This window comes from Bos indicus, chromosome X (genome assembly GCF_029378745.1).
Source record: "Bos indicus isolate NIAB-ARS_2022 breed Sahiwal x Tharparkar chromosome X, NIAB-ARS_B.indTharparkar_mat_pri_1.0, whole genome shotgun sequence".
In the NCBI taxonomy this organism is placed as follows: domain Eukaryota; kingdom Metazoa; phylum Chordata; class Mammalia; order Artiodactyla; family Bovidae; genus Bos; species Bos indicus.
This window is the reverse complement of record NC_091789.1, coordinates 66,937,691-67,081,869: the sequence shown is the minus strand read 5'-3', so window position 1 is coordinate 67,081,869 and position 144,179 is coordinate 66,937,691. Positions and strand designations below refer to the sequence as shown.

The 144,179-nt window shown below is 41.8% G+C and overlaps 1 protein-coding gene across 5 annotated transcripts; it reads left to right on the top strand.

Moving 5' to 3' along the window:
* The first annotated feature begins 51,444 nt into the window (after positions 1–51,444).
* On the top strand, positions 51,445–119,897 carry AMOT (angiomotin). Of its 5 annotated transcripts, XM_019955735.2 has the most exons (15): positions 51,446–51,878; positions 59,850–59,925; positions 60,428–60,475; positions 67,356–67,504; positions 69,126–70,059; positions 76,711–77,209; positions 82,257–82,401; positions 83,322–83,414; positions 86,062–86,207; positions 100,139–100,288; positions 101,039–101,229; positions 112,429–112,551; positions 113,460–113,692; positions 114,822–115,511; positions 116,104–119,897. In XM_019955735.2, the coding sequence occupies exons 5-15, from the start codon at positions 69,188–69,190 to the stop codon at positions 116,199–116,201; spliced, it is 3,240 nt and encodes a 1,079-aa protein (XP_019811294.1). In that variant the 5' UTR covers positions 51,446–51,878; positions 59,850–59,925; positions 60,428–60,475; positions 67,356–67,504; positions 69,126–69,187; the 3' UTR covers positions 116,202–119,897. The 5 variants fall into 5 exon arrangements, with proteins under 5 accessions (XP_070640348.1, XP_019811294.1, XP_019811293.1 ...); XM_019955734.2 differs by lacking the exon at positions 60,428–60,475; XM_070784247.1 differs by lacking the exons at positions 60,428–60,475; positions 83,322–83,414 and having other exon boundaries at positions 51,445–51,878.
* The last annotated feature ends 24,282 nt before the right edge of the window (positions 119,898–144,179 follow it).

Genomic DNA, 144,179 nt, shown 5'->3' with positions numbered 1-144,179 from the left:
ATAGCTGATGAATGAATGTTCAAAAATCAAAACATCTTGCCTTAAAAAAACAAAAAGCAAACACCTTGAAAATTTCAGCAATCAAAGTTCAGATTTTAAACCACACATTGAAGTTTTAAAGACTCCTACTGCTAACCCTGTATACAAGACAGCAAAAGAGACACTGAGGTATAGAACAGTCTTTTGGACTCTGTGGGAGAGGGAGGGGGGGATAATTTGGGAGAATGGCATTGAAACATGTAAAATATCATATATGAAATGAGTCGCCAGTCCAGGTTCAATGCATGAAACTGGATGCTTGGGGCTGGTGCCCTGGGACGACCCAGAGGGATGGTACGGGGAGGGAGGAGGGAGGAGGGTTCAGGATGGGGAACATGTGTATACCTGTGGCGGATTCATGTTGATATATGGCAAAACCAATGCAATATTGTAAAGTTAAAAAATAAAATAAAATAAAAATTGGGAAAAAAAATAAAGATTCCTACTGCTGCCAACGGAGAAGGCAATGGCACCCCACTCCAGTACTCTTGCCTGGAAAATCCCATGGATGGAGGAGCCTGGAAGGCTGCAGTCCATGGGGTCGCTGAGGGTCGGATACGACTGAGCATCTTCACTTTCACTTTTCACTTTCATGCATTGGAGAAGGAAATGGCAACCCACTCCAGTGTTCTTGCCTGGAGAATCCCAGGGACAGGAAGCCTGTTGGGCTGCCGTCTGTGGGGTCACACAGAGTCGGACACGACTGAAGCGACTTAGCAGTAGCACTGCTGCCAAATAACTGAATGTTAGGGGGAAATCATAAGGAACTGCATGAAAAATAATTAGCTTTTGTTATAAACCGACCAATACAAAAGCTACACGCTAACCCAGAATGGAAAGAGGAACCAACTATTAAATTTGATCCAGACCTAAATGGCAGAACTGACAAAAATCTCTCCAAAGGAAAGAGAAGCAAAAGGAAAGAGATCCTAAGGATGAAATCTAAATGTTAAAAGCCACTGACCTCTCTAGAACACTTCCTGAAAATCCGCTGGAGTCAAAAAGAAAACAAAGTCATATTTCTCATATCACTATACAGTTGCAGAAGTAAAAACACATAGAGATTCTAAGCAACCTCTGGTGACAAACATCTCCATCCATCCTTAGACTCCTCCTCACCCTGCCCACACACACTCTTGCTGCTTATAATAGTGTTGTTGGGGTGGATTGAGTGTTGGATATTTTAGAAGCCTAAGTATAATTTCTTTGTGTGCTAGAGGAGATGGGGACTAGGTGATTGAAAGGTCCTTATCTGTAGTAGAGTTCAATTACTGAAATCAGCTCACCTTCCTCCTATTATGAAAATCCCAAAACTCTAAGGAAAATGGACCAAATCAAGTTGAAATTTTTGGCTCAGATTCAGTCCTGTTGTTCCCATGCAGACATATAGTAAATCATTCTCTTCTGAAAAACAAATGATGGGACAAAAAAGTGAAAGCACAGAAACAAAACAAAAACTTACCAAAAAAACTCTTTAACAAAGGCTGATTACGTTTATCTCTGGACTACAGATGTGATAGTGACATTTGCAAGGTGTGTGACTGTAAAACAGTAATTTACATATTTGAATTACCGTCATGAAAACACTAAACTATCTTTTTGCTAGATTTAAAATTGTCTTATTGTCTTAGCATTGAAAGAGTACATAAAATAAAATTAATTACCCTCTGCCAAGTGGCTATTGATAATAATGGAATTTTTAGAACCTGACATGATGGTATACCATTTTTTTTAAAAAGTGCTACTTGGTTCTTAAAATACTTATCTATACTTCCTCCAGCTTTAGCATTAGTGACAAACTAAATTCTTAGAAGTATACAAAATTTCTTAGGAAATAATGTTGAAACCCAAGGAATACATGAGACCAAAGGCTAAGTCAAATGGCCTATTCCTCCACCCCATAGATGAATGATGAAATGTTCTGTGCTGTTCTCAGTCTTTCCTGTTCAAATCCCTAGCCCCACCCATCTTCTGGCACCAAGGATACTTAAACCACCTAAAGTGATCTCTCTCATGTCCTCTCTTTTCTGTTTCTAAACTTCATCTTTGCCACACTTTCCTTTCCTAAATAACAATATTTGTATATGGCCACTCATCCTTTCTCCCTCCCACTCAGAGGATAAGGTGTCTCACTCTTTTCTTTCATCTTATTTTTCCATCCATCTTTGTTCCATCATTCACCCCTTCTCCTCAGGCTGATTCAATCTTTTTCTCATTTCTCTGCCTGAAAACATTCCCTGTTCCCCCATCACCTCCACATTAAAAAAAAAAAAAAAAAACAAAAAAAAAAAAACCTCTTTTGTTTACCCTGTGACTTCTTTCAGTGACCATCCTAATCTCCCACCTGTGTTTTAACCATTTTCTCAATTGGCACCTCTCATTTCCTCATCATTCAATTTACTCTTTGCTGCTGCTGCTAAGTCGCTTCAGTCGTGTCCGACTCTGTGCGACCCCATAGATGGCAGCCCACCAGGCTCCCCCGTCCCTGGGATTCTCCAGGCAAGAACATTGGAGTGGGTTGCCATTTCCTTCTCCAATGCATGGAAGTGAAAAGTGAAAGCGAAGTCGCTCAGTTGTGTCCAACTCTTCGCAACCCCATGGACTGCAGCCTACCAGGCTCCTTCGCCCATGGGATTTTCCAGGCAAGAGTACTGGAGTGGGGTGCCACTGTCTTCTCCATAATTTACTCTTTACCTTTTGCAATCTGACTTCTGTCATGAAAACTCCATGGCAATTCCTCTTTTGGATGTCCTTTTCACTCACTCATTTAGCAAGTATACACTGACCACCTACCATGAGCCAGGCAGTTTGCTGCGGAAATGGATAAATATTGTCAAAATTCAATTCTTGCTATCAAAAACCAATCTAACAAAAGTGAATAGAAGTCTCAACCTAATCATCCTTGATTTCTCTGCAAAGTATTTGAAACCCTTGACTATCCCTTCTAAACGGTAACTTTTCTCTTGAGTTTTGTGGAGGTATTCTAGCTCTGTTTTTATTGGCTTTGCTGTCTCCTTCTCTGACTCCATAAATGTGAATTTTCTCCAAAGCTGAAGCCTGAGGTCCTTTTCTCTTTCTACACTTTCTCTCAAGGTATTCTTTTTCCTCTTTTAGCTTCAGTTCTTACCTCCATAAAGCTTTCTCCTTAGTCTGTTTCTCAACAATTCAATTACTAGCCTAAGACACTACTTGGAGAAGGCAATGGCACCCCACTCCAGTACTCTTGCCTGGAAAATCCCATGGATGGAGGAGCCTGGTAGGCTGTAGTCCATGGGGATCGCTAAGAGTCGGACATGACTGAGCGACTTCACTTTCACTTCTCACTTTGGAGAAGGAAATGGCAACCCACTCCAGTGTTCTTGCCTGGAGAATTCCAGGGACGGGGGAGCCTCGTGGGCTGCCGTCTATGGAGTCGCACAGAGTCAGACATGACTGAAGTGACTTTGCAGCAGCAGCAAGACACCACTGTCTGTTTAACAAATTGCTTGATGGCACTACAGAATATTTTACCAGCACATTAAATTCAATCTGCCAAAAACAGACCCACATCTTTCCTGACAAATCAGCAGCTCTTCTTTGAGACATCCATCTATCTGCTGACAAAAATCTTTAAAATAATAATAATGGAAAAACAATAACAGAAAACATGTATTGAGCATTTTCTGTGTGCCAAGAACTGTAATAAAATCTTTTTACATTTAACATCAGAATACCTCATAATAACCCTACAGAATAGATACTGTTATCATTATTTTACAGAGAGGGAAACTGAGAGATTAGAAATTAAATGACTTGCACAAAGTTAATAGAAAGTAATAGGGAGAGGCTGACTACCAGCTCAAACACAGGCTAAATGATTAAGGACCAGTAATCCAAGCAGCAGGAATTCGGACTTTTTTTTAAATTAATGCTCTGAAATAATTCATTTTTCAAACAGTCCATTTTACTGAATGCCAAGGACATCATGACCCAGCAGCTGGGGTTATAAGAAGTTGATTGGAGAAAGGAAGGTTATGATACTGTTTTCTTTCTTTAATGTGTACTAGTGAGACATTCCAGAGAAGGTGATGGCACCCCACTCCAGTACTCTTGCCTGGCAAATCCCATGGATGGAGGAGCCTGGTAGGCTGAAGTCCATGGGGTCGCTAAGAGTTGGACACGACTGAGCAACTTCCCTTTCACTTTTCACTTTCATGCACTGGAGAAGCAAATGGCAACCCACTCCAGTGTTTATGCCTGGAGAATCCCAGGGACAGGGAAGCCTGGTGGGCTGCCGTCTATGGGGCCACACAGAGTCAGACACTACTGAAGTGACTTAGCAGCAGCAGCAGCAACAGTGAGACATTCAAACATCTCCTTTATTGTACAATATAATTGCCTCTGAGTTCATTTGTTCATTCATTTATTTACTACACATTCATTAAGTAGCTCAGAGGAGCCTAAAATAAGCTAGAATTTAAAGTTAATTTGCAATTTGCTGTGAAAGCACGGAGAAACAAACAATTGAGGGGGTGGAAGACTTCTTTTATGAAGAGGGTGCTTTTGAATTTTCATGACCAATAAATACTTTGGCATGGTAACTCAGTGACTCTGCTTGTACCCTTTGATCATAAGAGCATTAAAGACTCCCTTTCTATGTCAATACAAGTAGTGACATATGAGCCTAAGAAGAAATGTCTTCATTTTAGCCCTTTTCATACAGGGAGGAGAAGAAATATGTTGAGATTTATTTATCCCACACCCATTCTGTTCTCACAAAAGCCCCAAGGGAATGGATCAGAAAAAACAAACATATCTTGACTCAACTAAGGTGCACAATGATGATAATAATTTATATTTACATTGACACTCCAAACTTCAAAGTATGCTCACAAAGGGACATCATCTTATTTTATATAAAATAAAATACAAAGGTTGCCTTCAGCAAAATAACAAGCTCTACTCAGTCTATCTTTCAGGCATCTGTCCAGGCCCCCCAAGTTACACCCTCAAACTCTACCTCCATACCCTTCTGCCATGTTCTTCACATTCTACATATACTTTGGATTTGTTTTCTGTCCCAGTGGGAATCACCCAATCCAGAAGAATAGGTTTTTAAGAGAGAATCTAGTTCAATAATTCATTCCTTCAACAAACATTTATCAAATTCCTACTTTGTGCCAGGCACTATGCTGGACATTAGAAATAAAACTGTTTGCAGAAACATACAGTGCCTTCCTTACTTGGGGCTTGCTCTGCCACCAACACAGAACACTATAAATTGGCCAGGCTCCACTTCATTGGTTCTTATCAGATTTGTCCCTTCCAACTCCGGCTCCTGTTTGCTTTTGTTCGGACTTGGAGACACAGTTTCTTGACATGGGTATCAGAGTTTGGCTCATCAATAACTCTACTTTTACACTACAGCCTGTCTTGGTATCCTGTTTATAATATTCATGGTATCTGCCAGTCTGGCTTTGCTCTTTCTACCTGGCAATAACAGTTCAACTGGTCTGCAAGTCAATTATTGAAACTAAGATACAATCCATCCCTCCTTTCTTTAAATTCCTCCTCCTTTTGTTTTATTATCCTGTCATCCATACTGGTTTTGTTTTCCCCTTCCATCTCTCTTGCCTCACCCTCTTTGTCCTTTAAAACCCTGGTAATCTTTCAAGTCACTCTATGAAAAGGCCTGGACACCCATAACACATTTCTTAATGGACTGTGTATATTTTTCAGACCTCCTGGATCCCAAGGCTAAGATAACTATGATGGACTCCAGCTTGCCCAACCAAAGACACCTCGTTTAGTAAAGTTGTCAGAATCTCTCAAAGCCAAGTGATCTTCTCTGGAATGCGGGGATCATCTTCCGTAACCAGCTTTTCTACAAACACCATCATTTGGGTCATTTGCTCTTCATGGTCACCACTATCACTGGGCAAATATCCAAGCATCCAAAATTGGTAGAAGTAAGGCTTTGGAATTTGGTCCTCTCCAAGAGGTTGTAAACAACTACCTCTCAAATTTCATGGCATTAAGAAAATGCCCTTATTGCCTCTATGAACATTTAGAGTCTCTAATACTTAAACATCCCCTGGAAACAATGTAATGTAGTGAAATGAATACAGATTGGATGGCCGGAAATCTGGGTTCTCCTCCCAGCTACACCACTGGTTTGCTTAGAGACTTTGGACAAGTCCTTCACTGCAGGCTTCTGGTAATTCACACACAGAATGTAGAGGCCATTTGAGGTCATATTATGGTTGTTTTCAAATCATCATGTCCACAAATCTATTTCTGTAGTCTCTGTAAACAATAAGAAGAATTTCTGTAGCCATTTTATTCTGTTTGAAAAGCCACATAATGATTATGGTTTCGTAGACCATTGTGACTGTGCTAGGTAGAGATACATTAAAAACAAACAAATAAATAAAAACACAGGATAAAACACGGGCTGCAGGTGCTTCTGTTTTACATTCAGACACAACTTAATTCCAGAATAGCAGAGTTCACAGTGGTCAGTGTCATGGAAACCACCATTTAGGAGTGTCAAAATAAGCACCAGTAAACTGAAAGCATCTTTGCTGGTTGATGAGCTAGAAGTGGAGAGGCCTCTGTGCAGATGACTTTCTTCTTTTAATTGACCCACTCCCACTGCAGTAGCAGGAACCAAACTGCAACTCCCTCAAACATTTAAATGACGTTCATATTTTAGCCCTTGAACATCAGCTCTGTGAATACCTAAAATGGGGCTAAATGAAAATTGGATAACCATTTGCCTGACATTGTCCTTGGCCTTTCTCTAATGTCAAAGATGGATTTGCATAATTATGCTGAAAGCTAGGAAACTGCACACAGCAGGAGGCTTCCTGGCTGGTGTTAGGTTTTAGTCATGCTCCAGCTGTGACTCTAAAGATGAAGAAAAGTCTCCTTTCAGAAATGAACAGAGCGCACACTTTCTAAGACAGTATAGTAACAGCCTAACGACAATTTAACTTGCATATTGATTTCCAAGGTATAGTTAAGATAGGCCTGATAAGCAACTGATCAACTGAAAAAAATTTCCTAATTAGCCTCCAATTAAAATAAATAATTTTTTTTAAAAAGGGCTTCAGAGAGGACAGTCCACGCAATGTTACCTCATAAACCTTGTCTTGATTGAAATTCTTTCAAGTTGGCCAGATGTCTGATAGAAGCAAACTTCTAAAGACTGTGCCATTGTAACAGGTGTGTGTAATTGCACTATCCTGTCTTTCCAAGGTCACAGCAACCATAAAAGGTCTCTTTTGAATATGTCTACAAGGGGAAAATATTGATGCTGAAATAGGTGAGGCTTCCCAAATTTCACCCCTTCCATGAGTGAAATTGCCTCAGGCTCTCTTTCCCCAAATGCTTTTTCATGATCCAACCTTGCTCTCATGAAAGGGTTTACAGACCCTTAGACTAGAGGATCATGTCTCTTCACTTAAACTGTCAGGAGATCATCTTTTTCACTTTCAGTTGTAAATATCAATTCCATTTTCTATAATCTTGAATAAGACACAAGTACTTGGAATACATTAATAAGAAAAGTTTATTGTGTGTGTGTGTACTCAGTCTCTCAGTTGTGTTCGAGTCTTTGAGAACCCCACGGACTATAGCCCACAGGTTCCTCTGTCTATGGGATTTCCCAGGCAAGAATACTGGAGTGGGTTGCCATTTCCTTCTCCAGGGGATCTTCCCGACCCAGGGATTGACGAGTATTAATAAAATTCTTAAGATCCTAGAATGAAGCTTCAACTAAAAGGGAACATCCACACTTGTGTTAACTAGGGGAGAGAAACATTTCTGAGGGCAGCAAGCTCACTTGGCAACCTGGGAAATCATAACATCTGGCTAAACAATAAGATCAGCTTTCCAAAGGAATAATTTCATGCAGACCTAACAATACGTTGCAAGTTGAGATTTCATGGGTTGCAGAGTCTTAAGTGCTTTTTGGGCTTCCTTTGTGGTTCAGCTAGTAAAGAATCCACCTGCAATGCAGGAGACCTGGGTTCGATCCCTGGGTTGGGAAGATTCCCTGGAGAAGGTTTATAACACAATCTATATTTGTCATTATCCCATTGAATAACAGGATTTCTGTGATGTGATTTTCATTATGGAATTGATAAAGATCTAGGATTATTTCATGAGGAAAAGCAAAGGTGACAAGTAACCCTTTTTCATTCACTGGAACTACTTATTAGGTTCAAAACATGATTTGCTTCTTTGGTTATTATGCTTATGTGGCACATTGAGTAGAATCTACATATGAAGTTCTGCTCTACCCACATTATCCTATCCTGTATAGAAAGAAATTTTACCAGACTTCAAATGTCACAGAGTACACCTTCCAGCTTATTTCTGGTTTGAACTGGTGGTTGCAGCTTATGCAATTTGCTAAACAGCAATTCACCTTGGAACAACCTCATAAACACAGAGTAGGCAGATGGATTGCTTCAGAATTTCTGATTTTTGAAAGGGCAAGAGGGCAAATATCTAGCTTCTCTAAGGCAAAAAGGCCACAGCAGAAACAAAAGCCACCACCATTTTTTAACAGATTATTATTATTAAAACATTGCACTTTTACAACACTGTACAATTTGCAAAGCCTTTTTATGACCATTATCTCACTTGATAGGCACACCAACCCTGTGGAACAGGTGTTCATTAATACAGGCATTTGACAGAGGAAGAAATTCAGGCACACAGAGGTTAAGTGACTTACCTAACCAAGGTTGCTCTGTGAGTTGGTATGCATAAGAATCAGTTGCCTTTTGTGCGAGGTAAATGAGGAATGGAGGTATGTGAAGAACTCATAGTTCTACTCCCTATGAGCCTTGATTGTGAAGAAAATCTTACCACAATGTGTGGCATGCTCATCTTTATTTCAACTAGGATTTTCAATATGTTAAACGCTGTGCAGAAGCAGCAGACAGGCAGGTGGCTCAGTGAAATTGGCATGATGCAGGTGTGAGAGCTAATGCTCAGTAATGAGCTGGGGCTCCACATCACGTGCCAAATAATCAATGTGCAGTGTGACCTAAACTCCACAAAATACCCTGATTAAAGTGGGACTTTGTTTGGATTTCACGATTGTTTAGTTCCTGATACTTGGTAAAGTAAAATCTACCCCTCAAGCAAGTCAGGGAGTAATTTTCTTTATGGCTTTAATTTTATTAACTATCAGCCAACCCACATAACAAATGTCAAACATTAGCCTGTTGTTGAATATTCAGTGTGAGAGACTCATGTCACAACAGAGAGAGCCTGTGAGCACTTTGGTGATTAATGTCCAGCATCTAAAATAGTCACGCTCCCCAATCTCTCCAGAGTCTCGCACCAAATGCCAATTAATGAAAATGTGAGGCGATTTCCTGCTCCTCATCCGGCTGAATTTTTTCCCAAAAAGAAAAAAAAAAAAGGAGATTCTAGCATATTCTATGAAGGCAGACTTTCGAAAATAAGAAATAGGAAGTTTGCCGTATTTGTAGCAAACCACTTTCCTTAGAGATGTTTCTAAGGTAACTTGGTATTCTGTATTTTAAAGGCTATTTCTACAGAGACAATGAGGTTTATTTACCAAATTTTAGTTTTGAAAAATAACTACTAAACCTGCCAGCTGAAATGTGTTTATGTGAAAAGCTGCGCTTGGAAGAAGGTAATTACTACTTTAATGTTTCCATTGCCACTGCTCAATTCTCATTTTCATAGATTAAAAAGAAAAACAGGTTTAAATAATGCAATGCTTATTAATGTATGAATATGGACCTAATTGTCCCCTTTTGACTCTCAGAAGTAATTGGCAATGTCTTCTATGTAAGTGGGTTAAGGAATGTGCTACATATGCAATTATAACTAAAAACTTTCATTTGGAAAATTGCAACCTTATCTTTATTGTCTTTTATTAATAGTAGCACAATAGCTGCCTGTCACTCTGCACTTTCCTTAGAAGATCTGTTATTAGAATATGTGCAGAACTGTAAAAATGAGTAGACCCAGTGTATTGAATTATAGCAGAAACAATCAGTGCCTGTGGCACGGCATAATACCTCACATACTCAGGTTGCATCAAACAAAGCCAAAAGGATAGTTGAAAAATAAAAGCAAAATGCTTATTTGGGATGAAGTAGACCCTGAGATAACCCCCAGTTTTGTTTTGTTTCATTTCTTTTGGGTTCAGTTTCCTTTTCAACTGGACATACTGATTCAGGAAGTAGCACAGCCTGAATGTTCTAGAAGATTCTCAGAAATCTTTTCAGTGACCTTTTCTAAGACTCAGCGAAAAACATTTCCGCCTAACCTTGCAAGTTTCTCTTTCCTGCCAGGTTAGAAAATGCCTGTCATATTTCAACACATGTGCTAGAGATTGAGGAAATTTCAGTTAAATTTGCTTGAGGATTATAAACACACATTTTAAAAACATTAAGCTTATTTTCTATATATGATTGCTCAACGTGTAAAAATGGGAAAGTCTCTCAACTAAATTTTTTTGGTTACATATTGCCAAATATTAGTTCAGCTAATTATGTTTGGTTGGTTGGTTGGATTTTTATCCAGAATGACTAATCACAAGTGTAATTTTATAGACCCCATATACATGAATTTCAAAGTATCTTTGCTATGCATACTTTATACTCCATGAACCACTTTTCAGTATATTTGTTTTATGTTATACTGACATCTATGGACTTCATAAAAGAAATTCAGCTTTTTAGAAAAATTCTGTTGGCTGCTTACAAGCAACTTAAAATGTGATTCAATTATGTAGAATAAGGGTCTTCACATCCACTGAGAGTAAGCCACGGGTTGATCATTGTAACTTATCATTTAGATCAAAATCATTACAAATTTCCACCCTCCTATAGTCAAAACTTAGGGAGAAGCATTGAGTATTAGTCAAGAATTAGCAACTCCTCTTTCATTAAGAGTGATTCTTATTAGTGAGACAATAAGGAGGAATGCTGTCAGTACATATACACTTGTTTATTATATTCTTATATTCTTACAATATACCCATTATTGTAATTATTAACCCTGCACTAAATACTGGGGATACAATAATGAATAAATAGACACCAGCCCTGACCTCAAGGAACTTACAGTTTTAATGGTGGAGAGAGAGAAATAAAACAGGCAATTTATAATAGTATATGATAAGTACAATGATAGGATGAATTTGTCAGGATAGGCTAAATACTGTAACAAACCTCAAGATATCGGTGGCTTAACTCAGTAAAGTTTTTTTTTTTTTTTTCATTCAAGTCAAAATCCAATGTGATCAGGAGGAAGCAGATGAGCCTCTATCCTAACCAACATTTCAGGGACCCACACTCTTTCAATCTTACACCACCAACATCTTTAACACATGGTCTGTACGATCATCATGGAGAGGAAAGAAAGAGTGTGGAGAAAACACATCCACTAGCTTTACTGACTATGCCAAAGCCTTTGACTGTGTGGATCACAATAAACTGTGGAAAATTCTGAAAGAGATGGGAATACCAGACCACCTGAACTGCCTCTTGAGAAATCTGTATGCAGGTCAGGAAGCAAGAGTTAGAATGGGATATGGAACAACAGACTGGTTCCAAATAGGAAAAGGAGTGTGTCAAGGCTGTATATTGTCACCCTGCTTATTTAACTTATATGCAGAGTACATCATGAGAAACGCTGGGCTGGAAGAAACACAAGCTGGAATCAAGATTGCCAGGAGAAATATCAATAACCTCAGATATGCAGATGACACCACCCTTATGGCAGAAAATGAAGAGGAACTAAAAAGCCTCTTGATGAAAGTGAAAGAGGAGAGTGAAAAAGTTGGCTTAAAGCTCAACATTCAGAAAACAAAGATCATAGCATCCGGTCCCACCACTTCATGGGAAATAGATGGGGAAACAGTGGAAACAGTGTCAGACTTTATTTTTTTGGGCTCCAAAATCACTGCAGATAGTGACTGCAGCCATGAAATTAAAAGACGCTTACTCCTTGGAAGGAAAGTGATGACCAACCTAGATAGCATATTCAAAAGCAGAGACGTTACTTTGCCAACAAAGGTCCGTCTAGTCAAGGCTATGGTTTTTCCTGTGGTCATGTATGGATGTGAGAGTTTGACTGTGAAGAAGGCTGAGCGCCAAAGAATTGATGCTTTTGAACTGTGGTGTTGGAGATGACTCTTGAGAGTCCCTTGGACTGCAAGGAGAGTCCCTTGGACTGCAAGGAGATCCAACCAGTCCATTCTGAAGGAGATCAGCCCTGGGATTTCTTTGGAAGGAATGATGCTAAAGCTGAAACTCCAGTACTTTGGCCACCTCATGTGAAGAGTTGACTCATTGGAAAAGACTCTGATGCTGGAAGGGATTGGGGGCAGGAGGAGAAGGGGACGACAGAGGATGAGATGGCTGGATGGCATCACTGACTCGATGGACATGAGTCTGAGTGAACTCCGGGAGTTGGTGATGGACAGGGAGGCCTGGTGTGCTGCGATTCATGGGGTCGCAAAGAGTCGGACATGACTGAGTGACTGAACTTAACTGAGCTACCTGCTTCTGCTCAGAAGAAACACATCACTTCTGCTTACATTGCCTAGGGAAGAACCAGTCAGGTGGCTCCACTTATACAAAAGAAGACTGGAAAAGATAGTTCGTGTCCTAAGAAAAGTAAACAAGCTTGGTGAACAAATATTGATAAGTAGATACAGGCAGTGGCAACTTGGTAACTTGTTAGCTAGAGGTAACTAGAGATAATTAGATGAAGCCAAGAAACTAAGGAGAAAAACCCTCTCAAATCTAATTTCTTATTTCTTGTTAGAATAAGTGAGAACTATTTAAAACTAGAAAAAAAGAGGAGAAAGTTAGCCAGTAACTAACTAACTAGGTAAGTAGAATAACTGGGAGTAATATAACAGGCTCAGAATGTTACTTTATTTTCTCAACTCTAAATTCTCATTCTTGCTGGAATAACTGTTGGTAACTAGATGTAATTAGGGTTCATTAGCAATAACTAGAGTAAACCAAGAAGCCAAAAAAACTCATTCCTCTTCATTCTTTTTGTTTATTAGAACGAGTGAAAACTTTAAAAAACTAGAGACAGAAGCATTATGTAATTAGTCAACAAGTAACAAGTTAACTAATAGCTATATACTACAGACAACTAGAACAACTAGAGTGAGCCAGAGGATCAGAAATACACATCCCACTCAATTCTAATGTCACCATTCTCATTTGAATAACTATGGGTTACTAGGTTCAACTAGAGTAAGTAGGTAAATAGTTAAAGCTGGGATAACTAGAGGACATAAAATAACCTAAAAACCGTGTTTCTCTCAACATTAACTTCTTATCTTTGTGTTTTGAGTATTGCCCATCTCTGAATTTCCTCATTATTGTAATATGTTCCCTATTAGGATGACCCATTGTTTCATCATAAACACTATTTGCTTCTACTTCACACTACCCTGATCTTAAAAAGCAATTTATTGACTAGGTGGCTACTTCCAAAATGTCTGCTCAGTTATCAGTGGAGACTAATACTGCTGGATTGGTACCCAGTGGCAGAGCCAGATACAGTCTGGCGTCCTGTTTACACAAAAGGAGAAAGACTTGCTGGAACACAGAATATATCTGAAGTGTGGAGAGAGCCAGGCAATCAGATAGACAATGGGAATTATGCAAAAGTATGTTTGCAAATGACATAACTCCAAATCAAAGTCACTTGAAGAGAAAAAGAGAATTATTGGCTCATAAAACTGGGAAATCTTAGGTAGATCTAGAATATCTGGACCATACACTCAAATGACAAATCTGGGATATCTCTATCTTTTGCTTCTCTTTATTTGTTGGCCTCATTCTCCTCTAATGAGGGAAGTTTTTAACCTCATGACAAGGATGATAATGGCTCATAGCTTCCTTCTTTCTTCTAGATTTATGACCTAAAATGCAAAACCACTTTTGTCTGGCTCAAAATTGAAAACCTCAAGGAAAGACTAAAATTGGCTAAGCTTGGTCACATGCTCAACTCAAAACAGTTGGTGTGGTGAGAGGAATGGAGCTTTGTTTGGAAGGGCCTGGATCAGAAGCCAGTGAGATAGCCTACCTAGCAACTCCCTCACAAGAAGCACATAATCACATGATTAGAGAGCAAGAGGAGCAATTTCTCAAAGGAAGTGTGAGTGCGAGATAGAAAAACCAAGATGTAACATTACTGTGTCCAGGCACTTACAATCTAATTTTCTGAGTCCAGATTCAGACCTCTATTCAGATGCTCTTCAGGAATTTGACACAAATTGAAACTGTTTATTCTAGAATGTTACTTGCTGAAGAACATTTGTGCTGTTACAATATTTGTCATGTAGTCATGTCTAAAGAAGATAGCAGTGGGCATAGTTGGAATTGAAAGATACAAAGGTGAAAACCAATCTGGTGCAGAATGGAATATTCTTGATACAGATGTAATCTGTGAAATATATATCTCATGAGAACTCCAATGAAGGTTGTAAGGAAACCTTACTACCTAGTATATTTTGCTATAACATAATTAGAAACAGAATCATTTCTCAAAGATCTGGTGATAATGAACAGAAGTGTGATGTCACGAGTAAGGTGTCAAAGATGAGCCCTCCAGATCCAGGATATGGACTTGGATTGCAACTGGAGGTTTAATAGTCAAGGAAAGATAGGGAGTAGGACATTTGCCTAAGGGTGCATATATGTGTGTATATTTTTAAGAGAATCCAGTTTCAAGACAATAAATGGCATCACAACTCCAAAGTTGTGATACATCCATGTTCACACCCAGAGTTATGAAGGATCATGAACAAAATGGTGTTAGATATATTAATTTGTATAATGAATATAAAGTACTTAGTACAATGAACCCATATTAAGTGTTCAGTTAACGGTTCTATCATTATTATTATTACTATGCACATGGTGTTATGCCAGGTGTTTTTATATACATTATGTGGCATTAACCCTATTGAGATAGGTATTGCTACTCTATCTAAAATAATTGGCTAAGATATCAGAAGCATTCATTTTCAGAGTTGGAATTTAAATCTACTTTATCCAGCTTCAAGGTTTGTGTTCTTACTATTATGCCACAGACTTCCCAAGGAATGCTGGTGATATACCATGAAACCTGAAAAGAACAGACAATTTGTGGTATATTTTTGATGCTTAGAGTATAATATAGACCTTGGTAATTAGTATCTTCATTCATTATAGGATGAGAAGCCTGATGTTAGAAGTTTGAATTGACATTTCCAGAGGTTTTTTTTTTTTTTTTTTTTTTTAAATAGAATTGATGCTGTCATTAAGTCTATCCAGAATGAGGTGTTCCAGTCACTCAAGCAAGAGCACTGGGGTACATCACATTTTTGCTAAAGTAGACTGATAATCCCATGCTACTACAGTCTCTGATTAAATTCAATGTTCACAGATCTCTGGGAGACCTCAGGGCTATTTCATGGAGAAAAGTGAAATTGTATTCCCATTGACTGTACTCAGTTGGAAAGTGGTTTTCTCCTCATCTTCCTTCAAAATTCATATCAATTTGTATGCTTTTCAGAGATCTAAGTAAGAGAAAATGTAGCCTAGAAAGCTGTGCCTTATTGAAGCTTCAGCAATAGTTATGGAACTGGAGTCAGAAGTAGGAAGTGGTAAGCTGGCACTGTGTAAGCAGTTTAAAGAACTTATGGATTTGCAATCAATGTGATACACCACATGAACAAGTTGAAAGATAAAAACCATATGATTATCTCAATACATGCAGAGAAAGCCTTTGACAAAAATTCAACATCCCTTTATGACAAAAACCCTCCAGAAAGCAGGCATAGAAGGAACATACCTCAACATAATAAAAGCCATATATGATAAACCCACAGCAAACAGTATCCTCAGTGGTGAAAAACTGAAAGCATTTCCCTAAAGTCAGGAACAAGACAAGGGTGCCCACTCTCACCACTACTATTCAACACAGTTTTGGAAGTTTTAGCCACAGCAATTAGAGAAGAAAAAGAAATAAAAGGAATACAGATTGGAAAAGAAGAAGTAAAACTCTGACTGTTTGCAGATGACATGATCCTCTACATAGAAAACCCTAAAGACTCCACCAGAAAATTACTAGAGCTAATCAATGAATATGGTAAAGTTGCAGGATATAAAATTAACACACAGAAATCCCTTGCATTCCTATACACTAATAATGAGAAAACAGAAAGAGAAATTAAGGAAACAATTCCATTCACCATTGTGACAAAAAAATAAAATACTTAGGAATAAATCTACCTAAAGAAACAAAAGAACTATATATAGAAAACTATAAAACACTGATGAAAGAAATCAAAGAGGACACAAATAGATGGAGAAATATACCATGTTCATGGATTGTAAGACTCAATATAGTGAAAATGAGCATACTACCCAAAGCAATCTATAGATTCAATGCAATCCCTATCAAGCTACCAATGGTATTTTTTCACAGAACTAGACCAAATAATTGCATAATTTGTATGGAAATACAAAAACGCTCAAATAGCCAAAGCAATTTTGAGAAAGAAGAATGGAACTGGAGGAATCAACCTGACTGACTTCAGACTATACTACAAGGCTACAGTCATCAAGACAGTATGGTACTGGCACAAAGACAGAAATATAGATCAATGGAACAAAATAGAAAGCCCAGAGACAAATCCACACACCTATGGACACCATATCTTTGACAAAGGAGGCAAGAATATACAATGGAGAAAAGACAATCTCTTTAACAAGTGGTGCTGGGAAAACTGGTCAACCACTTGTAAAAGAATGAAACTAGGACACTTTCTAACACCATACACAAAAATAAACTCAAAATGGATTAAAGATCTAAATGTAAGACCAGAAACTATAAAACTCCTAAAGGAAAACATAGGCAAAACACTCTCTGACATAAATCATAGCAGGATCCTCTATGACCCACCTCCCAGAGTAATGGAAATAAAAGCAAAAATAAACAAACGGGACCTAGTTAAACTTTAAAGCTTTTGCACAATGAAGGAAACAATAAGCAAGGTGAAAAGACAGCCTTCAGAATGGGAGAAAATAATAGCAAATGAAGCAACAGACAAAGAATTAATCTCAAAAATATACAAGCAGCTCCTGCAGCTCAATTCCAGAAAAATAAACGACCCAATCAAAAAAATGGGCCAAAGAACTAAACAGACATTTCTCCAAAGAAGACATACAGATTGCTAACAAACACAAGAAAAGATGCTCAACATCACTCATTATCAGAGAAATGCAAATCAAAACCACAATGAGGTACCATCTCACACCAGTCAGAATGGCTGTTATCAAAAAGTCTACAAGTAATAAATGCTGGAGAGGGTGTGGAGAAAAGGGAACCCTCTTATAGTGTTGGTGGGAATGCAAACTAGTACAGCCACTATGGAGAACAGTGTGGAGATTCCTTAAAAAACTGGAAATAGAACTGCCATATGACCCAGCAATCCCACTGCTGGGCATACACACTGAGGAGACTGGAATTGAAAGAGACATGTGTACCCCAATATTCATCACAGCACTGTTGACAATAGCCAGGACATGGAAGCAACCTAGATATCCACCGGCAGATGAATAGCTAAGAAACCTATGGTACATATACACAATGGAATATTACTCAGCCATTAAAAAGAATGCATTTGAGTCAGTTCTAATGAGGTGGATGAAACTGGAGCCTATTATACAGAGTGAAGTAAGTCAGAAAGAAAAAGACCAATACAGTATATTAACACACACACACACACACACACATATATATATATATATATATATATATATAATTTAGAAAGATGGTAACGATGACCCTATATGCAAGACAGCAAAAGAGATACAGATATAAAGAACAGACTTTTGGACTCTGCGGGAGAAGACGAGGGTAGGATGATTTGAGAGAATAGCATTGAAACATGTATGTTACCATATGTGAAACAGATCGCCAGTCCAAGTTTGATGCATGAAACAGGGCACTCAAAGCCGGTGCACTGGGACAACCCTGAAGGATGGCATGGGGAGGGAGGTGGGAGGAGGGTTCAGGACAGGGAGATACATGTACACCCATGGCTGATTCGTGTTAATGTATGGCAAAAACCACTACAATATTGTAATTCAGTTCAGTTCAGTTCAGTCGCTCAGTCATGTCTGACTCTTTGCAACCCCATGAATCACAGCACGCCAGGCCTCCCTGTCCATCACCAACTCCCGAAGTCACTCAAACTCACATCTATTGAATCGATGATGCCATCCAGCCATCTCATCCTCTGTCATCCCCTTCTCCTCCTGCCCCCAATCCCTCCCAGCATCAGAGTCTTTTCCAATGAGTCAACTCTTCGCATGAAGTGGCCAAAGTACTGGAGTTTCAGCTTCAGCATCAGTCCTTCCAATGAACACCCAGGACTGATCTCCTTCAGAATGGACTGGTTGGATCTCCTTGGAGTCCAAAGGACTCCCAAGAGCCCTCTCCAACACCACAGTTCAAAAGCATCAATTCTTCAGTGCTCAGTTGTCTTCACAGTCCAACTCTCACATCCATACACGACTACTGGAAAAACCATAGCCTTGACTAGACGGACCTTTGTTGGCAAAGTAATGTCTCTGCTTTTGAATACGCTATCTAGGTTGGTCATAACTTTCCTTCCAAGGAGTAAGTGTCTTTTAATTTCATGGCTGCAGTCACCATCTGCAGTGATTTTGGAGCTCAAAAAAAATAAAGTCTGACACTGTTTCCACTGTTTCCCCATCTACTTCCCATGAAGTGATGGGACCAGATGTGCTTCTACAGTGGGGGGGCTCAGCTTCCATCCCTGGAAGTTCCACAGTGCCTCACCACAGCCCAAACAAATCAAAACAAATGAAAAACCATCAACCTCACCATGGATCATGTCTGACCTGTTAAGTCTTTAAAACTCAAGAATCAGTGTGTCTGAGAAGGATCCTGTGAACTCCAGGCCCACCTGGGCAAACAATTCTTCCCCTGCCTTGCTCTGCCATATTCATTGTTGAAGGCTGGGCTTCCTTGGTTCCCACTATGTATTCCAGTGCTCTCACCAGCATAGAAGCTCTTCTCTATATGCTAGTCCATATGGCACTCACCCTGACTGCTTCCCTAGTTCTTGTCCGACCCCTCTCCCTAGGTACTGAAGATGATGAAATGATAAAGTATGACAAATAAATGAAATCACATATGTTTTACGGAGCAACTTACATTACACATGTAAAGCATTCAACACAGTGTCATATGTCATACACTTAGCAAATGTTAGTTCCCAAATGAGCATTGAAAATCTCCTTAACAAAATCTACCAGCCATTTCATCCTTTTACTTTGCATTTTTCAGATTTTGATATTATTTGGAATTTTTTAAAACCACAGACAAGCATCTCCCTTTCTTTGAAATGAAAATAACTAAATAAGCCAGTTACCAAAGGACCAATATTCTATGATTCCACTTAGGTGAGGTCCCTAGAGTAGTCAAATTCATGGACAGAAAGCAGAATCGTGATTGTCAGGGGATAGGAAAAGAAGGTGAATGAGGAGTTGTTATTTAATGGGTAAGGAGTTTCAGTTCAGGAAGACAAAAATTTCCAGAAATCACGTGGTGTTGACAGTTGCACCATCATGTAAATGTACTTAATGTCACTGAATTGTACACTTAAAAATGGTTAAGAGGGTCGATTTTGTATTATATGTATTTTACCACAGTTCAAAAAAATTTTAATTAAAATTTGAAAGATTAAAAATAAGTAAATGAGGGACTTCCCTGTTGGTCTAGTGATGAAGACTCCATGCTTCCAATACAGGGGGAGTGGGTTTGATCCCTGGTTGGGGAACTAACATCCCACAAGCCCCAACGAGCAGTCAAATATTCAAAAAATAACTAAACTAAAATGTTTCTCACCCTTCTTCTTGTCCTTCTTAAAAGGCCTCTGCCTCCCTTTGTCTCCCATGCAATCTTGTTTTTCACATTGTCATTCGAATGGTGTATCTGATCACAACACCCCCCATTAACCACTCTACGATACAATGCAGTTTTCAGCCTGACATGCAAGGCTCTTCACCTAAAGCTCTTTTCTAGTCCCATCTCCAAACACTGCCCTATGTTATATCTCTGGCCAAATCATACCAAGTTGTTCTTAGTTTTTCAAACATGGGGTATTTCATGACTTGTCTCTGCCTAAAATGCCTTCCCAGAGTCTCTTATCTCCCTGACCAACACCTCATCCTTCAAGACTAGCCTCAGTGTCTGCCCTGTGGAGTCTTCTTTGACAACCTCCCCCGCCCTCAAACCAAGCAGAACACTGCCCCTTTTGTCCCACCACTTTACCAAGTCTAGCCCACGATCGTTGCAGGTAGCATGCTGCATGGCAATAGTTTGTGTCTCTGTATTCCTCGTTAGAATAGGGTAGGGGATCAAGGGCTCATTCATGTTTGTATCCTCAGGGTTTAGACTGAACTGGAATACTACTTAGGAACTGATTAATGCATTGTTGAGTGAGTGAATGAATGTAGAGAAAGAGAAGCACAGATTTGTTCATTTGTATCCCTGTTGCCACCACTAAGTTCCAGAAAAACATCTATTTCTGCTTTATTGACTATGCCAAGGCCTTTGACTGTGTGGATCACAATCAACTGGAAAATTCTGAAAGAGATGGGACTACCAGACCACCTGAACTGCCTCTTGAGAAACCTATATGCAGGTCAGGAAGCAACAGTTAGAACTGGACATGGAACAACAGACTGGTTCTAAATAGGAAAAGAAGTACGTCAAGGCTGTATATTGTCACCCTGCTTATTTAACTTATATGCAGAGTACATCATGAGAAATGCTGGGCTGGAAGAAGCACAAGCTGGAATCAAGATTGCCGGGAGAAATATCAATAACCTCAGATATGCAGATGACACCACCCTTATGGCAGAAAGTGAAGAGGAACTAACTCTTGATGAAAGTGAAAGTGGAGAATGAAAAGGTTGGCTTAAAGCTCAACATTCAGAAAACGAAGATCATGGCATCTGGTCCCATCACTTCATGGGAAATAGATGGGGAAACAGTGGAAACAGTGTCAGACTTTACTTTTCTGGGCTCCAAAATCACTGCTGCAGATGGTGACTGCAGCCATGAAATTAAAAGACGCTTACTCCTTGGAAGAAAAGTTATGACCAACCTAGATAGCATATTCAAAAGCAGAGATATTACTTTGCCAACAAAGGTCTGTCTAGTCAAGGCTATGGTTTTTCCAGTGGTCATGTATAGATGTGAAAGTTGGACTGTGGAAAAAGCTGAGCATTGAAGAATTGATGCTTTTGAATTGTGGTGTTGGAGAAGACTCTTGAGAGTCCCTTGGACTGCAAGGAGATCCAACCAGTCCATCCTAAAGGAGATCAGTCCTGGGTGTTCATTGGAAGGACTGATGCTGAAGCTGAAACTCCAATACTCTGGCCACGTCACATGAAGAGTTGATTCATTGGAAAAGACCCTGATGCTGGGAGGGACTGGGGGCAGGAGGAGAAGGGGACGACAGAGGATGAGATGGCTGGATGGCATCACCGACTCGATGCACATGAGTTTGAGTGAACTCCGGGAGTTGGTGATGGACAGGGAGGCCTGGCGTGCTGTGATTCATGGGGTCACAAGGAGTCGGACACGACTGAGCAACGGAACTGAACTGCCACTACTACTATCAGTAAAAGTCCTAAAAGAAAAAATTCTTATAGAGACTGTTGTCAGGGCAGTAGGCAATCCAATACCTGATGATAGAGAAGAAAAGGGGTAGCAAACCTCCATTGCCTCCTCATACCTTCTTTTCTGCCCCTAAGGAAATCATATCAATCTTGGAGCCAACTGCCCTGACTGATAAGGGATTCAGAATTGGGATGGGGCAGCACTAGAGGGAGGGTCACTGAAGAAATGGGAAATATGTTCTGGTCTTCTCATGTTGGAACTGGACTTTTTTTTCATTGACATGTGATACACACACTACTTTACTGCAAGCACATTATGGGTTAAATAGCCTTGGGTAAACTAGTTTGGGAATATGCCCATAATTTATAACATTGTTTATAAGGGTAAATTGTTTCTGAGTTTAAAAAAACAAACTTTTGGAACTTAACTTGGGGACTTCCTGAATTCTTTTTGGAAGTACAGTGAGTGTATCAATGGAAATCTAGACATGTATGAAAATGAAGAGTTTTAATCAGGGAGAGGGGAGTGATCATGGCTATACTTAACTGTAACATTATAGGTATTATATTATACCAATCCTGTTCTGTAGTTCTCAAATGACCCATTACTGCAACTAGTATTATATTCTATAACAAAGTAATTGAAATAAAGTTGAAAAATGCAAGTTTCCATTTTAATCTGGTCTCATAAAGTTCCTCCATCCTATAGAACCTATGTGTGTCATACACAATGCCTGAAATTTTGCTTCAGGACACAAGCAAGCCCGTAAAAGCAACGTACCCTCTCTCAAGCATTTTTACAGCAAAATGTCAGACCATGAAAATGACTCACTGACTTACAGTTTGTCATCCGGGTAAAATATCCCCTGAAATAAAACAGTCTTCTGTAGGGACACTCTGTGCATAAAAAGATGCATTTGAAAGCCAATATGACCTAAATGGTTATTTCTGTCCATTCCCCTGCCCACATCCAAATGTTTGTGATATATTACCAAGCAGTTGAAGGTTGCAAGGCAATATGCATGATTTGAGAGGAAACAGTTCATTTACTGACACTACACAGAAAAGCTGAAGAAAGAGGCTTTCTTCTTATTTAAAAAAAAAAAAAAAAAAAAAAGAAGCAGGAATCTAAAACTGCTTTTAAAAATCACCATTTTCCTGTTAGAAAAAACAATCATGGATATCTGTCAAATATTAATGACAGTCTGTCAATCACACCCCAAGACCGCCCCTCCCTGTTTTCAAGAACTTGTCTTCTTATTGTAAAACTAGCTTTTAACTCTTTCCAAAGCAATAGAATTATATTGCTGTTATGTGTGACTGAAATGTGTGACAGGTTGTTTGGATTGCAATTCCAAGGCCCCAGTTATGACCCTACCAGTGAACACACTTTCCTCATTCAATAGAGCCTTGTGTCTACATAATGTCAAACAAATGGTAGGGCACTAAACAAATAATGAGCTGATTCAGTAACCTGGGGAGCGTCTCAGGTCGTGCCTACACTGTAGGCAACTTGAAATTATTCTGAGAGGCACAGTCAAGCCTGCCCCAAGGCAACCCTGTGAAGTGGAGGAATTGTCTGGGCCACCCTCCCACATCTTGTCTTGATACACCATCCTGAACACGTAGAACACATTCATGCACTAAATACTTAACGAATGAACCTTAAGGAAAAATTCAGGTCGTTCTGAAATGGACTAAAGTTGCCCATGCAGTATTTTAAGTATTTCCCGGAGGGACATCTTAAGCTAAGGCAAATTAAGCAGACTGCTCTGGTTGTCTACTGACTCAGGACACAGTGGGATTGAGAGGAAGTGATATATTAAGGGTGGGGCCTATGGAGGATAGAAGATGTAGGCAATGGGCTGAAGTGTTCAGGTAAGGTGACAGAGAAGATATTGGGTCTTGGATCCTGCTTTTTAAGAGGTAAACTTCTCCTGTCTACCTTTACTTTTATGAATTCACCTTTTCATCCTTCCTGCCAATCTCATAAATCCCACTACTGGGCATATACCCCGAGAAAACCATAATTCAAAAAGACATACGCACCCCAGTGTACACTGTGGCACTATTTACAATAGCCACCACATGGAAGCAACCTGCCGAAATGTCCATCGTCAGATGAATGGATAAAGAAGATGTGAGATATATATATATATATATATATATATACACATATACATATGCATATATACATATATACACATATACACACACACACACAATGGAATATTAGCCATAAAAGGAACAAAATTGGGTCATTTATGGAAATGTGGGTGGACCTAGAGTCTGTCACACAGAGTGAAGTAAGTCGAAAGAGAAAAACACATCTTGTACATTAATGTATATATGTGGAATCTAGAAAAATGGTATAGATGATCTTATTTGTTGGGCAGGAACACAGATGCAGATGGAGAGAAAGGATGTGTGGACATGAGGAGGGAAAGGGAGGGTGGGATGAATTGGGAGACTGGGATTGACATATACATACTACATTTGTAAAATAGGTAGCTAGTGGGAATTCTGTATAGCACAGGGAGCTCAGCTCGGTGCTCTGTGATGAGTTAGATGGGTGGAATGAGGGGTAGGGTGGGAGGAAGGTCCAAGAGGGAGGGCATATATGTATACAAAAAGCTGATTCACTTCGTTGTACAACAGAAACAAGCACATCATTGTAAAGCAAATATACCTCTCCCCCCAGAAAAAGATGTGCACCCAATCATTGTTCAAGCTCCATCTTCCTGCCTTTCCTGTGATCATTTCAATCACATTTGGTAAAGGCAGCTCTACTGACTATACAACCAGCACTATGGCTTGTCTGTACAACTAGATTATAATCTACCTGAAGACAGGGACCTTGACTTCTACTTCTCAGGATAGCTATAGAAAGCTGGGCATCTCTTCTCTCCCTACTCTAGTTAGATGTTTTAACTTGCTCTTCTCCACTTACTTACATGCATAGGACCTTCTAACTGGTAAAAGCAATAATAAAAACTTGATTCTGCCTTCCTTAAGCTTTTATAACCAAATTGTTTCTCTTCTTACTCGATTCTTTTCCCTAGGTGATATCATCTCTCAGGATTTCAACTATCACTTATGATGCTGGCTTCTAAGTGGTAGTATCCAGCTCTGATTTTGCCTCAGAATCCTAGGCCAACCTCTCAAAAGTGACTGATAACTCACTGCCATCTCATACTTGGCTAAGGAACAAAATCCCCTCCATCCTCCAAAACTGACTTTTTCCTCCCTGATTTTTGATAAGGGAGCACAACTCTCCAAATTCTTCTATTAAGTTCAGTTTATTTCAACAAAATAGTAATGGGATGGTTACCAGGAAGAAGACATTGAGCCCAGAAATCATGCTGGCATTTTTAAATCTTCTCTCTTATTCTGTCTTCAGTCTATCCCAAAGCTCATTAAGTTCTTCCTTTGAAATGTCAGCCATATCCAAACCTCCCTATCTAGTCTCTTTTTCAAGGATTCCAGCAGTCCCAGAACTCATGGTCTTAAGCTTGCATTTTGGGCTTCTCTGGTGGCTCAGCTGGTAAAGAATCCATCTGCAATGTGAGAGACCTGGGTTTGATCCCTGGGTTGGGAAGATCCCCTGGAGAGGGGAACAGATACCCACTCCAGTATTCTGGCCTGGAGAATTCCATGGACTGTATAGTCCATGGGGTCATGAAGAGTAGGACACAACTGAGCTACTTTCACATAATAGCCTTCTAACTGATGTCCATGCCCCTATCTCTCCTTCCTCCATTACTGTGCTCTCAAACTCTGTTGCCTATTAGGAATACCTGGCGATCTTTTTAAAATCCTAAGGCCCAGGCTACATCCCACACCATTAAATCAGAATCTTGGGGTTAGCAACAAGGACATACTATATAGGACATGGAACTCTGCTCAATGTTATGTGGCAGCCTGGATGGGAGGGGGGTTTGGGGGAGAATGGATACATGTATATGTATGGCTGAGTCCATTCGCTGTTCACCCGAAACTATCACAACATTGTTTGTTAACTGGCTATACCCCTATACAAAATAGAAAGTTTTTTAAAAAAGGTGTTAGTTAAAAAAAACACACACACACAAAATCTTGGGGTTAGGATGGAGGCATCCAACACTGTGAACCAATGCTTATTCTATTCTACTCACTACTGCCAGGACTTCTACAAGCACTGCTCTCATTATGTAACTTTCTGGTTCAAAACCTTTAATAAGCCTCCATTGAGCAACTTTAAGGCTCCTTAAAATCTGATCAATTCTATCTCATGAAACCTAGGCCCTCTCAACCTCATGACTATATGCTGGAATGTGTTTCTTCTGTCTATCCAAATCTTTCTCATTCTTCAAAGTCCAGTTCATCTAAGAAGCATCCCCCTAAGGAATTCAGACCATAGTGATTATTTACCTTTGGGGCACCTGTAGAACTTTTGGCCTATGTAGTCATAACCCAAGCATTGGCTTGTAGTAATATTTTCTGTTTCCATGTCTCATTTTCCTACTTAGTTTAAGCCCTGGGGACCTAGTCTATGTCTACCATATATCCCCACTGTACTGAGTTCAGTGCTATAAATATCGAAGGCATTCAATAAATATGTTGATTGGTTTATGTCCCTCCCATCATCAAGTATCCTTGCCTGGAAAATCTCATGGACAGAGGAGCCTGGTGGGCTGCAGTCCATAGGGTCACAGAGAGTCGGGCATGACTGAGTGACTAACACTTACTTACTTACTTACTTACTTACTTACATCATCAAGCATGTTTCAATCAACCTGTAACTAACTATGTATGTTTGTGCTGTGTGTAATATTGAAAATTAAGCAGTGTGTTTAATCTCTACTCTTGTCAGTACACAGACTGACAGAAAACAGGACAGCATTACTTTCAGGTGGGAGTACTTGTCTTGAATACCTCCTGGGTATAGTTAAGGCATGTAGATATTATATGTGTGTGTGTGTGTGTGTGTGTGTGTGTGTGTGTGTGTGTAATAAACCCAAGGGAGGCTATTAACAATTCAACATTTCCTGTTCGTGTGGGAATGCTAATTCCATTTATCAAACCAGGACAGAAACATTGTTCCTTTAGACTGATCCTCCCTTTTTGGCTCCTGGGGCTCAAGGCTATAATCACTAGCAGCCAGAGAAGGGAGAAAACCCTCCCACTGACCTTCTGACCACTGGATCTGAAAGTCAGGCTGATAACAGTTAAAGATGTCTATGTTCAAAAAAGTTGAAATGGGCCATATGTAATTGGAGGTAGCTGTAGCATAGTGTAAAAAGACTTAGTTCTGGGGTCAAAGAAGCCGAATTCCCATCCCAGCTCTGTCACACAATTGTCCTGAACTTTAAGCAAATCACCAGACCTCTATTGATATTGAGAAATATTGATATTCTTCATCAGTAAAATAGGATTAGAAATAAATAGCATAGTGTTTGGGGGAAACATTAAATAATTTTTGTAACTCTTTGTAGTACGTAGTAGGCACTCAATAAATATTAGCATCTTTGAATAATGTTAGTCCATCAGTCATGTCTGACTATTTGCGACTCCATGGACTGTAGCCTGCCAGGCTCCTTTGTCCATGGGATTCTCCAGGCAAGAATACTGTAGTGAGTACCATTCCCTTCTCCAGGAGATCTTCCTGACCAAGGGATTGAACCTGTGTCTCCTGCATTGCAGGCAGATTCTGTACTATTTGAGCCACCAGGGAATATGTTACTTGCTTATTTAGCATAAAATGCAAATATTTTAACAAAGGGGAGCCATCCAGTTCCCCTGTAAATGTTCTATAAATTTTAAAAATGTATTTGGAGATAATTTCAAACTTAGAAAAGTTGGCAGAATAAAATGGCACAGAGAATTCCCTGGCGGTCCAGTGGTTAGGACTCAGCACTTTCCCTGCCATGACCAAGGTCTGATCCTTGGCTAGGAAGCTAAGATCCAACAAACTGTGCAGCACAGCCGTGCAGCACAGCCAAAAAAAAAAAAAAAAAGAGAGAGAGAGAGAGAGAGATAAGGCACAAAGAATACCCACATACCCTTTATCCAGATGCACTTTTTGTTTGCATTTTACCCCATCTACTTATCTCTTTAACCTAAGGACATTCCTGAATCGTGTGAGAGTAAGTTGCATGCATCATGACCCTCTGCTCCCAAATGCTTTGGTGTATGTTTCTTACGTACAAGAATATTCTCTTATGCACCACAGTACAGGTAACAACTTCAGTGATATTAACATTGATACAACGTTTTATCCAATCTACCATCTGTTTTCTAGTTTTGTCAAGTGGCCCAATAATGTCGTCTCTAGCATACTGTCTCAATCCCAAATACAGGACCTAGTCTAAGATGGGATATTTAAACTAGAAGTAATGTTTTTTTAGCCTCATTTAACCTGGAATATTTTCACTGCTGTTCTTTATTTTTTATGATGTTGGATGCTCCACTTAGAATAGCACTGAGTACATGGTAAGTGCTCAATAATGTCAGATATATCAGTATTTCTAAAATTCCAATGTCAAATCAAATGTACAAAATTTTACCGAATACTTCTTACAAGCAAGGTATTTTACTAAGGCCAAGTAACATTTACTTCACCAGTTATAGAACCACAGAATGCTGGGCTTCAAAAAGCTTTAAGCATCATTGGTTCTTAAGCTTACTCTATATCACAGATACTTGAGAATCTGGTAAGCTAAAAAAAAGGGAGAGAGGAAGAATCTGGTAAATTCTTTGGAACTGTCCCAAGAAACAACAACAACACTTCAGTGGGTTGATGGTGGCTCCCTAAAAGATATGTTCATGTTCTAATCTCTAGAACCTGTGAATGTGACCTTATTTTGAAAAAGTGTCTTTGTAGATACAATTAAGGATTTTGAGATGAAGAAATTGTCCTGGATTAAAGAGGTGAGCCCTAAACCCAACGACAAGTGTTCTTATAAGACAGGCACAGAGGGGACTGCCCTGGTGATCCAGTGGTTAAGAATCTGCCTGTCAACGAAGGGGACACGGGTTTGATATCTGGTCCGGGAAGATCCTATATATCACAGAGCAACTAAGACCATGAGCTACAACTACCCAAGCCCATGCACTCAAGAGCCTGAGATCCTCAACAAGAGAAGCCACAGCAATGAGAAGTCGAAACTAGAGAAACTAGAGGAAAGCCCTCATGCAGCAGTAAAGACCCAGAACAGACAAAAATGAATAAATAATTTTTAAAAAACAGAAACCTACACAAGAGACAGAAGATGGGAAGTGATGTGAAGATGGAGGCAGAAATGTGGCCAAAAGTCAGAGAATACTGGAAATCAGCAGAAACTGAAAGAGGCAAGTCACGGAATCTTACCCAGAAACTCTGCAGGAAGCAATGCAAGAGCATAAGAGATGCTGGTTCAATACCTGGGTGGGGAAGATCCCCTGGTGGAGGGCATGGCAACTCACTCCAGTGTTCTCACCTGGAAAATCCCATGGACAGAGAAGCCTGGAGGGCTACAGTCTCTAGGGTTGCAAACAGTCAGACACAACTGAGCATGCACCCGCACACACACGCATGCACACACGTGTGGCTTTCCAGACACAGTTATTTTGGATTTCTGACCTTCAGAATTGAGAGAGAATAAACTTCTGTTGTTTTTAAGTCACCAAGTTTGCGGAAATTTGTTACATTAGCCATAGGAAACTAATAGAAACATACATCTTCACATGTTGTAGATTTCAGTTAGTCTATGAACCTTGAATTGAGAAACCCTGTTCTTATCCTATTTTCTCATTTACTGATCAGGAACCAGGGACTCAGGCAGGCCCCAAAGCTAAATATTCAAGTAGGAGGAGGGACGGCTGATTACAGAAACCCAAAGGTCACGATATGGGATACAGAATATGGGCTTCCCTGGTGGCTCAGTGGTAAAGAATCCACCTGCTAATGCAGGAGATGCGGGTTCCATCCCTGCATCTGGGCGATCCCCTGGAGGAGGGCATGGCAACCCCTTCCAGTATTCTTGCCTGGAGAATTCCATGAAGAGAGGAGCCTGGCGGGCTACAGTCCATGAGGTCACAAAAGAGTCTGACACGACTTAGTGACTAAACAACATTCTTGCTTTAAGGCAAACTTGTTTTCTGTGATGGATTAGGAAATTTCCAGGGCCCCACAGATGCCTTTCCCTACCCTGTGACCTGGCAAACATTTTTGGTCTTATTTGCTCATATACAGAGAGTATGTAGGTACTCTAAAGATTAGATTTCTCCTGGCATTTCTGACATTTCCATTTATCCAATGACACATGCACATAGCTCTCTGTCCCTCTGAGGTGGCCATGGAAGGAGAGTGGGGAAGGGTAAAAGGGAAGGTTCCAGGACAGCTTTACATTTGGTTTTCTGCCCATATCTTTCCCAATGAATCCATATTCCCAATGATACATCTCCTACTCGAAAATGATGAGTTCCTCACACATTTTATGAAACACTATGCAAGGACCACACTGTGGCACTGTTTCATTCCCCAAATTTAATAAAATATACAGTTCAGTTCATTTCATGTAATACTATAAACCTTCACCCCAATGGTTTATGGTGTGGCGGAGAGAAGGGTGCAAATCTAAGGCCAATTAGATGTCACCCTCAGTAACAGAGCCCAGGCCAGACCCTGCTGCCACTATGGCAAGGCTTTGTCAAATTCAAGTCGGCAGTGTTTGTGTTTATTTCAGTCCCATATTCAAAGACCCTCATTAAAAAAATATTGATTGATTTATTCTTCATTGCTGTGCAGGCTTTTCTTTAGTTGTGATGAGCAGGGGCTAATCCTTAGTTGTGGTGCATGGGCTTCTCACTGTGGTGGCTTCTCTTGTTGTGGAGCACGGCCTCTAGAATGTTCAGACTTCACTAGTTGTGGCATGCAGGTTCAGTAGTCTCAGCTTGAAGGCACTGGAGTGGAGGCTCAGTAGCTGAGGCTCACAGGCTTGGTTGCCCCATGGCACGTGGAATTTTTCCAAACCAGGGATCAAATCCGTGTCTACTGCATTGGCAGGTGTATTCTGTACCACTAAGCTACCAGGGAAGCCCCCCTATTTTTGTCGTGTTCCACCCTCTCCCTTCTGCCCACCCCCAGGAAGGTGCCCTTACTTGTGTCCTTATCACAGTTCATGCTTTGTCTGGCTGTGGTAATTTTGCCCATGAAGGTACTAACTGATAACAAGGTATAAGGTTGAAGTATGACCCCTTCAGAGAAATATTTTGTGTTTAACCAGGTCTGTCTTGGAAATCAAAGAGCACTCAGAACCAAAAAGAATATAGCTCTAATAATGGACTGACATGTGGTGGATGAATCCTTTGGGGTAGGTCTGTAACGTCTCATATTCATGTATTCAGTTCCGGCTGACATGTATCAAACACGTGTTCTTTCCCTGATCAGACCAGGCATTTTCTTTCACTCAGCTCATTGTCTTCTTAACAACCACCTTATGAAGTAGATATTTTGTAGTTGTTGTTTAGTCACAAAGTCATGTCCAACTCTTTTGTGACCCCATGGACTGTAGCCCACCAGGCTCCTCTATCCATGGGATTTCCCAGGCAAGAATACTGGAGTGAGTTGTCAGTAGATAACAACATCTCAATTTTAAAGAAAAAGAAACTGAGGGACAGAGGATTGAAGTGACTTTCATGGTCAGATAGCAAGAATGTGTAAAAGTTAATACTTCCCAATGTCTGTCTGACTCCCAGTCCAATGCTCTTTCTGCTATACCCCACTGCCTCATTAAACATAATTTGAAAGAATACCTCCTTAGGTTCAAGGCTCTGTCTTGGGCCTTATGGGATGACACAGAAATGAGCATGCCCATGCCCTCTAAGAACTTAAAATCTATTTCCTTCAAAGCATATTATGATGGACTTCTGCATTGGCAGGTGTCATCCCTTGAATATCTTTCCTGGATTGTCTTACACAGGTCTAAGGAACTCTCATTTCAGAGAGTCACTCAGGGGTTGGGGGAAAGGAGGAGGTAGTTGCTGATGCATTCATTCAGATGCTTTCTTGTAACTAAAAATCTGAAAGTCTTCTTCCTTCTATAAGCACTATTTCTGCCTCCGTCAGTAGTAGTCTCCTGTTTACCTCCAGCATCCTGGTGACTGCCTACCTCCCAGGAAGTCAGCTGGCTCTGCTAACTAGGCTGCACTCTTTCTCTGTTGTCACATAAATTCCTAGATTGCCAAGGCTTGTCCTCTCCAATGATGGGCAGTTTCTATGGAACATTCAGTATGATTTTTTTCCTCTGCTCATAGCATCCCCTAATACTCCATATATCAACATTCCTCTTATATTTTCAATCATCATGATTTCCCTGCTCTGTACCTCTCAAACCTGTTCTCCAGAGGGATCAGGTGTTGAACCTTTACATAGCACCATGAATACATTCAAATTCATTTGTTCATCCATTCCAGTAACAAATACTTTGAAGGGTGTACTATTCAAAGACATTACTGATAGGAAAAAAAAAAAAATTCATGGACATTTTCCAAGAAACTCAGTTTCTGGTGGCAAAGACAGACTACTACAATAGTCAAATGTCATTATTTTATATTCAAAGTAAAACCATAGTACTGCAGAGGCTGCACAGGAACATCTAACCTACACTAAGAATTGAGGGAGGGCTTCTCAAGGAGGTAAGAATTTCTGGAGAGAGAGAGATTTTTGAGGTCTTTGGTGATTCTGGCTTGGGTAATTAGACAATAAGGTAGAGGGTGGTGTATTCGTAGAGATGGTAATAAATAAAAATAAGTCACTTCAGTCGTGTCCAACTCTGTGCGATCCTATAGACGGCAGCCCACCAGGCTCCCCCGTCCCTGGGATTCTCCAGGCAAGAATAATGGAGTGGGTTGCCATTTCCTTCTCCAGTGCAGGAAAGTGAAAAGTGAAAGTGAAGTCGCTCAGTTGTGTCCAACTCTTAGCGACCCCATGGACTACAGCCTACCAGGCTCCTCCGTCCATGGGATTTTCCAGGCAAGAGTACTGGAGTGGGGTGCCATTGCCTTCGAGGCAAATGAGAATTATGGGTTAGGATGGAGGCAGATGATACATTTGGCTTTACACATGTTAACTTTGAGATGCCTATGAAATATTTGGGGGATTCCAGCATGCAGTTTGATACCTGGATCTTATAAGAAATATGACAAGTGTATTGATTTTGGAATCACTCAACATGTCCCCTTGCTGTTTTGTGAGATCATGAAGCTTTGGCTTCTGACTCGTGAATAGCAGGTGGAAGAGACATTGTTAAGGTGGGAGAAACTTCCAGGTATCTTTGAAATATCTTGGCCACTGGTCGGCCTTGTGTACCCCCCAGCCCCCAACTCAGTCCAGCTGCTCTTGACCCAGGATAGAAGGACAGGTTTGTGGACTTTAGCTGTGAAATGTGATTAGCACAGTAGTTAATGTATTCTGCAAGGGGTGCAAAATGACCCAAGAAAATAAAACGTGGTATCTGTTGGTCTTGGTCCTTCACTAAATAGCATTTATGCATCAAAGAGAATTGGACAGAATAAACAAGAGGTTGTATGCTCCTGATTTGGGGCTTTTTTGTTCTTAAGGCTTTGTAAAGTCTTCCTTACCCCTGCTTATAGACCTTCTAAACCATTCTGTACCACCACCAAATTACTCTTCATAAAACACCACTTGCATCGGTCTCCCAAACCTCCAAAAGAGCAAGGCCCAGTTGTCATTCAAGTTCCTGAAAAATCTAGTCCCATCTTACATATCTGAAGTTTTCTTAGCCTCTACCAAACTATCACTCACATGTACTGAAAACAAACCAGAGTTTTTCAGATTGTTAACTCTTGCTAATGCAAGAGTTGAAGAGTTGTTCCATGAGCTTGAAATGCCAGGTACTAACGTCTTTACCTACAGTCATTCAAGGAATCTTTATTGAACAGATACCTGAGCATTCACACACATTCAAGGAATCTTTATTGAACACATACTACGTACTTTCTTTGTCAAAGTTCGTACAGCTCTCACCCTTATCTTCCATATTATATTGCAATCATGGTTACAGTAACCATATATTCAGGATAAAATGAGAATTTGATAAATATATATGTGTTATGGGACAATCAGGAGAGACTATTTTAAATTGAGGCTATTCATACTCATCTGGATTATATCAGAGAACTCCGTATAGACTTATTTAGCATTTTGTTTTTATAGCTACACTGGAGATTTTGGAGGCTCAGTCCAAGTTTAGACTTCTTTGTACCCCACATGGCACCAACTACATGCTAGGTATCTAGTAGTTATTCAGTAAGAATTTGTGTTTTGACTAACTACTAATGTTCTTTGTTTGAGTCTAGCAACATTCTTTAGGTGTGACGCACCCTCAATTACTAGGAAGGTAGTGCACAAGGAAGATCAATGAGAGGAAGATTAAATTTGGCAGAAAATACAGTTTAACAGAGATTAGCCCTTCTGCTGAGTAAGCTGAGCCTTGGTAAACTGAGCCTGTCTTCTTCCTAAGAGCAATGGAAATAAATCACCTTGTGGGTGAAACAGAGTTAGTCTCCATTTGCAGGGGGATTTTAAGTGTCTCCATGGTTTAGTCCGCTCAGAAATCTCCCCATATTTAACATCTGCTCTGTCTTCAAATTACCTTGGACATTTTTCTGAGACCCTGTGAAAATGAGCAAGGAGCTCTCACTTTCCAAAATGTCCACCAAAGCCAAAGGAATATTAATTAGAGGTAGGAGGGGAGGGTCCCATCACTTGATGGGAAATAGATGGGGAAACAGTGGAAACAGTGTCAGACTTTATTTTTGGGGGCTCCAAAATCACTGCAGATGGGGATTGCAGCCATGAAATTAAAAGACACATACTCCTTGGAAGGAAAGTTATGACCAACCTAGATAGCATTATTCAAAAGCAGAGACATTATGTTGCCAACAAAGGTCTGTCTAGTCAAGGCTATGGTTTTTCCTGTGGTCATGTATGGATGTGAGAGTTGGACTGTGAAGAAAGCTGAGGGCTGAAGAATTGATGCTTTTGAACTGTGGTGTTGGAGAAGACTCTTGAAAGTCCCTTGGACTACAAGGAGATCCAACCAGTCCATCCTAAAGGAGATCAGTCCTGGGTGTTCTTTGGAAGGAATGATGCTAAAGCTGAAACTCCAGTACTTTGGCCACCTCATGTGAAGAGTTGACTCATTGGAGAAGACTCTGATGCTGGGAGGGATTGGGGGCAGGAGGAGAAGGGGACGACAGAGGATGAGGTGGCTGGATGGCATCACTGACTCGATGGACGTGAGTTTGACTGAACTCCGGGAGTTGGTGATGGACAGGGAGGCCTCAGTTCAGTTCAGTCGCTCAGTCGTGTCCAACTCTTTGCGACCCTATGAATTGCAGCACGCCAGGCCTCCCTGTCCATCACCAACTCCCGGAGTTCACTCAGACCCACAGCCATCTGGCGTGCTGCAATTTATGGGGTCGCAAGGAGTCAGACATGACTGAGCGACTGAACTGAACTGAACTGAGGAGGGGAGGGAAGAGGGAGCTAGTCTCACCAAAGGAAGTTCATTTATTCCCTGGGAAAAAAATGAAATGTGAGTTCAGGAGATAGAGGAGAAACCCTTTAAACTTTGCAGGACCAGAGTAGAAGTTGAATGACAGAGAGAGATGAGATGGTAAAATGTGGCAAAAAATTAGTCAGAAATTTCCTGTAGCCTTGGAAGACAAGGTGATGGGGTCAAAACTGCTTCAAACTCTGTTTTTGGATATTGAGGAAAACTCTACCAGTCAGCAAGCCTTTTTTTAAAGAGTCAGCTAGTAAATACATTTTAGGCTCTGCAATTGTACATTCTTCTTTGTTTCTTTTAACAACTCTGTAAAGACTTTTTAAAAGAATTGTTAGTAGCAGTTTGTCTGCCCTTGCTCTGGAAGGTGGTGTGTATGTGTAAATTTCAAGTCCATTTCAACTTGAGAAACACTTAATGATGAAGAGGATTCTCAAGGAGGAAAAGACTAAACTCCAAGCTAAATAACCAGTGATTCTCAGCCTGAAAACAGGACAACACTCCCAGCACCAAGAATTAGCTGGAGGAGAGAGCCAGATTTCAGTGTCTAACAGTCTGTGCAAAAGCTACTCAAAGTGGAAAAAATTTGTGAGTATGATTTGAGCAGGACACTGAGCATCTGGCCAAATTAAAGCTGGGGAACTCTCCCAGAAGCTTTCAGAGCAGACCCAAACACAGTCTGGAAGCTGAGGTCAAGGAGAGGCAAATGCTCAGGGTGTTTTTTTGACCACAAAGGCAGGGGAAGTCCTGGGCTTTGTAATTACCAAGCAGCTGGGACTGCACTTTGGGAATAAGTAAAATCTCTGCATCTGGTCCCATCACTTCAAGGAAATAGATGGGGAAATAGTGGAAACAGTGTCAGACTTTATTTTGGGGGGCTCCAAAATCACTGCAGATGGGGATTGCAGCCATGAAATTAAAAGACACATACTCCTTGGAAGGAAAGTTATGACCAACCTAGATAGCATATTCAAAAGCAGAAACATTACTTTGCCAACAAAGGTTCGTCTAGTCAAGGCTATGGTTTTTCCAGTGGTCATGTATGGATGTGAGAGTTGGACTGTGAAGAAGGCTGAGGGCCGAAGAATTGATGCTTTTGAACTGTGGTGTTGGAGAAGACTCTTGAGAGTCCCTTGGACTGCAAGGAGATCCAACCAGTCCATTCTGAAGGAGATCAGCCCTGGGTGTTCTTTGGAAGGAATGATGCTAAAGCTGAAACTCCAGTACTTTGGCCACCTCATGTGAAGAGTTGACTCATTGGAAAAGACTCTGATGCTGGGAGGGATTGGGGGCAGGAGGAGAAGGGGACGACAGAGGATGAGGTGGCTGGATGGCATCACTGACTCGATGGACGTGAGTTTGACTGAACTCTGGGAGTTGGTGATGGACAGGAAGGCCTGGCATGCTGCAATTCATGGGGTCACAAAGAGTCAGACACTATTGAGTGACTGAACTGAACTGAAAATCTCTGCAAAATGTAACTTACCTGCCTGGGATCAGTCTAAAATACCTTATAGGGTAGACCGTGATGAATGTAAAGAAATTAGGCCTGAAAAATTGCAGTCTGGGGACCCTGGGAGTTCAGGTGCAGGAGAGGGGGAGGTTAGAAATATTCCCTCCCCCTTCCCCTACTGGAACCACTTTTCACTAGGGAGGACAAAGGGGGCCTAAAGGTAGAAAGTACTTAGTCTCTAAAGAACACCTGACAAACAGCTTTTGAGAAACCAAGGGAGGGGCTCCCCCCCAGATGTTGACTGAAAAGACCTGAGGGCAACAAGTCTTAAGCTGAGATCAACTTGTCAAGAAGATAGGAAGAACAATGCTTCCCCCACCCAAATGTAGCCTGGGGCCGGAGCATTTAAGACTAAATAAATGCTTGGTGCCTAATTGGGAGGAGGAAGGGTTAGTGTGGATTGGTGTGGGTTAGTGTGGGTGGTAACCACACTAACCACAGATGTCCTGAAAATAACCATATATTTCAGCCTCCAAGGTGTTTTCACCACCCTTGTTTGATCTGAAGCTCACAACAAGCCAGTGTGGTCCTAAAACATGACAGAGATTATTCTCCCAATTTTTATAGATGAGGAAATTGAAGCTCAAAAGGGTTGAGCTACTTGCCCAAGTTCTCACAGCTTGTAAATAGCAGTTACACACTCAAATCTCTCAAGAGTTCATACCTAAAGCTACTTTTACACTACTGCTGGTGTTCTTAGTGACAAAACACCAAGGTGGGAAATGGTTGGCAAAGAAGTACATCCATGGGGAGAGGTGACCCACTGGGGAGCTGGACAGGTGAAAACAGAAATGAAAAATGAGAAATGAGGATGGTAAAGCTGTGGGAAAAAGTTCAGGCTAGGAATCGAAAAAAACTTTTACATTAAAATAGTTGGGAATCCAGAGTCTTTGTTCCAAGGAAATGGGGAGGTGAGTTTTGAAAGTATTGAGAGCATCCCGGGAAAGCCACCAAGATGGGGTTGGAATGGCTTCAGGGGGGTTTTACCGAGGGCAGAGGGGTACACTGGAGAAATGACTTTGCCTGCTCAGTTGTCACAGGTGCTGAGAAAAATAGTTTTGATTTTGGTTTTAAACACAAAGTAAGATGGGGAATTGTTATGAAATATGTTTCCTTCACCCAACAAGTATTTCATAGGTACCCACTATGGGCCAGATACAGCATGTGCTAGGTTTTGGGGATATAGCACTGAATAAGAGATTGTCCGTCACCACGGGTGAACCTAAAGTCTAGCTGGGCATCCAGAATATAAATAGCTACATGACAATGTGAAAAGTAATCTACTAAAGAGAGGAACTAGGAAAAGACCCGGAGCCTAGAGAAAGAGGGAGGGATCTAGGGCGGAGGTGTTGCTCACCCACAGCATACCCTGACTGGATGCCTGCCCCACTCCCAAGGAGAGTGTTATTGAAATGCTGGAAATGGGATAGTACATGAAACATGACACCATGTGAAATGAACTACATATATTGTAAACATAAGTTGCAGTTCTGTTGTTCTGTAATGAGGCAAAAAATGCAATTTCTTCTTTTCAAGCTAGAAACCATGAACCATGAAAAACTATGAACAGCCTTCCCTTCTTTCCCACTCTGACACTATGCTTCTAGAAAGGAGACTATGGGATGAGAGGGATGAGACATCGGATCTCTGTTAAAAAGTTCAGTTGGTTCATGTCACCTGAGGAGGAGCATGACCAGAGTGGTTGGAGGGGAATGTTATCATCCCAGATTTATGCTCTTTGATCTCCTGGAGATAATGAAAGTTTATCCAAATGGAGGTTAAACCTATGGCTTCGGGACACCCTGGGTGAAAATTTGCCACAGAGGGAACTGCTACTGAATAGTTCAGTCGCTAAGTCGTGTCTGACTCTTTGCAACCCCATGGACTGCAGCATGCCAGGCTTCCCTGTCCTTCATCATCTCCCAGAGTTTGCTCAAACTCATGTAGGAAACTCAAATAGGAAGAAAATATTGCCACTTAGCATAAACTCATACAAGTCTCCTTTTACTACAAATTGCATGGATCTTAAGTACTTTGTTCAAGCCATCTATAATCTCTTATGTAGAAATTACCTGACTTCACTTGAGTTTTCTTCTTTCTTTTTAACAACGCTTTGTACAGACATTTGAATTTGTATAGAAACTACCTGCCTTCACAGGTGTTGATTGCTTTGCTAAAAATATAATAATAACAATAATATAATAACTACTACTTACTATTATTATTTACTGATACTATCATGTTTCAGGACTATGCAGACAACATCATGAATTTTCACAGATCTTTAAATATCTACTTACCATTCCCACATCCCTCCAAAATGTAAGCTCCGTAAGGGCAAGGATGTTGCCTGTTTTTTTCACCAAATCATCCCAAGTGGTTAGAACAGTGCTGAACACATAGTCGATACTCAATACATATCTGTCCAACCAACAAGTTATAATTCAGACTTGTGAGGTTAAGTGATTTTTCCAAGGTCACATAACTACTTGAATGTAGAAATCTTAACCTAGTTGGGACTGAATGAAAAACTGCTTTGTTTCCTGCACTATACTAGGCTGCCTTTGGGTGAAACTCTTCCTGGTTTATAGTTCTCATGGGAATACAGGAAGCAACACCATTCATAAGCCCATCAGGAACCATCTTCTTGCCATCAAAAGCCTTCAGCCAGTCAGTCACACTCTAATGAATTGACTTCCTATCTCTCATACCTATACTGTCTTCCCTCTGATCTCATAGCACTTATTTACTAGCCACCAAATAAATAAACCACCTTGTGCTTAAACAGTTCACACCCACATTTCCTTGCCATACTTCAGAACTCCCCGTTATACACCAAGATCAAGAAACTGGGAGGCAGGAGGATATGGATGACACTTCTGACATAGCTTCCCATGCCAGCATTAGGCAAACTTGCCAGCATCTGACAACCATCAGCAGTCAAGAGTTGCAAGGAACCCTAAAGATCATCTAGTTCAATGCATCTGCCTAGCACAGGAAGCATTCTAAAACAATGACTAACTCAGGTCAGTCCATGGGTATTCCTAAGGAAGTAAGCAAAAGGGTTCCAGGCCATACACAAAGCTATCTGATAAGCTTGAAGCTTCTTCCTGAATCAATGATTTTCTAGATTGGAAGACAAAATTAAATAATTTACCTATGAAGTAATTTAAATATTATTTGTATACTAAAACCACTCGTGATATAGTTTATCACATAGAATATGCAATTCTCATGAATGTTTAAAGAAAAACAGGAGACTAGGGTAGAGGTTACTACTGTTTAGGGAATTTTTCCATGAAGAAGTGACATTTAAGTTGAGGCCTGAGAAATAAGACTGAGTCCACAAGGTGAAGACTGGAGCGAAGGGAGGTGTGTGTTTGTGTTCTTGGCAGAAAGAGTAGTATGGGCAAGAAATCTAAGGCAGGGACATGTGGGATTCAAAGAGCTGGGGGCCTTAGTGTTCTCAGCTCACACTCCACAACGAGAATATTCTATTATCTCAGGATCTCCTGAAATACCTCCTAGGAATTCTTCCTCTTTTGCTCATATCCTGTGAAAACACTGTGAAAATCTTTGTGGGGGTGCAGGGGTGGGGAGAAGTTCCAATTGCCTTGAACTGAGATATTTGCAGCTACTCCAAAAGCACCCAAATTCCTTAGCCAAAACCCAGAAGCCAGAACACATCACTGTCATTGCTTAAGGATTTTCAACACTCTTGCTAAAACTAGTTAGGAAATGCTGGGTATAAAAGTAAACTCTAATCAGCCCATGGCATAGAATATTGCAAATAACCATCTCAGCTGTTGTAATATCTGCATATGGCTGACATTTCATCCTCATCATCCTCCCCCTCTCCCAATGAAATAGGTGTTATTATTATTATTAGTTATTTATTAGTGAAGGACAGGGAAGCCTGGCGTGCTGCAGTTAATGAGGTCGCAAGGAGTCGGACATGACTTAACAACTGAACAACAATTGCTCTTTCTAAAAATGAGGAAGATCAGATCACATCAGTCACTCAGTCGTGTCGGACTCGTTGCAACCCCATGAATCCCAGCACGCCAGGCCTCCCTGTCCATCACCAACTCCCGGAGTTCACTCAGACTCATGTCCATCGAGTTGGTGATCCCATCCAGCCATCTCATCCTCTGTCGTCCCCTTCTACTCCTGCCCCCAGTCCCTTCCAGCATCAGAGTCTTTTCCAATGAGTCAACTCTTCGCATGAGGTGGCCAAAGTACTGGAGTTTCAGCTTTAGCATCATTCCTTCCAAAGAAATCCCAGGGCTGATCTACTTCAGAATGGACTGGTTGCATCTCCTTGCAGTCCAAGGGACTGTCAAGAGTCTTCACCAGCACCACAGTTCAAAAGCATCAATTCTTGGGTGCTCAGCCTTCTTCACAGTCAAACTCTCACATCCATACATGACCACAGGAAAAACCATAGCCTTGACTAGACGAACCTTTGTTGGCAAAGTAATGTCTCTGCTTTTGAATATGCTATCTAGGTTGGTCATAACTTTCCTTCCAAGGAGTAAGCGTTTTTTTAATTTCATGGCTGCAATCACCATCTGTAGTGATTTTGGAGCCCAGAAAAAAAAAAAGTCTGACACTGTTTCCACTGTTTCCCCATCAATTTCCCATGAAGTGGTGGGACCAGATGCCATGATCTTCGTTTTCTGAATGTTGAGCTTTAAGCCAACTTTTTCACTCTCCACTTTCACTTTCATCAAGAGGCTTTTTAGTTCCTCTTCACTTTCTGCCATAAGGGTGGTGTCATCTGCATATCTGAGGTTATTGATATTTCTCCCAGCAATCTTGATTCCAGCTTGTGCTTCTTCCAGCCCAGCTTTTCTCATGATGTACTCTGCATATAAGTTAAATAGACAGGGTGGCAATATACAGCCTTGATGAACTCCTTTTCCTCTTTGGAACCAGTCTGTTGTTCCATGTCCAGTTCTAACTGTTGCTTCCTGACCTGCATACAAATTTCTCAAGAGGCAGATCAGGTGGTCTGGTATTCCCATCTCTTTCAGAATTTTCCACAGTTTATTGTGATCCACACAGTCAAAGGTTTTGGCATAGTCAATAAAGCAGAAATAGATGTTTTTCTGGAACTCTCTTGCTTTTTCTATGATCCAGCGGATGTTGGCAATTTGATCTCTGGTTCCTCTGCCTTTTCTAAAACTAGATTGAACATCAGGAAGTTCACGGTTCACATATTGCTGAAGCCTGGCTTGGAGAATTTTGAGCATTACTTTACTAGCATTTGAGATGAGTGCAATTGTACGGTAGTTTGAGCATTCTTTGGCATTGCCTTTCTTTGGGATTGGAATGAAAACTGACCTTTTCCAGTCCTGTGGCCACTGCTGAGTTTTCCAAATGTGCTGGCATATTGAGTGCAACACTTTCACAGCATCATCTTTCAGGATTTGAAATAGCTCAACTGGAATTCCATCACCTCCCCTAGCTTTGTTTGTAGTGATGCTTTCTAAGGCCCACTTGACTTCACATTCCAGGATGTCTGGCTCTAGGTCAGTGATCACACCATCGTGATTATCTGGGTCGTGAAGATCTTTTTTGTCTAGTTCTTCTGTGTATTCTTGCCACCTCTTCTTAATATCTTCTGCTTCTGTTAGGTCCATACCATTTCTGTCCTTTATCGAGCCCATCTTTGCATGAAATGTTCCTTTGGTATCTCTGATTTTCTTGAAGAGATCCCTAGTGTTTCCCATTCTGTTGTTTTCCTCTATTTCTTTGCATTGATCGCTGAAGAAGGCTTTCTTATCTCTTCTTGCTATTCTTTGGAACTCTGCATTCAGATGCTTATATCTTTCCTTTTCTCCTTTGCTTTTCGCTTCTCTTCTTTTCACAGCTATTTGTAAGGCCTTCCCAGACAGCCATTTTGCTTTTTTGCATTTCTTTTCCATGGGGATGATCTTGATCCCTGTCTCCTGTACAATGTCACGAACCTCATTCCATAGTTCATCAGGCACTCTATCTATCAGATCTAGGCCCTTAAATCTATTTCTCATTTCCACTGTATAATCATAAGGGATTTGATTTAGGTCATACCTGAACGGTCTAGTGGTTTTCCCTACTTTCTTCAATTTAAGTCTGAATTTGGCAATAAGGAGTTCATGGTCTGAGCCACAGTCAGCTCCTGGTCTTGTTTTTGCTGACTGTATAGAGCTTCTCCATCTTTGGCTGCAAAGAATATAATCAATCTGATTTCGGTGTTGACCATCTGGTGATGTCCATGTATAGAGTCTTCTCTTGTGTTGTTGAAAGAGGGTATTTGTTATGACCTGTGCATTTTCTTGGCAAAACTCTATTAGTCTTTGCCCTGCTTCATTCCGTATTCCAAGGCCAAATTTGCCTGTTACTCCAGGTGTTTCTTGACTTCCTACTTTTGCATTCCAGTGCCCTATAATGAAAAGGACATCTTTTTTGGGTGTTAGTTCTAAAAGGCCTTGTAGGTCTTCATAGAACCATTCAACTTCAGCTTCTTCAGCGTTACTGGTTGGGACATAGACTTGGATTACTGTGATATTGAAGGGTTTGCCTTGGAAACGAACAGAGATCATTCTGTCATTTTTGAGATTGCATCCAAGTACTGCATTTTGGACTCTTTTGTTGACCATGATGGCCACTCCATTTCTTCTGAGGCATTCCTGCCTGCAGTAGATATCATGGTCATCTGAGTTAAATTCACGCATTCCAGTCCATTTTAGTTTGTTGATTCCTAGAATGTCGACATTCACTCTTGCCATCTCTTGTTTGACCACTTCCAATTTGCCTTGATTCATGGACCTGACATTCCAGGTTCCTATGCAATATTGCTCTTTACAGCATCAGACCTTGCTTCTATCACCAGTCACATCCACAGCTGGGTATTGTTTTTGCTTTGGCTCCATCACTTCATTCTTTCTGGAGTTATTTCTCCACTGATCTCCAGTAGCATATTGGGCACCTACTGACCTGGGGAGTTTCTCTTTCAGTATCCTATCATTTTGCCTTTTCATACTGTTCATGGGGTTCTCAAGGCAAGAATACTGAAGTGGTTTGCCATTCCCTTCTCCAGTGGACCACATTCTGTCAAATCTCTCCACCATGACCCGCCTGTCTTGGGTTGCCCCAAGGGCATGGCTTAGTTTCATTGAGTTACACAAGGCTGTGGTCCTAGTGTGATTAGATTGACTAGTTTTCTGTGAGTATGGTTTCAGTGTGTTTGCCGTCTGATGCCCTCTTGCAACACCTACCATCTTACTTGGGTTTCTCTTACCTTGGGCGTGGGGTATCTCTTCACGGCTGCTCCAGCAAACTGCAGCCATTGCTCCTTACCTTGGACGAGGGGTATCTCCTCACTGCCACCCTTCCTGACCTTCAATGAGGGAAAAATGAGGAAAACAGGCTCCAAATGGGCCCAAAGTCACATAGCTAGTGAGTGACAGAACAAAGACTCTGATACTTGGTCCTTGGTGCTGAAGCCCATATGCTTAGTACCACACTGCCTGGCTGAGCAGGGTTAGGACGAAAGAGTGATAACTAGAGTCTTAATCCTAGCAGGCCCCTAAGCAAACCCATTGTGCTAACCCCTGGAATTCCCTAAGAACATTGAACAGAGAGGCATAAAGAAAGAAACAGTGTTAAGTGACTACTAAAAGCCAGGCATGGTGACAAGCCCTCTTAATGAGTTATTTCATGGAATACTAACAGTAACCCCCTCATGGTGGAGAAATTATTACCATCCCCCTGCCTTTACAGATGAGGGAGCTGTGGCCCAGCATTGTTAAATAATTACCTCATTGGTAAGTATTTGAGCTGGGACCGAAATCTGGGCTTGAGTGACTCCAAAAGTCTACACCCTTTCCATCACAGTACACCAAAAATGGCTTAATGTTTAACCCTTCACAGGTTACATATTTGCACTTTAACAAGGGTCTTTCTTGTGTGAATCTCACAGGACCATGGCGAACGTGAAGAGAAGGCTAATTGGGGGCTGCAAGGTGAGCGTGCCTTAAATCACACTGGAATGGCATTGACCTGCCCTCTCCCTGTAGTTCCTGAGGTGGGGCAGCATGCCAACAAAGATAAATCTCTATTCCAGTCACAGCCTTCTTCTCCAACTGGGATAACAACTCTAAGAAACTCTAGCAACTACAGAAACAGAGAAAGCTCTGAATCAATCAAGAGTTTATTTGTAAAGTGTAATGTCAGAGGATGAACTTCCTTTAAATCCTGCTAACTTCATACAGTTCAACAGCTCACTGGCTCAGGAATGTTATTTCTCTCTGACTTGCTTTCAGCGATTTGTTCTTTATCATTGACTAAATCGTCTTCTTCCTCTCATCCCACCACCTTTCAGAAGTGCAGACTTTGATGTGTGCCTCTTGGTCTCCCTACCTCCCTCTTGCACCATCTAACACAGGACTTTGCAAACAAACCCTACTGAGAAGTATGGACAGTCTGGGCCTTTCCAGAAACTCAAGCTGCTGAGGGAGATATGATATTTAGTTAAGCTGAAGTGAAGCCCTGCATAAATCATAAAGAGGTGAACCCAGGTTACTCAAACAGGACCCTAGGAGGTACTTGGGGAATAGACTTGCAGTCAGCTTTATTTTTCTACAGTCGTTTGACTTCCAAAATGCTGGGGCCCACAAGTACCCCAGGAGTAACTTGGCTCCCAAATGCTAGAGCAGGTCTTGGCCTTGGAGCACAGTTCTTGTGTTGTTTCCTGAATTCCCACATAGCTGTTTTCCACGCATAGATCAGGCTTCAAACTTCCTGTGTCTGGACCGTGTGTGTGTGGTGTGTGTGTGCACGCATGCACGCTCATGTGTTTGTGTGTGTGTGTGTGTTTATATGCTTGGGAAGGGTGGATAGGGAGAAAGAGGGGAACCTAAAAGGAAGAGAATTTAGCTCAATGCTTGTATGGCATATATATTCCTTTGATCCTTTCCTGTTCAGATAAAGCAGCTATTATCTATTCAGCTGGCTTCTGTATATGCAAGGGATAGTATCCTTGGGAATAAATGAGAGACTGACTTTAAGAGGTGTCCTGGGGAAGGCTGCTTCTCAGTGTTTGTCAAATATATCTGAAGAGTGTGTGTGTGTGTGTGTGTGTGTGTGTGTGTTTTCCTGGAGTTGGGGCAGGAGCGAGAGTCATGTGGAGCCATAAATCCTTAGGATTTATTTTCCCTGGTGTATGTGCTTGCCTCTACTTTTGTTTCTAAATACCTTTAAATGATTGAGTTGTTCACCAGGCAATTAGAGGAAGATGTGCTCATTTCACACTCCCAGTTGACTTGATGGGTGGGGAGAATGTCATTTAATACAAGACACTATGGTTTTGTGGTCTTTCCTTCTGGAAGAAGCTAGCAAGGGATTGAGGAATACACTATAAACCACTATAAACCATATTCTCCTTCCTACTTTTCCCATACATTGGGGAAAATATTGTGTGCAAAGGGCAGATTTTTTTTTATTAAAATATTTGGTAGTTGCCAAAATTAAAAACCAGGAGGCTTTACACTTAAACCTTTGACTTCTACTTTCTCTTGAAAAATCAGAAGTCCTGGCCAAATTGGGCCTGCTTTTCCCCTGGTGATGACCTAGCTGCCCCCTTTAGAGGTGTCCTGCCTTCTTCTTGCAGAGAAGGCAATGGCACCCCACTCCAGTACTCTTGCCTGGAAAATCCCATGGGTGGAGGAGCCTGGTAGGCTGCAGTCCATGGGGTCGCACAGAGTCAGACACGACTGAAGCAACTTAGCAGCAGGCAGCCTCCATCATTGGCTTTGTCTCCTGACACTGAGCCTGAGGGTTGGTATCTTAATTGTTTTTATCTTGGTAAAATATATACAACATAAAATTTACCATGTTAACTATTTTTTAAGTAAGTAACGGGAAAAGGCAATGGCATCCCACTCCAGTACTGTTGCCAGGAAAATCCCATGGATGGAGGAGCCTGGTAGGCTGCAGTCCATGGGGTCGCTAAGAGTCAGACACGACTGAGCAACTTCACTTTCATTTTCCACTTTCATGCATTGGAGAAGGAAATGGCAACCCACTCCAGTGTTCTTGCCTGGAGAATCCCATGGATGGCGAATCCTGGTAGGCTGCAGTCCATGGGGTCGCACAGAGTCGGACACCACTGAAGCAACTTAGCAGCAGCAGCAGCAAGTAAGTAGCATTAAATACATGCACAATGTTGTACAACCATCACCACTATCTTGTTCCAGAATTTTTTTTATCAGTCCAAAGATAAACTGTGCTCATTAAGCCATAACTCTCCATTTCTTCCTCCCCTCAGTCCCTGATAGCCACTCTGCTATTTTCTGTGTCTGTGAACAGTGCCTATCCTAGGTACCTCAGAAGAGCAGAATCACACAATATTTGTCCTTTTGTATCTGGCTTCTTTGGCTTAGCGTAATATTTTAAAGGGAGACCTTGATTTTTTAATTGCTTTTTTCTTGCACATGTGGCTGTTGCTCAGTTGCCAAGTCATGTCTCGCTCTTTGCAACCCCATGGACTGCAGCATGCCAGGCTTCCCTGTCCTTCACTATCTCCTGGAGTTTGCTCAAAACTCATGTCCATTGAGTCAGTGATGCTATCTAACCATCTCATCCTCTGCTGCCCTCTTCTCCTTTTGCCTTCAATCTTTCCCAGGATCAGGGTCTTTTCTAATGAGTTGTCTCTTCACATCAGGTGGCCAAAGTAGCACGTTGACATTGATTTTTACTGTGTTTGGAGGGGGCACTGCACCCCATGTCTTCCAGGATCTTAGTTCCATGACCAGGGATTGAACCCAGGCCACGGTGAGTCATAATCACTAGACCACCAGGAAACTCCTGATTTTTATTGCATTTTAAAGGAAGATTTGCATTTTATTGAAAAAAAAAGTGTCAAATAGGACAGGTAGTTTGGGATGGAGATTCTTGACTTCTAAGCTTCAAATGTTCGTTACATCTATTATCAATATGTGGAGATTGTTCATGTACTCAGGCAAGCCCGTGTCTTTACACAGGTGTTCTACAGTTAGTGGTTAATTCTTGTGGTATCCCCCAGAGGCTTCTCTATATAGTCAGGATATGAAGACACAGGGATGCTCCAGGGATTAGTTAAACGTGTGTGGCAAACTTGGCTGTATAAACTCGCTCTCTGGAACTAGTATTCACTCCCTGCTCTCAACTTCTACAGTTTTTACTGTCAATCCCACTCATTTAGCACTTATCATATGCTTGTTAGTTGTCTTTTTCTGTATATACCCTTGAAGGCAGGAGCCAATTCTTATCCCTCTTTGTTTTTTCAGTCTTGTCCATAATAGCGGCTCCATCAATGTTTGTTGATGTTTGCCCCCCTCCCCCCTTCCTTTTAAGTAGAGCAGGCAAAGCATAGCTTTACACTGAAACTCAGTTTAAACAAACTGAAGGGTTTTCAGGGTAAAAACAGAAGGAAGTCTTGCATGGCAGGACAGAAGAACACCTAAGATACTTAGAAGACTTGGGCGAAGAGGAGGTAGTAAAAAACCTGTTATTAGCCACAGGCTAAGAAAGTGACTCACACAGGGCCTGATCCACCACGAGATTCAGAGCTGTGCTCTGTTTTACCACATCAAAATTCAAAATCAGAGGAGATCAGTAATGCCCAAGGTAGGATTTGAGATGGGGAGTGTTAAAGGAAATAAGTGTTTGAGGAGTTTCCACTGTATGAAGGCCCCAGTAGCTGTGAGGAAGGCAGGTTTGAAAAAATCTTTGAAGGACAACTTCAAGCCTGGGGTCAGGCATTCTGCAAACAGTCACCAGGCCTTTGCTACCAGGGTTTGTTTTCCAGTATTTTCCATAACGGCCTAAACCACCTCTCAAGAGAGGCATGAGTAAAAGAATTTTGGCACATCTATGCAATGGAACACTGAACAGTCATTAAAAAGAATGAGGTAAAGGAAGTTACCTTGATATGGAAGGATATTTAAGAGACATTACTGAGTAAAGAAATGTAAAATGTGTGTGTGTGCAAATAATATATTTTGAAGATTATACCTAGGTATGGAGAGAAAGAGACTAATGAGAACAGAGCTAGAGAGGAACCCTTTATGGTCCTGCTTTCAGCACTGTTTTCATTTTACCATGTGCATATTTTACTTTTCCCACTTTAACAGCATTGTTAATTTTAGCAAGTATCCCATTACCATTATGATCAGCAGTCATCTGCAGCATATACCCACCCTATCCAGCTCTGTTGTCCACCCCTCCAAGCAAGGCTGGAATAATCTTCCTTTGCTTCACAAACTAGGTGTCTCCACGTCTTGAACACTCAAAATCTCACCTTTCCCAGAAAAAAAATCACCTAAATAACTTCACCACACACATAAACTGAATCACACCAAGAAACAATTGTTGCCCCTGGCTTGCTTCTGAATCTTTCAGCAGCTCTAGCAGAACTCTCTGCACATTGAGGGTACCTCCCTACTTTTTCTGCAGCTGGTTACAGCCTGGGACCCTGTTCATGGTGAGATGGTATTTCCTTGGAGCACACTTTCTCTTGTATGTTGGTCCATGGCACCTCAGAAGGTTCCCATTAGGCAGGCTTGCATTGGGTGTCATTTTCTCATTGGCATGAGTTCTTTGTAATAGCTCTGCATTGTCAAGGCCTTACATTTAGACCAACTCCCTCCTTGTAGTATTTTCTAGGAAATATGGATCTGTAGAGAATGGTGGTTTCCATGGTAAATGTTCCCCCACATTTGTTTTCTTAAGTGCTCTTCAGAGATACACAGTATGATTTCCTCTTTTAGTACCAGCACCACAATAGACTTTAGGTCGTGGCGCCACTGCAGAACTGTTTAAAAAAGAAATCTCACCTACCCTGGTTAGATTAAGTAGTAGTTTGTTATGCTAACTGCAGGGAGTCACTTTAATATCCACCCTGAAAACTGTAGGAAAAGAGCTGACTTTCAAAAAAAATAAAGCCACAGGGAGGTGATATATGTATACTTATGGCTGATCTGCATTGTTGTATGGCAGAAACCAACAAAACATTGTAAAGCAATTTTACCATTAAAAATAAATTTAAAGGAAGAAAAAGAAAAAAAAATAAAGCCACAAAACCTAAAAACCTTGGCTATAAATGCTTAAAGCATTATGAGCTGAATATTTGATTCCCAAACACATGTGGAGAATCTCCACGTGTGACAGAAACAAGTAGGAACATATACACGTGTGGAGTGCCTTGTGATTTACAGTTTTCACACACAATTCGTTTTATATTTCATATACCAGTGCCATTAGGTTAACAGGACATGTCTCATAGCCTTTATTTACAGATAGGAAAATAAAGGCTCAGAGAAATTAAGGAATTTAACCGAAGTCGTCGCACAACTAGCTAATGAGTGCTTGAGTCTGAAGGAGTTCTTCCTTTAGTTCCGAATTCCATCTTTCCTGCTATTTCTTTGTGCTTTCGTTTCCCGGCTTAAAATGGTTGATTTTCAGTGTCCCAGGAAGCTGTTCTCAACCAGGCTGTGTTTTTCAAGCAATACCAATTTTTTCGCAGCCGGGAAATGTGACCACCACATTGACACTTCTCATACTTTTTTTCCCCCCTTGGGCCTAATGAATTAAGGGGGAAGAAAAGTTACCTATTCCCGGAGGGCCGGGAAGGTGTACCGGATCCAGCCGACACCCTGTCGTACTCTCTTAGGAGACGGAAAAACCAAGCGTCTCATCTTTCTTTTCTCGGCAGTAGCTGTGAGAGAACCGAGAGCAGGACAATAGCCTCTTGTTTAGTTTTATTAATTTTGAGGGCGGGTGGGACCAAAGAATCCGAGCGACGACGCACGTGACCAATCATAAGAGAACCTTGGGCCAGGATTCGCCAACCGGTAGCCGTCAAAGACTCGTGGGCGGAATTTACTCCTCTAGGCCGGCCCCGCCCAGACCCGCCCTCTCAGCCCGCCCAAGAGGCGGAGACTCGGAAGAGCCCCGCCCACGGCACCCCTGTTGCCAGCGCGGCCTGCCGCCGGGAGAGGGGCGGGAACGCAGGGTGGCGCGGGGGAGGAAAGGGGTGGCTAGGGGGAGTGGAGGAAGAAAGGAGGGTGTCTCGCGGAGCTGTGACCTGGGTGGGGGCCTCCTGGTCATAGGAAGCAAGAGGGGAAGGAAAACTAAGGATCGCTGCTCCTTCCTGAATTATTTTAAGCAAGCTTCTCGAGAAGCTGCTTTTCAGCATTTCTGTTATTTGTTTTTCTTCCCCCCGCTATGGGGCGGGGAGTGGCACTAGCTCTCCCACGCGACTCCGCTCCGCTGTTGCCGCACACTATTTTTGGAGTCTTTGCACAAGTCTTTCCTTCCTCCCAGCCCGTCCTTGCGTAGACTCGGGGCTACTATAACCGAACCGTGCCACGTTCGTGGGCTTCCAGAGTGAGCGTCCCCGCTTTCGTCGGAGCTATCGGACCCGGGCGTTCAATTGTTTGAACTTCCCCGCCCCTAGCCCCGCCCCTCTTCCGCCCCCCCCGCCCCTCTTCCGCCCCCCCCCCCCCCGCCCGGGGTCCTGGCCGACTCCCCCACTTCTTTCCCCGCCCTCTTCTCCGCCCCACTGCCTAGTCCACCCCGCTCCCCGCCCCACCCCCCGGCTCCTGGGCGGTCCTAGCCGCTCACCGCAAGAAGAAAAGCCACCCGTTCGTCCCCCTCCCCTAGCTCCCAGCTCCTTTGCCTAGGAGCTGCCTTCATCGCAGTCACGCCCCTTCCTTCCGAGGAGCTTTCTAGCTGCCTAAGCTGGTAGACCCCCTGATTTATTCCTCCATCTCCGCTCCCTTTCGCCTCATCTTCTCTTAGTTTTCAGCGCCCCCTCCACCCCCACCTCCAGTCTGTCTCGCCTCCGACCATCCGCTGCTCCACCCTCCGGCCCGGTATCCTGCCTGTCCACTGCCACCAAGGAGAGACCGGACGGAGCGGTGAGGAGGGGAGCAGCCGGGAGCTGGGGCTTCCCTCCTGCCTACCCCTGGCCTCTGGCCCGGGACCGAAGCCACTTGCGCCAGCAGAGTCGTCACCTTGTCTTCGTTTCCTTCAGGGGTAGGAGACGCGTGGTTACTTTTCGCGGGGAATTGGGGCAGGAATCCATGGTGGCATGAACTTGATCATAACCTCAGCGTGAGTGAGTCGATCTAGATTTGCGTGGGGATGCCTGTGTTCTACTTTCTTTGCAGCTGGCCACAAGTTTTCCGGGATGTGCAGTAAGTTAAATAGGTTAAAGAGTGTGCGCTCTTTTCCCCGTCCTACGGAGATGCGAATGGGTACCACTATTTGATGGCACTTTTACTTTCTTGCCTCCTGGGGTCCTTGTAGGTCTCTAGGTAATTAAGCACAAAAGGAACTAAAGAGCAGAGGGAACTTGAAGTCTACGTTTAGATCATCTGGAATGTCTGGGTTTATCTCAGATTGCTAGATACATTTTTCCTAAATGCTTGGGGTTGAGGTGGGAGCTCACACTCCTCTTCCCCGGGGCTGTAAATTCTTGAAATCTTAGCCTGGAGGAGTAATCTACAGTGCTATACTCTTTTAGGTATAGGTTCTTTTAGGTATAGGTGTGTGTGTGGTCATGAAGAAAGGGTTGCTCCTTATTTGCGTTATGGATGTTAGTAATTAGTTTTGCCTGATCATGCAGGTGTCTTGAGGGTCCCAAGGCTGGGTCGCTGTACACAGATGCTTCAGCAGCAGAATGGCTTTATCAGGGTAAGCCAATGAAGAGAAGAAAATTGAGAGACAAAGTGACAGTGTTTGTAGACTGAGCAATCCCTGGTTAATTGCTGCTAGTAATAATATAATAGTAATTTGCAGCAAAGGACTAAATACGATTAAATGAGAGAGGAAAGGACAGTTTGTGAGAAATGGCATTTCCAATCTCTGACATGTATTTTAGAAGGGATTTTCTGACACCTTGGAGTATCTGATTTAGTTTTACTTCCTCTTCCTTGTCCTCCCCCACCCCCATGAAGAGTGGAAGTTGGGAGGCAGATTAAAGCTTTAAAAAATATAACCCTCTTCTCCCATTCAGAGAGGAAGATAATTAGTCACCATAATCTTCCATAATGTGGGGCTAAGGGTATTTAAGTCTCCTTGAACTAAGCTTTGTGAAAAGTCCTTTCTCAGAACAGCCTTTGTGAAGCTTTCTGAGTTAGACCTTTCAGCACCCTCATTTAGTAGCTAAGAATAGTTTGAAATACCATTTTGGATGCTAGATAAATCTTCACCCATCTCCCACCTAACCTCCAATCTAGCAAGCATGGCAAACTTATAAGAATGGTGGTGTTCAAAGACCAATTACCAAGATGTCTGCAACATATTGCTTATTGGGGAACAAATTATTTTCTTATATTTTTACCTGATTTCATTAGTTGATTTCAGTGGGGGAAAAGAAAGCAGGAAGGAGAGAAGGAATGCTACAGGGTGACAATTTTAAAGGCTATCATATTTCAGATCAACTGAGAAGGAAAAGTTGGCCTGACGAAACTACATTTTATAACTGGCCTGGGACATTTTAATAGCCAGGTGGTTGTAGAGTAGTTGCATCTATTTACAGATGATAACTCAGGTTCCAGCTATTCTGTATGGGTTTATCCAGTGTCATTTACAGACACTTTCTGGCACTACATCATACTTCATTTTAAGATACTTCTTTCTTTGGAAAAGTCTGTGGCTCTGTAAAATTGAAAGCACTTTTTCTTACTTCATAGTCTAGATATGAAGTAAATCTCTAACCATGCTTATATGTAAAGTAACTTTTGCTTGAAAGTTGCGGATCTGTTTACCTATGTAAAAGATTTTAGGGAATTTAAAAATTCACATTCAATACTGTTTTGGATTTGGAAATTGAAATCTCATTTCTGGTTTATGAAGTAGGATTTATTAGACTAATGTATTACCAAGGCGTTTTGTGGAGTTGCTTTTTATGAAGTTTTGTAAAGACCGAATCAGTCTCTTTCTAGAATGCCTTAGGAACAGTCTATTCAGAAAGCAGAGGGATGGATGCTATGACCTTGAGGTTCCATTGAGTGCCAGCATTCTAAGTGGGTACATCTGCTTCTGTGCCTCTCCTAAGAGCCCTCTCCCAGGGCCTGTGCCTTCTTTAAAAGGGTGTCTTTGTAATTAAGCAGCCCTTCTCCCCCATCCCCCTTTTCTTCCTTTGATCAGCTTTTTTAAGGCCTTTTTTCCATTTTGGAGACAAGAGTTGTTTCTCACACTCTCCTACTCCCTTCTTAAGGTTTCTTTTCCTTTCTCCCCACCAAAGTGCCCCAAAGTTCTCAGGATGGCTAGAAATTGTTTTGTTTTGTTGGGCTGGGGGTGTTACCAATGAGGAGGTATTGACGATATAGTCCCTCTTGAGAAATGTTTGTGACCAGGTAGCCTCTTCCATGGAGACTGAGCATTTGGAATGCATGAGAACAGTTTATTCTTAGGGGCTGTCTGGAAGAAATTGTCCTTTGCACCCATTAAGCCCAGCTTAAACCCACTGAAAGGAGTGGAGAGAGGTGTGTGTGGTCGTAGCTGAGCCTTTTAGGATGGTAAATGGGTAAATGTTCCCAAATCTCCTATTACATCACCTCTTTCCCCCATGGATTCAGGGGGTTTGGAGATCTGCTTGACAAGTTAATTAGCTTGGGACTAAACCAATTTGTTTAGAATTGTGCTCTATTGATTTCCTGTCCCCAGGAATTTTTGTTGCTGGTTTGCTATGACGTGTTGTCTTTAGTCTTGCTTACTTCTTCGTTCTTTGCTTCCTTTTGTGGACTTTGGTCCAAAATCTAGGGTCCCACCCCTAAGTCAAAGGTTAGAATTTGGTCCCAGGAACTAAGGGGGGCATTAAACAAGCTGCCCATATGGCATTACTCTTCTCCATGGTGGGTTTCTGACCCCTTTTAAAACAGAGAAAGGAGTGCTGTCTTCCCTTCCATACACGAAATCTGAACTAGGAAAGAAAAAAGGATAAAGAAGGAAAATAGGAGGTCATTTGTTTTGTAAAAGAATCCACTACAGTTTTCTTTGAAAGAACTAGCTTTCCTAGTTAGTGCCTTTGAACTATGACTTGATATGTAAAAATTCACTCTAACTGAGACTGCTCAAAAACACATTTATTGCATAAAGGTTTTAGAATTTTGTTGTAATGATTATTGCTTGAATAAGTGAGGCCATTATTTGGTCTTGGAAATCTTTTTGTTACATGGGATGGAGTTAATTGTCTAAATCATCCTGGCTTGTAATAATGCTGGCCACGTTTAGCCTCACCGTACATCCACTCATAGAAGAAAGCTAGTATGACTTTCTGAAACAATATCAGATTTCATGGATTTTGAGAAGTCTAAATGGGCCTCTATTCCATATAGGTAGAAGATTTAAATTCCAGTTGTTGTATTTGAATAACCCAAGGATTCGGAAATTTTTTTTCTGGTAGTCTGTTCATGTATCTAGTAAGGCTGACAAAAATAATAGCAACTGATGCCATCTTAAATAAAAAAATGCACAATAAGTTTTCCTTGTGAGCCTGTTGGTGAGTGGGGCTTGGTTCCGAGCCCAACTCTTAAGTTTGCCACCCTTAGCAAGTTTCCTTCTCTGTAAATTGTGGGGGATCAGACAGGATGATTTTGAGAACCAGTTATCAAAAGTTTAGGGTTCTCTACTTAGGCCTCGATTTCTGATGTGAATGTGAATGATTCCTACTAAATGAGGTGCAGCAGTTGTTAGAAATACAATCATATAGTCACATGGATATATTAAGAAAAACACTCTAAGGATATATCAATAATCAATATATTGATATAAATGCATTGTATTTTGTATTTTAGCAACATATCAAATTAAAAAGCTAAGACCCTACCCAAAACTTCATCAAGAATCCCATCATTCTAACAGATCACCTGCTTTAATTTTTTGTAGTTTCTTTCAAGTCCTTGTTTCTGTACTAATCGAGTTTTACAGAATGAGAGTCCTAGAAATGTACACTGTTGCTTTTAAATTTTGAAAAAGAGCCCACCTAAGACTTAGCTTCAGAGAAGGTGATGGCACCCCACTCCAGTACTCTTGCCTGGAAAATCCCATGGATGGAGGAGCCTAGTAGGCTGAAGTCCATGGGGTCGCTCAGAGTCAGACAGGACTGAGCGACTTCACTTTCACTTTTCACCTTCATGCATTGGAGAAGGAAATGGCAACCCACTCCAGTATTCTTGCCTGGAGAATCCCAGGGACAGGGGAGCCTGGTGGGCTGCTGCCTATGGGGTCGCACAGAGTCGGACACGACTGAAGTGACTTAGCAGCAGCAGCAGCAGCAGCAAGACTTAGCTTTGTAAACCCATGTGGAGGAATGAAGTCAGAATCTGAGTATATGTGAGGAATCAAATGCCAGGAGAAACTAACAGATTTAATAAGTAATCCCTAATCCATTTCTGTAATTTAGGGTGTTCTTGTATCTAGTAAGGCTTTTAAGTGTACTCCCTTGACCTCCTAGTACCCTTCTCCCATTCTTTTTAAGCAAAAGGAAAACTAGAATTCACTGTTTACTTTGTCTAAATCATTAGCAATGATTCTTAAATCACTGTATCATGATATACCTTCAGGAGAGTACAAATATGGGTATACTATGAAATCTCCCAAACAAGAAAGAAAAAGCAAGAGAACACAAATTTTTTAATAGTTTTGAAAACAATATTAAACTAGAATAAATAATAGTAAGGAAACTAAGGGCTTTAGATAATTAAATAAAAGACATAGGTAGTAAGCAGAATGACCCACACATAAGAGGTTCTTCGTTTGAGGCTTTACTATACAGTGACAGTTCAGTTACATGGTCCTTCAATTTTCCTTTGATAGGCTCTTCATAAATTAGATTAAATTTCATTTAACCAGAATAGGAAAGTGAAGTATGGGGTTTTAGTACTCAGAAAGTACCAAGTCAAATATAGGAACTTTTTTAATGATATGTGTTCATGGGGAAAATGCAGATGGATATATCTGCTAACATCTCCTAAGGTGATTTTTGAAGATCTGCTTAAAAAAACAACTCTGTAGGCTGCCCTTGACATTTGTTAATTCACTTTCACTATTGCCCCAACTCATGAAATATCATTAGACTGCATGACTTGAAGCCAGGCTCTGGGTTTCTCTGCCCAACCCTTTGACTTGCCATGTGACCAAGGGTAAATGAATTAGCTGGTCTGAGCTTCAGTTACCCTTCTGGGAAGCAAGGATATTAATATTTCACAGAGGTGTTTAGGCATGCTTCATATTGGGCACATGCTTTGAGGTCATTGGATGAAAGGTGTCTGCATGATGGCCGAGCAGGCTTATTATAGGGTCCTGAGCAGGTGTTCACTTTTAATGAGCTTTTTCTCTTTCATAACATCCAGAGCCCTTTGGTGCCTCAATTGCCATACTGACTATAATTGATTGTCCCAACATTTGTATTATTGGTCCTCTTTTATAAAAAAAAATTACAACACTGTCATTTATATGATAAGCTGATGTTCTAATCAGAGGACTCCAGCATCCGCCGGGGTGGTGAAAAATAGCTTCAAAAAGAGACATTAGTTGGAATGTGCCATGGAGATCATTGAGTTCTTCAAAGTTCTTACAAAAAATTAAAAAGAGTAAAGAAAATTTCTGCATGTATCTCTGTGTGTGGATGTGTGTGTGTGTGTTTTAAGGGAGAAAGTTTTGAGTAATATTTGCTTGTGACACATACTGATGATAGCCAGTAACTGAAACCCAGCCATTGTAGTGTTTTATACACAGCTGGTTTTTATTAATGATGGAATATTTATGCTTGCTGCACAATTCGTGGCTCATTTCCATGTGTATGTCAGAACTTAAATACCCCCCAAAGCAACATTAAGATAACATTAAATATAAATGTGGCCAAGTTAGAAAGGGTGGATTGGGGGAGTCCTCTTTATCCTTATTGATGTTGCTTCAGATCACAATAACTGCCTCCCAACCTTAGGCATTGATGCTGATCTTTATTTTTTCCCTTTATATATCCTGTAGCATGCTTCAAATTTTGATCCTTTTGATATGGACAAATGACTGCTCCCCCCCATAATGCAGATGAAACTGATGTATGTGTTTTTTAAGAGCATATTTTCCCTGCACATGCTTCTCATTATCCGAGAGGCCTGGACTCAATCAGTAAAGGAGCAGAGAAACCACATAATTGAAAGGAGAATGACGGTGGTGCATACTTGGAATATTTGTGGGAAGGAGATTGCTGACATCAGAAAATGTAGTGGCCTGAGTGTTAACAGCATTGAAGAGAAATAAGCTTTCTGTGTTTCTGTGCACTGAGAATTATTTTTAAGGGGATAAAAATATGGGCCAGGTTTGACATCCTTTTATGAAGTTGCCCTGGAAACTTTGATGAAGGTTGTTATAGAATGGTTCAATTAAAACCTTCCCCATTAGGAAGCTAATTAGTACATCACTTACTCATTTCGGTTGTTTTCAAGGGGCATGGATTTGCATTGAATTAATGACATTCTTTTCCATGTGATAGCAAAGTAAGATAAAAATCACAGATGGGGAAAATTATTTAGATTGCCTATTTTGAAGAAATCGAATTTCCTCTTTATTACATTTAGGTTTTCAGTTCAGATTTTTCTTTCACTCTGTTTATATACAGTGATCACATTTTAGTTTAGTAGCCAGTTTTACTTTGTGGATCATGGGCTGTAAACCAAAGCTTATTAGTTTGAGTTTCCCATATGAATTGGAGAAATACGACAAATGACAATAAACCATTTTATTAAGGTAACATTTGTGTTCTTTTCTCCTACAATTAGTTTCTCTTTGCCGTGTGTGTGTGTGTGTGTGTGTGTGTGTGTGTGTGTGTGTGTTTGGTGGAGGCAAACTGCTTTCTTAGGAAAAAAAAATGTTGGAGCTAAGAAAATTTGATGACCGCCCCCCTTACTCCCTAGAACATTTTGTCTGCCTCAGGCTCTCAGCTTGGCTTCCATTAGGACACTGTGATGATTTTTCCGACCTAGTACTTTTTGTGAGTATGCTAACTGGTTCTCCCATGGCAGCCTGAAGTAGAGCGGTTATGATGGGAATTGGAGCGCAGAATTTCTAGTATGTTCTTTCTACTGTACTCCATCTTATTTAGGGAAATGAATCCTTGCTTCTGAGGGTTGAAGGCCATTTGCAATAGAATAAGTGTCCTGTAGTTAAATAAATATGTAATATGGATCTGCTGTGGTCCTCCTTTCCTTCGTAACTAGTAGGGGACAGTCATTCTGTACATATATTCCCTGATGCTGTATGCCTGTGACCTGTGCCTGCACCAGTTTCGGAGAGTAAGTGGGGACATTGGCTGGGTTATCTGATTTGTAGTTTAATTGATTCCACCTTAGCCCTTCCTGAGAAATCAGGGTCTAGATTTTGTTTTTCAGTAGCAACTCGGTGAAGACAGGTTCCTGGGGCTTGTAAATCAGAGGGAGAAGCGGCTGCCTTTGGGGAGTTACTCAGGCCCTTTGGTATGAAGATACGAAATGCTGGCTTCTGTCCATGCACCTGCTGGATGCCACACGTGTAGTCAGCACCTGAGCCCCACTCAGAAAAAACAGACTGAAGGCAAATGGAGCTCCCTTCAAAAGAGGTTCAACAGAACGGAGAGCTCCTGATTATGTTAGCAGAGCACCACTGTGAATGATTGCATTGAGCCATTGCAGTGTTGGTATGGGGAAACGTCTTAGATATTTTCTTATAGGTGCAGTGCACTGGCTTGCTCAAGAGACTGTTGAAGTCCCAGAGGAATTTGCTTTCCTGATGAATTTTTCCTGGGAACTGTTGTCTTAATCAGAGAGTCAGTTCTGTAGAAGTTTGTGTCTAGTCACACAGCACGGGGCAGGAAGTCACAAGACCTGGGTTCTGATCCTGGCCCCACGAGTAAGTCAGAGTGGAACCTTGGTCAAATTAATTATCAAAAATTATCTGTCCTGGACTTAAGCTTCTCCTGTTAATAAAATGGAATTAATTACATCAGGCTTTATTTCCTCACAGAGCTGCGGAGAAGGACGAATAAGATAACAGAAGTGAAAGCTTCTGTCTCCTTAGAAGAAAGGCTGAGAAACTTAAGGTAAGAGTATTATTGTTATTGCTATTCTGTGTCTTTCATTCATTTTCTTCTCTTTCTGTTGCCTCTAGCAGAGTGTTTGGAAAGTTATTTACTCAATAGGCAGTTATTAAGCACCTAATGTTTTAGGTGTTGGGATGGGAAGTATACAGAGGAAATCATGCACTCAGCCCATGCCCTCTAAGATCACAATTTCCATTTCTGGCTTAGCCTATCATAATGATTTCTATTGGGGCTTCCCTGATGGCTCAGGTGATAAAGAATCTGCAGTGCAGGTGACCCGGGTTCCATCTCTGGGTTGGGAAGATCCGTGGAGTAGGGAATGGCTACCCACTCTAGTATTCTTGGCTGGAGAATTCCATGGACAGAGGAGCCTGGTGGGATACAGTCCATGGGGTCGCAAAGAGTCAGACATGACTGAGGGTAACATTTTCACTTCACTTCAACCTGGATACTTAGAAACATAAAAGAATAAAAATGAACTTTCTTCTCTCTGCATTGCAAGTGGGGACTTCTGACCCTGGAGCAGTGTACTACAAGGTCTCGATTAAAGGTATGTGGGGGAAAAGCCATTCAGTACATAAGGGAATTTCTCTCTCACTCCCACATTTGCAAAGCACCTGACTCTTTAATGATCACTTTTTTGAGGAGTCTATCGTTAGCTTCATCCTTGTTCTGTTCTGCTTCTATTCTGTATGATCCAGCCCACTCTTTGACCTTAGATTTTACCATATGCTAATGACTCTGAAAGATATATCTCAACCTATCTTTGACTCCTCCCTTTTCAACTTCCCCAACATTGGTTATCAGATTCCACCTCTCCTACTCAGCTCATGGGATTTTTCCCTGTAGGAAGTTTTGCTCAGGTGGCCCAGAGTTTTTATTTTTGCAGCATCCTCTGCATTGCCTGAGCTATTTGCTCATATCTCTGGTTTCCCGTTGAATTGTGCCCCCTCTGCTTGTCTGGGAACTCCTTGAGGACTAGACTCTGTATTACTTTCTTTTTTTTTTTTTTTTAATCCATTCTAGGGCCTGTTCTGGAGAAGGCAATGGCAACTCACTCCAGTACTCTTGCCTGGGAAATCCCATGGACGGAGGAGCCTTGTAGGCTGCAGTCCGTGGAGTCACAAAGAGTCGGACACAACTGAGCAACTTCACTTACACTTTTCACTTTCATGTACTGGAGAAGGAAATGGCAACCCACTCCATTATTCTTGCCTGGAGAATCCCAGGGACGGGAGCCTGGTGGGCTGCCTTCTATGGGGTTGCACAGAGTCGGAAACGACTGACGTGACTTAGCAGCAGCAGGGCCTATTCAGTGCCTGGCTATAGTAAAGTGAAAGAAAGTGAAGTTGCTCAGTCGTGTCCCACTCTTTGCGACTCCATGGACTATACAGTCCATGGAATTCCCCAGGCCGTAATACTGGAGTGGGTAACTCTTCCCTTCTCCAAGGGATCTTCCCAACCCAGGGCTCAAACCCAGGTCTCCCGCATTGCAGGTAGATTCTTTACCAGCTGAGCCAGGAGGGAAACTGGCTATAGTAAGTGCTTAATAAATGTTTGTGGAAAATATGGTGCGATAAGTATTGTAATAGAGATGTGTCCAAAGTCCAGTGGGGAGACTGAGAAGAGAGAATTAATTTTCCACATTTAGCAGAATTGGGGGGCAAGGGGAAGATGGAGATGGATTGGGAAAATTCTTCAAGGAGAAGATGGAAAGAGCAACTGCCATCTTCTGAAAGCTCTGACTGAGCAGCCCAGAAAGAAATGCTTGTTGTGTCTGCTTTTGCTAAGCCAGGGGCATCTCTGCCCTGCTGCCTCCTCTGTCTTAAGACTGGATGACTTTTATGGTTGAATCTGCAAATAAACCTCTGTCTATAACACATTGACCATGTAAGACAGGTGCCACTTAGTCATATAATATTAAACAAGACTGACCTTAAATGCGCCTCTTTAACTGTGGTTGAAAATAGAGGTACACACAGGCTCATTGGTCATGTGCACTTATTTCTATATAGAAAAATAGCCTTTAAAATATATTGAAGATTGGTTCTGAAAATTACCAGATTTATTTCTCAGAATGTACCATGTTGGGTCACTGGAACTGAATGTTTTTGAGCTGTCAGATCTTTCCAAGGGCAAAAATGAAACATGATATAAGCCATTACAGGCCATGAACCTGTTCTCACCCACCTGATGCTTTTACTAATTAGCTTCTTGGCTGAGTGGCAATTTGGGGCAAGTGCGTACAAGCTGGATTCACAGGGGAACCTACATTCCACTCTGCCATTTCACAAGCCACTAGGATACTACACTGGCTTCTTTCCCTCCCAGGAGTCCTGCTCTGCCCTGGTGGAAAAATGGGAGCAGAAGAACTTTTCATTAAATAAAGGAGAGATTTCATGGGGCTTTGGTGTTTTGTTAGTTTTATTTATTTTTTTTAGTGAGTTGTCTGAAAACATTCATGTTCCTTGACCCATTAATTTTACTTCTGGGACTCTATTATTAGGGAACAATCCAAAATATTGAAAAAAGGCTAAATCAGAAAGATGATCTTGTCACATTATTTAGATTAGCAGAAAGTGAAAAAGCAATTTAAATCTTTTAATAATTGGAGAATAGATTAGGGAATCTTGATGCATTCATTTAATGGACATTGAATTGTTTGTTAAGAAGTCTACGTCACAACATAGAAAAAGTGCTTATGATTAAGTGAAATGGAGGAGCCAAAATGATATGTATGTTAATATTTCATTGCTTTGTGAAAAATACAAAACCACATAGAAATAAACTACAGATAATATTTTATAATGCTAACAATGCTTGGGCTGAGGTGTTGGGATTATGAGTGGTTTTTTTTTTCTCTTTGTTATCAGTATTTGCATATTGTACTTATATTATTATACTTGTAAAATAAAAATGGGTAGTATGCCACTGAAAACAGAAGATTGGTAAAGCTGGCAAGTTTCAGGTATATTCTTAACCTTTTCTCAGTTTATGCTCAATCTGATTCCATGGACTGCTTATACTTTTTCTGAGGCAAGAAGAAATGGGATGTGATGGTGTGATCTATTCCTCCCTTGGAATGAGTGTTTGTGGAGGGGAGTGGAGGATGGTAGCATCAGGATTCTCCTTGTTAGTGTTTCACTGCTCATGTACTCTTTAGGGTTAATCACCTTTGTTGACTATTACCTTATTCAAGTTGATTGTTTTAGAATCCAGAAGAGTAAAACTGCTACCAAATTGACCATGCCTTGAGTTACCATTTGAGAAACAGATAACTGACACTGATCCTAAGATTTGGAAATGCCAAGGACCTGCTGTGATTCTTAAAATAATTTTCCAACCTAATCTAGATAGAAGTAGAGATAGGAGCAAAGAGGTGGGACCAACTCATAACCTGTTCTTAAACTAGTGCTAGACTTGAACCATAGTAAGTGCCAAGTTGGTATGATGTTGACAAGATCTGGAACAGAGGCCTGGAAATATTGATCAGTGGAGGTTCCTATTACTCTCCAACCTACCTGCATATCATGGCCTAAAGAGGAGAGGTTTTGCCGGGTCCTTTTGCCATACCTCTGGCTAAACATATCCCTCTTATGTCTTTGAATTTTCCCTCCTCCCATTAACATTTTACTTCCAGGGGAATTGGAAAATTGATGGTAGCATTAAGCCAGATTTATAATCTCTTAAAATCAGAGTCAATTCAACTTAATGAATATTTATTAAGCATCTTCAATGTACAAGCTAATATACTACATAATATATTGTAGTGCGAATGTGCATGCTAAGTCGCTTCAGTCATGTCCAACTCTTTGTGACCCTATGGACTATAGCCCGCCAGGCTCCTCTGTCCAAGGGATTCTCCGGGCAAGAATCCTGGAGTGGGTTGCCATTTCCTTCTCCAGGGGATCTTCCTGACCCAGGGATCAAACCTCTCTTATGTCTCCTACATTGGCAGGCGGGTTCTTTACCACTAGTGCCACCTGGGAAGCCCATATATTGTAGTGGAAGTGCTGTTACCCTAGGAATAATAAAACCTGCATTCTGGCCCTGGCTCTGATCACTTTTAAGCTCTGACATCTTCATCTTTAGAAAGAGAGGGTTAGACTACCAGATGGTCTTCCAAGAGTCTTTCTAGTTCTGGCCTTCACTTATTTAAGGATGGGGGCATAGAAGATTTGAGTTGCAAATAAAAGGTTTAAAAAAAAAACTTTCTTCATAAAATAACTGTACTATGCTAGAAAAAGACCACTTTGAAATAGTAATAGTAATAGCTAACTTTTATTGAGCCTTTACAATGTACTGGGCTCTGAGCTTAGCACTTTACATAGACTACTTCCCTTAATCTTTATAACAACCATATGAGGTATGAACACCGTTAGCCCTATTTTGCAGATGATGAAATTGAGACTTGGGGAGACTGAGAGACATGGGTGAGGTCAGTTAGTAAACCATAGATCCAGGATTTGGATTTGGGCAGTGTGATTCTGGACCCAGGCTCGTAATCATGATATTTATACTGCCTGCCCATTACCCACTGAAAGTTTTAGGGATAACCTGCAAAGGGACCATTGTTTCTTACCTCCCAAAGGAAGCAAATTAGTAGCTTGCATTTCAAGACTCTTGGGAAAGGCGTTCTCTAGGACACTTCAGGCCACAATATGGACCAACGTGAGAGGACATGAGAGAATTCAATGGCCTGTTTGGCATCTTTATGTGGGAAGTTGTGTGTCTGTGCGTGTGTTATGCACAAATACATGCACACAGATATAGGGAAAACTTTGAACTGGCTTCCTTCCATTTAGCTGGAAGTAAAATGGTATGAAACAAGTTGACCAAGATTTAGCAGAGAAACAGGTTCCCTAGACTCAGATTCTTCATCCTGGTTGGTAGAGTGAGGGGTGAGGGCAGAATCGGAGGAGGAGGTAGAAGGGATAGAAAGAAGATCTTATAGGCAGATTTCAAAATTTACGTGAAGGGTTGGAATTTGGTGTGTCCTGGCCATGTTGATTCTCTGGGACTTAGCTTGGGAAACACCTTGGTTGTTTCATTTTGGCTCACCCTCTCAGGTACACTGGGAGTGGCCGATGACTGCAAATGCAGTGAGAACTTAGCTTGGCCTTGCTGCCCTGTTGTTGTCACAAAAGAGTTGAATATATAGATTCAAATTGCATTTTTAAAGAGAGAACCACAGAAATCCTTTCCTCCCCTATCAAATATCCTCAGGGACAGTCTGTTTGTACAGGAGAAACAGGTTATTTTATTGATTGAAGATGATGTCAGACCCCTGGAAGTGGCATGATTAAAGCTGTGGCCAGATAAAAGTTTGCAGAGTTCACACTATTTTAGTTCTTGTGCATGAGACAAGACTTGCATTTTATTTTTCTCTAATAAAAAAATGGAGTAGTGTTTTCGTTCTTATGTGACTCTGAACATGTAGATGAACGTAAGTATTGTAGGAGAAAAAAACCGGTAAACTGGAAAGGAATCAGTAAAGCTTTTTTCTTAGACTGATTTCTTTTCCTCTTTTAAACAGAAACAAAAAGGCCAGGGGGCGGTGTCCTGGGAAGGGACAGTCAGTCTGGTTGACACAAAGTGATTTGGGTTTTGAAAAGGATATGGAGGAGAGGGGACAAAATTGAAGGAAGAGAGCAAGATGTTGGATAAGTTTTCTTGGTGAGGAACTGGGTATTAGGAGCAAGCCAGTCAAAATCAGCATGAAGAATCTAAGTAGTCCTGGAAAAGAGTCATGGTGGTTTCTCACCAGGGGCTCAAGTTTAAAACCCTGTTTTCTGTGTGTTTCATTTAAAAAAAAAAAAACCATTTTGTTCAAAATTGGGCAATAGAAACACAGCAGTTATTTACCATAGCTCTGTTAGCAGCCCAGCTTTGATTCCAATTAGAAGTTGTTCCTCTGCTTTTGAAATTAGGGGAGACAGCCTAAAACAATTATCTTGCATACTGGAGATGATTTTGCTTTTTGATTGTCATTATATATTGGACCGAGACAAGATGGAAAGACAAATATCCGTGTTTGTTCACTCTGTATCTGTTCACTTTATTTTTGGCAACATTGCAAGGAAATAATGTTAAATTAATCACCGTGCAGTTTTGTAGATTTTTTTTCTAACTTGGATGTTTTGGACATGCTCCCAAAGCACGGGGACGCGGGTGTGCTTCCTTTGCATTGCTTTGCTCCTCAAATGGCGTCCCTGGTGCAGATTAAAGGCTTTCCTTTAAGTGATATGAGTGAGTCATGGCTAGTCCAGGGCAGAAAATAGGAATGTAGATCATGTGCCTCTCACCTCAACCCCTCAGTTTCATAACCATTTTGGTTGGAACTGCAGGGCTTTTTGCTGAGGGTCAAAGGAGTCATTCAAAGTGAGGACTATCTCAAATCCATATCTGGTGGGCATTTGCATCTAGTCTCTATAATGTGAGTCTAGTAGTTTCCTTGCGTGGAGATACTGGGGCAGTGGAAGCACTGAGAAAGCAAGTGGAGCCATCTTCTCAGAGAAGAGTTGCTGCTGTGTGGAGAAGGGCCATCACTTTTGCTACTCTAGTAAGAATGGATGGACTGTTGATCAGATTGTAAGCTCTGTGAGGGCAGGAACTATATATTGTGTGTCATTTCTATCCCTCATTGTGTCTAGCGTGAGGCTGGCAAATATCTGGAATAGCCAGGATGCAATAAATACTTAATGGCTTGGTTGACAAGAAGTTGGGATTTTCTTCTGGCCCTCTGAGGCTGTAGCCGTTAATCAGGAGCTTCACCAAGCGTTCTTTTTTTTTTACTAAAATCTACCTTCTGATGACTGCTTTCCCTTCTGGGATGTGGGCCAGTGAGCCTCACTCACTTACCCTGCTATTGATAGCAGTTTAAAGGTCGCACTCTCAAGGTGATGGTAGTTACAGCTTTTGTCATCACCTACCATTCCAACTCTGTGGTAGCTCAGCTGGTAAAGAATCTGCCTGCAATACAGGAGACCTGGGTTGGGAAGATCCCCTGGAGAAGGAAATGGCAACCCACTCCAGTATTCTTGCCTGGAAAATCTTATGGATAGAGAAGCCTGATGGGCTACAGTCCATGGTGTCGCAAGAGTCAGACATGACTTAGTGATTAAACTACCATTCCAACTCAGAATGGGAGCAACAGCTCCTGAGGGCTGTGAGGCTATGACAGAGCCATCTTGCACATTTCTATCTCCACGAGACTGGCTGGCCTCCTGAATACAGCCACCAGAGTGAGATTGCCTTTTGTCCTTGTGGAAACGGACTCTGCCATTCACATAAAAGGCAAAAAAAAAAAAAAAAAAAACGGGAGGAGAAGTCATCCCCTTGGAAGAACTGGTTTGGTTAACTGTTGGCCATTGGTGGCAAAATAGAAACGACATTTTTGTTTCTCCCCCTCCCCCTCCTGACCATTTCAGAGTGACCAGTGGTTGGACTCTTGGCGACGATTACCCTGAACCTGAGTGTTAGGGCAGAGGGAATCTACTGTTGCGGTTTCTGGAGCTGCTCATAAGCAAGAATTCCCTATCCTGAGCAAGGCTTTAAGCCTAAAAGAAAGCAGAAATAGGTATGGACCATCACTGTGCATGGGTGCCGGTGTGTGTGTGTGAACCTGTGTGTGTCCGGGGTCGGGTGGCTGTGGGGTGGGAGAGGGTGGTGTGCTCTTTAGAGTCTGGGGCAGCTCACTGTCTGGATCTCCCTGCCTTGCAGGAGGGGTTTCTGAGTGGTGGTGTTTTAACCATACACACTCCCATTTCTATTTTTCTTTTGACAGAGGAGAAGTAATTTGGTAATCATCTTTCCAGTTTAAGGCACCAAGAGAGATTTGTTATACTTGTCAGCCTAATAGAAAATCTCAGTCTGACAGTTGAAATACAGGAATCCCTGAGGGTCATTGGCAGGGAGGGAAAGGGGACTTAAGGGCAGGTTTCTCAGCCCCTTGGTATATGCTTCCCCAAGAATCTGATGAATGGGATTTAAAGGGGGCCTCTGGAAGGTTAACTGTGGAGTCAAACTGCTCAATAGAACAATTAGAAACCAGGTAGCAGTAATCAGAAAAGTAGAAAAGGAAGGGTGACGACCTTTCTCCAGCTACCACACACATCTTCTGGGACAGTCCCTGTAAGACTGAAGGCAAAGGGGATCATGTTTCCAGAGACACTGGAAACTATTTCATATCATAGAAATCAGGACCTGGAAGCCAGGAGTCCAAAGTTCTCCTCTAGGAATCTGAGGCTGATTAGGTTGACCTAACTGTGACTTGGTGTGACATCATGTCCATTCTCCAACACTACTTAAGATCCTTGAGGTGAAAATTTTCACTACTGAAGCTTAGTATCAAATTGCAGGACTTAACATGACAGACAGATTCTGTCCAAAGATTTAATGAGTTTCTAATGAATTTGTGGATACTATACTACTATCAGAGGCACACTTCAAATGAAAGAGGGCTTCCCCTTTAAACTCCTCGTACCCAACAACAACAACAAATGCTCAATGACTATTCCTGGATGGCTGAAAGAGAAACTTTGTCAATAACAGTTATCCCAAGCTCTTCTCTTATTAAGCCAAGGAGCATCCAAAATGGACAATACAAAAAGGATTAAAAAAAAAAAAAAGATATGTTTCAGAGTTTTATGAGGTCAGAGAAAAAGATTTGCATCAAGCAGAGATCATTTCTATCTGGTACAACCAAGCTCTCTCATCACTTTTTATTTATCTTAGTTATCATTTGACATTTTGTAGCTCCCCCCACATGCTGAACTGTTTTACAGATCCTGCCTATGGGGTAATTTCCTGCCCCCACTGCCACAACCTTAAGAGTTGAATTTTTCATTTTGATAGAATACAGAGAGATGAACTTGATAAGTGCCTAGGAAAATTGCACTCTCTGACAACCTCACTTGACTGCTTCAGGTTTCCCCAGTCCTTTTAGGAGTTAAGAGTGAATACTTAACCCAGGCTAAAAGTAAAAGAGAAAACGGAGGGCTAGTATGCCTCCAAGTTCCTCCTCATGTCAATGCTAGAGCCAGAAGTGGTCAACAATTAACTGATTAAGTCTAGATTCAGTTCTCTACTTGATCTCTGCAGAGAAATCCTCACCCCGCCCCCAATACTCATTTTCTCCCCCTTTAGAGGACTGATTTATCCATCAACTGGGTGTTAAGCTTCCTGTTTCCCCTTCCCAGGTCAAGGGCAGCCCAGGTGCCCAATTTCTCTCTCTCTTCACAAGGCACCACCAGCAATAGAGATGAGAAATTCTGATGAACAGCCAAGTGGAGGAACCACGGTGTTGCAGCGTCTGCTACAAGAGCAGCTTCGCTATGGCAATCCCAATGAGAATCGCAACCTGCTTGCCATACACCAGCAAGCCACAGGGAACGGCCCTCCTTTCCCCAGTGGCAGTGGGAACCCAGGCCCTCAGAATGATGTGTTGAGTCCTCAAGACCACCACCAACAGCTTGTGGCTCATGCTGCCCGACAGGAACCTCAGGGGCAGGAAATCCAGTCAGAAAACATCATCATGGAGAAACAGCTGTCTCCTCGGATGCAGAATAATGAAGAACTCCCGACCTATGAGGAAGCCAAGGTCCAGTCCCAGTATTTTCGGGGCCAACAGCATGCCAGTGTCGGAGCTGCCTTCTATGTCACTGGCGTGACCAACCAGAAGATGAGGACTGAGGGACGCCCATCAGTTCAGCGGCTCAATCCTGGAAAGATGCACCAGGATGAAGGACTCAGAGATCTTAAGCAAGGACATGTTCGCTCCCTGAGTGAACGACTCATGCAGATGTCACTGGCTACCAGCGGAGTTAAGGCCCATCCACCTGTTACCAGCGCTCCTCTCTCCCCACCACAACCCAATGACCTGTACAAGAATCCCACAAGTTCCAGTGATTTCTACAAGGCCCAAGGGCCACCTCCCAGCCAGCATAGCCTGAAGGGCATGGAACATCGAGGCCCCCCACCAGAGTATCCCTTCAAGGGCATGCCACCCCAATCCATAGTGTGCAAGCCCCAAGAGCCAGGGCACTACTATAGTGAGCATCGTCTGAACCAGCCAGGGAGAACAGAGGGGCAACTGATGAGGTATCAGCATCCCCCTGAGTATGGAGCAGCCAGGTAAGACAGTTCCCTTTCTGTCATTCCCTGACCTCATCCCCAACCAGCTTCTGCTGTGTGTCGGGAACCTTAAGGGAAGTAATGGGCAGGCATTTGGTGTAACAAACTCTGCAATGCATGGCTGGCCCTCGGCTTAGTAAATGTCCTGCCAACCTGAACTTGTACCCTTCTTCAGACATCATTAGTCCTGTAATTAACATATCCTTGACTTTATAGGTTGAGCATGGCCTCAACTGCCTAGTGGCTGAACGGGAGCACAAGTCTTGATTTCAGTAGCATTTCACTGTCCAGTCTCCTGGGAGATTGAAGGAAGAGTCAGTGTTCCTTTTCTTGTGTGTTATTAAGCCTTCCTTTGAGGGCAAGTAAATTATCTTGCACTTGAGTCTGGAATATCCTATCACTTTCATTTATTCTCTTCCAAAAAATTCTTTTCACTAATTTCTGCAAACAAATCTTTCTGCAGAATTACCATGATTCGCTCAGACACTAAACAAACATCTGGATATTATTGTTGGGAGAACTCTATATGTACAGGTTCAGCATGTGACTAGCCTTGTACTTGCTTGCAGTTCACGAAGTCTGGGCTGCTTAATCTTTCTTATGTAGTGAGTTTAGTAGTTGCCCGTGATGTTTTTAAACATCTAAGTTAAATTCACCTCATATTGTATAGAAGTTTTGGTCAAATGCTAAAATGCAGAAGAAAAAAATATTCCCATGGCTTCTGTACAACTTGCCATTAGTTTAGGAGGACTGTTTTGAATATTCATTAATCCCTAAATATAGTTCTGAATTATTCAGAGGCCTGTTGACTTATTGCTGTATCAACTAGACCTTATGATTCCTTGATTCTGTTCATTGTTCCTATTGGGGCCATGTCTCCAGTCAGGAGTATTTCAGCGTATGGGACAGAGGGAAGGTTTCAGGGTTGGACAAAAACGATGAAAGTTATATGTGGTATTCCTGCCTGATTACCATGGGTAATTATGGGTGGCTTTTTTCCATAGGCAGCCCCCAGACCAGGCCTATGATCTCTTTGATGTCTAACTTTTTGTCTCCTGTCCCCTCTTACTCATTTGGGAAAGAGTCTCTTGGCTTGAAGTATAGTGGGTGACTCAGGAGAGAAAGAAGGCAGTCAAGGGGTGGAGTAGGGTGAAGGTAGGAGAATGCACCTGGCATTTCCTGGTATTTTACTTTTTTCACCTTCAGGTCCTGTTTTTTAGCCAGAGGCAATTCACTTTGGGCTCCACTCCTAACTTTGCTAGTTTAGGATTTTTTTTTTTCCTTAACTCAGGTTGATTTCCTAACCCTTTTCAACCTCTGCTGTGCAGCTTTCAAAGGGCAGGAGCCTAACTTCTGATAAGTGGCTTGGAACAGGAAATGGGGTAAGGGACAGGGCCCTTCCGGTTTAAATGAGCAAGAATCCGATTCCCATCTGCCCAGTAAAAGACCCGGGGAGGGGTTGGTCCATTGGACTGCTTAGCTTAGTGCAGACCCATGCAAGCCAGCAACATGTCAGTGAAGCTGGGGGGGTTTGTTTTTCTCTTCTCATCAGCATGGAAGAGTCTGGGGGGACTCCCTCCTGTATGTGGATGGGATGTGTGTGTATTGCCTTGTGGGAGGGGAATGTGTTGGCTGGGGTGTGGAGCAGAATCCAAGCCCCGCTTAGCACATGGCCCGCCTTCCCAGGAAAGCTATTTTCAGAACTCATTCAGGAGTATTGTTTGCGATCTGAAATGACTCCCACAGTGTTTGAAGCTAGATGGAAAAGCCCTTTGATCTGCCTAAATAAATACTAAGGAGCCCAAAGAGGTTTTTTGTTTTGTTTTGTTTTTTTTTTTCTTTCCATACTGATTAAACCACCAGAGAAACTTAGTTGCATATATTTAACCATAAGAGATTTGAATTTTCTCCTCCCTCCTATGTTATCTATGGGTCTCTTGCTCTGCTTCCCAAAGCAGTAGAGCCCACACTGATTATCGTCTCTTGAGCAGTATTTTAACACACAGGTTTGTGGAAATAGCTTTGTTTTTTTTCTCTATGGGAGAGAAATGATGTTTTTTTTTCCCCCCTCTATGGGAGAGAAATAGGGTGCTTGATATGCTCAATGAATGTGCCTGCATGCTCAGTTGTGTCGAGCTCTTTGCAGTCCCATGGACTGTAGCCCTCCAGGCTCCTCTGTCCATGGAATTCTCCAGCCAAGAATACTGGGGGGTTGTCATTTCCTTCTCCAGAGGATCTCCCTTACCCAGGAATCGAACCTGTACCTCCTGCATTGCAGGCAGATTCCTTACCACTGAGCTACCTGGAAAGCCCATGCTCAATGAAAAGTCAAGCCTAAAACAATCCTAATCAGAAGATGCTCTTTGTGAGTTTTGGGTCTGCAGCAGACAAACTGGCAATAAAATTTTTGCAGAGCCTGGGGTGAGGGTGTGGCACATGTTGATGAATGCCTGCCAAAGGGAGGACCTTGAATGGCTTTCCATAAGTGTACCATTTTAGGTGGAGGCACGTTTTTCCTCCTTTATTTCTTTTAAACCAACTAGCTAGACAGTTTTTGAGTACCTTTCCAAGTAACTGCTGCTAGTACCAAACAATTAGAAGACAAAATACTTAGTTCTTAATCCACAAATTACAGATCAAGATGCAGAGCAAGCTCTTTGAGCAAATTGTTGTCCAAAAAAACCTTTGTTGACCTTCAGAAGTGAAGTGAAGACGTTCAGTTGTGTCCGACTCTTTGTGACCCCATGGACTGTAGCCCACCAGGCTCCTCCATCCATGGGATTTTTCCAGGCAAGAGTACTGGAGTGGGGTGCCATTTTCTTCTTCAGAGGTGCTGTGAAATGCTAGAGATTTGCTGTTAAGATGAACACAGTGTTATAAACAGTCTTTTTTATTACTTTATTTTCCCTATCCCCTCCTCCCCACTTAAAAAATAAATATCCTGAATGCCCTGAACTCCAGATGGGAGACAAGGCCAAGCCATCTGAAGAATTAAAAGTTTGTTGAATCTTTGTCTAAGTGCTGAGCCTTTTCTGCAGCCGGGGTTTATGCATTTATCAACTGCTTTTAAAAATCAAATCCTTTCTGTTTGTAAAGCAGCCACCTCCTTTCAGTTGTTGATATCGTGCCCAGATCTGAGGTTTCTTGAAATCCTTGTTTAGTGGAATCTAAGGGTGACCTAACTCTGTAGCTCAGAGCAGAGTTGGTTGTGCAAGAGAAACAATCAGGAATTTGCAGCCCTCTCCAGACTTCAGAGAGTGACCATCACAGAGCCTGAGAAAGGCAGTTTCTGTGGGGAGAATAAATTGGGTTCCAGGCTGTTGGCACCTGATCTGGTGAGAGGGTGTATGGGGGAGCTTGCGTACGTGTAGGCTAGGACTATCTTGCGTGCATTGGGGGGCTGGGATGGGGGGTTGGGGTGACATGTGTCTGGGAAGAGTGGGGGTTCTGGTCAGCGAGGGGGCAGGGTATAAGTTGCAGTGTCAGCTTGATTGCTTTCCATTTGTGTCCTCACAAGCTGTCTCTGGGTGGGGATCTTCCCTGGCTTCAGGGAGATGCTGATTTTGGTCCCTGGCCTCTGTCCCATGTGTCTGTCAGGTCTCCTTTTCCAAGAGAACCGGAGGCCCAGGTTGTCTTAGGAAGGAGAAGGACAAAGGGAGGGAAGGGGCAGGGAGGCAGGTCGGGGCTTCCATGGGATCATGTGATTCTGTTGTTTGCATGCGCCTTGTTGTTCTGGTTAATATGTCAGTGGAAGGAGCTGGGGAGAGTGCCGCTCATCCAGCTGACACCCTTATTACCATTATTACAGTTACTCTATCTTGAGTGTAGGTTTGCTTCCTCTGACATTCCCCCAGCTCTCTCCCACACCCGTCGTTCCTCAGTCCCCTTCTCTCAGGGGGAAATTCACACAAGCATTAGTACTGTCCTGCTTTTTCATGGTGGGCGGATGCTGAGATCCAGATGGAGTTCGTTGGCTGGAGGGCTTTCTCTTCTTTTACAACTGCCCAAACCTTGCTTCGTGTTTGCAAACCTGCCAGGGTCGGACTGCCTCAGTTTTCCCAACAGCACGGTGCATAGAAATCTGCTTCCTTTTCCAGTCTGGGAAATGTGAAAGGCAGCTGCCTCTTCTCCATTTATCTCTGACAGAGCCCACAGTCGTGGCCATGGTCACTGCCATCCTGGGCTTATCCAACTCTGGAGCCTCCTTCCAGGCACCTTGTGGTCACCCCTTCCATGAGGCCCCTGGGAGGCCATGTTCTGTCCAGGGCATGGGGAGGCCTTTTGGTCTACAGGTGGGAGAGAGGTCAGTGGCTATTCTGTTTGAGAGAGAGGTCTAGGTTGCTGGTAGGACCCAGGGAGCTGAGGGGAGGAAGCCCACTTCACAGCTGGGCGTTCAGTCTTTAAAAGAGAACACCTACCAGGCCTTGGGTTTACACATCCTGGCAATGAGGATGAACGTTAGTATGGTCATTTTCTCCTTAAAATTTGAGGACTGGATTAGAGAACATGAAATTTCAACCCCTCTTTTCTGCCTGAGACATAAGCCCTAACAGACCCCAGGCTGCCATATTTTAACTCGGGTTGGCCAAAAAGTTCATTCAGGCTTTTCTGTAAGATGTTTTTAAAAACTCAAATGAACTTTTTGGTCAACCCAATTTATAATAGCTCTTACTCAAAGTGGAAGGAGAGTACATAGACCATTTAACCTTTGAGGAAACTAAAGATCCACAGTAGGAAAAATGGAGACAGACTCCCCCCACGTAAGTTTATAAACAGCTCCCATGCGTCTGATTGCATGAGTGCTTTGAACTCTCAGACGTAAGGGTTATGTAGGGTAGCAACTTTCCAGTTGTCATCATGAAAACCATGTGAATTATTCTGTCCACAAGTAGTAGTTTGCCCACTTTAGTATTCAGTAATTATTTATACTGACAGATATGTGAAATTGGAAGAATGTGGGTATACCAGAGGCACTGATGGGGCTGAGCAACAACCTTCAACTTGAATAGGTTTGAGGGCTCTGGTGAACATCTGGGTTATTGGGTATGTGTGAGCAAGTGTTTGGAATGGTTTTGTAGCGGTAAAAATCCGTCATAGTAAGGATCTCTTATAGCGACAGATAAATGAACAGTAATGATAATTGGAGTATGTGTGGGAGGGAATGTGCTTTAGCATCAGGAATGCCAGTTAAAAGTTAATTGCTCCTGGTGATTTGTCCCAGTTTCACCACAAATTTTATGCAATTTAGTGCAAAGATTAAGTGGATATCCCATAAGTAAAATCACTAACAGGGTCAACCATTCTCATTGGGAGGTAGATATGAGACTGTTTGTAATTCAACACTGAGAAGAGCCCAGTATTTTAGTAATTCATTTGTGACCTCGGAAACAAAATAGGCTTATGCAGATGAAGTAACTTGAGCAAGGTTACACAGCTAGTAAGCAGTAGGAAAGGTCTCCAAACTCTGTTGGGATCCAAATCCTGTGCTCTTAGCCATCTGTCTTCCCTGGATTGAGAAATACCAACTGTAGGACAGGCATCCAGTGGATGTGGGAGTATATTAGGTTAACTGGGTAGGGGCAGGGAGGTGAACATTATTTGTGTGTGTTTGGTGTATACTGACAGATATTCTTCCTGGTTGTGGCAATGGTGGAAATGATCCATTTGCATACACTGTTTCCATTAATGGCTCATAGTCCAGTATTAGGTACCAAAATGGAAAAGTCACATTAAACCATGTGCCAAAGTTCTCTATCTGGAACTTTCTGTAAGTAATAGGTTGGGAATCTGAACATCACTACAAATCAGTGCATTTTATTTAATAGTAGTAGAAAGAACCTGAAAATGGCTCTTAGGTTCTACCCTGGCACTGCTTCTAACTCACTCTGTAATATTTGGCAGAATACTTCCCCTCTCTGGACCTCAGTTTCCCCCTCTGTCCACTGAAAGAGTTGGACTAAATGATTTATTTAAGGCCTTTCCAGTCCTTACATTTTGTGATTCAGTACATCACAAATTGTATGATAGTGTTACTTGTAATCCCTTCCAACTCTTGGAATTATTGCTGCTAAAAAGCATCATTCAGTTATTAACAACTGTCATCAACAATAATTATTTGGTGTCTCTAATGTAGTAAGTACCTGTATATCCTCAGGTAGTTTTTTCTGACTATATGAATTATCCAAGAGAGTTGCAGATAACAAGATGAGGGGCAGATTTGATGATGGTTTGCTCTTTCCTTCTGGGCAAGTGGAACAAACTTTCTGTGACCCTTTCTGTGTGCAGGGCCACATACAGTATGCCAGAAAAAGCTTAGTTTAAAATCATGAGGTGACAATTACGTTGTCAAAGACGCATTTGAAATGCTTAGACTTGAGAAACAAGTGTATAAGGATGCATTACTTTTATTTTCACAAAGCAACCTTTGAGATCATCTGATCTGTCCTCCATAGGATCACACCTCTGTGGGTCAGGTATTGAGAGGAGGCCAGGCGTGGAAGGGACTGGAGAGGTCTCGGTAGAGACCTTGTAGTCCAACCCTGCCTGCTTCTCATTTTGCACCTGTGTGGGGGAGCCTGGGAGACTCCACATCTCCCTTTTTTGTGCCTTCAAGTGGGAGCTTAACCTGAGTACACCCTCCATGTTTTCCAGGCCAACACAGGACATCTCATTGCCTTTGTCAGCCCGGAACTCTCAGCCTCACAGCCCTACTTCTTCCCTCACATCTGGGGGTTCCTTGCCCTTGCTGCAGTCTCCACCATCTACTAGATTGTCTCCTGCCCAACACCCCTTGGTCCCCAACCAAGGAGACCACTCGGCTCACCTGCCTAGGCCACAGCAGCATTTCCTTCCTAACCAGGCTCACCAGGGGGATCATTACCGTCTCCCCCAGCCTGGCCTGAGTCAACAGCAGCCACAGCAGCCACAGCCACACCATCACCACCATCACCAGCAGCAGCAGCAGCCAGGAGAAGGCTATTCCGCTATGCCACGAGCTCAGCAGTCGTCTGCTTCATATCAGCCAATGCCAGCCGACCCTTTTGCCATTGTTTCCAGAGCCCAGCAGATGGTTGAGATTCTCTCAGATGAGAACCGGAACTTGCGGCAGGAGTTGGAAGGATGCTATGAGAAGGTGGCGAGACTGCAGAAGGTGAGATCTCCGTATGGGGCTATTTGAGTCTTTTTGAAATCTTATTTGTTTAATATTGATATAAAAGTGTCCACTTGTGCGTCCCTGTATGACTTATGGGCGAGTCTTCAGGATTCTTATATCTGAAGGTTAGATGGAGCAAACTTTAAAAAAACCTTCTGCCTCTCTATCTAGAAGTAACATTTCACAGAAACTGTAGCCCCCAAGAAAGCTTAACTGAGTGTTTGAGAATTACGAAAGGCAGGGAAACTGCTTCAGAAGGTCAAGAACACTGGAGAGGGCTGTGTAGGAGAAGTACCTGCCAGCATAAAGACTTTTCCTTTTGATTATATTTTACCAAATACAAAATACTGAATTTGAATCTTAACTATAAATCCATAGTTCCCAGAAAAATCTCATCATTGAAGTTAGATCCTGACCTGCCTTGTTCTGGAAAGGGCCTAGAGTTTTCCAAGTGGTAGTTTTCATTGTAACTCTTTTTCAATCCCCTTTCCTTTCCCCCCTTCTTGCGTTGGTCCTTCCTTGCAGCTCAAATGAAACATCTGCTCTCCTCTGGTGTGTGTGGGGGGCAGGAGGGCTTTAGCACACCACAGATGGGTGACAGGTGACAGCCCGAGGCTAAGGAAGTAGCAAAAGGAGTGTATGTCCCAAGTTCACATTCTTCCCTGGGCCCCTCCTGAGTCTTTTGCAGCTGGGACTTTAGGTCTTGAATGCCCTAAGCTAGGAACCTTAGCTCTTGGCTTCCTGTGGCTGGTGGTGAATAGGGTTCTGCCTTTGACAGCCTCTTTGCAACTTCTGTCATTGTGGAGCTCCTTTGGTTTGATCTCCCAGACAATGCAGACTGCTCAGGGATGTGAGGATGAAGGTGGAGGAGGGAAGGGAGGTTGCCTGATATTGTTCAGTAACTCTATCCTCAGGAGACACCCAACAGTGGAAATTTCAGGGGCCTGAATTAAGCTGCTGCTGCTGCTAAGTCGCTTCAGTCGTGTCCGACTCTGTGCGACCCCATAGACGGCAGCCCACCAGGCTCTCCCATCTGGGATTCTCCAGGCAAGAACATTGGAGTGGGTTGCCATTTCCTTCTCCAGTGCATGAAAGTGAAAAGTGAAAGTGAAGTCGCTCAGTCATGTCCGACTCTTAGCGACACCGTGGACTGCAACCTAACAGGCTCCTCCGTCCATGGGATTTTCCAGGCAAGAGGACTGGAGGGGTGCCATTGCCTATGTAAACACCAGATCTGAGTCCTAAAGGAGAGGAGGGCTTATTATCAGCTAAGTATTTTTACGGAACAAAAAAATGCCTTTACTGCACCTAATGTTCCCAAGTCTGGATGGATGGGGGTTGTTGAGTGAGAAATGTTTCTTCCTGGCTTTGCCCCCAATTTAAAATTTTCCCTCTTCTCTCATACCTGCCCCTGTTCCATCCCATTGGTACTCACACACTATAAGCAGACGGGTCCAGTTTGGCTGATTAGGTTTAACGGTTGATACTGCTCCCTAAACTCTTATTTGTGGTGGCCCTGGCCCCATCTTTGATGTAGTAAATGAAGGGTGAACCCAGATCTTCTACAGACTCTCTTTTCTAGAGGATAGTGAATTTTTTTTTTTTTTTGAGGGGGAAGATGGGTGGCAGGGAAGTGCAGCAGAACAGAGTCTGGGTTGTTGTTTTGTTCTCCATTATGGGGAAAGATGCCTCAACCAAGTGCAATTGGGACAGCTTGAGTGCTGGGAGAAGTGAAACCTGACCCGATGCTGCAGTGGGTTAGAGGCACAGGTGGGTTAGAAGAGGACAAATGAGGGGAATAAGGTAGATGTCAGCTTGTGCTGGAAAAAATAAGAAGGCCTGAGGCTCATGAGGGGAATAAGTAGATAGAATCAACCTGGAAACCCACTACCATCCTCTCTCTCCCCTCACCTCCCACCACAGACCAAACGGATGGATATGCCCTTCTGACTCCTTTTCCTGTTGACAGATGTACAACTTGCCCTTTTAGTGGGGGCAGTATCTACAAACGGTATAGGGAAAGGATTGGTACAATGTCTTGAAATAGTACTCTGAACAACTTGAGTAAAGGGACTGCCTTCCATGAGGATGCGGAATAAAAGGAACCCTTATACACTGCCAGTAGGAAGGTAAATTGATGTAGCCACTATGGAAAAGAGTATGGAGGTTTCCCAAAAAACTAAAAATAGAACTATCATATGACTCAGCAGTTCCACTGCTGGATGTACATCTGAAAAAAAAAAAAATAATTCAAGAAGATGCATGCACCCCAGTGTTCATAGGAGCATTGTGTAGGATAGCCAAGATATGGAAGCAACCTAAGTGTCCATCAACAGATGAATGAATAAAGAAGATGTGGTGTGTGTGTATATATACATACACACACACACACACACAATGGAATACTGCTCAGGCATAAAGAGAATGAAATTCTGCCATTTGCAACAACATGGATGGACCTGGAGGGTATTATGATAAGTGAAATAAGTCAGAAAAAAAAATACTGTATGATATCACTTATATGAAGAGTCTAAAAAATACATCAAACTAGTGAATATAACAAAAGAGAAGCAGACTCAGAGATACAGAGAACAAACTAGTGATACCCAGTGGGGAGAGGGAAGGAGGGAGGAGCAACATAAGGGGAGGGAAATAAGAGGCACAAACTATTAGGTATAAAATAGGCTACAAGAATATATTACACAACGCCAGCTTCCCTGGTAGCTCACCTGGTAAATAATCCACCTGCAATGCAGGAGACCCTTGGGTTCAATTCCTGGGTTGGGAAGATCCACTGGAGAAGGGTTAGGCTACCCACTCTAGTATTCTTGGGCTTCCCTGATGGCTCAGATGGTTAATAATCCACCTTCAATGTGGGAGATCTGGGTTCGATCCCTGGGTTGGGAAGATTCCCTGGAGGAGGGAATGTCTACCCACTCCGGTATTCTGGCCTGGAGAATTCCATGGACTGTATAGTCCAGGGGGTCGCAAAGAATCAGACACGACTGAGCAACTTTCACTGCATGAGTAATATAGCCCAAATTTTATATAACTATAAATAGAGTACAACCTTTAAAAATAGGGACTCACTATATTGTACACCTATAACTTCTACAATATTGTACATCAAATATACTTCCATAAAAACATAAACAAAGGGGACTGCCTTCCAGGTGTGGCATTCTATGGGGCACTAGAAAACCTTGTACTCTGAAGACAGCCCAGAACAGACCAGCACCAAGCCTGCTCTTTCAAATAGAAATGTTTATTTTCTCTACCAAGCACTTGAATTTCATGCAAAAGCTTTATTGGGCTCAGGCCTTGCAGATCTTGTCTCTAAATGCCATTCACCAGTTTTCACCTTCTGTGCTGCTATCTTGGTACCATCTGCAAGGAAAAAAACACTCTCAAGTCTGCTCTTTTCTGTGGTGTAAGCTTCATTTGTTTGCAGGCAGTCCCGCCTCAGGCATCATGCTGGAGCTGGGGCAGGTGCAGTCAGAGTTGTTTGGTAACCCCACCTTTCCCTGAGTCTCCCATGGGGTGGGGGTGGTGCTAATATTTCTCCCCCTAAAGTAGCCTGAGCTTTGTTAAGGAGGATAGTGAAAAGCTGAGAAGGAATGCAGAATGGTTGCAGGAGTCAGATTTAACTTGAAAATTACTTAATAGGCAATGGGGTTTACTTGTCTTATACAAATCATATGCAAATATCTCTGTGGTTGTGATATGTACAGTGAAGCTCTACTGGTTCCAGAGAGACTCTGGAGTCAGATTTCTTATTTTCTTCCCAATTCGGGCTGATTCAGGGCGGGATCCTTTCTCTTTGAGGTTGTGTGTGTGTTTACCTTTTACAAGATTTGCTGGAGTGTCATAAAACACAACTCTAATCATGAATTTCTGTTAAAAAATCTGTTACGGTGTCCCACTAACTATGGGATAAAGTCCAAATGCCTGGCATTAAAGCCCTTTTATGATCTGACTCCAATCTATCTTTGCAGCCAGATCTTACCAGCTTCTCCCTGTGTACCCCACAGTGTCCAGCCAAATGAGACTACTGGTCATTCTGGGAATGCATTCGCTCACTTAGAATAGAATACCCTTCCCCTCACCTCTGATCGTTGAAATTTAACCCAGCTTTCAGGATCTGACTGTAAATGCCACCTCCTCCCTGAAATTCTCCTCTCCCTTCACCCCCAAACAGGAACAACCTCTTTCTCCCCTACAATTTATAACACTACTCCAGCTTTTCTTAATAACATATCTTTCCCGGTATTCTTTTACTTGATTAGATTGAAAGCTTCTTGAGGGCAGTTGTAATGTCCTTATTCATATTTACACACCCCACAGTGCTTTAAAGAGTTCCTCTAATATTTGGCCCCTGGTAAATGTTTGTTAAATTGAACTGAACTAACTAATGAGGCTGAGTCTTAGGGTTTTTAGTTTTGATCTCTGCCTCTGCCTTCTAGTAAAAGGCCATCTCAGTCTTCTCTTTCCTAAAATGGGGGAGAGGTACTCTTGTGTAGGCCAATATCAGCCCAGATCAAAATGAACATATAAAAACCCTTTAAATGCTTTGCAGTAACTATATACATTATTATTATTTTCTAAATTAAGAAAGGAAAGGAAAATCATTTGTAACTATACTTATGAAATTTATCCTCTCCTACAACCTTCTCTGAAGACAGATAAACATATTTGTTTTTAACCTAAGGAAATCTTGGGGACTGGTAAGTTAATTACTGAGCTTGAGGTTGAACTTAGAAATTTATCCTGAAAACTTTTCTTTTTTTTTTTTTATTTTATTTTTAAACTTTACAATATTTTATTAGTTTTGCCAAATATTGAAATGAATCTGCTACAGGTATACCTGTGTTCCCCATCCTGAACCCTCCTCCCTCCTCCCTCTGACTGTGTTATGATTGCCTCCTGGCTATCCATGAATCCCTGGGAGAAGTTATCATTAAGGATTTGCATATATGTTTTCAGATCTTCTTCCCCCATCCACTTCCTACCATCATCACTGTCTTTCATTTTTGTTGTTGTTCAGGTGGAGACAGAAATCCAGCGAGTCTCAGAGGCATATGAGAACCTTGTCAAGTCATCCTCCAAAAGAGAGGCCCTGGAGAAAGCAATGAGAAACAAGCTTGAGGGCGAGATTCGGAGAATGCATGACTTCAACAGGGATCTGAGAGGTGAGAGAATCACTGAAAGGCATCAGTCAAGACATTAAAGGGAACGAGGTCCTACTATAAACAACAAGGTCCTACTGTAAACAACAAGGTCCTACTGTATAGCACAGAGAACTATATTCAATATTCTATGATAGAAAGGGAGGTCAGAGCCTACCAGTACCTCTAGCAGTCAATTAAAAAAAAAATCCCTTTGATAAACTTCAGTGAAAAGAATATAAAAAAGAATGTGTATATAGATATATCTCAGAATCACTTTGCTGTATAGCAGAAATTAACACAATTAAATCAACTATACTTCAATTTTAAAAAAGTGTGGTAAAGGGAAGGGCTAAGCTAAGGAACACATGGTAAGGCTTCTAGGTCTTGTCCAGCGCACTGGGATAGTCAGCAAATTGCAGAGCATAGACGGGCTAGGTTTTTGTGACTATAGTCATGTCTATTCCTAAGCTTTCTTAATCAAAGGGGGATGAACTGATGTGTAAATCAGACGGTATTCCTCTCAGGTCTCTTGGACTCAGTTGGCCTGCCCCCATAGTCTATGCTACTTGTCTTCCTTTCCAGCTTTAAAGATTTTATAAACATTTAAATTTAAACATTTTATAATAACTCTGGTGCTCTTTTTTCCCAGTGAATGAAAAATATCATATATTCAGGGACAGATTTCTTGGATGGAATCTAGGAATTTGGACTTAGGTTTTGTCAGTGAGAAGTGAAAGTGTTAAAGTACTTGCCTCCTACTTTCCCTTCATGGTCTAGTGTTGTTTTGGGATCCACGTTTGCAAACCTTTGTCTGTGTCACCCCTTCTTGTGTAATAAGAAGAGACAGGCTTGTTTTGCTCAAGATCAGAATTTAGAGGGCAAATAGCTTGTGCTTGGAAGTTTGTCCTCAGGGCCCTGTTGATTGTCTCCAAATTCCACAGAGCGTCTGGAGACGGCCAACAAGCAGCTTGCAGAGAAGGAATATGAGGGGTCAGAAGATACCAGAAAAACCATCTCTCAGCTCTTTGCAAAAAGTAAGTCTGAAAGCTTCAGCAGCAGGTATTCATGTACGAGTGGGAGTGAGGTGTATGAAAAGGTTATGCAGTTCTATATAGCCCCCTAAAACAGCCAGGGAAGAGTGAATGTCATCTAAGGATTCTTTTTCCTGTTCAAGCATCAAGTTGGGAGATTGTGTTTTTTTCCTTCTGGCCACGAAGGCTGCTTGCCACAACATCAAGTCACATCAACATAACTCCTTCTGTATTAAAACAGAGAAGCCCCTTGGAATTCTGGCTTTTTGTCATAGCTAGCTGAAAAGGACCTCGGTAAACTTGGGATCCCTTCATATTGAAGGTACTTATCATTGAAGGCTGCATCTGCTGGTTCTGGAAGACATGAGATTACCACGTAGGACCGCTTAGAATACCTAACCTGTACCTGGGGCTCCAGTCAACACCCTTTTTATATCATATGATTCCATATTGGAGGATTGCAAGGGGAACTAGAGGGGAACCACGGCTAAGGCCTCAACTAGTGACTCTAGTGTGGAGTTGGAGGTTGTGCGGGAGGGCAGAGCTATGTCTTCCTCCTAATATTGTTTCCTTTGTCTGGAAATACTCCTAGGACCAGGACAATGAATTAATCTTTTTCTTTATCGGGTCCCTAATGGACTCCACCCAGCTAGACAATGCTTCATTCTTTCCAACTGCCACAGTAAAAGCAGCAGTAAAAAACTACACAGTGGATTGAGTCCATAGGGAGAGACAAGTCCGGAGGAAATAGATTATCTCCTCTGACTTCTGCAGATGCCCAAGGCCTGGTGGCTGCTACCCTCGGCCTCCACCAGTGTGGTTCTCAGCTGGAGAAGTACTTCGTGGGGATCCATCAGGCCGCATCTTTGTTGGGCCTCCACGTGACCCTTTCAGGTCATTCCATGCAGCTTCCAGTCAGCTTTTACAAGTTTGTTTGATCTTCACTTACAATATCCCCCTCCCTTCCTGGGTTGCTCTCTTGTGCTTTGGCTTCAGAGCTGGGGCTTTTTTTTTTTCCTTCCTCATTTCCCTGAGCTTCCTGTTCTTTTGTCAGTTTGCCTTAGAGGAAGGAATGTTGCTTTTCTGGTGTCATCAGTGCTTAGTGTAAGTTGTTGTGAAGTTGCTTTTGTGGTGTCCTTTGGAAGCTACTTTGCTGCTGGAGATGGTGGTGGCTTCCCAGTTTAAAACACAGAGAATGTATGGGTTCTTGGCCCTGGATCTCTGACTTCACACTTCTCCCTGTGTGGAGATGGTATTTCAGGTGTCCTGAGAGTTCTGCTGCTGGTTTCTCATGTGGTCATTTAGTAGATCAAACTGTATTAGCAGCAGGGTCCAAGACTGTCAAATGGTCCTGGAAGGAGCCTAGTAGGTAGGGAAGAGGGCATGACTTGTGTGCCTCTGTCATTTCTTTTGCCTTTGGGCATCCGCAGGGTGCTACATGGTTGAAAGTGTGGCAGGAGCCAAGAAAACACTCTTGAAAAGCCCCCCCTAGACAGGCCAGACCAACCTAATCCTAGGAGAAGGCAGTCTGGTACAGTACAAAGAGCTCAGAACAACTTGGCCTTAAGGGTGTGGGACATGGTACAAATTACTCAAGCTCTCAGAGATTCTGTTTTCTCATATGCACAATGGAGAAGAGAATAATACAACACCTGCTGTGTATGGTTGTTCTGAGGATTAAGTTAGTACAATACTTGGTATGCAATAAGTATTCAACAAATATTTATTTCTTCCCAAGGTACATCTGAATAGGTATGTAAAGTCATGATGGGAAGGAAGGTAGGTTGCCCAGTTAAAGTCTCTCCTACAGGGACTTTCCTGGCAGTCCAGGGGTTAAGACTCTGAGCTTCCAAGGCAGGGGACGCAGGTTTGATCCCTGGTCAGGGAACTAAGAGCCCACATGCCATGCCTGTGGTGTAGCCAAATAAAGTCTCTCCTAAAGACTTAAGTATCCATGTCTTGAGAGGAAGGGCACTCTTCCTGCCACTGAGAATCAAAACTGCTCATTTGAGTTTTTGTGTGAGGTCTGTCAGAGTTAAAAGCGGAGGGACCTAGAAAGGCATGGGACATAACTCCGTGTGTCATGGTCATGTGTACCTACAGTGTGATCTCAGATTGACCTCAGTTTGAAAATTATGTTAGTGAATAAAGGGTGAAATTGCCAGTTTTATGCATTTTTATGAAATACCATTTTTTTCTGATCGATTTAATATCGATTTTTTAATTGATTTAATAGACTGTCTATTGAGGAAATGATGGGGAAAATTTGTGGAGGCTCAATGGCTCATTGGCCAATACAAGACTGTTTGAAAAAATAAAATGGAGGAGACAAGCCTACCTGTTCTTCTGATATATGTGTGTCTGTATGTGTTTTTGTGTTCACCTTTGTATAATATTTTTCACAATACTTTTGACATCTGTTTCCTCATTGCTTCTGCACAAACCACCACCATTGTTAAGTGACTTCTAAATTGACACAGCAATTTAGTGGTAGAACCAGTGGTAAGAGTCCAGATCTCCGTGTCCTGCTTCTTGTCGCTGGGTGTTAGAACACTAAAATGTCCAGGAATGGGTGTGACTATCAGTTTTGCTCAGGTAAGGTTTTGAGCCAGCTCTGGAATGGCAGTATTAATATTTCATGTCCTGATAGATAAGGAGAGCCAGCGTGAGAAGGAGAAACTGGAAGCGGAGCTGGCCACTGCCCGTTCTACCAATGAGGACCAAAGGCGACACATCGAAATCCGAGACCAGGCCCTGAGCAATGCCCAAGCCAAGGTGGTAAAGCTGGAAGAAGAGGTATGTGTAGTTTCCTCAGGTGGCATGTGAGCCTGAGGGTAGAAGAGCTAGAAACTGATGGCACTGGGTTGGGGGGGTCTTCCATTTTGGCAAACTGGCAGCTGCATCATCCCCTGACAGGAAGGTGCTGTCTGCTACTTCTAGTTATAACTGATGTGACTGGACTTGGAGTTTTTGTCTCTTCTCTTCAAGTTCCTTCCTTTTGCTTCAGAATTGAAAGTTACCAAGGTCAAGGAGTGATTTTCATTTGCTCATTTATATAATAAGCTAACTACCCTCCCTCTCCAAATTCCATGTATTGATAGCTAATCTTGCCTTAAATTAAGCTAATGACAGATTTTGTGTATATATTTGTATCTATAGATATAGATAGATATACATATATATCTATATGTGTGTGTATATGTTTACATATTTGTATTTTGTGTATATATACATACACATATATGTGTATGTATATATACACAAAATACATACACAAGTATATGTATGTATATATATATATCTCACTGATTGTCTATTCTGAAATTGGAATTAGTAGGAAAAAAATAGCCTCCGTTATAAGAAGTTGGGATCTTTACAAACTTGAGATTAAAAAAGAAAGTGTTCAGTTACAAAGCCTTACCCATTCTGGCTATTATAGGTGAGATGCCTCTCCTACTTTCATTCATTGACTGCTTCCTCTCCCTCAGTAAGAATGTTCTAGTTCTTAAAGATCTTCTGACTTATAAATACCCTTTGAATTCTTTTATGGGTATTAACATGCTTGTTCGAGCTGCATTGTGGGCTCGTAACTTTTCTAATAGATGGTGCCATCTAACCTATGATGTCCTTTAACCTGAATTGTTTAATCGTTAAACTTCAAGTTGCATCAAGTCAGGCTAATATTCTGCTTCATCAGTTCTCTAGATCAGAAATACTGCCAAGTTTCTTTATTGAAAATGAAGGATACTTGTACGTGCCTGGTGTCCAGGTCTTAGGAGCTTAGCACTCCCTCTAGCTAGCCCTTCACCACACTCATATATTCCCTTCCATTCCCTTTTTGCAAGGAGATCACAGAGTAAATTACAGGACAGGGTTAAGACTGTGTTCTTTTAGAGAAGGGAAAACTGAGAGACCCGCTGAGAAGTAGCTTGCTGGTAGTCACATGGCAACTCTTAACAGAGCCAGGAATAAAACTGGAATCTCATGACTCTTCATTCCCTAGACCCTGCTGCCTGTCTCCCCATCTGAATCATCCCTTGGTTCCACTCCCAAAAAGAAAATGTGGGCGCTTGTTCAGATTTAGTAAACCTCTGCATCTTTTAATTAAAAAAAAATAATTGCTTTACTCATTGGGCCACTCTTTTTCAACAGACTATGGGAAGCTTGTCCAGACTGCTTTGAGATTAGGGTATATATACAGCCCACTGCCTCTCTAGGAAGGATGCCCATCTAGTTGGAGATAAACTGGTGATAAAGACTCTGCAGCCATCTTGGTTTTCAGTGTCTGAGGGCTCAGTGGTAACTGGCTTTTAATCATGGAAATAACATACATGTATGGAGACGATGTTAATCTGTAGTTCCCACTGGGAAGCCCTCACTGAAACAGTTGCCTGAAATATATTTCTGGCTTCAGACTTCTGAGGCTTTTCTGGGCATTTGTTCCAGAGATTTTTTGTCATTTTCCAGGGCCCCACTCCAAAATATGTGGATTTACAATTTAAAGAAGAAGCTCTGAATATTGGGCTAGAATTGAATGATGGCATCTAGTAGTCAGAGATATCTCACATAAGCTCATCAACTATAGTTAATTTTTTAGTCTTCATCCAACTGGTTGTCTCACACACAGTCTAGTTATTGGGAAATTCTGAGTTGCTGTGGCTAAAGGAGGCAGGACGTGTGACAGCAAGCATAACCTGGGAGCCTTGTACCTGGCAGAATTGCAGAGGTAGAGGCCATGTAATGTCTTCCAGAATCTCAGGCTAGATCACCTCTAGCACATGTCAGGGCTTAAAACCACATCTCAGGGAAAAAAATCCATGGATTCCTGTTTACCTTTTCATTTAAGTGCCCCATAAGGGCTAAGTTTGCTCCTGGGTGATGTTTGACGTATCTCCTCCACTGTATTCAAAGGAAAACATTCCTTTTCCTTATCTTCAAAGACAGGAATTGATAACTGAAGTTTTGCTTGTTTTTGCTGTGACTCAGCCCCCACGAGGTCTCATTTTTCCTGGGGTAAAAATTTTAAGTAGAACATTAGGGAGGTATTTAAGATGTAAGTAGCCTTGGAACTAATCTAGTAAGGGTTCTTGATTGTGATTTCTTCACAAAAATAGTGGACATTTCTAAATGAAGACGAGTATTCCCAAACAGAAAATATATATCTATCTGTTGGAGGTGGCTGAAGTCAGGTCATGTTGTAAGGCAGAGGGATATGGCAGATGCCTGTCTATGGCTCATAGAAACAGATAATTTAGTCATGGCTTAAAAATGGCACCATGAATTTTCCTTAGAAGTTCTTTCAGAGAAAACCTCTCTAGTCTACTTTGTAAATGAGAATTAGGGAAATTTTCCCAAATTAAGCTTTTTTTTTTTTTTTTTTTTCCCTAGGGAATATTTTCTTAGCCTACTAAGTGCAAGTTCACTCAAGTTTACCTATTCAGCATTGCATCAAGATGGTCAGGTTGACACACATTATATATTGAATCATAATGTTGTACACCTGAAATGCATGTAATGTTACAAATCAATTATATCTCAATGATATCACCTGCTTTACAGATGTGAAAATAGAAGTGTAGATAAGTGAAGTAACAGGAAGCCCTGTGAGCCCACTGACAGATGGCTCAGTGGTAAAGAACCCGCCTGCCAGTACAGGAGACATGGGTTTGATCCATGTTCCAGGAAGACCCCGTGGAGAAGGAAATGGCAACCCACTCCAGTATTCTTGCCTGGAGAACCCCAAGGCGAGAGGAGCCTGGCAGGGTCGCAAAGAATCGGACATGACTTATCACCTCAACAACAACAAATAAAAATAAAGATGGTTAGGGAACAATGATGACTACTTTGATGGTCTGAAGACCCTTGCATCTATTTATGTCTTTCTCTTTTACAACATCCTCATTTAGGTATTTTCCCTGAAATCCTTTCCATCTTTCTAATCCTATTAAGTCTCTTGCCCATGACACTCAGCATTCACTGTGCTCTAAGCTCTATACAGAAAGGGTGCCTTGGCCTTACAGGGAACTTTCTTGTGCAATCACAGTCTCCTTCCTCTTCCAAGTTCAGCACAGATTTTCTCACGAACCCTGCTCTGCTGACATCGAGGGATATGGTATCTTGCTAGGAAGGGGATATCATTCTAAAGAGCAGACCTGTTTTTTGGTGATTGACTATAATCCTGCTTGCTTACGCAGCATGCAGCTGGCTGAGGTAAATGGGGTCTTTCCATCCCTGCCCTTATCTTTCAGGACACATAGGTCCTATTGAAGTGGAGTCTTATTAAGCTCCAAGTCAAAAGAACTCTGTGTCCTACAGCAACCATGGTATTCTCACATTCAAAGAGACTTCCCTCTGCCCACCACTAATTTGACCTCACTGGAGAGTCGACAGATGCTTGGCATATCCACTCACAAGGCTCAAGGCAGCCCAGGCTTCTGGCTGGCTACTGTCTTATGATGATCCACAGCGGAGCTACTGCTTGGGTAATTGTTTCAGGGATGGTGGGGAAAAGGCCCTGGCAAGATCAAAGAGGGAAGATGCTGCGGGTGGGCTGCTTACTGAGCAGAATGCACAGGAAGGGATAGAGTAGAATGTGGGAGGGCTGGCAGAAAGAGCCAGTGAGCCTTGTTCTTTGGCTTTAGGCTAGATTGACAGCCACAGAGATTCAGGGGCAAAAAGGGCCCAAGTGTTAACCTTTTCTCAGCTGCAATGTCTGGTACAGATATTTAGACACTGCAGTGAAAACCCTTAGCGGTGGTGTATTTTCCAGAGTCCTTGTGCCACTCCTCTCAGTTCTCCAACACTAAATCCATATTGTTTCATTTCATTTCCACCACCATTCTTCGTGGCTCATATTTTCTCATTTCTCGATCCCCTGCCACTTATTTGACTTGTCTTTGACTTTAGAGAGACATAATTTTCGCTATCACGCATATCCACAGGGCATCTTAATTGTCTCCTTCTTGCCCAATATTAGAGGAAGATGTCCTAGGGATAGACATTTATATGTCTCATCCAAAATAATCCTCAAACAATAGGGTTTTGCTGTGATAGGTAAAATTCATACAGTGGTTATAATGGATTATAAATCTGAGGTGTGCATTGAGAGTATAGATAGGAATTCAGATAAAATATGTATATAGCAAGAAATCTTCTTGAGTGCTCTGCTGATGAATTGTTGACTCATTTGAAGGGTGTTTCATTTAAAGAGGACTTTTTTCCATATTTATGGGCAGCATGTTTTCTTTAAAGTGCTGCACTCAATATGAGAAATTATGTCCCTGCTCCCAACATAGGTAAAGTTACTTCTCAGAGTTTGATATTCTGTTTTTCTCCTGATTTTGGCATTTGAAATTCCCAAACTAATAGCCTTGTGTATTTTTCTTTAGTCTCCTTAACAGAATGAACTCCATTCCCTTGGTAGCAAGTTTCTAGACGTGGTTTTATTTTTTACTCCGCAGTTCTTTTAATATCTACCAGTGGACCACAGCTTCTTGGCAATGGACACAGGCAACTTGCTAATACCAGGGTAATGTTACCAAATTGCTTCAGAGGGAACTCTTACTTGGAGCCATGTGCTCCTGTGTAAGACTAAATCAGATCAAATCACTGGAGGCTCATGGAGCAACATGCAACATATAACTTAGTTGTATGAAGGAGAGGAACAAAGAAAGTACATTTCAGTTGTGATATTTGTGGTACTGTGAGTGTTCGGAGTTCTGGGAGGTAGAAGGGAAGATGAAAATCAAGACATAACAAAGGATGACCTCTGTGACACTGGACTTAGTGCTGTATTATTATGTCTGAATGTTCTTTAGTCATTGGGTGTGTGTATATGTTGGTGTTCATCTAGCTCATAATAGTCTACCCCCTCTACTTATCCATATTATATATTTTTTATTATTTATTAAGACTTTACTTTTTTTAGGGCAGTTTTATGTTCACAGAAAAATAGAAGGACAGGTACAGAGATTTCATCATATACTCACTGGTTACACACATGCACAGCCCGCGCCTCCCCCGCCCCATTATCAACGTTCCCCACCAGAGTGGTACATTTGTCACAACTCATGAACCTACATTGACACATCATAATCACCCGAAGTACATAGTTTACATTAGGGTTCACTCTTGGTAGTATATATTCTGTGGGTTTGGTAAACATATGTAATTACACATATCCATCATTATGGTATCATATAGAATATTTTCACTGCCCTAAAAATCCTGTGTTCTGCCTGTTCACCCCTACCCCCATGTATTTTTTTAACCTTTTTTAAGTATTTCCAAATACTTAGTATATCCCCACTGTGAACCTTGAAAGTTTCAATAGATTAGGAAATTAAAGTGCAGACAGATTATATAGTTGGTAATACATCTAGAAGAAAACTCAGATCTCTTAACTCCAAAATATCCCATATTATGCCTTGTCTACCAGTGAATAAATGGAGAAGGTTGATGATGAAATCAGTTTCTTACAAATGACTGAGACAAATGGGTAGCTTTTGGGGCCCTAGATGTAATTTTGTAAAATTAGCCATCCTTGAAAAAATAAATTTGAAAGACATCTGCAGTTGTTGGAAGGAGGGAATAGATGCCATCACGTGGTATTCATTTGCAGGGATCAGATTTTCCTGAGTCAGAAGGGGGTTAAGAGATCTGCCAAATGCTTGGGAATGGGTTCAAATTATTGTAGAAGTGCGATGAAAAAACATGATTGATTGAGCTCAAGAGTATTTGCCCTATTCTTCAGTAGGTTGCCTTCCTGCAATTCTTCCCCCCAGTTTTATGATTCCCCTCTAAAAACTTAACTCTTAATGGAAATGATTTGAAGCCCTTATCTTGACTTTCCAAGCAAAGTAAATACATCTATGAATGTGTTTATTGTTTTTATATCTCAGCATTATAGCTAAGCTATGCTATGTTCGTTTTTGTTCCTGTATTTGACAGTTATTTAATATTAACTGGTCACCAACAGTATAGTAAAAAATGAACTATAATTAGAACCTAAGAGAGATATGAAGGAAATCTCCAGTAGTGCTGAAGTGGAGAGCAAGGTTTCTCAACTTCAGCATTATTGACATTTGGGGCCAGATCATTCTTTGGTGATTGTGATGGGGGAGGCTGTCCTGTGCACTGTGAGGTGTTGAGCAGTATCCCTGGATTCCACTAACAAGTTGCCAATAGCAACCTACCTCCAGATCTAACAATCAAAAATGTCTCCACACTTAATGTTCCCTGGGGACAAAATCACCCCCAGTTAAGAATCATTAGTATAGAGGTAAAAGAGTAAACTACCATAGATTGGACCTTTGAGGTACAGCAGGAAGTAACAAATTGGAAGAGAAGGTGGGTCTAAAAGATCAAGGCAGAAAGTAAGAATGATTTAAGGAACCCCATGAGGAGATCATAGGATTAGGGAAAGAAAGGGAAGACCCAGCACAGCCAAAAATAAATAAAAGACGAGCCACTTGCTACAACTCACCAATTGCAGGTGGCTTCTGAAGCACTCCTTAGAATGCTAGGACTCTGGAACAGTTTGAAAATCACTCTGGGGGTAGGCACCTTATCTGTAAAGGGCCAGAGAGTACATATTTTCAGTTTTGTGAACCATATAGTTTCTTTTGCAACTGCAGCTGCTCAACTGTGCCATTACAGCAGGAAGACGGCCCTAGCCAATATGTAAATGAGTGAGCATGGCTGAATTTGGCCCACTGCTGACCATTTTGGTTTGCTGGCTCCCAAAACTTCTGGAGAAATATCAGTAACCTCAGATATGCAGATGACACCACCCTTATGGCAGAAAGTGAAGAAGAACTAAAGAGCCTGTTGATGAAAGTGAAAGAAGAGAGTGAAAAAGTTGGCTTAAAGCTCAACATTCAGAAAACTAAGATCATGGCATCAGGTCTCATCACTTCATGGCAAATAGATGGGAAAACAGTGGAAACAGTGGCTGACTTTATTTTGGGGGGCTTCAGAATCACTGCAGATGGTGATTGCAGCCATGAAATTAAAAGACAATTACTCCTTGGAAGGAAAGTTATGACCAAGCTAGTCAGCATATTAAAAAGCAGAGACATTACTTTGCCAACAAAGGTCCATCTAGTCAAGGCTATGGTTTTTCCAGTGGTCATGTATGGATGTGAGAGTTAGACTATAAAGAAAGCTGAGCACCAAAGAATTGATGCTTTTGAACTGTGGTGTTGGAGAAGACTCTTGAGAGTCCCTTGGACTGCAAGGAGATCCAACCAGTCCATCCTAAAGGAGACCAATCCTGGGTGTTCACTGGAAGGACTGATGTTGAAGCTGAAACTCCAATACTTTGGCCACCTGATGCGAAGAGCTGACTCATTGGAAAAGACCCTGATGCTGGGAAAGATTGAAGGTGGGAGGAGAAGGGGACAACAGAGGATGAGATGGTTGGATGGCAACACTGACTCAATGGACATGGGTTTGGGTAGACTCCGGGAGTTGGTGATGGACAGGGAGGCCTGGCGTGCTGTGGTTCATGGGGTCGCAAAGAGTCAGACACGACTGAGCAATTGAACTGAACTGAACTGAAAACCTCTTTCATTTTTTACAAATGGGAGAACAGGGAAGGAAATTACCATTAAGAGTGGAGGTGGGACTAGAACCCAAGTCTCCTGATTGCCACCTTTACCTTTCAATTTACTGTCAAATGGAAATTTCTGATGTGTGTGTACAAATGTGTGTGGTGGGGCAGGGAATGATGTCTGCCTAAGTGTCTTTATTTAAACAGTACCTTTGACTATAGGTAAAGTATTTCTCAGACTTTCCTGGTGACACAGTGGTAAAGAATCTGCCTGCCAATGCAGGAAACTCAGGTTCAATCCCTGGATTGGGAAGATCCCCTGGAGAAGGAAATGGCAACCCACTCCAGTATTCTTGTCTGGAAAATCCCATGGACAGAGGAGCCTGGTGGGCTATAGTCCATAGGGTCACAAAGAGTCAGACACGATTTAGTGACTAAGCAACAACAAAAATATTTCTCATAAAGCAGAAGTGCCCTCCAAATTGTATCATTTTGAGAGAATACAGCTTCTAATTGTATCTCCAATGAAAGGCCTTGCCCTCTAAAGATACGTGAAGCTCTGTTGCACAAGGGGTTTGAGGCCTCCTTGTTATATGCCTTCCTGGGGCAAAATGGCTATGTTTTTAATGCCTTAATTGATGTGATAATTAGACTTATTGAGATAATGAGAACCATGTCAAGGCTATCTGGAGTGAATGTTCCAAGTTGAGAGGACTAGAGGATGTGCGATTTGGCATTAACTTTTTCTTTAAAACAGAAAAACAACTCTGAGTACTTTTTGTACCAGACACTCTACTAAGCACTTCATTTTTATCTCATTTGTTCCTTCTAGAGGTATATCAAATTATCATCATCTCTATGCTACTGATGAATGAGTAAATGAAGTTTAGGGACATTAAGTAGCTTTCTTCAGATTTCATACAATTAGTAAGCGGAAGAGCCAAGATTTGGACTTGGGTAGCCTGAGGCCAGAGCCCATGACCTTAACCACTTTCCTCTATGGGCTCTTTCTTTACCTGGAAGGAACCACTGACATTTCTCATGGCATTGAAACGTGAAGTTGAGGACTCAGGATGTCCTAATTACCAAGCTAACATTTGAGGAGCTTAGCATATGAGATAGTTTTACAGAAGAGAGGCAGAAAATAAAAGGGGGTTTACCATGATGAAGGTAAAAATGAAGCATATAAAGTCTAGGATAATAGAGGAGTTAATAAGCCTAATAGACCTGTGGTATTTTCTGTGTATAGATGAGACCTAGAAAACATAGAATATATAACCTTGAAGATTGCTGACTTCATTGAGTGCATCTTTATAGGGTCTTACACTGGTAGTATCCACTGGTAGTATGTAACAGTTGTCCTTTTGTATCCTAAATTATCTAGGGGTTAAGCATTTACTAGGTGATCTTGGTATTTATAGGGCTTCCCTGATGGCTCAGATGGTAAAGAATCTGCCCGAAATGCAGGAGACATGGGTTCAATCCCCCGGTCAGGAAGATCCTCTGGAGAAGGGAATGGCAACCCACTCCAGTATTCTTGCCTGGAGAATTCCATGGATAGAGGAGCCTGATGGGCTACAGTCCATAGGGTTACAAAGAGTTGGACACGACTGAGCAACTAACACTTTCACTTTCTTGGTGTTTATGTTTGAGCTGCACTGTTTCTTCTTTAAAGAAAGTAGAAGAGTTATGCCAACCACAGAGGTCCTGGTACCTTGTGGAAAACCATCCCAGTGGCAAAGCATAATGGGATTTTTCTTAGCCTGCTTGTGGAAGTTGTCTGACTTGTGTAACTGTCTTCAGCCAACTCAGAAAACTCTAGGCCTTTATTGCTTTTCCCTTCCAGATGGTTAGCTCAGTGACTTCTACTGCTGGGGATTCCTTAGCTAAGACATTGAGGGTACCTTTCTGAAGAAAGACAGGGCATGGAGAAAGACACCTAGCCCTGGACTGATTATTTTTCAGTTCTCTGACCTTACATTGCAGTACTTTACCATCACGGCAAGAACTGCATGCTATCTAACTTTAATTGCCTTTAAGTATAACTGCTGTAAGCCTCAGTAATTATAGTTGACATTCTCTGCATTAACATTGCATGGCTCCCCTAGGGTTTTCAGAGTGATTCACAAATAAATGCATTCAGCTTTAAATAGCTCATCAGGACTATGGAACCCAAAAGGTGAAGGATAGAGGATATTTTCTGCTCTCCAATTATTCAAAGCTTAGCAAATAAGAAGGCAGGGGTGTCCATGGCTTAAAGGTCTCGATTGCCCTAGTCCATGTTATTACAAATAGTCACATATCCCAGGAAAGAAAGGTTTAAGCTTATTAAGAGAAAGAGAATGGCAATTTTTGTTTCTTTTATTTCCTAGGTGAAGGTCTAATGGATAAAAGCATTTAGACTTATAACTTGCCTCAGCTGGTTTACAAGGCTAGATTGAACTAGGCCTTGGAATGAAAGGAAATGTCAAGACATGTAGTGCAAATTTTTTAGGTTTTCCCAGTCACCTAGGCAAAGCATAACACAAGTCTGGTAGGAAAATAGAAGTTTTCTTCTACCTAGAGAAAGTTCAGCGACTCTAATTTGGAGAGAGAGCAGGTAAAAGACAAGGAGAGGTTCCCAGTTGGCATGTACCATCGTTGTCTAACTGGACATTCTAGAGAGCAGTTGATTTGGACACATTTCCTTGAATCTGTTTCCTGGTTTCTGCGATGAGGGAGTCAGGTTGGTTCTGCTGGCTTTGCTCCAGCTAAATGGATTGGGGCAACGCTGGTAAAGTGGGTAACTTCTTACATTGCAACTGTCTACCCAGGTATCTCAAGGGCTTGGGAATTTGTTGGAAAGTTAGAGTTGAGCTGAATTCTTGAATTTCCTTTGGACCATGTTATCAATAATATCTTCACATTTAAGTCTTTGCAGTGAGATTTCAGGAAAATAATAATAACAGATGTGACCAGCTGGGAAGAATTTCTGCTATAGAAAGAGTCCATGAGTTGATTTATTAGCAAGAGAGGCACTCCCACAAGCATTTTAAGTATTAAGGAGCATCATCTGCTCATTCCTAACAATTTGGGAAAGTTGTACTTTCCCCTGTCTTCTTAGATGTTGAGAGTAAATATGTTGTTGTTGTTGTTGGTAGTGTGGTCACTAATTTGTGTCTGACTCTTCTGCAACCCCATGGACTGTAACCCACCAGGCTCCTCTGTCCATGGGATTTTCCAGGCAAGAATACTGGAGTAGGTAGCCATTCCCTTCTCCAGAGGATCTCCCTGACCCAGGGATCAAACCCGCATCTCCTGCATTGGCAGGCAGATTCTTTACCATTGAGCCCCCCAGGGTGTGTATGCCTTCTTTTAAAAGCTCTGGAATTCTCTTCATTCCTTCCTTCCAATGGAATCAGGGATTTGCCATGGTGGAATTTGCCTTGGAAGTTACAAGGGTACAAAGAACTCAAACTCTTAGTCCCAGCCTGCTTCAGCTTTTGTTTTTGGTTATGGTTCATAGACTTGCAAAGAGAAAGAATTATTGTATGTGATCTCATTTAGTCTTAGATTTGATTCATTATTTGGCATCTTTAGATACCCTAAAGGTCCCAGAGTGAAAGTTAAGAGATTACAGTCCAATGTTATCAACTCAGGCTCAAGAGTGAGGCAGAAGTCGCAAATGACCTGTGTTCTTTTAATATAGAACTGGTGGAGAAATGTCTATTTAGTTCTTTGGCCCATTTTTTGATTGGGTCATTTATTTTTCTGGAGTTGAGCTGTAGGAGTTGCTTGTATATTTTTGAGATTAGTTGTTTGTCAGTTGCTTCATTTGCTATTATTTTCTCCCATTCTGAAGGCTGTCTTTTCACCTTGCTGATAGTTTCCTTTGATGTGAAGAAGCTTTTAAGGTTAATTAGGTCCCATTTGTTTATTTTTGCTTTTATTTCCAATATTCTGGGAGGTGGGTCATAGAGGATCCTGCTGTGATGTATGTCAGAGAGTGTTTTGCCTATGTTCTCCTCTAGGAGTTTTATAGTTTCTGGTCTTACGTTTAGATCTTTAATCCATTTTGAGTTTATTTTTGTGTATGGTGTTAGAAAGTGTTCTAGTTTCATTCTTTTACAAGTGGTTGACCAGATTTCCCAGCACCACTTGTTAAAGAGATTGTCTTTAATCCATTGTATATTCTTGCCTCCTTTGTCAAAGATAAGGTGTCCATATGTGTGTGGATTTATCTCTGGGCTGTCTATTTTGTTCCATTGATCTATATTTCTGTCTTTGTGCCAGTACCATACTGTCTTGATAACTGTGGCTTTGTAGTAGAGCCTGAAGTCAGGTAGGTTGATTCCTCCAGTTCCATTCTTCTTTCTCAAGATCGCTTTGGCTATTCGAGGTTTTTTGTATTTCCATACAAATTGTGAAATTATTTGTTCTAGCTCTGTGAAGAATACTGTTGGTAGCTTGATAGGGATTGCATTGAATCTATAAATTGCTTTGGGTAGTATACTCATTTTCACTATATTGATTCTTCCAATCCATGAACGTGGTATATTTCTCCATCTATTAGTGTCCTCTTTGATTTCTTTCACCAGTGTTTTATAGTTTTCAAGAAGACATACAGATGGTTAACAAACACATGAAAAGATGCTCAACATCACTCATTATCAGAGAAATGCAAATCAAAACCACTGTGAGGTACCATTTCACACCAGTCAGAATGGCTGCGATCCAAAAGTCTACAAATAATAAATTCTGGAGAGGGTGTGGAGAAAAGGGAACCCTCTTACACTGTTGGTGGGAATGCAAACTAGTACAGCCACTATGGAGAACAGTGTGGAGATTCCTTAAAAAACTGGAAATAGAACTGCCTTATGATCCAGCAATCCCACTGCTGGGCATACACACTGAGGAAACCAGAAGGGAAAGAGACACGTGTACCCCCAATGTTCATCGCAGCACTGTTTATAATAGCCAGGACATGGAAGCAACCTAGATGCCCATCAGCAGATGAATGGATAAGAAAGCTGTGGTACATATACACAATGGAGTATTACTCAGCCATTAAAAAGAATACATTTGAATCAGTTCTAATGAGGTGGATGAAACTGGAGCCTATTATACAGAGTGAAGTAAGCCAGAAGGAAAAACACCAATACAGTATACTAATGCATATATATGGAATTTAGAAAGATGGTAACAATAACCCTGTGTACAAGACAGCAAAAGAGACAGTGATGTATAGAATGGTCTTATGGACTCTGTGGGAGAGGGAGAGGGTGGGAAGATTTAGGAGAATGGCATTGAAACATGTAAAATATCATGTATGGAATGAGATGCCAGTCCAGGTTTGATGCACGATACTGGATGCTTGGGGCTAGTGCACTGGGACGACCCAGAGAGATGGTATGGGGAGGGAGGAGGGAGGAGGGTTCAGGATGGGGAACACATATATACCTGTGGCGGATTCATTTTGATATTTGGCAAAACTAATACAATTATGTAAAGTTTACAAATAAAATTAAAAAAAAAAAAAAAGAACTGGTGGGACAGTGCTGGTCAATGAAGAGACTAAAGACTTTTGAACCATTGCATGGCACCTTCACTTTTGAGGGGCAGAAATGTTCCAGGAGCACAGCAGTGATGACACTGAGTAATTACTAGGACTGTAGAGTTCAGAAAGACAATTCTGGCCTCCTTGTTGACCACCCTTTTTCTCTTACTTAAAGGGGAGACTGCTATATAAAGGGGCTTCCTTTCCATTCCAAATTAAACTCTTCTCCCTGGGTATCCCCCTTTCATTCTTTAGCATTCCCCCCAATATAAGGACCAAAATAAGATATTCCTCCCCCAGAATATTGCAGTTTAAAGAAGGGAAGAGGTGAGGACATCTATAGATGGGAATCTTAGGAGCTTGCTAGCAAAGACTCTCTTGATAGAAATAGACTTGGGGGAAAACATAGATAGAGGGAGAGATAAAAAAGGAGTTCCTAATTCCTAACTGCTGAGACATTCTATGTATGGTCAACACAAGGCAGCCTGCTACTCATGAAGGATCTTCTTGCTATTCATTCTTTCCTGAAACTGGACAGGAAGAGATGTAAACACAGGGCTGGATTTGGGGGGCTCTATATAACTGACCCTGTTGTTCTCTTTCCTTCCATCTTGCAATTCACCCAACCTGGATTTTCAGCTAAAGAAGAAGCAAGTGTATGTAGATAAGGTGGAAAAGATGCAGCAGGCTCTTGTACAGCTCCAGGCAGCATGTGAAAAGCGAGAGCAGCTGGAGCACCGTCTCCGGACACGACTGGAAAGAGAACTGGAATCCCTCCGAATCCAGCAGGTATGGACAATTTCCAGAAAGTGGGATGGCTCCTGATCGCCCATTTGTCAGATAGTGTCTGACATGAGAACGAAAAATACACTCTTGCCCTACCTGGTCTTACTCCAGAGCGGCTCCCAGTTGTAAAGACATAGTCGGCTTCCTTAGCTTCCTAGCGCAGCACAATCCTTAATGCCTTATAAGAGGTAAAAATGCTATACAAACAGACTTTGGGACATTTAAGGATTGGAAATGGTCGTAAGAGTCATTTAGCCATACATCTCACTTTTTTTTTTTTTGGCCCCATGGTTGGCATCTTAGAACTTAGTTTCCTGACCAGGGATTGAACCCATACCTCCTGTAGTGGAAAGCATGGAGTTTTAACCACTGGACTGCCAGAGAAGTGCCCCAATCTCCTCAATTTCAGATGAGAGAAAATCAAGACCCAGGAAAGGTTGCATGATTCACTTAAGATCACACAAGTTTAGAGGAAAGGTAGAGATGAAATCCCAGATTTTTAATTTCTGTTTCTATGATCCACTTTCTGAGCAGCATGACAATTTGATATGGCAGGCTCCTTTTGTGGTTCAGAGTCACATACTCAAGCCTAAGGTAGAAAGTCCTAGGAATTTCCCTAGCTTCTGAATTGGAGTCCAAACTGAAGTGGCTTGGGCAGTAATCCTGTCCAAAAATAAGGACTCTTCAAATGGGACTCGGCCCACCATGGTCCTAACTCACTAACGTCAGAGGTCTTGGCATCTCCCCCAACAGCGCCAGGGCAACTCTCAGCCCACCAACGTTTCAGAATACAATGCCGCTGCACTGATGGAAATCCTTCGTGAGAAGGAAGAAAGGATCCTGGCCCTGGAAGCTGACATGACTAAGTGGGAGCAGAAGTACTTGGAGGAGAATGTGATGAGACATTTTGCTCTGGATGCTGCGGCCACTGTAGCTGCTCAGAGGTAAGTAGTTGGCTGGTAAAATCTCGGCATGAAGGGCAGGGGTGGTGGGGAGAACAGAAAAGTGACTGAGTGATAGTTTTTCCAGTGTTTCCTCCCCCCATCATGTTGTGTTTCTTTTTTCTCGGTTTCTGCTTAAGTGTGGTTTTTAGTTTTCTTTAATCTGGTTAATGCAGAGACTGGGCCTTCCCTGGTACCTCAGCTGGTAAAGAATCTACCTACAATGCAGGATACCCTGGTTTGATTCCTGGGTTGGGAAGATCCCCTGGAGAAGGGATGGACTACCCACTCCAGTATTCTGGGGTTTCCCTGGTGGCTCAGATGGTAAAGAATCCACCTGCAATGTGGGAGATCTGGGTTCGATCCCTGGTTTGGGAAGATCCCCTGGAGGAGGGCATGGCCACTCACTCCAGTACTCTTGTCTGGAGAATCCCCATGGACAAAGGATTCTGGTGGGCTACAGTTCATGGGGTCACAAAGAGTCAGACACGACTGGGCAACTAGCACTGCACAGCACATGCAGAGACTGAATGACTGTAGGGGCTGAGGGTACGGGATTGGAAAATTCAAGTTACTGATGAACTTTCTAGACTCATAGTTCAGCTTTCCTCAGGAGCCTAAACAATTGCAGACCGGATCAAGTTGTGTACATCTCTTTCCCCAGGGCCTCAGGTTTTTTGAGCCACATGTGTAGGTTTCTTTGTTTAGCCCCAGGACTGGAATAAAAGCTTCTCCAGAGAAATGCCACTCCAAAACTAAATGTCACTCAGGAGTGGCTACTGCCATTTGATAGCTCTGGCTCCTCCAAGGTATGCCGAAGGTTGTACTGAACCCGAATCTGTCTGTGCCCTTTGAGAAGGTCTATATTTGAAGCCCGCATTCTCAGTGTCCCTGAGTTCATCACATGTAAGCAGTCACATTCCATTTGGTAAAGGAGAGAAAGTGGCAGGAGGCTTTTTCTTTTTTCTTTTTTTGCCTTTTATGTGTTTCCCCTCTTCTCGTTATAAACATTTATTATTGGTCTTTGGAGGACACTGTGCTCTTATCCAGTTTGTCTGTCTTGCTGCTGTTTGTAATCATCTATTGGGAAAGAAACAAAAACTAAATTTGAATCAGGAGATGGTGCATGTTGGAGATAGAAACAGAGCCATGGTCTGGAGTTGGGTAGCTGAGGCAGGCTATAGCATATTGCACCCAGATAGGTCTCTACACAGAAAGTTATTAAAAATCCTGGTGTTGTTTTAGCATTCTCCTAAATGTGGTAAGCCAGCAGAGTCTGGCAGTGGTTGCCAGACTTGGGCTGGAATATGTGTAGAGGGGGCGGTGGATACATTTATTTTTGAGTCCTTCTCTTGCCAAATCAGAGGGAGGTCAGTGCTTAAAAGCTGGACTGGTGGTTTGTAAATCTATTCCCAGTGCTTCAGGAAGATGGCTTACATTTCTCTAATGTGATCTGTCTGTTTTCACATACCTCCTATAAACCTTAAACAAATTGCCTGTGTCTTGATTTTGAGGTCTTCGTGGGCTTAAGCTTACCTGTCTTTTTTCTTTCTTCTTCTGAGAACAGTATGCTCAGTACCTGCCAGTGTAGTAATAGAGTGCATAGAAGCCCCAGCTATGCTGGAAGATGGTCAAGAGGTTTGTAGGCAGCTTTGAAGCAGAATGAAGTATAATTTTAGCTGCTGGTTCCCAAGCAAACACCTGTGCTCACTCTTTGTTCAGAGGTTGTTCAGGAAACCCTAACGATGAAAGGGAGATGAGGGCATTTTTGTCATCTTTGGGCAGAAACTTAGAAAGCTAGAGCTCATGAAGGTGTGCTGTGTGAGAAAATGTTGGTGCTGGGAAGTTTGCTATTGAAACTGACTTCAGAATAGACTCCAGGTCAAAATTCAGGAATGGTAGGAGGTTGTCATTTGGGGCCTTATATAAAGAAACTACCCCTTTCCTGCCTCCCTGGAAAGTTTAGAATATGGGGAGAATCCCCTTTCAGATGGATTTCTTTCCAGAGTCTGTTGGCTCCCGTAAAAGAGATTTAATTTAAATTGAATTCCTTTAAATTACCAGGTAGAAAGTTTCCATGTAATCACTATTTTCAGTAAAATGGGCATGCTTATCATTTAATGATAAAAAGCAGCCAGTTCCCACCTAGTAGGAACACTTTGTAATAGTTCCCTGGATAAACATTCCATATCTGGACTGTGTACCTTTTGCATGCCTATTAATACAACCCACATGAGAGATTGAGAGATTATATTTGAATTCCTGTAAAATGAGAGAATTGGACTAGGTGATTCCTCCAGACCCTTCTATTGCTAAGATTATACTATTTTCCAAATATTTGCATCTTATGCTCTGCCATGGAGATTGGTCTCCTTTTCCTCCTTTCTTTCTTTATGAGATTTCAGATTTGGAAACTGGCATTCAGAAAACTTTATTTCAGAACCTGTGTGCTTTTCTGCCTTCCCTTTCAACTTCTCTTGCCATTTATTTTCTCTCCAATGATTTCACTTTCCCTCCTCCCAATCCTTAATGTATTGACCAAGGTTCTGCTCTTTGCCCCTTTCTGTAGTAAAGCCTTTATATATTATTTTCTTTCAGAATAATTTTTAAGTGCCTAGGCTATTGGCTGCAGATAGAAAGTGCTCAACATACGTTTGAGTGATAAAGGAAAGAAAGAAAGGACAAAAAATGAAAGAAGGAGAAAAGAAATGAAAGAAGGACAAATTATTTATCACTACAATTTAAATCCTTAAATCTAGTGTCACATTGTAATGGCCTGCTTGGTTTCTTCTGTGTATTCTGCTAGTATCCCAAACTTAATATATTCCTAAAATAATAGCTCATAGGTAAATAACAGGTTTCATGATTAGGAAATGTTGCTTTGGTGGTGTCAATGGTAGTTGCAGAATTTTTTTCAATTGAAGTATAAGCTACCTATTTAAAAACTACTCATTTTAAGTGTCTGATTTGGTGAATGTTGGTAATAATATACAATAATGTAAGATATTATTGTATATGTATCCACTATCAAAATAGAGGACACATTCTAAAGTGTCCTTATGCCCCTTTAACTCGAACCCCTCCTCCTATGCCTGACCCCAGACAACATCTGTTCTTTGTCATTGTAAGTTTGCCTTTTCCGTTGGCAAACTTGCAACATTGCCCAACATTGGGTTGGCCAAAAAGTTTGTTTGTTTTTGCAAAAAAATCCTAAATGTCATATTTTTTAAAAGGCCATATAGTATGTACTCTTTTTTTAAATTTCTTTCACTAAGCATGATTACTCTGAGCTTCCTCTAAATTAATGTGTATATTAATAGTCTGCTCCTTTTTTATTGCTGAGTAGTGTTCCATCACATGGATGTACCACACTTTATGCATTCATTTGATTATGGATTTTGAGATTGTTTCCAGTGTTTGGCCACTGTGAATAATAAAATACAGATTTTTAATACAAAAATAGACATCTATCTTTTCTCAGGTGAGAAGATTTTAGGTTTTCTGTTTATACTCATTGTGGCACTTTGATTCTATGAAACATCTCTTGTCAAAGGGAAAGCTGTCAATGCAAGAAATCACATGTAGTGTTTACTATAAGATGCTCTTCTAAGTGCTTTACAATTATTGCTTATCTTAATGATAATCCTTTGAGCAAAGTACTAGTTTTCATTCTATAGACAAGGAAATTGAAGCACAGACAGATGAAATACTTCCCCCAAGATGATACAACTATTAAAAAACAGAAGAACCAGGACTTAAATCTGCATTTTTGACAACTTAACTGCTATATTCTGCTGTGCCCCATATAGGATGATTTCAAAGGTGATGAAATAGGGATTATCCCCATTTGAGAGTTGCTATTTGAGGTTTATTTAATTTCTTAGACTATTATAAATAATCTCAATAACATAGCCTATATTATAACTTCATATTATTGTGTTCCTAAAGATTCCCCTCTAGATGCCTAATGTAGATGAGGGAAATTACTAGCAAGTAGGAGTTCATCTAAGAAGAACAAATTTGGCAATGCAGATTTTTAGTTTCAGCTCACAAATGGTGATCTATTTCTAAATAGCAGCAAAAAGACAAAAAGATTACACACCTGACCAACCATGTAACTTATTTCTTTGCACTTGCTAAATCAGGTTGTTACTGTTCTCCAAATGTGCAGTGTTTCACTTTTATTTGGGACCAAGTACATCTGGGAAAGAGGGAAGTAAAGAAATAGATAGCAGAGGGTAGAAGCTGGTCACACTTCTTATGCATGTCTATCTAATCTTGCACTGTGGAGACCTTTCTCCAGTTCCTTTCTCAGTTTTTCCTCTCATTCTACCTTCTGTCTTAGTTATCTTGCTCTCTACTCTAGCTTCACAACTGGGTATTGTTTTTGCTTTGGCTCCATCCCTTCATTCTTTCTGGAGTTATTTCTCCACTGATCTCCAGTAGCATATTGGGCACCTACTGACCTGGGGAGTTCCTCTTTCAGTATCCTATCATTTTGCCTTTTCATACTGTTCATGGGGTTCTCAAGGCAAGAATACTGAAGTGGTTTGCCATTCCCTTCTCCAGTGGACCACATTCTGTCAGACCTCTCCACCATGACCCTCCTGTCTTGGGTGGCCCCACATGGCTTAGTTTCATTGAGGTAGACAAGGCTGTGGTCCGTGTGATTAGATTGACTAGATTTCTGTGATTATGGTTTGTGTGTCTGCCCTCTGATGCCTTTCACAACACCTACTGTCTTGCTTGGTTTTCTCTTACCTTGGACGTGAGATATCTCTTCACAGCTGCTCCAGCAAAGTGCAGCCGCTGCTCCTTACCTTAGACGAGGGGTATCCCCTCACAGCCGCCCCTCCTGGCCTTGAATGTGGAGTAGCTCCTCTCCACCCTCCTGTACCCACGCAGCCACTGCCCCTTGGACATTGGGTTGCTCCTCTTGGCCGCTGCCCTTGATATCGGGCATGGGGTAGCTCCTCCTGGCTGCCACCCCTGACCTGGTGATAGAAGCAAGGTCTGATGCTGTAAAGAGCAATGTTGCATAGGAACCTGGAAAGTTACGTCCATGAATCAAGGCAAATTGGAAGTAGTCAAATAGGAAATGGCAAGAGTGAATGTAGACATCCTAGGAATCAGCAAACTAAAATGACCTGGAATGGGTGAATTTAACTCATATGACCATGATATCTACTACTGCGGGCAGGAATCCCTTAGAAGAAATGGAGTAGCCATCATGGTCAACAAAAGACTCCGAAATGCAGTACTTGGGTGCAATCTCAAAAATGCCAGAATGATCTCTGTTCGTTTCCAAGGTAAACCATTCAATATCACAATAATCCAAGTCTATGCCCTAACCAGTAACGCTGAAGAAGCTGAAGTTGAATGGTTCTATGAAGACCTACAAGACCTTTTAGAACTAACACCCAAAGAAGATGTCCTTTTAATTATAGGGGACTGGAATGCAAAAGTAGGAAGTCAAGAAACACCTGGAATAACAGGCAAATTTGGCCTTGGAATACGGAATGAAGCAGGGCAAAGGCTAATAGAGTTTTGCCAAGAGAACGCACTGGTCATAGCAAACACCCTCTTCCAACAACACAAGAGAAGACTCTATACATGGACATCACCAGATGGTCAACACCAAAATCAGATTGATTATATTCTTTGCAGCCAAAGATGGAGAAGCTCTATACAGTCAGCAAAAACAAGACCAGGAGCTGACTGTGCCTCAGATCATGAACTCTTTATTGCCAAATTCAAACTTAAATTGAAGAAAGTAGGGAAAACCACTAGACTATTCAGGTAGGACCTAAATCAAATTCCTTATGATTATACAGTGGAAGTGAGAACTAGATTTAAGGGACTAGATCTGATACATAGAGTGCCTGATGAACTATGGACGGAGGTTCATGACATTGTACAGGAGATGGGGATCAAGACCATCCCCGTGGAAAAGAAATGCAAAAAAGCAAAATGGTTGTCTGAGGAGGCCTTACAAATATCTGTGAAAAGAAGAGAAGTGAAAAGCAAAGGAGAAAAGGAAAGATATAAGCATCTGAATGCAGAGTTCCAAAGAATAGCAAGGAGAGATAAGAAAGCCTTCTTCAGCAATGAGTACAAAGAAATAGAGGAAAACAACAGAATGGGAAAGACTAGGGAGCTCTTCAAGAAAATTAGAGATACCAAGGGAACATTTCATGCAAAGATGTACTTGATAAAGGACAGAAATGGTATGGAACTAACAGAAGCAGAAGATATTAAGAAGAGGTGGCAAGAATACACATAAGAACTATACAAAAAGGATCTTCATGACGAATATAATCACAGTAGTGTGATCATTCACCTAGAGCCAGAGATCCTGGAATGTGAAGTCAAGTGGGCCTTAGAAAGCATCACTATGAACAAAGCTAGTAGAGGTAATGGAATTCCAGTTGAGCTATTTCAAATCCTGAAAGATGATGCTGTGAAAGTGCTGCACTCAATATGCCAGCAAATTGGGAAAACTCGGCAGTGGCCACAGGACTGGAAAAGGTCAGTTTTCATTCCAATCCCAAAGAAAGGCAATGCCAAAGAATGCTCAAACTACCACCCAGTTGCACTCATCTCACACGCTAGTAAAGTAATGCTCAAAATTCTCCAAGCCAGGCTTCAGCAATATGTGAACCATGAACTTTCAGACGTTCAAGATGGTTTTAGAAAAGGCAGAGGAACCAGAGATCAAATTGCCGACATCTGCTGGATCATTGAAAAAGCAAGAGAGTTCCAGAAAAAACATCTATTTCTGCTTTATTGACTATGCCAAAGCCCTTGACTGTGTGGATCAGAATCAACTGGAAAGTTCTGAAAGAGATGGGAATACCAGACCACCTGACCTGCACCTTGAGAAATTTGTATGCAGGTCAGCAAGCAACAGTTAGAACTGGACATGGAACAACAGAATGGTTCCAAATAGGGAAAGGAGTACGTCAAGGCTGCATACTGTCACCCTGCTTATTTAACTTATATGCAGAGTACATCATGAGAAACGCTGGGCTGGAAGAAGCACAAGCTGGAATCAAGATTGCCGGGAGAAATATCAATAACCTCAGATATGCAGATGACACCACCCTTATGGCAGAAAGTGAAGAGGAACTAAAAAGCCTCTTGATGAAAGTGAAAGAGGAGAGTGAAAAAGTTGGCTTAAAGCTCAACATTCAGAAAACGAAGATCATGGCATCTGGTCCCATCACTTCATGGGAAATAGATGGGGAAACAGTGTCAGACTTTATTTTTGGGGGCTCCAAAATCACTGCAGACGGTGATTGTAGCCATGAAATTAAAAGACGCTTACTCCTTGGAAGAAAAGTTATGACCAACCTAGATAGCATTTTTAAAAGCAGAGATATTACTTTGCCAACAAAGGTCCGTCTAGTCAAGGCTATGGTTTTTCCTGTGGTCATGTATGGATGTGAGAGTTGGACTGTGAAGAAAGCTGAGCACCGAAGAATTGATGCTTTTGAACTGTGGTGTTGGAGAAGACTCTTGAGAGTCCCTTGGACTGCAAGGAGATCCAACCAGTCCATTGTAAAGGAGATCAGCCCTTGGATTTCTTTGGAAGGACTGATGCTAAAGCTGAAATTCCAGTACTTTGGCCACCTCATGCGAAGAGTTGACTCATTGGGAAAGACTCTGATGCTGGAAGGGATTGGGGGCAGGAGGAGAAGGGTATGATGGAGGATGAGATGGCTGGATGGCATCACCAACTGGATTGACATGAGTTTGGGTGAACTCTGGGAGTTGGTGATGGACAGGGAGGCCTGGCGTGCTGCAGTTCATGGGGTTGCAAAGAATTAGACACGACTGAGCGACTGAACTGAACTGACTACTCTAGCTTCAAATCTGACATCTCTAAGATTAAAGTTAGAATTTTCAACAACTTGTTGTGTATTGTCATGGCTATTCAATAAGATACTTTAACTCCACTGTAACTAAAATCAAAACTCATAGCGTTTTCCAAGAAAGAAAGAAAGAGAAAAGTTCTTGGTTTCCTATCACAGAAATAGAGCAGTATGCCATCTTTTCTAGTCATTTGAATTAGAAACAACAAAGTCCTCATTCATTCTTCCATCTCCCTAACACCCACATTTAAATAGTCTCCAAGTTCTAGCAATTCTGCCTCCTGTAGCCTGTTTCCATTTCCTGTGCCACTTCACTGGGTCCCATTTTCAAAATCTGTTGCTGGGATTATAACCTTTCTGACTGGCCTGCCTGATTCTAGTGTTATGGTTCCTTTCATCTCTCCATCACATTTCGGCAGAGATAAAGCTGTCTTCCTAAAACACAGCCTGGATTATTTCATTCCCTTGAAAAGCTCTAATAATCTTCAGTGCCTATTGGAATTAAGTCCAAACTCATTTCTGTAGTAGTTAATTCTTTACTTTTTTCCCCCTCCCCTTGCATGTTCCCTGCACTCAGGGACTAGTCTTATCCATGTCCAGTCACTCTCCAGCCTCCCAGGAACTTCAAACACAGTGCTTCACTCATGGTTGAGTTCCCATGTTAAATAAACAAAAGGCTGCTACTGATAGGAAAAGATGGCCTGGAAGTTTAAAAGGCCGCTAGATGTTTTAATTAGGAGGTCATGGGTGATATTCTAGAAAGCAATGTAAGTAATGTGACAGGGATAACTTTGTCAGACAGAGGAAGGAGAGAGAAGATGATTGGAACGATAGTTGCCAGAAACAGTTTACTTAAGAATTTGAGATGCAGGATAGTAAATTCATGTATCTGGGTTTGGGGTCTGTAGGTTGTCATTTCAAGTCCAGTATCTCTCTGCTGGGTATGGTCAGAGTATTGGAAGTTAGCAGGTCAAGTTGCTCCCTCCAGCACTGTGCCCACTTGCTTTGGCTTAAGCCACTGGCCTGGTAGCCCTGGTCTAGAAGGAAGATTGATGTTGAAGGCCATCCTGGCAGCTCTGTAGGAATTCACTAAGTGCCCCACATTTTCAGGCTCCATTCCTGAGGAGTTCACAGTGTCCATATCAATTAGCTGGCAGGGCTGTGTGTCCCCAAAATGGTCTTTTATGCAATGAAAGTGGCAGGAAGCCAGCACTGGCTCCCCCAGTGACAGAGCCAGGCCATCACATGGGAACTCTGCACTGCGGGGAACTCCTCCAGGGTCATACCTAGAGCTGGAATTCATTCAACTCATACTCTCTTGTAGGCAATTCTCTTTCTACCTATACTTTTCTCTCTTAATAATGGATAGTTTTATTGAGGGATTTTCCTGTGCCTGGCACTGCATGTCTTACATGCATACTTTCATTTTATCCCTCCCCTCCCCATCCCATGAGATATGGGTATAATTATTATCTCAGTTTTTGCATACAGAGAGACTGAGGCTTAGGGCAGTTAACCAGTTCCTGAGCTCTTAGAGTTTGTTAGTGGCAGAGGACTTGGGAAAGTGGAACTTGACCCTGACCGGGTCTACAGTCAGGGTCTGTGCTCTCAACACTACACAACGCTGGTTTCTTTTGCATACTTTGGGACACAGAGGCCATTCAAAGTAGGATTACAAGCAAGTGAACTGCAGTAGGGCAAATGTAGAATTCTGCTGCTACTGCTGCTAAGTCGTGTCAGTTGTGTCCAACTCTGTGCGACTCCATAGACGGCAGCCCAACAGGCTCCTCTGTCCCTGGGATTCTCCAGTCAAGAATACTGGAGTGGGTTGCCATTTCCTTCTCCAATGCATGAAAGTAAAAAGTGAAACTGAAGTTGCTCAGTCGTGTCTGACTCTTAGTGACCCCATGGACTGTAGCCTACCAGGCTCCTCTGTCCATGGGATTCTTCAGGCAAGAATACTGGAGTGGGTTGCCATTGCCTTCTCCGAATTCTGAGATGCTAAAATATTTTTAATTTAGCAAATGATGAAAGCCACTGTGGTCCTTTCCCTTCTTGTTCTCCTATTACTTCACAATTCAGGTACATTGTTTCCCACCTCATGTATAAGGGGCAAGCATTTGGGGGAACTCTTAATTTTGCAGAAGCTCTCCAAAGTATCCCAACTTTAATATCTACTTTCTGCCTCTTCCTTCCCGTGCCCCTTCACTGCCATCTGCACTGGTCACAGTCTCTAAGCTCACAGGACGTAACTAGCTGCCAGCACAAAAGCTGCCTGGAGTTCTCCTGCCGATTCTCATTCTCAGAGGAAGTATCGCACAGCAGTGCTGGTCACTGTTTTCTCAGCCCATTGTCTGGTTTTCTTTAAAACCAATGTTATTATAACATTCTTCCTAATTCCTTTTTCTTTCCCTCCAAGTTACTCAAGTAAGATCCAGTTTTCTTCCTTCTCTTCTCTACCACTAGTTCTAAATGAACTAAAGAAAGATGCATGATATCACTTATCAGGAGGATATAGGATTCCCATGTGTCTTTGACTTGTGCTGTTTAAACATCAGCCTTGTCTATGGGTTACATCCTTTCCCTTCCTCTCCATGTCTCTCCCCCACCCCTCACCTCTCTCACATACACATACACACACATACTTTTCTCCTTGTTAGTTACTCTTTGAGTTAATGGCCTGAGACACTTTCAGATGGAACATGATGGTCCCTCAGGCAGTTGGGACGCTGGCAGGAGACTAGTCAGTTGAGGGGGACTCACTGATTTGGCACGAGAATGTTTCATATGTAGCTTCAGTAGGAATCAAGTGGCACTGACTCAAAGACTCTGCTTCTCACTCAGTTCCCATGCCCTACCTGAACTGGTCTGTTGACATGTCTAGAGTTCATTTTTAGCAAACACTCAGGTAGAGTTACTGCTGTTGAATGTAGCAACAGCAATTTGGTACATTCTCTGACTTCCTTCAAAGTCTAGTTTTTTCCTCTCCATGACTGTCATGAGAATAAAATGGGCATTTCGCATATGTAATATAAATACTATAAAGTTAAAAAATAAATGTCTTCCTATTGCCTGGCCATGATCTAAAAACTTGAAGGTACTTTCTGCCAGAGGTTTTGGCAGAACTATGTAGTTCTGAAGGCAAGCCTGTGCACCTCTCATAGAATCCATCACTGATTCTTACCAGTAAGTCACCCAGAAAGCCACCATTCCTGATAAGTTTGATTTTAGTTTAGGACTTTCTGACAATACGTTTGACTTAGGAGGGAGATAGGGTTCATCAGTTTTGTTGCCCTCCCATCATCATCACTGCCATTTTCCTTCCCAGGGACACAACAGTCATCAGTCACTCTCCTAATACCAGCTATGACACGGCTCTAGAAGCTCGCATCCAGAAGGAGGAAGAAGAAATCTTGATGGCTAACAAGCGTTGCCTTGACATGGAGGGCAGGTAAAATGCTGATCTGGACTCTGGTGGATCTGAGAGTTGGTGCAGAGACACCAGATAGGTCAGTAGGGAAGAGCAAGCATCTTCATTCACCGCAGGCACACCTGATAAGGCAACCTCCTCCACCCCTTTCCCCGCTCCCAGCCTGTTATTTAGGATTTGAGATGGAATGACCTTTACCTTGATTATTCTAACTCTGGAATTCCAAGTAATACTGCTTTCCTCATTGTCCTTGGTAATTGCTTTCCATAGGCCCTCTGCCAGAACTGAATTGTTAGTATTTGCACTCTGGGGTATTCTTTCTAGGATTGCACCTCAACTCTGTGGTACAGTAAAGTGCTTGGCAAAAGAGCATCCACTCAAACTGGGAGATAGGGTATCTGATGTCTCTCATAAGCTCATGGTCACTTACTTATTAGCCCAAGTTGTAGCCCATTCGTAGAAGTTCTCATTGACTGACTCATCATTTCCATTGATTCTTATCTGTGGTACCTACTGCATCAGTTTACTCTCTGACATACAGCCTTTCTTTTCACAGATACTTTTTCTTTGGCTTCCTAAGGTTTAAGCAATAACTCCTGGATGATCTGCTGTGCCCATTTGGGTGTGCATTAAAAATTGTTGCAAGACACTGTCTCTTGTCTTACAACTCAGAAATAAGTAGACCACCCCTTAGTTGAAAAGATAATGGGGAACCTCCCTGGCTGTCCAGTGGTTAGAACTGCGCTTCCACTGCAGGGGCCACAGATTCAATCCCTGGTTGGGGAACTAAGATCCCCAAACCATGGCAGCATGGCCTGCCAAAAAGATTTTTAGAAAAAGAAAACAGAAGCTCAAGTCCACGCATGTAGTGAGATCAGAACCTAGAGGTGGCAGCAATGTTTTATACATTTTTTGTCTTTGGCTCTTAGGATTAAGACCCTCCATGCCCAGATTATTGAGAAGGATGCCATGATCAAAGTACTCCAGCAGCGTTCCCGGAAGGAGCCGAGTAAGACAGAGCAGCTGTCATCCATGCGGCCAGCAAAGTCGCTGATGTCCATTTCCAATGCTGGATCAGGCTTGCTCTCCCATTCTTCAACCCTGACTGGCACCCCCATCATGGAAGAGAAGCGGGATGACAAGAGCTGGAAGGGGAGCCTAGGTAATGACAGTAAACACAGCAGATTAAAGTGACATGTTCAGAGAGAACCCTGACTGGGATACATGCCCACATGGCAATGAGAAGGAGTGATGGTCCTGATTTTAGAGAGGAAGATACACCAGGTTCAGTTTTGTCATCCTGAGAGGCTGACTACATATTTAGCGGAAAGTGTGAAGTCTCACTGAGAGAACACTGGTTGAAGCCACAGGCTGATAAGAATCCCAAGTTCTCTTTGGGAAGGAAGATAACGTCAATTTCCTCTTAAAAATCCTCAGCTTTGGCTTTTGCCACGTGGAACCTTTTGTCTTTGTCCAAAGCCCATGTGGCTTTCGTATCATTCACCATTTCAAAATTCCAGCTTTTTCTGTGTTCTTTTCTCCCATATAATAGGAGGACGAAGAGTTCTAGTTAACCTAAGTGGAGCTGGGTGGCAGGTTTTTGTTACCAGAATGTTCTGAGAACAGAATGTACTTTTTCATTCCATTCCTGTCCATTCCTTCCCCTCTAATCAAAACCCCAGAACTTTTGTGGATACCACGAGGCACATTTTTTAGAGCCTGAGGAAACAAGCTCGCTCTTTATATTTTTTTATTTTAGCTCTTTTTGTTGATTCTAATACCTCTCTTGGTCCTCTGACACTTGCACTGTCCTTTGGTTAGAGTAGGTATTTGGGGGACCATGGTCAGGATGAGAGCCTTAGATCACACAATTACCATCACACCCATCTGTGACCACAGAATCCTTGCCTCAGTCCTTTTCAGCTGTCTGCTAATAGCTAGTGTTGGTTACAAGTGGAACCAAGCAGAAGCATTCTGACAGCTTGTTGGAAATCAATCACCATTGGAAAAATAAATCAAAACAGATACCCAGGACACTTAAAGGTTTAATATGTTGTGCTGGGGGTTAGAGAATGAGAACCAGAAGGGATCTGCCCCGTCTGAAAGAAACTTTGAGCCAGCCCTGGTGGGGGGTGCCTGACAAACTAATTCCTGGGTTCCCTGGAGGCACAAGGAAAGAATTTGGAACTGTTCCTATTTCCTCCTGAACCTCCTGCAAGGAAGAAGAGGTCATCAGGTGTCTATTGGAATAGCCTGTAGTTTTCTAAGTTCTCTCCTTCTTTCTTTGGTAGGTATCCTCCTGGGTGGAGACTACCGTGCTGAGTCAGTTCCTTCCACCCCTTCACCTGTGCCGCCCTCAACTCCCCTGCTGTCAGCTCACTCCAAGACAGGCAGCCGGGACTGCAGCACCCAAACGGAACGGGGAGTAGAATCCAACAAAACCAACGTTGTAGCTCCCATCTCTGTTCCTGCTCCAGTTGCTGCTGCCGCTGCTGCTGCCACCATCACTGCCGCCGCTGCCACCAACACCACCACCATGGTAGCTGCTGCTCCAGTGGCTGTTGCTGCTGCCACTGCTCCGGCCACTGCTGCCGCCACCACCCCGTCTCCAGCAACTGCTGCTGCTACTCTGGCTGCTGCTGTTTCTCCAGCTGCCACCGCAGCTCCAGTTCCAGCTACTGCCTCTGCTGTCACTGCCACTGTTGTTGCTCCTGTTGCTGCCACCGCCATTCAGGTTGCTCCAGCTGTTCCGGCTCCAGTTCCAGCTCCAGCTCCGACTCCAGTTCCAGCTCCAGTAGCGGCTCAGGCTTCTGCTCCGGCTCAGACTCAGGCACCAACTCCAGCTCCGGCTGCGGCTGCTCCTCCAGCTCCAACTCCAGCTCCAGCTTTGGCTCAGTCTGAGGCTCCTGCAAGTCCAGCCACTGGTTCTGGACCACGTCGTTTGTCTACACCAAGCCTGAGCTGCAATCCAGATAAGCCAGGTAAGGATTCTCTGGGCCAGGTAGCTCGGGGTTTTGCCCTCCATTATGGATTGGTGGGTTGGCCTGATGTGTAGGCACAGTTGGTCATGTGGGCCGGACTTTTCAAGTGCTAAAGCAGATTCATCAGAAGAGATGAGGGCAGAGAGTCTGTCGAGGACTTCTCCAGGACAGGAATGGGGATGAGGCAAGGTCATTTTCCAAGTAACAGTAAATGCTTGGGTGAGCAAGATGCAGAGGGTAGTGGGCCAGTCTTACTTTGCCGTAGGCTTAAATATGGGCTCTAAAGCCATTTCTCAAATTTTGAATGTTTCTGAGCTGCCAACGCGGGGGTGTGAGTTCAATCCCTGGTAGAGGAACTAAGATCCCACATGCTGCACAGTGTGGCCAAAACCTTTTTTTTTTTTTTTTTTTTTTAAAGAAATGAGGATATATACCTATGGCTGATGCATGTTGATGGATGGCCGAAACCAACACAATATTGTGAAGCAATTACCCTTCAATTAAAAATAAATAAAATAATTTTTTAAATGAGAATAAAATGTGAGTTTTCACCTTGTCACTAAGTGTTTTCTAAACCTTTATTTCCATTTAGATGGCTCTGTTTTCCACTCCAACACTCTGGAAAGAAAAACTCCCATTCAGATCCTGGGACAAGAGCCTGATACAGAGATGGTGGAATATCTCATCTAAACGGTCGAATCAAGAGCTGCAGTGTATCAGCAAGAATGCTTTTAATCATTCTTCCCTTTTGTTTGTTCTTATTTTGAGGGTGAGGACAAGGGTTGGGGGAGGGGATTTTTTTAAAGGAACTTTTTATTGAATCAACATAGTACTTAGGTAATACCATACGAACTCCAGTCTGTTCTGGTACCCTTAGGGAGTACCTCTAAAGCCAGATCCATTTGAATGTGCTCTAAAGTTTATTGTTTGGATTTATACAACTACTAGGACTGTTAATAGCTGGATATACATCAGTGTTCTCAACGTGCTGAAATTTGTTTCGCATTTCCATATTCCAGATCATTCTTTTATAGAAGAGCACAGTATGTTTGGAAGACCGTGTGTAACATGTAGTTCAGAAGTGGGAAGCCAGAGAGGATTGAGGTGTGTGCTGTTTTGTATGGTTACCACCTAGGCAGCATCCAGAGAGACCTCTTGCTTTGGGCTCATGAAAGGGAATAGTTTTAGAAGCTGTGTAAACTGGAGAAAAGGTAGGGAGTATTGGGGTGTGGAAGGGTGCTGGAGTTAATTTCCCCCTCCCAATTTCCCAGCTACCCTGGGCCAGGAGATTGTGTTTATCTTTATTTCAGTGGTGCTTTGGAAGTGGGTTCTTTTGATTCCCCTCGTGGAGGTTCATACATTCATATATATACTCTGGAGTAATTTATGCATTTGGATAATTAATATATTGCTTTCAGATGCTAGGAGAGTAAATTAGCTGAGTGATGCACAACTTCTCTCTTAGGGAGTTAGACCACCTGAGGCCTTGACGGACAGTTGCATGAGGTGCTGTGCACAGACTTGTGTAGTCTGTGTGGAGCCAGGAACACAGCTTGCTTGCCTTTCCTGAGACCAAGCTGCTCAGTGTTTATTTCTTCTCCAGCACAAATTCACTGGCTGTGTCACCAGTCTCAAACTGCTAATCATTAGCAAAATGACGAAGCATTTTTGTTGACAGGTTGAAGGCTTTGAATTTCTGGTGACTGCGTTGAAATAACTCGTGTTGTTTTCCCAAATTCTTCACATACGTCTTAAAAGACAAGTTTGGCTATCACCTCCGATGGAATAGCATCAGAAGCCCAAAGTACTATGCTGCAGTCGGGGGAGAGGGTGCTGCAGCACTATTCTCAGCTACCTCTTCACACTGCCAGTGACTTCATCTTGGAACACCTTTGGAGAGCAGCAGGAAGCACACGTGTGGGCAGGGACCAATGAGGCCATAGCCCCAAGCTTTGCCTTTGGGCTGCCTCTAGGGACACAGAAGGGCTGTCTGTTGCCACAGGTCTCTGCTCTGTCACCTCTCTGCCCTTCATTAAGGTGACAGATCCACAGACAATGTCATTAAGATCAGTTTTCAGGGGTATCGGGTGGGGGGTGAGGGAAGGAAGGGAGGTGTTAGATAAGGGTGGGGGGCATAGGGGTTTGGGGATGTGTTAGATAGAAACCAGATTAATAGAAGAGTAGGCCTGATATATTACATTGTGAGGCATAGTGGCTGGAAGAACTTTAGCTATATAGCCCTACCCCCTCATTTTAGTAATGAGGAATCTGAGACCTGGAGAGGTTAAGTGACTTTTTCAAGACCACACTACAGCTTTCCACTCTGCCAGTTACCATGCTGATTTTGGGAAACATTTTTTCTATACAAAATGCTCCCGTTTAAGAAGAGACACCAACATAGTCCAGGGCACATGCGTTTTGGACAGTGTCCCTGGTTTGAGTAATTTGTCCAACGTTTTGAATTTCTTGTTTCTCATGCAGTGCCTTTTGCAAGGTTTTTGCTTTCCTGATCCTTATTTCAAAAGAGTCACGTGAAACATCCCCCTAAGAAATCAACCTCACTTCTTCTCTTGCTATGGGTTTGGGTATCAGATCATTTTACAGGATTCCTCTGCTAATGTAGGAATGGCATATTTAACAATATTTTTGTATTGTTCCTGAAAGGAATTGTTTTGTCTGTGGTGAGGGGGAGACAGGAGGGAAGGTGATGTAACTTTTAAGCCAGTCATGACTGAAATTTTCAAAAATGAATGATCATCCTACACAAGTCCTCAGTCATCAACTGAATCCCAAATAGAAATTAAAAGTGCAGTTGTGTTAATACTCACTTATACTACCCTTTAGTCATGGGGGGAAACCCTCACATAATAGAACCAACAAGTAGCAAACCTCAGGACTGCTACTTTCTATTCAGATAAATAGAAAAGAAAAAGAAGAAACCAACATTTCATCTACTCCTTTCATGATTATGACACATTGCCAAGTTTTTGCTAGCTCTGGGAGCCATCCTTTTAATCACATTTTGTAAGGTGACAAATGTCATACATTCCACACTGTGTGGCAGCCATCTCTTTAGACTCCTATTTTTTGAGGAAAAGAAGAAGTTCTTGGCCAACTACTATTTTGAACTTTTCACAACTTCTCTGCCCCCTCACACCAGAGGGAGTCCCTTTTGGCTCAGTTTTTAATCCCAGGTAATTTGCTAAAGTAATACGGAACATCTAAGAGATGGAAGAAGTCCATGTCAGTGTTTTCTGTTTACTGGGAGGAGAGATCCAGCCTTTTCAGAAAATCTCAATAGGTGTCATTTTAAAAATTCAGGTTTATGAGAGAAATCTCAAGTTAGCCACCTTTTCATGATTGTGTCGAAGTAATAACATTTTGGGGATTTTTCTGGACTCCCACTTATCTATGCATTTTACTGGCACCTCAGGACAGGAGGGTGACCTTGTTGTCTTAACTTGTACTGCCTGGTGGTCTCTGGGGACCTTCTGAGTCAGTTGTATACCAGTGTCCCATGTACAGAAAAACTTCATTAAAATAAACATTACTTGATATAAAACTCCTATCAACAATTTTTTATTAAATAAAACTAGCTTGAGCTGTATTTTAAGACCATGTATCTGATTATTGTTTTAATGAAGGATTTATTCTCAGTGCTGCTTTTGAGCTTCAGGACGACAGGATAGTGGGAACCTAAAATATCTGATGTCATCTGCCATGGGAAACACACCAAGAGCCCAGTCGTGCATTCTTTTTCTTGTTACAGAGTGGGTGGGGACACCAGTTGAGAAATGAACAAACTGATTGTGCAGACTACTTTTTTATCAAGAGCCTAACCACTCATAATCCGGCAGCTTCAAGTGTATACATATGCACTAACTTTTATAAATGATATTCTCTTGTCTGTTAGCCATGCAATCTCATTATCTCAATTGCTCATTCACATTTGGAATGTGTTACTTAAAATGTGTGCAGTCTTGTTGAACATGTTTTCAAAGGAAGGCATCAGCTATGGGCTAATTGCCACCAATTTCAGCCCGCCATGATCCTTGGAAATATATCTTCCAAGTACCATCCATCATCAGTTAGACAACTGTTGGGAGTTTGTTTATTTTTCTCTGGTAGCAACTATGGGTTACATGGAGCCATCAGAACTCCTTCTGGCCTCCCTTGTGATTGATGGCATGTGTTTGTAGAATGGATAGCTGAGGTTGGCAGATGGCTGGACAGAAATCACCTTTGATTTAAAATGTATGTGGCCCCATAATGATGGAGACCCTGTTCTGTAATCAACTGAGCTAGTTCCAATAAAGTTAAGCAGGTTTGAATCCACTTTGTGCCTATCTTTTCACTGATAATAAAGTTAGCTATTTTAAAATGTAATACTGTGTGGAAAATGCTTTGGTGTTTACCCAGAAGAGGCTTTATTTATGCTGTATCACTGATTACTTTCAATTCGGTATCCAGTGAAATTGCCTTTGAAGGGCAGCATGTGGCAGACTTTGCATTTGTTTAAAGTATGGAATGTGATTATAAAGTATTAAGACAACATCACCATGGGCCACATGGTCTAACTGGTTCCTTTATATATTCAGGCAGCATATATTAAAAGCTTTGCATCTTTTTATCTCCTGGTTCCAAGGGATAAAGTGATGGCCACCCAAAGCAGAGAATTCATCCTTGGGTTAACATTTTGGAAGGCCCCTTGATGTTCCTTTTGTACCCTTGTTCTTATGCCAATTCATCAGTTTTGGTTGAGGGAGCTTGTTATTAAAAGCAAATCAAACCCACAAACAAGTTGGCTCTTTTCACTGAAGATGTTAAAGCTGCCTTTACACTTCCCTCTCTGTGCCTCCTGTTTACCGTCGAGTCCCAGCCTGACCTGGGAGGATAAGATCCCCACAGGCTTTGAAATGGCAGTTTTCATAGTGACATTGGGCGTCTTGAGTGGTGCAGAATGGATAGGGAGAAGGTATAGAATTAATTCCAATTCTAAATTTTATTTTTTTATTAAATTGGGCTGAATTCCCTCTATATTTATGATGAGTATTGGTTTTGCCATAGATCAACATGAATCCGCCACAGGTATACACGTGTTCCCCATCCTGAACCCCACTCCCTCCTCCCTCCCCATACCATCCCTCTGGGTCTTCCAAGTGCACCAGCTCCAAGCATCCAGTATCATGCATCGAACCTGGACTGGCGATTCGTTTCATATATGATATTATACAAGTTTCAATGCCATTCTCCCAAATCATCCCACCCTCTCCCTCTCCCACAGAGTCCAAAAGACTGTTCTATACATCTGTGTCTCTTTTGCTGTCTCACATACAGGGTTATCATTAACTGTATGTGTGAAAACCCACTCCTCTTTTTCAGGAAAAAGAAGATAGTATTAAAGTTAACCACACCTTCTTACAAAGCTTTGTGAAGCATTCCTTTCAGAAATATATTACATCTAGTTCTTAATGAGCAATCATTTGTGGACAGAAAAAGCAGGTGTTCCTTCAAAAGTGACTAAGATCACATTGTAGGAGCATGTATACATATCAGTATTTTTTTAATTGGAGAATAATTGATTTACAATGTTGTGTTTCTGCTGTACAAAAATGTGAAGCAGCTATAAGTATACATATATCCCCTCCCTCTTGAGCCTCCCTCCTAACCCTTGCATCCCACCCATTTAGGTCATCACAGAGCACCAAGCGGAGTTCCCTGCGCTACACAGCAGCTTTATTATCCAGTATTATAAAGTCCTCTTATCTGTGTGGTATTGCACCTTCCATCCTGTGGGCCGCCTCCACCACGATAAGCAATCCGCTCTATCTATATTAGTTACACACTGCAGGAAGAAAACACCTGCTTCTCACCTTGACCACCTCCATCTGATCCTACAGGTTGGCTTTTTTTGGAGAAAAAAAAGTGTAAGTGACTGGATCTTGGAACAGTTTCTACATGGATTGGCAATCACTCTGATATTTAAATGAAGATCCCTGAATAACAGGACTTGGTTTCTAAAGAGAAAAATGCTCCCCACAGCACCACCATTTCATACCACATCCAAGTACTCACCCCTCAGATGCACAAACTGGCCAAGCCCAGGGTATTTATTTTGGCTCCCATGTATCGTTCATTTGCCTATTGCCTCTACCACTGGTTTTAGGCATGTGGGAATTGCTAAATAACTACATATTCAGTTCAGTTCAGTCACTCAGTTGTGTCCAACTCTTTGTGACCCCATGGACCGCAGCACGCCAGGCCTCCCTGTCCATCACCAACTCCCAGAGTACACCTAAACCCGTGTCCATTGAGTCGGTGATGGCCATCCAACCATCTCATCCTCTGTCGTCCCCTTCTCCTCCTGCCTTCAGTCTTTCCCAGCATCAGAGTCTTTTCAAATGAGTCAGCTCTTCGCATCAGGTGGCCAAAGTATTGGAGTTTCAGCTTCAGCATCAGTCCTTCCAATGAACACCCAGGACTGATCTCCTTTAGGATGGACTGGTTGGATTTCCTTGCAGTCCAAGGGACTCTCAAGAGTCTTCTCCAACACCACAGTTCAAAAGCATCAATTCTTTGGTGCTCAGCTTTCTTTATAGACCAACTCTCACATCCATACATGACCACTGGAAAAACCATAGCCTTGACTAGATGGACCTTTGTTGGCAAAGTAATGTCTCTGCTTTTCAATATGCTACATAGGTTGGTCATAACTTTCCTTCCAAGGAGTAAGCGTCTTTTAATTTCATGGCTGCAGTCACCATCTGCAGTGATTGTGGAGCCCCCAAAAATAAAGTCTGACACTGTTTCCACTGTTTCCCCATCTATTTCCCATGAAGTGATGGGACCAGATGCCATGATCTTAGTTTTCTGAATGTTGAGCTTTAAGCCAAGTTTTTCACTCTCCTCTTTCACTTTCATCAAGAGGCTCTTTAGTTCTTTACTTTCTGCCATAAGGGTGGTGTCATCTGCATATCTGAGGTTATTGATATTTCTCCTGGAAATCTTGATTCCAGCTTGTGCTTCCTTCAGCCCAGCATTTCTCATGATGTACTCTACATATAAGTTAAAGCAGGGTGACAATATACAGCATTGACATACTCCTTTTCCTATTTGGAACCAGTCTGTTTTTCCATGTCCCATTCTAACTGTTGCTTCCTGAGCTGCATAGAGATTTCTCAAGATGCAGGTAAGGTGGTCTGGTATTCCTATCTCTTTCAGAATTTTCCAGTTTATGGTGATCCACACAGTCAAAGGCTTTGTTATAGTTAATAAAGCAAAAGTAGATGTTTTTCTGGAACTCTTGCTTTTTCGATGATCCAGCAGATGTTGGCAATTTGATCTCTGGTCCCTCTGCCTTTTCTAAAACCAGCTTGAAGATCTGCAAGTTCATGGTTCACATATTCCTGAAGCCTGGCTTGGAGAATTTTGAGCATTACTTTACTAGTGTGTGAGATGAGTTAGATGTTGCCATTATGTACAAGGCCCTAAAGTTTCATAAAACACTGCCTGATTCTAGTTTATTAGAGAAAACCACACACACACATTTACAATTCATTGTGATACATGAAATACAAAAACTGAACAAGATGCAAAATCGGTGCAAAGGAGGGAATGGTTGTTGTAATGGAACAAAGAGTATATGTGTGGGGGAAGAAGTAAGTTGAGCTTTGAAGGATGTGCAGGTGTTAACCTGGTGAGCTAGAGGGTGGGAACAAACATTAAGCGCAAAAGAAATAGCATGTACAAAGGCAATCTCACTTTGTCAGACCTGCAACCAAGTGAAGACTATGTTTCCAAGATCCAAGTCCCTAGAGAACTCCTCTGAATTTTAACAATCTCTTAATGGAAATTTAAAAACTCACTTAATTAGGTGGTAGAACATACTAGTTCAGAAGTCAAAAGAACATGGAGTTCTAGTCCTAAATCTGCTGCTAAACAGATGTTTACCTTTGGATAAATCCCTGAACAGGATCAGAGAAGTTAAATGCAATAATTTATCAGTAAAATGCAGATAAATACTTGTCCCTGTGGGTCTCCTAGAGAGGGGATAAAAGCTTCACAAAGTGAGACTATAGGGAAAAGGTAAGGCAAAAGGATAGGCTGAATCTATAAAGATGAGGCAGCTTATTTAACTTTTATCAAAGACAAATTCAAACTCACACAAAAACAGAATAGTGGAAAGCACTTCCACATCACCATTACTGGGTTTCAGCAATTATCAACATGTGGCAAATCTTGCTTAATTTTTAACTCCCACCCATCCACCCTATATTATTTTGAAGCACATCCCAGACATCATAGCATTTTATCCCAAAATATTTTCATATGCATAAGATGAAATTTTTAATAATGAAAAATTTAAAGTTCTACTCCTGGAACCAAAGTGTATAACCCACCAAACAAACAAAATGATACCACATTTCTTGTCTGTTTGATCCCATAATTCCTGCTTCAAACTGGCACTTAAAAGTCTCAAAAGTAAGGGGTTCATTCTCCCACAATTCACATATCGAATGGGGGAGGGGTTTTTTGTGCTTCTTAAACTTTTTATTTTGTATTGGGGTATAGCTGATTAACAATGTTGTGATAGTTTCAAGTGCACAGGGAAGATATTTTCTTTAAAGGCTCCCCAGTGCAGGTTCTAAGCTATTATTCCTCCTTCACTCATATAAAAATCTCCAGTTCTTTAAAGTCCTTGTCATCCAGCTATTCCTTGTTTACTCTCATCTACCAATTTGGTCACTATCCTAAGTGCGATGATAACTTTAGTCCCTGGATCACAGTTGTCCTTTCCAGCTCCACAGATCCCCACATCCATTCCACTTGAGTCCACTGTGCCTACCGCTAACCCAGACCTTGGCATCCTGCAGAACTCTTCCACTGTGGAAATCACATACACCAGGACCCCGCTCTCTGGCTACAGTCTCCCATCCTCCCAGTTCCCCTACTCCCACTCTATCTGCCCTTTGACTTCCAAGGGACCATAAAGTCTTTAGATGTCCCTATTTCCTCCTAGGCTTTTAGCCTTGACCTACTTTGACCTATCTGAACCTCATGCTCAATCACCTGAACCCTCAAATCATTCATATCCCCTTAAAATATCAATCATTCATCACAAGCTTGGAACTCACGAGTCATCCATGAGCCTCTCTCTCCTTCATAGTGCTAAGTCACTTCAGTCGTGTCCGACTCTGTGACCCCATGGACCGTAGCCCTCAGGCTCCTCTGTACATGGGATTCTCCAGGCAAGAATACTGGAGTGGGTTGCCATGCCCTCCTCCAAGGGATCTTCCTGACCCAGGAGTTGAACCCACTTTCTTTAAGTCTCCTACATTGGCAGTGGGTTCTTTACCACTAGTGCCACGTGGGAAGCCTCTCTCCCTCAGAGCTGATAGCCAGTTCATCACTGATCCTCACAAATAACAAAACTCATTCACTATGCTCCAACTCTATTGTTAGCAACCTATTTCAAGCTATCATAATCCTTCATTATCATGCTATTTCAATAGCATAATTTATATATTTATTTTTTAAATTATGAAAGTATGATAACACATTTACAGGAGACTTGGAAAATACAGAACAAAGTTAAATATAGTTCCTCTATATATTATGATTATTTTTTTAAAGTAAAGTAAGATTTTTAGTTAGGGTTTCAATATCAAACTCTCAAAAATTAATAGAATGAATGGACAGAAAAGTAGGATATAGTAAACCCAAAAAGCACTATGAATCAATTCAGCATAATTAAGATTTATACAATTTTCACACAACAGCAGGATACAAATTCTACTAAAGTTCCCATAGACTATAAACCAGGAGACACTGGAATATATCAAAGAACATAAAACAAGGTACAAAAAATTTCATGGTCTAAAGGTTCAATAGCATAATTTTTGTGTGTGTTTTTAAAAAGTTTAGTTTTCATGCTTATTTTAGGGAATTACTTAAATTTCTTAATGAGATCTGTTGTTATTTTTATAGAGTGCAAATATCTCCTTAAAGTATATACTTCATTTTATTTTTTTATTAATTTTTGTTGGAGTATACTTGCCTTATAATGTTAACTGATCTGTCATGCTCATTCTTGTTTTACCCCTTTATTATATCTATTTAACATGAATATTTATATTTATTCAGCAACAAATATAACTTATATCATGTCATTCCCGTGCTAAAAATCTTTCAAAAACTTCCCTTTGCAAAGTGAATAAAATGAGATGGTGAGAATTAAACAACTAACCCCAAATTTTATTGTTGATAGATGTGAAACTAAAACTCAGATATCTTGGACATTTATTCCAGTAGAATCATTATCATGCCTTATTCTGAGTGTTTTCTTTTTCTTATAGGACACTACTGCTATCACATCATTATTTACTTTGATATTAATCTATTAATCTAGAAGAGTACTTCTTGAAGTCCTATCCAAACCATCTGTATCAGAATCAGTTCAGGCAGGCGTTTATTCAATGCACTCTCCCTGGCTTTGCCCCAGAGAACTTCTCTTGTAGTTTTAGGATAAGACCCAGGAATTTGCAATTTAACAAGCTTCCCAGGAGACTTTGATGTAGTTTGTTCTGAGACTACATACTTTGAGAAACATTGGCTGAGGATTTCCTGGCATTTATCTTACTTCCCTTCCCCTCTTCAGTTCCTCTGCTACATAATAGACTCTCAACTGCACACAGTTAAATAAGTCCAATTTGAACATGAGCTATCACACACACCCCTACTTCAGTAGGCAGTCATTTTCTTTTCCTAAACTTTTTATTTTGTATTGGAGTATAGCCAATTCATAATGTTGGGATAGTTTCAGGTGCACAGCAAAGGGACTCAGCCATACATATACATGTATCCATTCTCCCTCAAACTCCCCTCCTGTCCAAGCAGCCACATAACATTGAACAGAGTTCCATGTACTATACAGTAGGTCTTTACTGGTTATCCATTTTAAATATAGCAGACTGTACATGTCCATCCCAAACTCCCTAAATATTCCTTCCCCTCATCCTTCCCCCTGACAACCATAAGTTCTTTCTCTAAGTCTGTGAGTCTCTTTCTGTTTTGTAAGTAAGTTCATTTGTATCATTTCTTATTTTCTGCATGTAAGGGATGTCATACGATTTTTCTCCTCTGACTTACTTCACTCAGCATGGCAATCTCTAGGTCCATCCATGTTACTGATAATAACATTATTTTGTTCTTTTTAAAGGCATTTTACTTTCTTCATTCACGTTTAGCACCTATGGTGAAATAGCTGCCCATTCTCCCCAGATAAAACTCTTAAGTGGTTGGAGTCATTGCTCTGATCAAACGAGACACGTTGGTTACTGTTGTTATTGGTTTACATGGTTTATGGTCCTTGAGGCCACTACCACCATATTTATGATCTTGGTCAGCTCTTTTAGCCTCAATGACTTCTATACTATGAAGTCACTGAATTTTGATCTCTGATGTCCCTTTTGATTCTTCTATCCCTTGATTCCATGAGATTAAATACTACCTTCCAGATGGTAAATTCTTTCACATGGATCCAAAATTGGCTATGTGGCATAGATAAAAGATTTTAAATATATTGAAAATATACTACAGGCCTAAGAATCTATTCATCAGACTTCAATAATCCCCTCTCGTTCTGCCTACACTTGACATTTTATTCCCCAATTTTGCCTATACCTACTTCATTCTCTTACTACACATATTATTTTCCAAAGAAGACATATCCACAAAAATAAATTTCCTAGAAAAACCTGAGATCAAAACAGAGGGAAAGTAGGATTGTTTATATTACTTTCAAGCTATGCATCTAGGTAATTTGCATTTATCCAGTTGTTGGGGCTAAGTTGCACAAACAAGGGAGAGTAAAAGAAGAAATAATCAAGGCACATGTCATGTTGTAGAAGATGGCCAAGAGAAGGATGGTATTAGCTAAGCCACCATGATACACCCATGGGACAAACTAGAGCTAGGAAAAGAAGAAAGAGAAATAAATTTCTTGTAACTTGTTGTTGTTTAGTTGCTAAGTTGTGTCTGACTCTTTGTGACCACGTGGACTGTAGACCTTTAGGCTCCTCTGTCTATGGGATTCTCCAGACAAGAATATTGGAGTGTGTTGCCATTTCCTTCTCCAGGGGATCTTCCTGACCCAGGGATACAACTTGTGTCTCCTGCCTGGCAGGCAGGTTCTTTACTGCTGAGCCACCAGGGCTTGGTGTTAAAAACTAGTTGTGTGACAAATACGTAACATATGTATTCTTCCCAACAACCAAAACTAAAAGATCCAAGAAACAAAAAGTAATGTATCTTTTAGAACTTCCCTGGTGGTCCAGTGGTTGAGAGTCTGCCTACCAATGCAGGAAACATGGGTTCGATCCCCGGTCAGGGAAGATTCCACATGCTGCAGAGAAACTCTGCCTGTGTGCCCACCACCACTGAGCCCTGTGCACTCTAGAGCCTGTGCTCTGCAATAAGAAAAGCCTTTGCAACAAGAAACCCCCACACCACAACTAGAGAAAGTCCGTGGGCAGCACAGTCAATAAATAAATAAATTATATATAAAAAGAAGTTTAAATTAAAAAAAAAGAACCTATCTTTTAGAACTCTTTTCTTTCACACCCAGAGGCAAATCCACATCATGTGCATTTTGAAACTTTAATTGGTGGAATAATTATAATATTGTGATTGTTTTTGCCATACATCAATATGAATTGGCCATGGGCATACATGTGTCCCCTCGATCCTGAACCCCCCTCCCACCTCTCTCCCCACCCCATCCCTGCAGGTTTTCACAGAGCACCGGCTTTGGGCGCACGCCTGCATCATACATCAAACTCGCACTGGCTATCTATTTTATATATGGTAATGTATATGTTTCAATGCTATTCTTCATTGGCAGATAAATGGATAAGGAAGTTGTGCTACATATGCACAATGGAACGTTACTCAGCTATAAAAGGGAGCTCATTTGAGTCAGTTCTAATGAGGTGGGTGAACCGAGAGCCTATTATGCAGAGTGAAGTAAGTCAGAAAGAGAAAGGTCCTCTTTATGAAAAATAGTTTTTTTAATTATAAATGTACCAGCAGATATGAATATACTTATTTAGAATGAGAAATCACAACTACTAAGTTTTATAAGCTGACAAATACCATATACATAACAATAGAAAAGAAAAATAATACAGTGTATTATTTTTATGAATTAACTGTCTGACATGTCTATAATATTTTTTTCCCTACACTCTTGGCTTCATATTTTTGTTGGTTTCTTCATATGACAGTGGTTTTGTAATAACATTTCTTATCTAGAAAATAGGAAGATAATTTACTCTTTCCACTAGCATGGTTGATCAATATGTATCATTATGATTGATAGTTGGAATGCTAAAGCACACAACTTCACACGCTTGAAGCAGAACTGATGCTTGTAGAACTGATTCAGGTTTGTGTGCTATACACATGAGAATTCTGATAATTGGATTTTATGCAAATCCCATCACAGAATAAATAAAAGTAGTGTGCATACTTGTATACACTGTATTACTAAGGACATTTTTAACAGAACAAAACTTCCTCTGCTCTCAGGCATTAGTGAGAACTGAATGCCCTGCTAACTTTTTTGCACATCAGGGGACTGAAGAAAATTTCCTCAGATTAGCTTGTGAATCCATACATGCAAACCTTACCTCAGTACTCACACACTTTCAGTGCCAAGTATCATAAGACACTTTCATACAGTGATAAGACCTCTGGCTTTGCCCCTTTGTATTACCATGCTGGATAGCTCAGCAGAAGGAACAGTGGAGGTATTTCTGGAAGTCATTCCTTTACCACAATGGTTTATCAGTGATTTATCTGTACACAGGACTGACTGCAAACCACATAAATATGTCACTGAACACAAGCTAAGTATATCTGCCACCGAACTTCCCTTTGCTGGATCTCAAACATGAGAGAAAGTGTTAGGGAGGGAAATGAGAGTGTAATCAAGTTAGCAGTTATACTAGTTTGGGTTCTCCAGAAAAGCAAAATATAAGAGAGGGAGGAGAGGGAGGAAAGGAGACACAGAGAGAAAGATAGATACTAAGAAGTTGTCAATTTTGAAATATTTGGACAGAACTGCTTTTACTCTGCAAAACCTCAGTCTTTGCTCTTAAGGCCTTCAACTGATTGATAAGAACTACCCATATTATGAAGGGTAATCTGTTGAAACAAAGTCTACTTATTTCAATGTTAATCACATCTAAAAATATCTTCACAGCAACTTCTAGATTGGTGTTTGACCAAACAACTGGCCACATTAGCCAAGTTGGCACATAAAGTTAATGATCATAGAAGTCTTTAACCAATGTTAACTAATAGGTTAAGCTCTCCTATTATATATTTGTTTCCTATTTGTCTCCTACAAATATAGAAACACACTACTATATGAACACATTGCTAGAAACTTTCTGAGGTCATTGGAATGGGCTCATGCAATTCATGTTCCCCATCTAACCCATCAGTGAATCCCATCAGTTCCATCTTCAAAATATATCCATAATCTGATCACTTCTCCTGAGTTCTGTTAGTTTCACTTTCTTATTATATCACTATCTCTTCTGGAATTTGTTAATCTCTGCTTTGTATTCTTCATTCACAGAGTTGGTTACCTCATTATTTTTTTAAGTAGTTGGAGGAATTTGGGGCAAAATTTTTCATCTACTAAGTGGTAAAACTATTTATGGCATTTTGTCTCTGTCGCACATTTCCACCTTTTAAAAGATAGTATACTTTTATCAATACTGTGTCAGTTCCTTTTTTATTAGCCATCCTTGAATGATTTGGATTATTCAGTCTCAGTTATTTGCAGGAGATTGCAGTGTTGGAAAGTGGACCAGGGTAGCCCTCCACATTTTACTCTCCCAGAGCTCTATCCCTTGCAGGTAAACAGATGGGTATCTTACAGCAGGTTCCTGGCCATGGATTGGCACTGATCCGTGACCTGTTAAGAACTAGGCTGCACAGCAAGAGGTGAACAGTGGGCAAGTGAGAAAGCTTCATCTGTGTTTACAGCCACTCCCCATTGTTCTGTCATCCCTAGATGGGACTGTCTTGCAGGAAACAAGCTCAGGGCTCCCACAGATTCTGCATTATGGTACCAAGTTGTTTCAGTCACGTCCAACTCTTTGTGACCCCATGGACAGTAGCCCACCAGGCTCCTCTCATGCGTCTGTGTGCGTGTTCAGTCACTAAGTTATGTCAGACTCTTTGTGACCCCATGGGCCATAGCTCACCAAGCTCCTCTGTTCATGGGATTATCCAGGCAAGAAATACTGGAGTGGGTTGCCATGCCCTCCTCTAGGGGATCTTCCCAACCCAGAGATGGAATCCAAATCTCTTACATTTCCTGCATTGGCAGGCGGGTTCTTTACCACTAGCACCACTGGGACTGTATTATGGTGAGTCGTATAATTATTTCATTATATATCACAGTATAATAATAATAGAAATAAAGCACACAACAAATGTAATGCACTTGAATCATCCTGAAACAATCCCTCCCCGCCCCCTCCCTGGTCTGTGGAAATTGTCTTCCAGGAAACTGGTCCCTGGTGCTGAAAAGGTTGGGGACCACTGTCTTACAGCAAATATAGCTCCTCTGTGAGGTTCTTTGTCCAGTCCTATTTTGTTGGCTTCTCTGAATCAAACCTAGTCTATGTGGGTATCTGCCCCTGCTCTACTCATCCCAGTTCTTGGGTCTGTTGCTGTAAACCATGGAATTAGCTTTCATACTTCAGAATGTACCAGTCAACTTCAGGAAGTATATTTTTTCTTAAGCTTCCTAAGATCTATGTGTTCTTTCTACACTCTCAATGCTTCTTCATTTCCCATGCCTTCTTTCCATTTGGCTCCTATCTCAAATACTTTTAGCAGCTGCAATGTGGAATCTGGAGATTATATCTGTCTTAGTAGATAAGTGGAGTTTGGAGGGCATTTTTCCATTCTTCTCATTGTTCTTGCATAATCTAGCAAGTGAAAGGGAAAATGCTGACATATTCAGACATATTGATACTGTAAGTGATCCTATTTTTGTTCATTATTATATCCTCAGAGCCTAGAATAGTACCTGACATAAAGTAGGTACTTACTAAATGTTTTTTTTGATAAATGAATGAAAACAGCTGCATTTTCCATTCATGTATCTGAGCTGTTGTGACTGCTGAAGAAAGATAAGAAAATTGATGCCACTATACACCTAGAGGCTCAAATTCCAGCTGAGAACTTCTGTTTTTGCCCTCAGCCACTTTCCTATTCACCTCAGCAAGTATTCTGCCTATGGCTCTCTTCTCCCACAGCGTATAATTACCTGCCTCCCTCCCTCACAGCCTTAAGTCCTACTTCAGTGTGAAATATGAGTTTTCAACTGGGAACCCAAGGGTATTATTAAAAATACATAGCAATAGGTATAGGGATGTGTCCTGCAGCATGATAAACATAATGTTGTATCTATATGAAACAATGGATGTTCACTAAACCTATTGTAGTAATCATTTCATGATGTGTATAAGTCTTAAACTTATACAGTTGCTGCTAAGTTGCTTCAGTCGTGTCTGATTCTGTGCGACCCCATAGACAGCAGCCCACCAGGCTCCCCCGTCCCTGGGATTCTCCAGGCAAGAGCACTGGAGTGAGTTGCCATTTCCTTCTCCAATGCATGAAAGTGAAAAGTGAAAGTGACGTCGCTCAGTCATATCTGACTCTTAGCAACCCCATGGACTGCAGCCCACCAGGCTCCTCCATCCATGGGATTTTCCAGGCAAGAGTACTGGAGTGGGGTGCCATTGCCTTCTCCAAAGTGCTGTGTGTCAATTATATCTTGGCAAAACTGGAAGAAAATATATAACAATAGGTATAGCACTACCCTTTCTCACTCAAAAAGCACTTCAGCTTTAACAAGGAATATCGTCATGTTGGAGCTGTGTGTGTGCATGTGTGTGTAGTCGCTAAGTTATGTCTGACTCTTTGAGACTGCGTAGACTGTAGCCCTCCAGGCTACCTTGTCCATGAGATTGTCCCAGCAAGTATACTGGAGTGGGTTGCCGTTTCCTTCTCCAGGGGATCTTTCTGACCTAGGGATGGAACCCTCATCTCCTTCATTGCAGATGATTCTTTACCACTGAGGCACCTGGGAAGCCCTCATGTTGGTGTCAGCCAGCTCAAAATCAGCCTCAGGAACAATTTCAACTTCCAGCCCTCTCCAACAGCAAGTTTACCAACAGCTCCATTCAACTCACTAGTTTCCTTAAGTCTTTGAAGATAGGGCATCCTTCTTACAGATTAAGACCTATCCCATCATCTCCTTGGACTTCCCAGGTGGAGCTAGTGGTAAAGAACCTGCCTGGCAATGCAGGAGACCTGGGTTCGATCCCTGGGTCAGGAAGATCCCCTGGAGAAGGAAATGGCAACTCACTCTAATATTCTTGCCTGGAGAATCCCATGGACAGAGGAGCCTGGAGGGCTACAGTGCACGGGTTTACAAAGAGTCGGACACAATTGAGCACACATGCACACATCGTCTCCACCTTTGTTCTGGACTTTACCCTTATCTCCTTGAGGACTTTGTTCTACCCATGAAATCCCCTATTTTATCTGCAATCTTTCCTCTCCTCCTTAGTTTCTCCTATCCTCTAACATGCTGGAGTTGCAGGCTCATCTCTTGCTTTACAAACAAGGGTACAGGTGGGAAAGAGGCTGGGGTTCAGAAACTAACAAAACAAGGAGTGTGCCCTAATGCAGAGCCTCAAGGATTGGAATTTGGAATGGAGGAGGCTCAGGCTGGCCACCTGAGTGCTTCTGACCTCAAGCCTCCCTTGCTCTGGACATGAGGGAAGGGCTGAGTCCTTTGGGGTAAATTGTGGGCCCAGCTCTGGGGGACCCAGGGTAGGCAGAGCCAGAGACAGGGAAGCTTAGGAGAGGGTGACTGACGATAACAGTTGCCTTCAAATATTTGAAGGGATGTCAAGTGAAAAGAAATTTTATATTATGTAGCCCCAGGACTACGACTAAGAGCAAGGAGTGGAAGCAAAGAATATACTAGGTGACGAAGAGCTCTCTATCACAACTATCTGGAAAACAGAATGAGATAAGTTGCTTTGGGGGACAATGGATACATGTATATGTATGGCTGAGACCCTTTGCTTTTCACCTGAGATTATCTCTACATTGTTATAAACTTCATCATTTATTTATTCACAAGACTGCTTTAGGGTGGGGACACACACGATTTACTTTTTGTATTCTCAGCATTTTAGGCTCAGTGCCTGGTTCAATGCCTGTTACACAGTAGGTATTCAATTAGTGTTAGTTATTCACGATAAAATAATGATAAGTTCTCAGTGAATATTTCCCAAAACAAAAGCATTAAAATAAGCATCATGAGAATGAAAAGACAAAATGACCTTTCCTAAAATGATATTCTGGTAGTTGTCATAAAGATGATTTAAAATAATCTATGCAAGAGCCCTTGGCAAACTGTAAAGTGCTATACCAACATTTAAGTATTTTCAGTGAGTTCACCCTCTTGGCCTAGTCCTAGGAAAAGCCTTACAGGCAATTCAATAATATACAAACCTAGGTCTCTGATTTTGTGAAATTAATAATTCAAGAAGACCAGATGAATGAAATATGAAACAAAAGGAAAGAAATTGAGTGCTAAATTGTGTGGTGTTGTCTATATAACAGCACTTCTTGTGCCCAGGGGGCTAGTGTGGCCCTGTTAATTTATCAATGACTGCTTACATTCTTTTAGCTTACAGTATTGATTTCAACAGTAACTTGGTTTGTGATCTTGGCACTGTCATAGCTCATTTGTATTTGTTTCCTCATCTGTCAAATAGGAATAACAACTCCTGACTTACTTTGATCCAATGAGGTAATGTACTAGAATGTGCTTAGTCCGAATGCAATTATGATTATCATTTTGCAAGCATTTCATGTCTCTGCACTTATGATACCTAATCAATATTCATTTCTCTTATCATGCTGATAAGTGGTACCAAATTTATCCAATTTCTTCTCCTTAGAGCAGGGGTCCCCAACCTGTGGGATCTAATGCCTGATGGTCTGAGGTGGAGCTGATGTAATAATAATAGAAATAAACTGCACAATAAATGTAATACACTTGAATCACCCTGAAACCATCACATCCCTCTCCTGGTCCATGGAAAGATTGTCTTCCATGCAACCAGTCCCTGCTGCCAAAAAAGGTTGGGGATTGCTGCTTAGAGGGAAGAAAATTGAGCCTCAGAGGTATAAGTGGTGTACCTGTTGAAAACTGAGTTAAAGCAGATACTCCTTCACAGAGTGTATACAGCTGGCTATTAGAGATGGCAACAGGGTGGTGTTAGGGGTGGAGGGTGGAATTTGGGGAATGCAGACTGACTCAGTGGCCGTTGAGTATGGGCTCTTTCCCTCATCTGATATGTGCTTTTCTTTCCTGGTAGACCTTTCCAGAAGCTGCTTGCAGGGAGGTCAAAGTGTCTGTTTTCAGTTTTCTTACGCTGCCTTCTTGCTATGGACTGAATCGTGTCCCCCATTCCATCCCCAAATTTCTATGTTAAAACTCTCACCCCCAATATTTGGTGATAGGGCTTTTAGGATGTAATTCTAGTTGAATGAGGTCATAAGAATGGGATCCTAATCTAATAAAGTGTTTGGCTTTATAAAAAGAGAAAGAGAGGCAGAAATGTCTTTTACCCATGGGCGAGCACTGAGGAAAAGGCCATATGAGCACCCAGTGAGAAGAGGGCTGTCTGCAGGCCAGGAAGAGAGCTCTCACCAGAAACTAAACCCTGCTGAACCTTAATCTTGAACTCCCCAGCCTCCAGAACTGTGGGAAAATAAACGTCTGTTGCCAAGGCCATGCAGTCTATGGTATTCATTATGGCAGCCCATGCAGACTAAGACACTTGCCAACACACTACAGGCACATGCAGATGTGCACATGATGGCTGTGAAGGAAAGGACTACAAAACAAGAGGAAACCCCACCCTGATCTGAGGCCCTGAAACTTAGGGAGCGAGCAGTAGTGCGTGGTGTGTGAATGAGTGGTGCCTGCCTTCCCAGACAAGGAGCTCTACAACTGTTTTCCAGCAGGGGGTCATTTGTGTTTTAAACTAAAGCCACATTTCTGAGCAAATCCCTGCATCCTTCTGTGGTACGACTGGCTCGACTGAACCATGAGAGGCTGAGTTGTTGAAGCCAGCCACGGTCTGTTTCTTTTTTTAGTGCTCAAGTTCTGTAGAGGCCTTCTGTAGCAGATGGGGTTGTTTCTGCACCTTCTTTTGCTGCACTTCCCCATCCCTCTGCCCAGTTTCTTCAGAACTAGAAAAATTAAAAATTGAAGTGGGTTTAGGAATTACATGTTTTCTTTTTCTTCCATTTGAAAAGAAAATGAAGTCGCTGCTTCTGATTCTGTGCTGTGTTACAGGGATCTATTTTTTCCCAGGCATTCAAAGGAACAGTGGCTCCTTCAGACTATATCACTTTAGCCATCAATGCATCAAGATGGAATGAAAAACCACAAGCTTAGAGACGGCTTCCTGTGTAGGCTTCACCAGGCTTGCTTCACCAAGCTGACCAGGAAAACATTTGGTTTCCAGATGCTGTATATGACAGGGCCCTCGTTCTCTCTTATGGTCCATGTGACCTCAGCTATGGATGCTTTGGGGGTATGGTCTCAGCTACTTGCTATAGACAGTTTTCCAAGTAAGTTTGTAAAGGTTAAGACAACAAGACAGGTGGGTGACAGAGCCTAGGAAGGATTCAGTGACATCTACTGGCCAAACTCAACTATCTCCAAAGCACTACATCTGTTCCCAGAGGATATGATTAAGTAGTTCTTTTAGGGTACCTGGGCAGCCACACATTTAATCAATTCTGAAGTTACCCTGATGCACAGTCAGGATTGAAAATCCTTGCCTTAGAGGGCCTTCAAAATTAAGAGGTGGACATAACCACAAAAGGCAACTCAGCTTTCCTCAGCTAGATCAGTTGCAGACCCTCAGGCTGCCATGATTTGAAAAAAGGCAGCTATTTCATGCTGATGCGGGCTGAGTAAAGTGAAATGAATGATATGTCGTGTTTGCTTTCAGATGAAGGACTATGAAGTAGTACACTGAGTTAAATGAAATGGAATATGCCATTTGCATATTGCTATTTAAGTGCCATTTATTAAATATTTAATAAGTCCCCAGAGTGGGCAGGAAGGAATTTTCCATTCTACTGTTTGGTCAGAAAAATTGGTCATACCTGCTGATATCAGCCCCAGAACTTCAACCCTATTTTTCATTCTTATGTTTATTTATTCATGTTTTGATTCAGATCCATTCATCAGACCATGCTCCAGAAACTATGTTGGCTTTGGGGATATATTAAAGAAGTTAAGCTTCTTCCTTTAAGGACACTAATGATTAAAAAAAAAAAAAAAAGCAGCAGCCGTCTGGCACAGATGTTACCAAAACAAAGTTGCATATTTGGCGGTCCGTATACATGGGAAGAAGAGGCAAGGGCCTCAAGGAAACATATTTGTTATCATAACCCAACAGTCATGTAGGCAATGTTCCAAAAGTTTTATATCTATTAACTCATTTCAAGCTCAAAATAATCTTAAGAAATAGAGACTATTATTACCCCATCTAATAGATGAAAAAACTGAGACACAGAAAGACTTTGTAACTTGCCTAAGATCACTCAGTTCTCAAGAGGGAGAGCTAGAATTCAAAGGTCTTTTCTTAACTACTTTTCTATATACGCTTCCCTTTGCTGTCTGAAATCTCCACCACTGGAGTCATTGTTTTTATTCACTAGAACAATCAACAATGGTAGTATTTATTAAAGACTTAGTATGGATCAGGTTCTGTACTACTATACACTAGCACCTATTAATTACCTCATTTAATCTTTACAAGAATTATTATTTTACAAACAGGAAGCTGAGAATCAGGTTAATTCACTTGTTCAAGGTCAAATAGCTAGTAAGTGGCAGAGCTTCGACAAGCTCTGACTGAAGAGCCCACGCAGCCTTCCCAAATGCTGTGACATAATTAAGGTGATGATAACAAGAGAGCTGTGGTTAAGAGTACACACTCTGGAGCCAGAAGACCTGGGTTTGTATCTCTACCACCTACGACCTGTTGTAACTGTTGATTTAGACGCATCTAGAAAATGACGATGACAGTAGTACCTATCTCATAAAGCCATCATGAAGATTATCTGTGCTAACACAAGAAAACCCTTTGAAGAATCCCTGTCACATGGTAAGCACAAGTATTATTTTTTGACAAGAAGTCACCACCAGCCATCTCAGTATGAATGCCTATCAGATGTTAACTAGCTTGTCACCTAGCAAAGCTCTGACAAGCTGTGCTGTAGGATTTGTTGAGGTGGGGAGTATGGAATAGGACATTCTAGGCAAAGGCAAGAAGGTCAGAAATATTGGGTTGGCCAAAAAAGTTCATCTGAGCTTTTCTGTAAGTTTGTTCAGGCTTTTCCATAACATCTCACAGAAAAACTTGAATGAACTTTTTGGCCAATCCAATAGCATGATGTATTTGGAATTGAGGAATGAAAGGTGCTCAAAACAACTAAGGCAGGACATAATGTTTTTCAACGTTTTATTTATTTAGTTAGTTATGGCTGCACTGAGTCTTTGCTGCTTTGCACAGGCTTTCTCCAGTTGTGGCAAGTGGGGACTACTCTCTAGTTGTGGTGAGCGGGCTTCTCATTGGGGTGGCTTCTCTGGTTGTAGAGCATGGGCTCTAGGCATGTGAGCTTCAGTAGTTGCAGTGCGTGGGCTCAGCAGTTGTGGCACAGGGGATTAGTTGCTCTGCAGCATGTGGAATCCTCCAGACCACGGACTGAACTCATATTCCCTGCATTGGCACATGGATTCTTAACCACTGGACCATCAGGGAAGTCCCAGGGCAGGGCATATTTGAAGAATAGTGTCCAAAGCAGAGGGCTTCACAGGTGGCTCAGTGGTAAAGAATTTGCCTCCAATGCAGTAGATGCCGGTTCGATCCCTGGGTTGGGAAGATCCCCTGGAGTAGGAAAAGGCAACCCAATCCACTACTCTTGCCTGGGAAATTCCATGGACAGAAGAGCCTGGTGGACTACAGTACATGAGGTTGCAAAGAGTCAGACACAACTGAGCACACACACAGGTCCAAAGCAGAAGTCACTTACAGGGAGTCTTACATGCCACACTTAGGGATTTAGACTTGACTTTCTACACAGTTAGAGGTTTTAAAGCAGGAAAGGGACAGGATCTGCTCTGCAATTTAGAAAAATAACTGTGGTAGCAGCCTGGTGGATGGATTGAAAGGGTTAGACTTGAAGCAGATTATTCCCATAGTTAATTTTTTTTTCTTTTTTGATGAGTAATAAGTGCCAGAACTAGGGCAAATACTAGAAATATGAATGGAGAGGAGGGGTGGGTTTCAGAGATAATTAGAAAGTGACATTCACAGGACATGAGGGAGTGATTGAATATGTGAGAGAGGTATAGAGGAAGGAATCTGATATGAGCCCCAGGTTTTTGGTTTGAGTGTCTTGGGGAACAAGGGTGCCAAGCAGTAAGACACCCTTATTCTTCTACCTTCTTCTCTATAGGAAGAGAAGAAGGTTTGAAGGGAAGGAGTAGAGATAATAGGTCTAACTTGGGACATGTTGATTTGAGGTACCTTTGGGGTATCCTTGCTAAGGTGATGATGCATATATGAGTCTGAAGATGAATATATGAGTCTGAAGCTCAGGAGAGAAATCTAGACTAAAGATAAAGATTTTTGGATTCATCAGCCTGGATGCTGTATTTAAGGCCACAGGAGTGGTTGAGATTGTGTAGGAAGAAACCACAGAATGTGAATGGAAAAGGAGCAAGAAAGAATTTGAGGTCACAGCAGCATGTCAAGGGTGGGCATAAGAAAAAGTGTTCATCATGGAGCCTGGGATAAAACAGACTAAGAGAAAGAAAGAGAATGAAGAGAGAAGGTTTCTGTTAGGAATTGGGGTGAAATTTTGTTCATATTTAAATGATATATGTCTATAGTACCTGCAAATGTTGAAATTTCTTTGTTGCCAATTAGCCTTTATCCTCATGAGATTTCCCAGGGAAAGATCTGAAAGAACAGTAGGCAAATGGGGAACAAAACATCACTTTAATAAAAAGGCTTAAAATTCACTGCTTGGTTCTCTAGGAAAGTTGGGTTGAATGACATAGCTTAGGTCAGAGGTTTAACTAGGGCTTCCAACTCCTTCTGGGATCTCCAGGTGGCTTAATGGTCAAGAATCCGCCTGCCAATATAGGAGACATAAGAGATGCAGGTTCAATCCATGGGTCAGGAAGATCGCCTGGAGGAGGAAATGACAACCCACTCCAGTGTTCTTGCCTGAAGAATCCCATGGACAGAGGAGCCTGGTGGGCTACCATCCATGGGGCCGCAAATAGTCAGACATGACTGAGCAAATGCAAGAAAAAGAAGAAAGAAAGAAATTCAACCCCTTCTAGAACTTATCCCTCTCTTGGTAGAACTTGAAGGATGCTGTAAGAACAACACAGCCAAGGGCAGATTCTGTGACCCAGATGCCTAAAAGAGTGGCGATAGGAGAGAGAGGACCCTGGTTTAATGGGAGAGAGAAAGTGGACGAGAGAAGAGGAGCCAGATAAAGAAATTGTAGAACAGGCCAGCGATGGAGGAGGAAGTGTGGAGAGTTCCAAGCAGAGAATGGTCGTCGACGTTTAAGGCCACCAGAGAAGTCACATAAATAAGGCAGTAGAGGGACATGCTGGACTTCTCTCCTTGTTTTCATTTCTAGTCCTCACCCTCAAGTCCTGCAGTGTGTGCAGTGGAGCAGCATGTGCAGTGGAGGCTATCACCATGAGCTCACTTGTCCCTTGCCTGCATCCTTGGTTTGCAAGGATGGTGGGATGTGGGGCTCTGACTTTTACAACCTGAACTTGCATGTTAGAAGTCCTATAAGGAGTCATAGTAAACTGGTAGCTGGCAGATAGGATATATTTGACCTGAGCAGTGTTTGCCAACATAAACCAGGAGAGTTCACATAAAAATCTGGATTTTCTGTCTTCTCTTGAAAACTTAAAATCTTTGGCAAAGCTGAGTCTGCACCATAAATGATTGCAAGCTTGGTTGTCATCTTGACATAGACATTGTGCTCTCAACCTTCTCTATCACTTGATGTCCAGGCAAGTTTATTATTTTATCTCAATAGCCTGGCACTTTCCAGGTATACAATTTGGGGATAACACTAGCAATTAATAGATGGGAATGCACTACAGGAAGGGGTAGCAAATGTTTCTCTACAGGGACAGATAGTAAATATTTTAGGCTTTGCAAGTCATGCAGTCTCTGTATCAATTACCCAACTCTGCCACCATAGTGCAAAAGCATTCATGTAAACTAATGGGTATGATTGTGTTCCAATAAAATTTTATATATGGACTCTAAAATTGGAATACCATATACTTTTTATGGTTATGAAATATTATTCTTTTTATTTTTAAAACATTAGGAAATATTTTTAAAAATTTGCAGTTCACAGGCCACACAAAAACAGGCTACTTTAGCAGATTAGACTTAAATGCTGTAGTCTGCCAGCCCTAAGGAATCAATGTTTAACATGATGGGAGCATGTGGATCAGAGGTCCCCTTCCACCAGTCAGAATATGTAATCATGCAAATCAGCTGGGAAAATATGGTTATGGCCATAAGAAAGACAAGACTGGCTTGGGAACATAATTTTGGATGGATAGAGGTGGGATATTACTTGGACCTGGCTTTATAAATAGCCACCACTCTATGAAGTCCCCAAAATAAGGCAAGCATTAAGAACCCAGAAAGAGATATCCATCTGAAACCACTCAGGAAGAAAAAAGCTGGTGGCAGACAACGACTCAAATTGGGCAGATTCTCTTGTTAACATCTTTGGCTTTCCTCCTCCTGATTAATGGCATGACTCTTCCCCAGGTCTTGTGTGCGTGCATGCTAAGTCGCTTCAGTCACATCCAACTTTTTTGCGACTCCATGGACTGTGGTCCACCAGGTTCCTCTGTCCATGGGATCCTCCAGGCAAGAATACTGGAGTGAGTTGCCATGCCCTCCTCCGGGGGATCTTCGCAACCTAGGGATTGAACTTGCATCTCTTATGTCTCCTGCATTGCAGGCAGGTTCTTCATCATTCATGCCACCTGGAAAGCCCTTCCCTAGGTCTTAGGGGACTTCAAGTGGGCAAGCATCTGAGAGAGAGAGAGAGAGAGAGAGAGAGAGAGATGCCAGCCAACCCTTCTGAAAAATATACAAAGAATGAAAAAGCTGTTAAAAATGATTAAGTAGTCAACCTGACTAATGTAAACTAGAATGAGTTTGAAGGGTAGGTATGTGTGGAGCCAGGGATGGGGAGAAAAAGGCTTTCTGAGGAAGGCATGATTCAACCTGGGCTGGAGCTTATAAAACAGTTACATGACAGAGCATACTATATGGCTAGCAATGCATCCTGGGGACCTTGAGAGAATTCTCTAGGATATCAAGTGGAGGAAAGTATGAGCAAGTACCAAGAAATGTCCCTATACTTCCATTTGGAGATGAAAATGACAATCCTTCCCAATTTAGAGTAAATGTGTGCATACCTTCAAATTCATATGTTGGGACTTCCCTAGTGGTCCATCAGCTAAAACTCGGTGCACCTAATGCAAGGACCCCAGGTTCAATCCCTGTTCAAGGAACTAGACCCCAGATGCCACAACTAAAGAGCCTGAGTGCCACAACTAATACCTGATACAGCCAAATAAATATTTTTTTTTTAATTCATATGTTGAAATCCTACCCCACCCCATGTGATGGTATTAGGAAGTGAAGCCCTTGGGAAGTGATAAAGTCATGAGGGCAGATCACTCATGAATAGGATTAATGCCTTATAAAAGAGACCTCAGAGAGAGCCCTGGTCCCTTCTACCATGTGGTGGAAGACACGAGAGAAGGCACTATCTATTGAACTAGAAAGTAGGCCCTTACCAGACACTGAATCTGCCAGCACCTTAATCTTGGACTTCCCAGCCTCCAGAACTGTGAGAAATACATTTCTGTTATTTACAAGCTACCCAGTCCATGGTATGTTGTTATAACAGCCCAAATAGATGAAGATATTTTCCTTCTAGCTAATTTTAGGGCAAAGGTCTTGGTCCTAATTATCAAAGCAATATAAATTCCCTATAGAGATATAATAAGCATAATATAGAAAAGTGTTTCAAAGCAGAAAAAAAACATTTCTGATTATCCCTTCATCTAGATGTAGACATTGTTCATGCTTTAGTCCAATGCCTTTAAAATACCTCTAGATAACTGGGAATTGTATATGCAACTTTTACCTTGATTTTTTCTTCACTTGATCTTAAAATTTTGTCTATATCATTTTGCAAACTTCAGCAGAGTTCAGTGTTTAGACATTCTGTTTCAACTGATATTTTTATTCATAAAAATCTACATTTAAAATACTTTCCTTAGGGGGAAAAAACAGCTAATAGGTAGCACTATAGGGTTGAATGGTATGCTATTTTCAAGTTCTTGCTACATATTTTTGTCTTATTTTTAAGATCTATGCGAGGACCTTCATGTCCATGGTCATTATCTCATCTTTTTTCATTATCTTTATTATTAAAAAAAATATTTACTAGCACTATATGTCAGAGCTCTGAGGTGGATAACAAAGAACTTAAAGAAACAAACTCTGTTCTTTGGAGCTTGCAGTTTATTCAAAAACCCAAGATCCAAACACATAAAAGTGTACTGAATTCTATTGGTAAGGATCTCCCCTACAGATAGACTGCAAAAAGTTCATTAAAAAATATGAAGAAGGATATTCCCTGCAACTTTGTAATTGCAATAAATGCCCCCCAAACACCAACAAAAATCAATCAAAATCAAAATCCCAAAGCAGAATATTACCAAGATGTCCACCGGCAGGGGACTTGATAAGTAAATATTTGTGCAACCATACCTTGGAATATTGAGGGATAACAAAAATAATAAGTTAGATCTGTATCGGCTGAAATTTAAAATCCTCTAATATAAGTTATTCAGGAGAAAAGGAGGCAAGGGCAGAATAGTATGTATATAGTACCGTGTGTGTGTGTTTGTGTGTTATGAAAGAGAGGCAGAGACAGAGAATGAATATGAATATAAAGACAATCCCCAAGACTTCCCTGGTGGTCCATTGGCTAAGACTCTGTGCTCCCAATGCAGGGCACTGGGTTCAATCCCTGGTCAGGGAACTAGATCCCACATGCTGCAACTAAGACCCTGCATGCCACAAGTAAAATCTGGAAAAGAAAGTGAAATTGAAAGTCGTTCAGTCATGTCCGACTCTTTGCGACCCCTTGGACTATACAGTCCATGGCATTCTCTAGGCCAGAATACTGGAGTGGGTAGCCTTTCACTTCTCCAGGGGATCTTCCCAACCCAGGGATCGAACCCAGGTGTCCCACATTGCAGACAGATTCTTTACCAGCTGAGTCACAAGGGAAGCCCAAGAATACTGGAGTGGGTAGCCTATCACTTCTCCAGAGGATCTTCCTGACCCAGGAATTGAACTGGGGTCTCCTGCATTGCAGGTG

What these genes read in the sequence shown, in the direction of transcription:
- AMOT (XM_019955734.2), top strand. Translation starts at nt 69,188, where the DNA reads ATGAGAAATTCTGATGAACAGCCAAGTGGAGGAACCACGGTGTTGCAG. An exon ending in AATCCCTCCGAATCCAGCAG is followed by an intron (nt 100,289 to 101,038) that starts GTATGGACAATT and finishes CTCCCCCAACAG; the next exon opens with CGCCAGGGCAACTCTCAGCC. An exon ending in GCCACTGTAGCTGCTCAGAG is followed by an intron (nt 101,230 to 112,428) that starts GTAAGTAGTTGG and finishes TTTCCTTCCCAG; the next exon opens with GGACACAACAGTCATCAGTC.